We start from the raw sequence: 127,370 nt of genomic DNA, 5'->3' as shown, positions 1-127,370 counted from the left end.
GAATACTAACTCTACCTCCTAACCTTCAGCTAGTATACTAACTCTACTGCTCTACCTCCTAACCTTCAGCTAGTATACTAACTCTGCTGCTCTACCTCCTAACCTTCAGCTAGTATACTAACTCTACCTCCAAACCTTCAGCTAGTATACTAACTCTACTGCTCTACCTCCTAACCTTCAGCTAGTATACTAACTCTACCTCCTAACCTTCAGTTAGTATACTAACTCTACCTCCTAACCTTCAGTTAGTATACTAACTCTACCTCCTAACCTTCAGTTAGTATACTAACTCTACCTCCTAACCTTCAGCTAGTATACTAGCTCTACTGCTCTACCTCCTAACCTTCAGCTAGTATACTAACTCTACCTCCTAACCTTCAGCTAGTATACTAGCTCTACTGCTCTACCTCCTAACCTTCAGCTAGTATACTAACTCTACCTCCTAACCTTCAGCTAGTATACTAGCTCTACTGCTCTACCTCCTAACCTTCAGCTAGTATACTAACTCTACCTCCTAACCTTCAGCTAGTATACTAGCTCTACCTCCTGACCTTCAGCTAGTATACTAGCTCTACCTCCTAACCTTCAGCTAGTATACTAACTCTACCTCCTAACCTTCAGCTAGTATACTAGCTCTACTGCTCTACCTCCTAACCTTCAGCTAGTATACTAACTCTACCTCCTAACCTTCAGCTAGTATACTAACTCTACCTCCTAACCTTCAGCTAGTATACAAACTCTACCTCCTAACCTTCAGCTAGAATACTAACTCTACTGCTCTACCTCCTAACCGTCAGCTGGTATACTAACTCTACCTCCTAACTTTCAGTTAGTATACTAACTCTACCTCCTAACCTTCAGCTAGAATACTAACTCTGCCCTTACTACTGCTCTACTCCGTTAATTTATTCATGAGAAATGACGGTTCTCTCCAATAGTATATGATCCTCACGACATGGCAGGCCAACACACAATATGAGTGCAGAATGAATTAAGCTAGGAAACCACAGCCCCATAGTTGTATTGATCTTTCACACAGGCCTGTGGTCTTTTTAGGGAATTGATGAGAATCATTTCAAGAGAGAAGTTTGACGATTATGATCGGGAGGTATTAGTATTGATCGTCTCTCTCCGGAACCTTCCATTGTGTGCTAAATAAAGGATCATTTCATTTAATAGTAGGAACGGTACAGTGGCCCTCTCTCTCTCTCTCTCTGTCTCTCTGAGACAGAGAGAGACTATCGTTCTCTATCTCTCTATCTCTCATTCTCTATTACAATGTCGTTTTCTATCTCTCTCCATCTCTCACATTCTCTATCTCTCTCTCACATGTTCTCTCTAACACTGTCGTTCTCTTTCTCTCTCTCTTGTTCACTGCAACACTCTGTTGTTCTCTATCTCTCTCTCCCTCCCTCGTGTTCTCTCTAACACTATCGTTCTCTATCTCTCTCTCTCCCTCCCTCGTGTTCTCTCTAACACTATTGTTCTCTATCTCTCTCTCTCTCGCTCTCTCTCATTCTCTCTAACAATCTGTTGTTCTCTGTCTCTCTCCCACCTCTCGTTCTTTCTCTTTCTCTCTCGCAGACTTTAATTCACTTTTACTCATTACAGAGTTCATGCTGCTAAGGCATTTCCTCAGAGAGCTATGTTGTTGACGACAGTGTGTGTCTGTGTATGCGTCCGTGTGTGCGTCTGCGTGTGTGATTCTGTATGTCTGTGTGTGTCTGTTTGTGTGTGTGTGTGTGCGTCTGTGTGTGCATTTGTATTTGTATTTATTATGGGGTCCAGCAAAATTAAGGCAGTTTATACCATTTTAAAAACATTACAATTAATTCATAATAGATTTCACAACACACTGTGTGCCCTCAGACCCCTACTCCACCACTACCACATATCTACAGTACAAAATCCATGTGTACGTGTGTGTATAGTGCGTATGTTATCGCGTGTGTGTGTGATGGCGCCAGAGGGTAGGGCTGTTTTAGCGGGTGTTAACCAACCATGATATCTTGTTTGTCTTTTCGAGTTGCTCGTAACTTGTTTTGTACATAATGTTGCCGCTACCGTCTCTTATGACCGAAAAGAGCTTCAGACATCAGAACTGCGATTACTCACCTCAGATTAGACGGATGGGAGGGATATACTACTACTGACACCTGACCAGGCCCAGATCCCCATCATCAGCCACCGTGCTTCTACACCTGCATTGCTTGCTGTTTGGGGTTTTAGGCTGGGTTTCTGTACAGCACTTTGAGATATCAGCTGATGTACGAAGGGCTATATAAATAAATTTGATTTGATTTGATTTGATTTGCTGGAGAAGGAAACTGAGATTTCGCGGAAAAAAAGATCAGGGTGCCTTGTGAGGATCAGGCGACGAATGGTTAATCTGCCGTTGTCTTCCGTCCTGCTTGCTAACATTCATTCTAACATTCATTCTAACATTCATTCTAACATTCAATCTAACATTCATTCTAACATTCATTCTAACATTCAATCTAACATTCAATCTAACATTCATTCTAACATTCAATCTAACATTCAATCTAACATTCATTCTAACATTCAATCTAACATTCAATCTAACATTCATTCTAACATTCAATCTAACATTCATTCTAACATTCAATCGCTGGAAAGTAAATGGGACGAACTGAAAGCACGTATATCCTACCAACGGGACATTAAAGACTGTGATATCTTACGTTTCACGAGCCGTGGCTGAACGACGACATTAAGAACATACAGCTGGCGGGTTAAACACTCTATCGGCAGGATATAACAGCAGCCTCTGGTAAGACACGGGGCGGGGGCCTATGCATTTATGTAAACAACAGCTGGTGCACAATATCTAAGGAAGTCTCAAGGTTTTGCTCGCCTGAGGTAAAGTATCTCATGATAATCTATAGACCACAATATCTACCTAGAGAGTTTTCATCTGTATTTTCATAGCGGTCTACATACCACTACAGACCGATGCTGGCACTAAAACCACACTCAATAAGCTGTCTACCGCCATGAGCAAACAGGAAAACGCTCATCCAGAGGCGGCGCCCCTAGTGGCCGGGGACTTCAATGCAGGGAAACTTAAATCAGTTTTACCTCATTTCTATCAGCATGTTAAATGTGTAAAGGGAAAAAAAATGATAGACCACCTTTACTACACACATAAAGATCAAATCAAATGTATTTATATAGCCCTTCGTACATCAGCTGATATCTCATAGTGCTGTACAGAAACCCAGCCTAAAACCCCAAACAGCAAGCAATGCAGGTGTAGAAGCACGGTGGCTAGGAAAAACTTCCTAGAAAGGCCAGAACCTAAGAAGAAAACTAGAGAGGAACCAGGCTATGAGGGGTGGCCAGTCCTCTTCTGGCTGTGCCAGGTGGAGACTATAACAGAACATAGCCAAGATGTTCAAATGTTCATAAATGACCAGCATGGTCCAATAATAATAATCACAGTAGCTGTCGAGGGTGCAAGATGCGTACAACGCTCTCCCTCGCCCTCCATTTGGCAAATCTGACCAAAATTCTATCCTCCTGATTCCTGCTTACAAGGAAAAATTAAAGCAGGAAGCACCAGTGACTCAGTCAATAAAAAAAGTGGTCAGATGAAGCAGATGCTAAACTACAGGACTGTTGTGCTAGCACAGACTGGAATATGTTTTGGGATTCTTCCGATGGCTTTGAGGAGTACATCACATCACTCACTGACTTTATCAATAAGTGCATCGATGATGTCACCCCCACAGTAACTGTATGTACACAGGCAACATTCACACTGAGCTAAAGGCTACAGCTTTCAAGGACCTTCACTCTAACTGTGTACAAATGGTTTAAACAGACCGCTCGGTGCATTCAACATGTCAACACCTCCATGTAGTCATGACTCTATGTAGTACTGTGGAATAGAGTTCCATGTAGTCATGACTCTATGTAGTACTGTGGAATAGAGTTCCATGTAGTCATGGCTCTATGTAGTACTGTGGAATAGAGTTCCATGTAGTCATGGCTCTATGTAGTACTGTGGAATAGAGTTCCATGTAGTCATGACTCTATGTAGTACTGTGGAATAGAGTTCCATGTAGTCATGGCTCTATGTAGTACTGTGGAATAGAGTTCCATGTAGTCGTGGCTCTATGTAGTACTGTGGAATAGAGTTCCATGTAGTGATGGCTCTATTTAGGACTGTGGAATAGAGTTCCATGTAGTCATGGCTCTATGTAGTACTGTGGAATAGAGTTCCATGTAGTCATGGCTCTATGTAGTACTGTGGAATAGAGTTCCATGTAGTCATGGCTCTATGTAGTACTGTGGAATAGAGTTCCATGTAGTCATGGCTCTATGTAGTACTGTGAAATAGAGTTCCATGTAGTCATTACTCTATGTAGTACTGTGGAATAGAGGTCCATGTAGTCATGGCTCTATGTAGTACTCCCATAGTCTGTTCTGGACTTGGGGACTGTGAAGAGACCCCTGGTGGCATGTCTTGTGGGGTTTGTATGGGTGTCTGAGCTGTGTGCCAGTAGTTTAAACAGACAGCTCGGTGCATTCAACTTGTCAATACCTCTCATAAATACAAGCAGTGATGAAGTCAATCTCTCCTCCACTTTGAGCCAGGAGAGACTGACATACATATTACTAATATTAGCTCTTTGTGTACATCTAAGGGCCAGTCGTGCTGCCCTGTTCTGAGACAATTGCAATTTTCCCAAGTCCCTCTTTGTGGCACCTGACCACACGACTGAACAGTAGTCCAGGTGCGACAAAACTAGGGCCTGTAGGACCTGCCTTGTTGATAGTGCTGTTAAGAAGGTAGAAACTAGGGCCTGTAGGACCTGCCTTGTTGATAGTGCTGTTAAGAAGGTAGAAACTAGGGCCTGTAGGACCTGCCTTGTTGATAGTGCTGTTAAGAAGGTAGAAACTAGGGCCTGTAGGACCTGCCTTGTTGAGAGTGCTGTTAAGAAGGTAGAAACTAGGGCCTGTAGGACCTGCATTGTTGATAGTGTTGTTAAGAAGGTAGAAACTAGGGCCTGTAGGACCTGGCTTGTTGATAGTGCTGTTAAGAAGGTAGAAACTAGGGCCTGTAGGACCTGCATTGTTGATAGTGTTGTTAAGAAGGTAGAAACTAGGGCCTGTAGGACCTGGCTTGTTGATAGTGCTGTTAAGAAGGTAGAAACTAGGGCCTGTAGGACCTGCCTTGTTGATAGTGCTGTTAAGAAGGTAGAAACTAGCTTCTCCCCATCCTATCTACTGTTGTATCATACTTGGATGTGTAGTGTCAGCGCTTGTTGCTGGCATGTCATGCCTAAGTTTGCAGATGAAAAAATATTTTAATTATTTGGCAATATCAATTGGTTTTGTGATGAATGAACCATCCGATTCAATGAAGCTGAATGAAATGTTGGAGGTGAGTTTGCCTTTTTTTCCCACAATGTCATGCTCCTAAGCTTTATAGTATCATTCTTTATGTCATTTATCTTTGTTTCATAGTGTAGTTTCTTCTTTTTATTCAGTTTAGTCACATTATTTCTCAATTTGCGGTACGTTTTGCCAATCTGTTGTGTAGCCAGACTTATTTGCCATTCCTTTTGCCTCATTCATCTCAACCATACAATTTTTTAATTCCTCATCAATCCTCAGGGGATTTAACAGTTTTTACAGTCATTTTGTTAATAGGTGCGTGCTTATTAGTAACTGGGATAAGCAATTTAAAAAATGTGTCAAGTGCAGCGTCTGGTTGCTCCTCATTACACACCACAGACCAACAGCGTCTGGTTGCTCCTCATTACACACCACGGACCAGCAGCTTCTGGTTGCTCCTCATTACACACCACAGACCAGCAGCTTCTGGTTGCTCCTCATTACACACCACGGACCAACAAATATTATTTACATCAACAACATAGGAATCACAACAAAACTTCTGTAATGACCTCTTCTACACTATATTAGGCCCCATGACCTTTTCACATGTATTATCCAGAGCCTGACTGTTAGCACGTGGTGGTCTATAGCAGCGTCCCACCAGAATGGGCTTTAGGAGAGGCAGATGAACCTGTAGCCATATTACTTCCAACAGTATTTAACATTATTCAGATACTGACTGTTAACACTTGGTGGTCTATAGCAGCTTCCCACCAGAATGGGCTTTAGGAGAGTCAGATGAACCTGTAGCCATATTACTTCAACAGTATTTAACATGAGATCGTCTCTAATCTTTACAGGAATGTGGTTCTGAATATAAACAGCAGCACCTCCACCTTTGGCATTTCTGTATTTTCTGTAACATTTATAACCCTATATTGCTACCACTGTATCATCAAATCTATTGTCTAAGTGAGTTTCAGAGATAGTCAGAATATGAATGTAATTTATATTGCTACCACTGTATCATCAAATCTATTGTCTAAGTGAGTTTCAGAGATAGTCAGAATATGAATGTAATTTATATTGCTACCACTGTATCATCAAATCTATTGTCTAAGTGAGTTTCAGAGATAGTCAGAATATGAATGTAATTTATATTGCTACCACTGTATCATCAAATCTATTGTCTAAGTGAGTTTCAGAGATAGTCAGAATATGAATGTAATTTATATTGCTACCACTGTATCATCAAATCTATTGTCTAAGTGAGTTTCAGAGATAGTCAGAATATGAATGTAATTTATATTGCTACCACTGTATCATCAAATCTATTGTCTAAGTGAGTTTCAGAGATAGTCAGAATATGAATGTAATTTATATTGCTACCACTGTATCATCAAATCTATTGTCTAAGTGAGTTTCAGAGATAGTCAGAATATGAATGTAATTTATATTGCTACCACTGTATCATCAAATCTATTGTCTAAGTGAGTTTCAGAGATAGTCAGAATATGAATGTAATTTATATTGCTACCACTGTATCATCAAATCTATTGTCTAAGTGAGTTTCAGAGATAGTCAGAATATGAATGTAATTTATATTGCTACCACTGTATCATCAAATCTATTGTCTAAGTGAGTTTCAGAGATAGTCAGAATATGAATGTAATTTATATTGCTACCACTGTATCATCAAATCTATTGTCTAAGTGAGTTTCAGAGATAGTCAGAATATGAATGTAATTTATATTGCTACCACTGTATCATCAAATCTATTGTCTAAGTGAGTTTCAGAGATAGTCAGAATATGAATGTAATTTATATTGCTACCACTGTATCATCAAATCTATTGTCTAAGTGAGTTTCAGAGATAGTCAGAATATGAATGTAATTTATATTGCTACCACTGTATCATCAAATCTATTGTCTAAGTGAGTTTCAGAGATAGTCAGAATATGAATGTAATTTATATTGCTACCACTGTATCATCAAATCTATTGTCTAAGTGAGTTTCAGAGATAGTCAGAATATGAATGTAATTTATATTGCTACCACTGTATCATCAAATCTATTGTCTAAGTGAGTTTCAGAGATAGTCAGAATATGAATGTAATTTATATTGCTACCACTGTATCATCAAATCTATTGTCTAAGTGAGTTTCAGAGATAGTCAGAATATGAATGTAATTTATATTGCTACCACTGTATCATCAAATCTATTGTCTAAGTGAGTTTCAGAGATAGTCAGAATATGAATGTAATTTATATTGCTACCACTGTATCATCAAATCTATTGTCTAAGTGAGTTTCAGAGATAGTCAGAATATGAATGTAATTTATATTGCTACCACTGTATCATCAAATCTATTGTCTAAGTGAGTTTCAGAGATAGTCAGAATATGAATGTAATTTATATTGCTACCACTGTATCATCAAATCTATTGTCTAAGTGAGTTTCAGAGATAGTCAGAATATGAATGTAATTTATATTGCTACCACTGTATCATCAAATCTATTGTCTAAGTGAGTTTCAGAGATAGTCAGAATATGAATGTAATTTATATTGCTACCACTGTATCATCAAATCTATTGTCTAAGTGAGTTTCAGAGATAGTCAGAATATGAATGTAATTTATATTGCTACCACTGTATCATCAAATCTATTGTCTAAGTGAGTTTCAGAGATAGTCAGAATATGAATGTAATTTATATTGCTACCACTGTATCATCAAATCTATTGTCTAAGTGAGTTTCAGAGATAGTCAGAATATGAATGTAATTTATATTGCTACCACTGTATCATCAAATCTATTGTCTAAGTGAGTTTCAGAGATAGTCAGAATATGAATGTAATTTATATTGCTACCACTGTATCATCAAATCTATTGTCTAAGTGAGTTTCAGAGATAGTCAGAATATGAATGTAATTTATATTGCTACCACTGTATCATCAAATCTATTGTCTAAGTGAGTTTCAGAGATAGTCAGAATATGAATGTAATTTATATTGCTACCACTGTATCATCAAATCTATTGTCTAAGTGAGTTTCAGAGATAGTCAGAATATGAATGTAATTTATATTGCTACCACTGTATCATCAAATCTATTGTCTAAGTGAGTTTCAGAGATAGTCAGAATATGAATGTAATTTATATTGCTACCACTGTATCATCAAATCTATTGTCTAAGTGAGTTTCAGAGATAGTCAGAATATGAATGTAATTTATATTGCTACCACTGTATCATCAAATCTATTGTCTAAGTGAGTTTCAGAGATAGTCAGAATATGAATGTAATTTATATTGCTACCACTGTATCATCAAATCTATTGTCTAAGTGAGTTTCAGAGATAGTCAGAATATGAATGTAATTTATATTGCTACCACTGTATCATCAAATCTATTGTCTAAGTGAGTTTCAGAGATAGTCAGAATATGAATGTAATTTATATTGCTACCACTGTATCATCAAATCTATTGTCTAAGTGAGTTTCAGAGATAGTCAGAATATGAATGTAATTTATATTGCTACCACTGTATCATCAAATCTATTGTCTAAGTGAGTTTCAGAGATAGTCAGAATATGAATGTAATTTATATTGCTACCACTGTATCATCAAATCTATTGTCTAAGTGAGTTTCAGAGATAGTCAGAATATGAATGTAATTTATATTGCTACCACTGTATCATCAAATCTATTGTCTAAGTGAGTTTCAGAGATAGTCAGAATATGAATGTAATTTATATTGCTACCACTGTATCATCAAATCTATTGTCTAAGTGAGTTTCAGAGATAGTCAGAATATGAATGTAATTTATATTGCTACCACTGTATCATCAAATCTATTGTCTAAGTGAGTTTCAGAGATAGTCAGAATATGAATGTAATTTATATTGCTACCACTGTATCATCAAATCTATTGTCTAAGTGAGTTTCAGAGATAGTCAGAATATGAATGTAATTTATATTGCTACCACTGTATCATCAAATCTATTGTCTAAGTGAGTTTCAGAGATAGTCAGAATATGAATGTAATTTATATTGCTACCACTGTATCATCAAATCTATTGTCTAAGTGAGTTTCAGAGATAGTCAGAATATGAATGTAATTTATATTGCTACCACTGTATCATCAAATCTATTGTCTAAGTGAGTTTCAGAGATAGTCAGAATATGAATGTAATTTATATTGCTACCACTGTATCATCAAATCTATTGTCTAAGTGAGTTTCAGAGATAGTCAGAATATGAATGTAATTTATATTGCTACCACTGTATCATCAAATCTATTGTCTAAGTGAGTTTCAGAGATAGTCAGAATATGAATGTAATTTATATTGCTACCACTGTATCATCAAATCTATTGTCTAAGTGAGTTTCAGAGATAGTCAGAATATGAATGTAATTTATATTGCTACCACTGTATCATCAAATCTATTGTCTAAGTGAGTTTCAGAGATAGTCAGAATATGAATGTAATTTATATTGCTACCACTGTATCATCAAATCTATTGTCTAAGTGAGTTTCAGAGATAGTCAGAATATGAATGTAATTTATATTGCTACCACTGTATCATCAAATCTATTGTCTAAGTGAGTTTCAGAGATAGTCAGAATATGAATGTAATTTATATTGCTACCACTGTATCATCAAATCTATTGTCTAAGTGAGTTTCAGAGATAGTCAGAATATGAATGTCATCTGTTACTAGTAAATTATTGATTCCATGAACCTTGTTTCTTAAGCGTTGTATGTTAATGTGGGCTATTTTGAGCACTTTTCTTCTGGGATGCTTGCTTGTTCTCATTGCTTTACTGGGAAGCTTAGCAGCAGTAGATATTCTCATGTTATTTATGTTAGTGCAGGGTGAGCTGCACACAGTGGTCTTCCTCCTAGGGCGCAACGCCTCAGTGCTAACAGTGTAAATGTAATTCATGATTAGAGTGTATAATAGCTGTAGGATCAGCAGAGGCATTCAGGACAGTTAGAGGGACATACATTAGGTTTCTTACATTGTGTCTTCCAACTCCCCTGGTGTGATGTACATTTGCTGAAGCATTATGACAACTCTGCGTCACAGCGGTAGGGATTAGCTTAGCTGTGTTTGGGTCATTGATACGTTATTGTCTCAACGTAGCCTTATAGTGCTGTGAAAGGATCCAGGATCCCACATGATTTGGGTGGATCCCATCCTCCTTTATAAACTAGTTTTTGTTTCCAAAAGGTATGGAAATTGTCAATAAATGTTACACTCACAGAGCTAGGAAGAAGAAAAAAAGTTACAACCATTGAGCTGCAATAATCACGTAGCCAGTTGTGAAGAGAAAGAATCCTGCTAAAGGAGAGAGATTCAGAGAGGGCACAGGGTCAGATTTGATGGGTCTGTAGTTAGTGTCCGGCAGAGTCAATCAGCTCTTTAAAAATCCAGTTTCAACTGTTCAGAGTTGCCCTTAATAATGTAATTTAAAACCTCACATGGACTATGATGGAAATCGATTCTATGTCCTGACGTAGTCCATTCGGGAGCAGCTTAGTAATGTCATTTACTCAAGCTACGGTATAGGACATAGTTTTTGCACCAAGAACGGTCACTTTTCTTACCACGAAAAGCTGGCCAAAATCACTGGCTGCCGAGAAGGATGAGGAAATCTGCTACCGCTGCCACGCGTCACAGGATTTGGTTTGATTTCCCTTTATGGATGGGCGGGAGAGCAGGATAACTTGAGCCCGTTGCGTCTCTGTGTGTGTGTTTGACTTCATCCTCTTCTGATTTCTACCATCCTGAGATAATCAAATCTATATTTCTTATCATCCTTTCTGAATTGATGCATTTCCAGATGCCATTATGTCCGTAAAGTAATACCCAGCATAATAACCTCCTGCCCCAATACTAGAAGAAACTTCCTTTAATTTCATTGTGATCACTCTCATATAAGATTAGTCCAGGCCTAACATTGTCTTGCATCCTGACTGTTTTGTATTAGTTCTCATATATTTCCTTTACAGTGGCCCCGAAGCACACTTACTGTCAATTAGGTCCCGTAGGAAGGAGATGGATGGCAGGCACTGTTGTCTTGATGTCCCTGCCGGGTCACAACACTAAAATGACATCCTCGTTTGCCATCTTTTGGTTCATAGTCATGTGTTTTCAACCACCGGTTCCCATTCTGAGATAGTCAGATTTAATTTTTCTTGATTTTTATTTATTTATAAAGGAACACTTTTGGTAACACATTGTAGGTTACATCAGTGTAGAAAACAAATATCTTGCCTGCCTTGTCTTTGTATAAAGTTGTACATTTTCTCTCTTGGTTCCCTGGTGCTCGTCTGATTTGTTTGTTTTCCCCTTTTCTTGTTTGTGTAAAAGAAATGTGTTTTCAAGAACATCTCGCAAACAAAGTCAACTGAAATGCAGTAGTCTGGTACCGTAGTCTTGTTGATGGGCTAAGTAATACATTTTCCCTGGGAAATGTGTTAAGACATCAGGGAGTTTTAAATAACCCACATTGGGCAGTAGGTTGCCTATTCCGTAAGATATATTATTAATCATTTAAGACTGAGTTGTGTGAAAGTTAAACATTCTAGACTTGAGCACTTACTTTTATTTTTTTAATACACACATCAGGAAAACCTTATCTGTGGTCACTCATAGGACAGCATGTCCAAGCAAACCAAGACTGAAAATAAATCTAGAATGCAATATGGATGGATATGAATGTATTAATTTTAAAATCACAGAAGGCGTGGAGTCTAGCTTCTACTTCTTCAATCCAATATGTCCTTACATTGAGAGTGAACTGAAATTTAAATGAGTAGGCTAAATAGTGTAGGATGAATTTACATGAGTAGGCTAAATACAGTGTAGGCTAAATACAGTATAGGCTAAATGTAAATGAGTAGGCTAAATACAGTGTAGGCTAAATACAGTGTAGGCTAGTGTAGGCTATATTTAAAGAGTATGCTAAATATAGGCCATATTCACATGAGGTAGAAATGGACTTGTTGATATTAAAGCTGTAGGTCCAGAGGTAATTGTTTTGCTCCAGCCACAGATCTCATGCTCCGTAATGGAAATATCTCCATCTAGTGAGCACTTGTAGATGACATCACAGTAATCTACTGTCCGACAGCACCATCTAGTCGTGGCCTAGAAGCATTTTACTCAGGGTTTTGTTGGTTGACCTTGACATTTGCATACATGTGAATGTCAGAGATCCTGTGTGTCAGCCAGTAGAATACATTCAGTCCCAGTTGAAGTCAACAGAGACAACCAGATCACAGCGACAGTAACCATGACATCTTACACACTATTATATTCTTTGTAGATCCTGCGACATAACTTTAATTCTTTGAACTTTCACCTATTTTACACTGTGCTTTTTATTCTATTGTACCTCGAGTCGTCACGTGTGATGAAAAACACAAAAAGGTCACCGATACATTACATGCTTGTTACAAAGTCTGCACGCTTCATGGAAAATATTAGTGGCTAGTTTCCCTTGAATCATGAGTCAGGTGGTATGACATCTAGCTTACCATCAGCCCCAGGAGGGAAGGGTAGAATACAAGGCAGCTGATCAGGATGAATTCTCTCTACGACATCCATCCCTTCAAGGTCCTGTACCTTGCACCCCTAAAACAACTCACCAGGACAGGGACCTGGCACTCTGAATCAGTCTCCAGAGGGGTGGAGGGAGGGAGAGGAGAGAGAGAGGGGGGGTGGAGGGAGGGAGAGTGGCGTGGAGGAAGGGAGAGAGAGAGGTGTGGAGGGAGGGAGAGAGAGAGAGGGGGGGGTAGAGGGAGGGGTAAAAAAAAAAAAAAAAAGGTAGGATGAATCAGTCTCAGAGGTAGAAAAGCAGGGATGTAGGGTGAGCCAGTGCCTCCAGAGAGCAACAGATCAGTGTCACCTTCAACACCTGCGTCAGTTCCAACATCTCAGATTGAAAACAGAAAAACACAACACGCCTCGGGACTCACCTGCATGACCTTCCAACACAGACTTTAGAACCAAAACAAGTGGAAGCTTTACACGCATATCATGGCTTCACCCCCAAATGGTACCCTACTCCCAACGAAGAGCACTACTTTTGACCAGAGCCCTATAGATCCTGGTCAAAATTTGTGCACTAAAACAGGGAATACTGTGCCATTTGGGAGTCAGGAACTACCTACGTTGTAAAAAAAGAAGGTGGTGGATGTTGTAATAACTTCAGTTGCTGTGAATTTGTAGTTCAGATGAAGTCTAAGGAACCTAGTGGGTTGGAAGGAAATGAGCAATAGCCACCAGCTGGTGTCTACAATATGAAGCAATCTTTTCTTTAAAGATGGTCCGACTGGAATACAAACTAGAACATGACATGAGAGTTTACAGACCGACACGCAAACCTGGGAGAACAGTCAGAAGGTAAACAAAACAAAGTCAGAAGTCTTCAAGTAAAAGTAAAAACAGTCATCATTCAGGACTATGAAAACTCCGGCTGGATGGGGAAGGGAGGAAGGAGAGAAGAGGAGAAGGAGGAAGAGAATAGGGAGGAAGGAGAGAAGAGGAGAAGGAGGAAGAGAATAGGGAGGAAGGAGAGTAGAGGAGAAGGAGGAAGAGAGGGAAGGAAGATGGAGGAAGAGAAGGAAGAAATGATCAAATGGATGCACCATTTATTTAAAAACAGTAAGTGTCAGCTGAGATACAGTAGAAAAAGTCAACAGCTCATTGTAAATAGCTAGACAAAACAAAAATTATAATAATAAGTTTGAAAGCATAAAAAAAAAAAAAATCGTAATAAACAAAAATTCTGAAAAGTATGAGCCTTTCATAATTAACATTCTCTAGCGAACCACACAATCTCGCTCCCATTTCAACATCATGGTGTAAGACACTGACGTACAACCTTAACCTCTAATAGGCAAAGCAGCTCTTTACTTCAGATACTGTAAAATATCCCCCAAATGGAACCCTACAAACATTTTAAAAAGTACACTAATTTTGACCAGACCACTATGGGCCCTTGTCAAAAGTAGTGCACTGCATAGGGAATAGGGTGCCATTTGGTACAAACACAAGTATTCATTATGTGTGATTCATTTCATATCAAATCAAGACCAATAAAAAAATAATTTACTTTGTTTAAGTCTGTGTTGTTGGTCAATTTAGCAACGTGACTTTGGCACAAAAATAAAAACACTTTAACGCCTACACAAAATATCCGGTTGATTTCAAATCCCGTCCACCACATAAAGTGCATAGAAGTCACAGGGTTAAGTATATCAGTTACACACTGGATGTATCCCAAATAGCACCCTAATCCCTAGGGCCCTGGTAAAACGTAATGCAGTACGTAACGAATAGAGTGCTATTAGGGATACAGACAACTGACTCCGTAATGACAGAAGGCCAGTTGGACAGTTGGTCATTCCGTCTTGAGTTCTAAATAGGAAGCGTTCAGCCATTGGAGACCATCTCACCAGCCAAACATGTACTCCATCGCTTTGGAAACCAAACTGTCATCTTTCCTTGGAGTCTGTCTGTCAGCTACCACCTGAAATCAAAACACGTAACATGGTCAGTGAATTACAAAAACAGTCCCTATCACTAGAAACACAAAGCGTCACTTCATATCACATTTTTAAGACCGAAATCTATTGTTAATTTTTTTTTTTTTAAGTAATCGATCCATGCAGTCACATACTTCCTTCACCACGTTACAAACTACACGATTGAAAACAATGTATGGCTATTGTACTGATTGAGGTTTCTATACATTTGTATCCTGAGCTGTCCTTTCGCTGCACTCTAGTGGACATAGTGCTGGCTGTAGTCCTCAACGGCCTACACTACATGACCAAAAGTATGTGGACACCTGCTCAACGAACATCACATTCCCAAATCATGGGCATTAATATAGAGTTGCTGCTATAACAGCCTCCACTCTTCTGGGAAGGCTTTCCACTAGATGTTGGAACATTGCTGCTATAGCAGCCTCCACTCTTCTGGGAAGGCTTTCCACTAGATGTAGGAACATTGCTGCTATAACAGCCTCCACTCTTCTGGGAAGGCTTTCCACTAGATGTAGGAACATTGCTGCTATAACAGCCTCCACTCTTCTGGGAAGGCTTTCCACTAGATGTTGGAACATTGCTGCTATAACAGCCTCCACTCTTCTGGGAAGGCTTTCCACTAGATGTTGGAACATTGCTGCTATAACAGCCTCCACTCTTCTGGGAAGGCTTTCCACTAGATGTAGGAACATTGCTGCTATAACAGCCTCCACTCTTCTGGGAAGGCTTTCCACTAGATGTTGGAACATTGCTGCTATAACAGCCTCCACTCTTCTGGGAAGGCTTTCCACTAGATGTTGGAACATTGCTGCTATAGCAGCCTCCACTCTTCTGGGAAGGCTTTCCACTAGATGTTGGAACATTGCTGCTATAACAGCCTCTGCGAGTGACCAATTGAAGCTCACCATAGCTCACCATTAACGTCCTCTTTCCCAGGGGCAAGTAAAAAAATAAAAAAAAAGAATTTGGCAATCAAACAATTGGCTCCGATCAAAGCCTCTGGATACGATTAAGTTGCAATCACTGTCCTCTATTGTAGGCCTGCGATGACAGGCACGAGCAGTCTTTCAATCACTGTCCTCTCTATTGTAGGCCTGCGATGACAGGCACGAGCCGTCTTTCAATCACTGTCCTCTCTATTGTAGGCCTGCGATGACAGGCACGAGCCGTCTTTCAATCACGCAGTCATGATTGAAAGACTAAACTGCTAGAAGTAAAGATTGTAAACTGTCATGGGCAAAACATATTGATGCAGTAGTTGCTAAGATGGGGAGAAGTCTGTCCATAATAAAGCACTGCTCTGCCTTCTTAACAACACTATCAACAAGGCAGGTCCTACAGGCCCTAGTTTCTACCTTCTTAACAACACTATCAACAAGGCAGGTCCTACAGGCCCTAGTTTCTACCTTCTTAACAACACTATCAACAAGGCAGGTCCTACAGGCCCTAGTTTCTACCTTCTTAACAGCACTATCAACAAGGCAGGTCCTACAGGCCCTAGTTTCTACCTTCTTAACAGCACTATCAACAAGGCAGGTCCTACAGGCCCTAGTTTCTACCTTCTTAACAGCACTATCAACAAGGCAGGTCCTACAGGCCCTAGTTTCTACCTTCTTAACAGCACTATCAACAAGGCAGGTCCTACAGGCCCTAGTTTCTACCTTCTTAACAGCACTATCAACAAGGCAGGTCCTACAGGCCCTAGTTTCTACCTTCTTAACAGCACTATCAACAAGGCAGGTCCTACAGGCCCTAGTTTCTACCTTCTTAACAGCACTATCAACAAGGCAGGTCCTACAGGCCCTAGTTTCTACCTTCTTAACAGCACTATCAACAAGGCAGGTCCTACAGGCCCTAGTTTCTACCTTCTTAACAGCACTATCAACAAGGCAGGTCCTACAGGCCCTAGTTTCTACCTTCTTAACAACACTATCAACAAGGCAGGTCCTACAGGCCCTAGTTTCTACCTTCTTAACAGCACTATCAACAAGGCAGGTCCTACAGGCCCTAGTTTCTACCTTCTTAACAGCACTATCAACAAGGCAGGTCCTACAGGCCCTAGTTTCTACCTTCTTAACAGCACTATCAACAAGGCAGGTCCTACAGGCCCTAGTTTCTACCTTCTTAACAGCACTATCAACAAGGCAGGTCCTACAGGCCCTAGTTTCTACCTTCTTAACAACACTATCATCAACAAGGCAGGTCCTACAGGCCCTAGTTTCTACCTTCTTAACAACACTATCATCAACAAGGCAGGTCCTACAGGCCCTAGTTTCTACCTTCTTAACAGCACTATCAACAAGGCAGGTCCTACAGGCCCTAGTTTCTACCTTCTTAACAGCACTATCAACAAGGCAGGTCCTACAGGCCCTAGTTTCTACCTTCTTAACAGCACTATCAACAAGGCAGGTCCTACAGGCCCTAGTTTCTACCTTCTTAACAGCACTATCAACAAGGCAGGTCCTACAGGCCCTAGTTTCTACCTTCTTAACAGCACTATCAACAAGGCAGGTCCTACAGGCCCTAGTTTCTACCTTCTTAACAACACTATCAACAAGGCAGGTCCTACAGGGCCTAGTTTCTACCTTCTTAACAGCACTATCAACAAGGCAGGTCCTACAGGCCCTAGTTTCTACCTTCTTAACAGCACTATCAACAAGGCAGGTCCTACAGGCCCTAGTTTCTACCTTCTTAACAGCACTATCAACAAGGCAGGTCCTACAGGCCCTAGTTTCTACCTTCTTAACAGCACTATCAACAAGGCAGGTCCTACAGGCCCTAGTTTCTACCTTCTTAACAGCACTATCAACAAGGCAGGTCCTACAGGCCCTAGTTTCTACCTTCTTAACAGCACTATCAACAAGGCAGATCCTACAGGCCCTAGTTTCTACCTTCTTAACAGCACTATCAACAAGGCAGGTCCTACAGGCCCTAGTTTCTACCTTCTTAACAGCACTATCAACAAGGCAGGTCCTACAGGCCCTAGTTTCTACCTTCTTAACAGCACTATCAACAAGGCAGGTCCTACAGGCCCTAGTTTCTACCTTCTTAACAGCACTATCAACAAGGCAGGTCCTACAGGCCCTAGTTTCTACCTTCTTAACAGCACTATCAACAAGGCAGGTCCTACAGGCCCTAGTTTCTACCTTCTTAACAGCACTATCAACAAGGCAGGTCCTACAGGCCCTAGTTTCTACCTTCAGAACAGCACTATCAACAAGGCAGGTCCTACAGGCCCTAGTTTTGTCACACCTTGACTACACCTGGACTACTGTTCAGTCATGTGGTCAGTTGACACTAAGAGGGACTGAGGAAAATTGCAATGGTCTCAGAACAGGGCGGCACGGCTGGCCCTTAGATGTACACAGAGAGCTAACATTAATAATATGCATGTCAATCTCTCCTGGCTCCAAGTGGAGGTGAGATTCACAAATACAAGTAGTGATGAAGTCAGAGATGTTGAATGCACAGAGCTGTCTGTCTAAACTACTGGCACACAGTTCGGACACCCATGCATACCCCATAAGACATGCCACCAGAGGTCTCTTCACAGTCCCCAAGTCCAGAACAGACTATGGGAGGCACACAGTCCTACATAGAGTAATGACTACATGGAACTCTATTCCACAGTACTACATAGAGCCATGACTACATGGAACTCTATTCCACAGTACTACATAGAGCCATGACTACATGGAACTCTATTCCACAGTCCTACATAGAGTAATGACTACATGAAACTCTATTCCACAGTACTACATAGAGCCATGACTACATGGAACTCTATTCCACAGTACTACATAGAGTAATGACTACATGGAACTCTATTCCACAGTCCTACATAGAGTAATGACTACATGGAACTCTATTCCACAGTACTACATAGAGTAATGACTACATGGAACTCTATTCCACAGTCCTACATAGAGTAATGACTACATGAAACTCTATTCCACAGTACTACATAGAGTAATGACTACATGGAACTCTATTCCACAGTCCTACATAGAGCCATGACTACATGGAACTCTATTCCACAGTACTACATAGAGTAATGACTACATGGAACTCTATTCCACAGTACTACATAGAGTCATGACTACATGGAACTCTATTCCACAGTACTACATAGAGCCATGACTACATGGAACTCTATTCCACAGTACTACATAGAGCCATGACTACATGGAACTCTATTCCACATCAGGTAACTGATGCAGCAGTAAAATCAGGTTTTAAATACAGATAACAATACACCTTATGGAACAGCGGGGACTGTAACATACGCACAATTGGATTTTGTGTTATAGATGTGTGGTAGTAGAGTAGAGGCCCGAGGGCACACAGTGTGTTGTGAAATCTGTTATGAATGTATTGTAAATGTTTTTGACAGAACCCAGGAAGAGTCTGCTGCTGCCAGGGATCCATAACAAACACAAAATGTGCACATTTGTTGACATTCATTGCTAGTTAGTGAGTTATTTGCCCAGTTATAGCTCACTTTTGGACAGCAATGAAAATCCTGGAACAGTAATGGTGTGCATCACCCGTGTGTGTGTCAGTGGGCCGACAGACAGCAGGCAAAATAATGATCTACAGAGGAAACAGATAACCAATTCAAAACAGTGTAGTATGGCTGGTTATCACGCTAGTTAACTATCAGCATGTATTAAAAGAGATGTCGTCAGTGTACTCCTGTTTTATTTATTTAACTAGCTTAACTATTAACATGTATTAAATGGCACTCACGTCCTAATATACTTGATTTATTTAACATTTATTGAACAAGGCAAGTCAGTTAAGGGGAACAGTGGGTTTAACTGCCTTGTTTGGTGGCAAAACAACATTTAGTTTTTTTTAAGGGACACAATCCAGCAACCTTTCGGTTCCTGGCCCAACGCTCTAGCCACTAGGCCGCCCCGACGCTCTAGCCACTAGGCCGCCCCGACGCTCTAGCCACTAGGCTACCTGCCGCCCCGACGCTCTAACCACTAGGCTACCTGCCGCCCCTACGCTCTAACCACTAGGCTACCTGCCGCCCCTACGCTCTAACCACTAGGCTACCTGCCGCCCCTACGCTCTAACCACTAGGCTACCTGCCGCCCCTACGCTCTAACCACTAGGCTACCTGCCGCCCCTACGCTCTAACCACTAGGCTACCTGCCACCCCACTTTCCACCGGCACTTGTGTATAACCGCAAATGGTGGGCACGCAGTTGATAAGCGAGCACAGTTGAACCCCAATGCCGCATAGTCAGGTTGTAAAATAGTCTGTAGAACTCGAATCTGGCTAGGATTCTTCTCTATTCAATACTGACAATGTAATTCTGACAGTTCAAATAGATTCTTAGAATGGCCTAATTGACAAGTAACTCCTATGCTTTCAAGAACTCCCCTGAAAACTGAATATTTTAACCTTACAAATAGATCAACATCTTAGGTCGCTACCTCACCCACCTTAGCAATTTGATTAAAAAGGTTCAATTGAACGAGTGAATTATTTTATAAAAATGACAGAAGCATTTGTTTGTAATTGTAGTGTTGCAGGGTGGATAACCATCTTCCTCTAGGAGAGATACTGGGTGAGAGGGGAGGCCAACCATCCTCTAGGAGAGCTACTGGGTGAGCGGGGAGGCCAACTATCCTCTAGGAGAGATACTGGGTGAGAGGGGAGGCCAACCATCCTCCAGGAGAGCGGAGAGGTCAACCATCCTCTAGGAGAGATACTGGGTGAGAGGGGAGGCCAACCATCCTCTAGGAGAGCTACTGGGTGAGCGGGGAGGCCAACCATCCTCCAGGAGAGATACTGGGTGAGAGGGGAGGCCAACCATCCTCCAGGAGAGATACTGGGTGAGCGGAGAGGTCAACCATCCTCCAGGAGAGATACTGGGTGAGAGGGGAGGCCAACCATCCTCCAGGAGAGCGGAGAGGTCAACCATCCTCCAGGAGAGATACTGGGTGAGAGGGGAGGCCAACCATCCTCCAGGAGAGCGGAGAGGTCAACCATCCTCCAGGAGAGATACTGGGTGAGCGGAGAGGTCAACCATCCTCCAGGAGATACTGGGTGAGCAGGGAGGCAAACCATCCTCCAGGAGAGATACTGGGTGAGCGGGGGGGTGGGAATCAACCATCCTCCAGGAGAGATACTGGGTGAGCGGGGGGGTGGGAATCAACCATCCTCCAGGAGAGATACTGGGTGAGCGGGGGGGTGGGAATCAACCATCCTCCAGGAGAGATACTGGGTGAGCGGGGGGGTGGGAATCAACCATCCTCCAGGAGAGATACTGGGTGAGCGGGGGGGTGGGAATCAACCATCCTCCAGGAGAGTTACTGGGTGAGCGGGGGGGTGGGAATCAACCATCCTCCAGGAGAGATACTGGGTGAGCGGGGAGGCCAACCATCCTCCAGGAGAGATACTGGGTGAGCGGGGAGGCCAACCATCCTCCAGGAGAGATACTGGGTGAGCGGGGAGGCCAACCATCCTCCAGGAGAGATACTGGGTGAGCGGGGAGGCCAACCATCCTCCAGGAGAGCTACTGGGTGAGAGGGGAGGCCAACCATCCTCCAGGAGAGCTACTGGGTGAGAGGGGAGGCCAACCATCCTCTAGGAGAGCTACTGGGTGAGAGGGGAGGCCAACCATCCTCTAGGAGAGCTACTGGGTGAGAGGGGAGGCCAACCATCCTCTAGGAGAGCTACTGGGTGAGAGGGGAGGCCAACCATCCTCTAGGAGAGCTACTGGGTGAGAGGGGAGGCCAACCATCCTCTAGGAGAGCTACTGGGTGAGAGGGGAGGCCAACCATCCTCTAGGAGAGCTACTGGGTGAGAGGGGAGGCCAACCATCCTCTAGGAGAGCTACTGGGTGAGAGGGGAGGCCAACCATCCTCTAGGAGAGCTACTGGGTGAGAGGGGAGGCCAACCATCCTCTAGGAGAGATACTGGGTGAGAGGGGAGGCCAACCATCCTCTAGGAGAGATACTGGGTGAGAGGGGAGGCCAACCATCCTCTAGGAGAGATACTGGGTGAGAGGGGAGGCCAACCATCCTCTAGGAGAGATACTGGGTGAGAGGGGAGGCCAACCATCTTCTAGGAGAGATACTGGGTGAGAGGGGAGGCCAACCATCCTCCAGGAGAGATACTGGGTGAGAGGGGAGGCCAACCATCCTCCAGGAGAGCGGGGAGGTCAACCGTCCTCCAGGAGAGCTACTGGGTGAGAGGGGAGGCCAACCATCCTCCAGGAGAGCAGGGAGGCCAACCATCCTCCAGGAGAGATACTGGGTGAGAGGGGAGGCCAACCATCATCCAGGAGAGCGGGGAGGTCAACCGTCCTCCAGGAGAGATACTGGGTGAGAGGGGAGGCCAACCATCCTCCAGGAGAGCAGGGAGGCCAACCATCCTCCAGGAGAACTACTGGGTGAGAGGGGAGGCCAACCATCCTCTAGGAGAGCTACTGGGTGAGCGGGGAGGCCAACCATCCTCCAGGAGAGATACTGGGTGAGAGGGGAGGCCAACCATCCTCCAGGAGAGATACTGGGTGAGAGGGGAGGCCAACCATCCTCCAGGAGAGATACTGGGTGAGAGGGGAGGCCAACCATCCTCCAGGAGAGATACTGGGTGAGAGGGGAGGCCAACCATCCTCCAGGAGAGATACTGGGTGAGGTCAACCATCCTCCAGGAGAGATACTGGGTGAGGTCAACCATCCTCCAGGAGAGATACTGGGTGAGGTCAACCATCCTCCAGGAGAGATACTGGGTGAGCGGGGGGGGATCAACCATCCTCCAGGAGAGCGGAGAGGTCAACCATCCTCCAGGAGAGATACTGGGTGAGCGGGGAGGCCAACCATCCCCCAGGAGAGATACTGGGTGAACAGGCTTTTATTCCAGCCCTGCTCTCACAACCCACATTGTAAAAAAAAAAGCTACTTCTCAACAGGACCTTGATAAGCGGACTCCGGTGTGTTTAAGCAGGGTTGGACCAAAAGCCTGCACACCCAGTAACTCTCCAGGTGGAGGGTTGACGGGCCACATGTGTTTTGCACAGCAGCCTATAAGTGCAGTGTTTTACTTTGTGGGGTGTTAAGTGCCTTGCTCAAGGCTACAACGGCAGGAGATGGTGTCTTATACATGGGATCAGAGACCAGCAGCCTTCCAGTGTCAATACCAGTGATATATAAAAAATAAAAATTGAAATTCAACCTTTATTTAACTAGGCAAGTCAGTTAAGAATGTGTTCTTATTTACAATGACGGCCTACACCGGCCAAACCCAGACGACGCTGGGCCAATTGTGAGCCGCCGGGACTCTCAATCACGGCCAGATGTGATATAACCTGGATTAATTAAGGTTATTTTGGTTAAGTTGTTCCTTGCAACATGGAAAAATCTAGTCAAATGTTGTTCTGACAATTAAGAAATAAGGTATAGCACTGGCTTCCAACCCCTACTGGATTGGCTGACAATAGCTGCTGATATGTAGCACTACCTAGCTTGCGAGGCTAGCACCACATGAGGGCAAGGCTAGCACCACCTAGCTTGCGAGGCTAGCACCACATGAGGGCAAGGCTAGCACCACCTAGCTTGCGAGGCTAGCACCACATGAGGGCAAGGCTAGCACTACCTAGCTTGCGAGGCTAGCACCACATGAGGGCAAGGCTAGCACCACCTAGCTTGCGAGGCTAGCACCACATGAGGGCAAGGCTAGCACTACCTAGCTTGCGAGGCTAGCACCACATGAGGGCAAGGCTAGCACTACCTAGCTTGCGAGGCTAGCACCACATGAGGGCAAGGCTAGCACTACCTAGCTTGCGAGGCTAGCACCACATGAGGGCAAGGCTAGCACTACCTAGCTTGCGAGGCTAGCACCACATGAGGGCAAGGCTAGCACTACCTAGCTTGTGAGGCTAGCACCACATGAGGCCAAGGCTAGCACTACCTAGCTTGTGAGGCTAGCACCACATGAGGGCAAGGCTAGCACTACCTAGCTTGTGAGGCTAGCACCACATGAGGCCAAGGCTAGCACTACCTAGTTTGTGAGGCTAGAACCACATGAGGGCAAGGCTAGCACTACCTAGCTTGTGAGGCTAGCACCACATGAGGGCAATGCTAGCACTACCTACCATTCCAGTGTTTAATTGCTATATTGTAATTACTTCGCCACCATGGCCTATTTATTGCCTTACCTCTCTTATCCTCCCTCATCTGCACAAGCTGTATATGGATTTTTCTACTGTATTATTGATTGTTTATTCCATGTGTAACTCTGTTGTTGTTGAATTGCTTTGCTTTATCTTGGCCAGGTCGCAGTTGCAAATGAGAACTTGTTCTCAACTGGCCAACCTGGTTAAATAAAGGTGTTCTCAACTAGCCTACCTGGTTAAATAAAGGTGTTCTCAACTAGCCTACCTGGTTAAATAAAGGTGTTCTCAACTAGCCTACCTGGTTAAATAAAGGTGTTCTCAACTAGCCTACCTGGTTAAATAAAGGTGAAATGAATAAAAATACATGCACCACGCGAGGGCGAGGCTGGCACCACGCGAGGGCGAGGCTGGCACCACGCGGGGGCGAGGCTGGCACCACGCGGGGGCGAGGCTGGCACCACGCGGGGGCGAGGCTGGCACCACGCGGGGGCGAGGCTGGCACCACGCGAGGGCGAGGCTGGCACCACGCGAGGGCGAGGCTGGCACCACGCGAGGCTGGCACCACGCGGGGGCGAGGCTGGCACCACGCGGGGGCGAGGCTGGCACCACGCGGGGGCGAGGCTGGCACCACGCGAGGGCGAGGCTGGCACCACGCGAGGGCGAGGCTGGCACCACGCGAGGGCGAGGCTGGCACCACGCGAGGGCGAGGCTGGCACCACGCGAGGGCGAGGCTGGCACCACGCGAGGGCGAGGCTGGCACCACGCGAGGGCGAGGCTGGCACCACGCGAGGGCGAGGCTGGCACCACGCGAGGGCGAGGCTGGCACCACGCGGGGGCGAGGCTGGCACCACGCGGGGGCGAGGCTGGCACCACGCGGGGGCGAGGCTGGCACCACGCAGGGGCGAGGCTGGCACCACGCAGGGGCGAGGCTGGCACCACGCGAGGGCGAGGCTGGCACCACGCGAGGGCGAGGCTGGCACCACGCGAGGGCGAGGCTGGCACCACGCGAGGCTGGCACCACGCGGGGGCGAGGCTGGCACCACGCGGGGGCGAGGCTGGCACCACGCGGGGGCGAGGCTGGCACCACGCGGGGGCGAGGCTGGCACCACGCGAGGGCGAGGCTGGCACCACGCGAGGGCGAGGCTGGCACCACGCGAGGGCGAGGCTGGCACCACGCGAGGGCGAGGCTGGCACCACGCGAGGGCGAGGCTGGCGTGGTTAGGTCAGTGACGCTTGTATAGTGTATATTACCAGTAAAGCAATGCTGCCAAAACGGTTCCTTTGAACATACCTTGACAATAAAAATAAAAACATTAAATTATATGAAGAGTGCCATGGTCCTCGTCTTTTTTCATGTGCCAAACAAACTTCTATTGGTTTGGCAATTAAGTATTGAATGGTTAAACTCCCTGATCCTACCTGGTAGTCACTGCTGCAGGCCTTATAGGCTGCACTGAGGGGCCTCATTGAGGAGCGAGGTGTAGTGACATGGTGGCTGGGGGTTCCATTTCTGACTGGAGGAGTAAACACTGAGCCAGAGGAGGTAGAGCCTCGGTCTGAGCTCTCCATCACATTCTGAGAGAGACCCGAGACAAAAAAAGAAATATGTTTTTATTTATTTAAAATGTGGACTTTTCAGTTGAATTATTCTTACAGGGTAAATTCCAATTATCACAAAATGAAAGTTTTCCTAATTTAAAAATTACTCAGAGTGATTTACCTTATCGATGCATGGTTTAACACCAATCATTATAGCCTCGCCAAAAATCTTCCCGTCTTTACTAAGAGCTTTTCTCGCTTGTAGTTTTGACTGATATTGAAAGTGCATCCAGTTACCAGTGTTGGACATCTAGTAGAACAAGAGAACAGAATGATGTGACAGGACAGAACACACAGACACAAATATAAGCGCACACAACAAAAAATACACACGCACTCACACACACTTGAACATTATTTTCAAAAGAATGCAAATATTGTTACCACGTGTTTCGTTATGTTTCCATACTGGGCGAACTGCAACAGAATATAAGACGCGGAGGCCGGAGGGAACCTGTTTTTAACAAAAATGCATTAGTCATTCAGGAAGCTGTTTATTTTTCACCTCGATAATCCCATTCTATGGGTGCTGCATTGTGGGCCACAGATCAAAACACATTCGGTGTTTAAGGTCTTCCTTAAAAGTGAACGGAGAGGATTTGATTGGTCCTCCAGTGAAAACTCTGTCCAGGTGATCTATAAAAGAATGTACCCAATCATTTCAACAGTTAAAAGTTAGATATTAGGGGGGGGTGCAATACCAGGAACATACCCAAATACAGTGATCCATGTATCATCTAGATGGTCTTCAGAAGACAGTGCATCTCCCTGAGTGAAGAAAGGGTCTACTTGGGCTGGAGACATTGTTGACTTGGCCTGCTGACCGGTACTAGCAGGACTAAATAGACTGGACGCTATCAGAGAAAATTAGGACATACCTGAGAAATCACTCCCCTAGTAAAAATAAAATGGGTACAAATAAGTTAGAAGGTTTTGGTTTTTTATTCATTCTCGCTCACCTGTTCCTGGTGTGACAGCCATATAACCAGACAGTGGGGTTTGCATCATTGAGAAGGGCTAAGAGAAGATAACATCTAAAATTATTACATGTCGTCTTAACGTAGATACACAACTCAAAAGCAAAAGCTTCCGGTGAGATGCTAATATAGCAGGTGTAGAATCACTAGCGTTTGGTTAGAACACTTGCCTGGATAAAGCAACAGACCCCAGAGTGACTAAAGAGTCTGAGGGCTCCGATGTGATCTGCATGATGCATCCATAACGAAAGGAGCTGTGCTTTTACATTGTTGTTTGTGCTGTCGCTCAAACACCAACAACACCTGCGCACCAAACCCTTGCTTTTCAAATCCAAACAGCGAGAGATCTCAATCGCTTCAAAGCTAAAAGCAGCGTTACCCGGCCAGTGGGCCCACAGCATTCCTGCTCACTGGCCAAACCAGTGGTCAGCCAGGCTATTAGAACACTGTCTGTGAGTATAAAGTGTCCAGACCAGTGACCAGGCTATTAGAACACTGCTCTGAGTGTAAAGTGTCCAGACCAGTGACCAGGCTATTAGAACACTGCTCTGTGAGTGTAAAGTGTCCAGACCAGTGACCAGGCTATTAGAACACTGCTCTGTGAGTGTAAAGTGTCCAGACCAGTGACCAGGCTATTAGAACACTGCCTGTGAGTGTAAAGTGTCCAGACCAGTGACCAGGCTATTAGAACACTGCCTGTGAGTGTAAAGTGTCCAGACCAGTGACCAGGCTATTAGAACACTGCCTGTGAGTGTAAAGTGTCCAGACCAGTGACCAGGCTATTAGAACACTGCTCTGTGAGTGTAAAGTGTCCAGACCAGTGACCAGGCTATTAGAACACTGCTCTGTGAGTGTAAAGTGTTGTTACACATAAGGAGAGGGATGGAACCTACTGTGTTAAAACGTACCTGTTTATGTGCACCCATAGGGGACATCCCGATGGCAGGACTGGAGAGATCATCATAGATACTCCTGACTGGAGGGGCCCCACTCTTGTCTTTAGGTGTAGGAACTACAGGTTGGGGGGGAGAGCCACCTAACAGAGCGAGGGTTAGAGAAACAGTCAGGGATCAATCGGAAATAGCGCAGAGAGGACCGACGGCCTTTGTCAGAACACGACACAAAGTGAAAGTAACAGATCTGATAGTAACAAATAAGGTGTTTTAAAGCAAGTTAGGCCGATCAAGCTGGAGGAGTTAGCTAGCCTAATTTGTCTATGAATGGGATGTTAGATAATGACATGACAGATTGGAAAGTCAGCTCACTAGCTATTTGTTTTAACTAGTAAATGACAAAATGACCCCCCGAAAGCAAACTCTCCCTCACCTGCTTGAAATGGTGACCTCATTTCCATGACCCCAAATGACCGAGGCTGGGGTGTGACAGGTGCTGGCAGATCCCCCATCAAAAACCCAGGAAGGAACTGGGCACCCAGGCCGGGTTTATGCGATGTTGGGGAACCCAGAGTCATTGGTTCTGTGCCTAGGGGGGGACACATGGCAGGTAACATTAGTTAGCAAAGCTATTACGTTAACTACACTCAATTATAATATAAAAAGCAACAATTGAGTTAGAGTTCATATAAGGAAATCAGTCCATTTTAAATTCATTAGGCCCTAAATCTATGGCTTCCATATGACTGAGAATACAGATATGCATCTGTTGGTCAGATACCTTAAAAAAATAAAAAGTAGGGGCGTGAATCAGAAAACCAGTCAGTATCTGGTGAGACCATAATTTTCCTCATGCAGCGTAACATCTCCTTTGTGTGGCCGATGTGAAATGGCTAGCTAGTTAGCGGTGGTGCGCGCTAATAGTGTTTCAGTCGGTGACGTCACTCGCTCTGAGACCTAAAAGTAGTGGTTCCCCTTTGCTCTGCAAGGGCCGCGGCTTCTGTGGAGCGATGGGTAACGATGCTTCGTGAGTGACTGGTTGATGTGTGCAGAGGGTCCCTGGTTAGGGAGCGAGGACAGGGACGGAGTTGATCAGGCTGTTGATTGTGGCCTGTGGAATGTTGTCCCGCTCCTCTTCAATGGCGGTGCAACGTTATCAGTGGGAACTGGAACATGCGGTCATACACGTCTATCCAGAACATACCAAATGTAGACAATGGGTGAAATGTCTGGTGAGTATGCACATTATGGTGCCCCCCAAAAAAAACAATGCAACAAAGTGCATAAATTAAAGGTGAAACAGTGTTTTTCATTCATGAACTCAGATTTTTTTTTGGGGGGGGTTACCATGATCTTTCAAGCCTCTGTTTTGGATTAATGACAGTGTGCGGCTCTCCATTTGTCAGTATTCTGATTTTGACTCCTACGCATCTGAAACAGGTGCAGCAATTCTTAAATTGTGCAAATCCAGTTTCATCAGTTGTCTGGTCTCAGACAAGAGGTGGCTTATGGTAGAAAAATTCATATTAAATTATCTGGCAACAGCTAATGGACATTCCTGCAGTCATTATGCCAATTGCACACTCCCTCAAAACATCTGTGGCATTGTGTTGTAAAACAAAAAAATTCACATTTTAGAGTGGTTTTATTGTCCCCACAAGATGCACGTGTGTAAAACACATGCTGTTTAATCAGCTTCTTGATATGACACAATTTTTGGGATCTATTATTTCAGCTCATGAAACATGTTGCATTTAGATTTTTGTTCAGTATAGTTGTTGGCACAATGGTACCTAGCTTTGGATCTTTGTTATTAGCTAACTAAAGTTAGTCTATTGCCTCTTCCACATTGTTAGCCAATTAAGTTACCTAAGTTAGTTGGCTAGTAACTAGGTAATTAACGTTAGCTATACTATTTATTTAATCAGGCAAGTTGTTTAAGAACAAATTATTATTTTCAATAACGGCCTACACGGGCCAAACTCAGACGACGTTGGGCCAATTATGCGCCGCCCTATTGGACTCCCAAACACGGTCGGTTGTGATACAGCCTGGAATCGAACCAGGGTCTGTAGTTACGCCTCTAGCACTGAGATGCAGTGCCTTTAGACCGCTGCACCACTCGGGAGCCCCTATACACATTCCAACGTATTGCCATAGTTTGATAACTAAAGTAACTAGCTACTATAGTTTGTTGGTTGGCAAGCCAACTGTGCCCACCAGGGATGTATTTACTTTAGTAGCTTGTAAGAACCTCAAAACGTAATTTAAAAAAATAAACACGGGTCAATTTAGTTTTATAGTCTAGTTTCCTAGCAAGCCACTAACATTACATAAAACTGTCTAAAGAAGCCAACTCATGTGACAATGTACTAGCACTAGCACTAGCAGTACTGTCTCTTGGTTAGTTACCTAGCTAGACAAGAGGAAAAAAGGGTTAAGCTACCCACCTTGGAAATCCATCCTAAGGGACCACCGATTGTACCAAACCTTGGAACCAAATTATATAATAATATATATTTAAAATATATATATATATATAGAATAACAAATTCACGCGAATGAAGCAACAAAACGGATATGTATCTTTAAACACACCACCGGACACGCACCTTAAATTTTCAAATTCTGTCGGAAATCTCGCGTTATTTCGGCACCGGTATTCACGCAGCTAGCACGCTGGGCTGCGTAATGGTTCTGTGTTCAGGCAAATGTGATGATGGAATGTTTCATTGAAGCCAGTGAAAACAACATTTATGTATTAGCTAGAAGCTAGACATTATTGGGGAAAAAACTGTAAAGTTATATCTTACTGCAAAGAGGAAAAACGTAGCGCATCTAAATCAACACGGGGAAGAAAAGACAAAAATAATGGCGAGGCTGTCGGAAGTTGCAAAATTATTGCGGAAGTTATCATAAATAAGCAAGTTTGTTGTGATTTACCACACACGTTCACGACATTGAATGATAGATACTGTAAATGCAAAATGTATAGAAATGAGCACACACGGAGGAAATTACCAGTTAACATAAATTACCAGTTATGTTCTGCAGAACATGCTGAATTTATTGGCTTGAATACAACATTTCTGCATCAATTAGGCTACATCCGCTGCAGTTCATTGCATAACACCCAACACACAATAAAGCGTTAGCAAATTATGATAATCAAACAAATGTATACCTTTATGTGAAGGAGGTGATCACCTATACTGTAGGACTATACAGTTTTCATCGAACGCAGGCTTTTGTCTCTCTGTTACGTTATTGAGCATTGCCATAGTATGGTTTGGCATGTAAATGATTTACAATCAGGAAGTTTGATAGTAACTCCATACAGTTTAAATAGGCCAGTCTTCTCTGGCTCTCTCCCCTGACTCTAGTGACTGCCGTCAGCTGACTACTTGACTGGCATGCCGGTATACTCTTAACCCAAGTTGGGACATCTTTAAAAGGAGTCTGATACTGTAATATTTATAGGCAGGTCTACATGAATAGCAGTACATATGCCATAAACAGCATAAATGTGCACTGTGCTGTACCTTGTATCCATCAGTCCCTCTGGCAAAAAAGATATTATCTTTGGTCTGCTTTGTATGTTGAAGTACAGTCATAATTCTGACAATTACAAATAAGGTAAATCATGTGATTCATGTCTAGTGAACGAGAATAACTGCAGGCCTTATTGTGACTCAAACAAACCATAAAGTAGAGCTACGGCTTTAATCGAGGAATTCGTTGCTTGATGCGCTTCAGGCCTACATTATAGGCGTATATTTGTTTATATCTGTGTTTTTTGTCGGTTGCTGTGTAGCCTTCCTTGTAATCGGGAGAGAATAACCGTGACTATAGCAAATACTATTGAGAACAACACGCAGATTACTTGTATTGATTAGTTCTGAATCAGACAGTTATCAATGCTGCCAGATGCCATCATGAACATGCCTTTTCTTTTGTGTGTACTGTAGGCCTAGTGTAGTGTGGGCCTATACACTGCAGTGCATAATACTCTAAATAAAGCCTATGTTCAGTGTTCTCTAGTCGAAATGTTTTTTGAAAAGTATACAAATTGAGAACTAACGCAAATGCACATGGTAGAAATAAAATTATTCGATAATGCGAGGATATTTTTCTTCGTCTCTCGGCCGTCGGGCGTAGAACTCGACATTGTGCTCCTTGAATAAATACATCCTCCACCCCCTTTTGCTTCAAAAAACCAACGCTACAACCAATGTTAAAATCTTAGAATAAAAAAGACGGTGCCAAACCTCAATTACATTTATTTTGAGTACCGTAATATATATATGTTGTAATATGCTTCTCAGTGAGATCCGCATGCGCTTCCCGACTTGCTTTTTCTTTGCATTCCTTTCTTGTCACGCATGCGCAGACGGCTCTTATTGCCATTACCTTATTTGGATATGGTAATTTTCAACTTCAAACAGCCTATCAGTGACCGAATGCGTTATCACGTGATGCTCAAAGATCGCTTGGGAGGCGGTGTCAAGTGTGGAGCTGACTTTAAAAGCAGTGGGCAAGACACAGAGCTCTCAGTGTAGGGAGAAACAGGGAAGAGATGTAAATAGGAAACTTGGTTTCTATGAAATTTAGTAATATTTACAAGAAAATAATAATAATAACATAAAGAATCATCAAAAATCCCTCTTTAATTTAATAGCCTGCCCATAGGATTTTTAGATTTAGTTCAGGTTATTGAAGGGCATTTACACTCACTATTCTGACACTTTTGTAAAGATGTGTGAGGCAGTTAGTTAGCAAGCTAGCTAGCTAAGGCGGCAGGAGGAGAACAAAAGATTTTTTTTTTCAGTTTTGACCGGTTGCACTGACACCAAGTCCATGCAGAACGTGTCATCACCAACACAATGCCCGTGTTACTTTTTCTGATAGACACGTCCGCGTCAATGAACCAGCGCACCCATCTGGGCACTACCTATCTGGACATTGCAAAAGGCGCTGTTGAGACTTTCATGAAGGTACTGTAACAACGAGACAACAGCCCTGGAAGACCCCCACGCGGGATCGCCGTTTTGACCATCTTTGTGTTAAAGTTACTAACTAACCCTGACAACAAATAATAATCGCTCGATAACCGTTTTTTTTCGTTTATTCTTTCCACAGCTTAGAGGCAGAGATCCGGCGAGCCGAGGGGACCGGTATATGTTGATAAATTTTGAGGACGTTCCCCTCGGAATCAAGGTAGAGTTTTTATTTTCGGTCATGTCCTACTTTACATTACGCAAACTAGACAGATTTATTTTTTTGGTCTTCTCACATTTCGATCACCATATCAATTGTGTGAGAAAAAAATCTTCAGACGGAGCGTTCATAACCCCCTCTTTTTAAAACATGGCCGACATTTTGTTTCAATGTTGAGCACGGAGCAGCATCAGAGAGGGTAAGAGGCGAAGCGAGAGGTTTCACTCTCACCGAAATCTGTCCAAAATAAACCCAATGCGTTTCTATGGCGTTTATTTTGGACTTAAACTTGTCACCTCCCCTTTCCCGCATTTTTGTGACAACAACTTTGATTTGTGAGGGGACAGACACGACCATCTCGTCGTTTATATAGATCTCTGGCAGCATGGAACTCTGGGTGATTTTTTTATTTATTTTTTAAGGCTATAGGACTAGATAGTGGGGAGGGTGGTGTCAGGGTTGTTAACTTATACCACTTTTGAACTGTCACAACGTTATTTAGTTTACACACTTTTTATTCTCTAGATTTTTTTTTGTGGTTCAATAGCATAGAATAAGCAGTCTATTTGTTAGGAAATATTGTTAAGGCAAGTAAAGAAGAAAAAAAGTACATTTACATACATTGTTTATCAAGTTAATTACACTGTAAAAAGTTTAATTAATTCACCTGATCTTAGAAATCATCAATGTTGTCAGACAAAAAATATATATATATAAGGCCCACTTTGTTCTGTGTATGTTGTTGACGACTTGTATACCTCTTACCCTATTTCAAAAGGCTGGATGGAAAGAGAGCCATGCCACATTCATGACAGAGCTGAGGAACCTTCAAGCAGCAGGACTCACAACTATTGGCCAGTCTTTGAGGACCGCTTTTGATTTGCTCAATCTCAATAGATTAGTGTCTGGGATAGACAACTATGGACAGGTATGTTGTACTCTGAGATAGAGGAGAGAATTGGTCAACTTTTTTTTTCTGCCCCCCCCCCCCCCCCCCCTCTAGGGTCCCCCATCTTGTCCCTACCCTGCCAATCTCACAGTCTTACAAGCATCATACTCCTGCACATTGTCCCCACACACTCTCCTTGAGTGACAAGTAATGACATGAACCAACAGTGTGGTAGGAGTTCCAACAACATATTTTTTTTTTTTAGCTAGTATTCATGTACTGGTTTTGACTTTTTTTTTTTTTTTTTTTAAGACATTTTTGACGTGACTGCTGGTTTTCTCCTGTACCCAATGGTAAGGCATTTCATCCAGAGCAACACTTCACAATGAACTTCCTTTATCTCTCCTATTTGTATAGAAGAGAAATGGATAGGCAATAGTTTTAACGTTAAAATGTTACTTAGAACTGGGTTCTCTCTAAACTGAAACATGAAGGGGGAGGAGAGAGAGAGAGAGAGAATCTAGAGCGTTCAAATTTTACCCTATGAGGTCTGGACTAATGCTGGTTTTCTGCTCTACCTGATGATTAATTACACCCACGTGGTATCCCAGGTTTAAATCAGTCCCTGATTAGAATGGGAGAGAGAAAAAGCAGTGGAACTTGCTTTGAAGTCCAGATTTGAATTCGAGGGATCTACAGTCATCAATAGATCAGGTGCCGTATACAGACAAAGGAGACGGCGTAAGACTTAGTTATATCCTGACCTTAGACTAGTATCAGTGATGAGCAGTGCTCAGGAGATTGTCCAATAGGCCTCTCCTGATCTAGCCTCTAAGGATTGGTTTCTGCTATGTTAGCCACTTGTCTTTTTGTTCCTCCCTCTGATAAACCTTGTTAGTGATGGAGAATGTCCACCCACTGGCTGGGACTCTATTGGTTTCCTCCTCTGGTTTCCTCTGGCTGTCTACCTGCTATATGCATAGTAAACAGTGTTCAAGTCTCTGCTTTCGCGTTCATTCCAATGTAGTGTTGACTATTGCATCATACTGTATCTATGGGAACAAGCGGGTACATTTAAAAAAATATATAATAATAATAATCTCCCTATTATTACAATACTATAGTGTACACCGGGTCAGGATCATTATTTGCTAGTTAAGAGATAATGGTATTGAGGTAAGTTGTCGGGAGGCTGATTTAATGTTTAACCAGCGTCTCCTGAGACAGGAAAGATGTCCGCCTGTACCTTCAAGGTTAATGCATACTTACTACATACATAATGCATGTAGATGTCTGTCTCTGTCTGTCGCTGTCTCTGTCTCTCTGTATGTTCAAAGGCCTCTGTCACCCCAGCAGAAAGGCACATGTAGGTACAGCATGCACACAATCATCCACACACATCATGCACATGCAAACACATGAGTACAATCTTATTTTGGTGATCCAGTCTTTCCTCTTGGTCAGTTGAGGTAGGATTCCATTTGAGAATTGCGTCACAGCCACACCTCAGGTCTCGTCTGGCCACGCCCTGCTTCGTCTCCGTCCTCTCACCATGCCTTTTAGTTAGAATCATCAGACGTTAGGTCTCATTCGCATCTCCTTTCCCTCATAGTAGAGCTGGACTGGTGAAAGCATCGTCCCCCGTCAGGGATCCACCCCCCCCCCCCATTGCGTTCACCTATCCTGTCAATTCAAATGAGTGTAAATGAGGTAGAGGAGAGGATGTCCGTTCTAGACTATCGAGATGCATCCCCTTGTATCTGGTCAGAGCACATGGGCTGCTATAACAAAGACCTCAATGTTGTTGTTGGGGGTTTTTTTGCATGGAGGAAGAACATTATGACAGGACCCCTTTTTTCCCTGGGATACAACCCTTTTTCCTGGAGAGCTACCCAGTAGTTTTTGTTGCTCCAATTGTAACTTATGCTGTGTTCATAACCATTTGAGAAGGTGTTATTTAACACATACAACTGGGGGAAAATAAACATTGTAATTACTAGTGGATAACTCCTCTTATCATCCCTGAGCTCCTACTACACTCCCACACGCCGAACTCTTTTAAGAACAAATTCTTATTTACAATGACGTCCTACCACGGCCAATGTCACCTAAGGAAATGACCTGCGTGACATTTTCCGCAGTTGAATGTAACAACAATGTTATTCCTAAAAATAAAAATAACTCATTTGTTCACAAGTTGTACTTTTAGTTTCTGGTTGACGCAACTTGTTGGCCAATAGTCAACTGGCATTTCTCAACCAGTTCAACGCATCCAACTGGTAGTCACGCCTTCACAACTAGTAATTACTACCTTCCCACAAACAGAATTACCTGACACAGCTTATCTACCAGCAAAGTTTTGGAATCGGGTGTGCTATTTAAAAAAAATTATTTTTTTATTTATTTAACTAGGTAAATCAGTTAAGAACAAATTCTTATTTATAATGACTGTCTAGGAACAGTGGGTTAACTGCCTTGTTCAGGATCAGAACGACAGATGTTTACCTTGTCAGCTCGGGGATTCGATCTAGAAACCTATCGGTTACTGGCCCACCGCTCTAACCACTAGGCTCTACCTGCTACCTGTAGGTTTGGAGCAAAAACCTACAGGACAGTAGCTCTCCGGAAGCAGGGTTGGATCAAAAACCTACAGGACAGTAGCTCTCCGGAAGCAGGGTTGGAGCAAAAACCTACAGGACAGTAGCTCTCCGGAAGCAGGGTTGGATCAAAAACCTACAGGACAGTAGCTCTCCAGGAGCAGGGTTGGATCAAAAACCTACAGGACAGTAGCTCTCCAGGAACAGGGTTGGATCAAAAACCTACAGGACAGTAGCTCTCCGGAAGCAGGGTTGGATCAAAAACCTACAGGACAGTAGCTCTCCAGGAGCAGGGTTGGATCAAAAACCTACAGGACAGTAGCTCTCCAGGAACAGGGTTGGAGAGCCCTGCTGCAGGGAGAATAACATCTGCTAGTTTACCTACATGTCTACAGCTTGAAGTCTTTTATTTAAAAAATTTTAAGCTCTTTAGCCAGTGAGGTTTTTAATGTAATGTCTCATAGTGCCCTATAATAGAGCCGGGTGAAATGCCAGTTATTCACTAGTAGTTAACGATGTATCCTAAATGGTGACCTATGCACTATATAGTGCCCTACCTTTTGACCAGAGCCCATAGGGCTGATTTGACTGACTGGTTTGATGGACCGCACAACATGGCAACCCGGCTAATAGAGATCTAATTACCCGTCCGTCTGAATTTTAACAGACCTGGCAACGTGCCACAGACTCACTCCCAGCCTACTGATCCTAGACCAATGGATCCACGGGATACACTATACCACCCACACCTGACTCTGTCAGGCCAGTGGATCAGATCAGTCACACTGACGTGGCATGCCGATAACCGTTTCTATGTTGTGTGAAGCAATAATGAAACTTAGTGACCTAAATGAGGATCTGAGTAAATATGTAGCTTCGTTCTGTTTTTAATGTTTTGTGTTTTCTAATGTTTATAATCGATATAAGCCGACGTCGTCCTCCTCCCCCCCCGCGGGGGTTTTCTCTGGCTAGGAGTTCATTTTGAGAAACATTAGCATGCTAAGTGGGTGTTGAATAGGATATCATTAGTACCATTCTGAAAGGGAACTCCAGGTTGTCATGGATACCATAGTCGGTCTGTAAATGGTTGTACGTTTCCTTTTACCCCCGTTTATGGTGAACTCTCAATTTATTACTCGGCACAAACAACAACAAAAAACACACTCTGGTGTCATGATGAACATTTAGAAGGGAAAAAGATCTTTGTCCATTTTGATTAGGAACAGTCACCAGTGGGGAAATTACTGTAAACCTCAAGAGGAGAGGTACATTCCTGGACATATGTAGCTCCTTTGAGAGAGAGAGCGAGAGAGAGAGAGAGAGAGAGAGTGTATCAGGATAGCAGTGAGTTGTTGTTGTTGTTATGGCCTGGTAGAGACTATCTTGACCATAGTGCATCATAGCCATGCCCTCATGAAGTTTGCTGTGTTGGCTGTGTTGTCCTCAGGCTAGTGTTTACCTTAGTGTACACTAAGAGGAGGATAGAACTGCTAGGATGTTGTCACCCCCCCCCCCCCCCCCCCACACTGGTCTCTGGAGCCAGAAGGATTATACAGGACCTATGCTGAAGGCTATAGGCCTATGCAGTTTGCTATGAGGAAGAAGAGGGTTTTTCTAAATGCATCAACTTAATGTGTGAACTCAGTGTTATGAGTGTGCAAGGTAGAGTGGTTTATATATATAATGTGTAGGTTTGACTGGAGAGTATAGACACACAGATTAGTCTTTGTTTTTGTCAAGTGTTGGTGCTGTCTCCGCTGCACTGTCCCTACAGACTGTCTATTCATACTGTTAATCCTCCCCTGATGCTCATTAACCCCCACCCACCCCTATCAAACCATCCCCTGTTAGATGTTGTCGCTCTCTGTTTTTGTCGTTTTCTCCCTTGACCCTCCTAACGCACATCTCCTGTAGGTTCACTATAATGATGGTCTGTGTCTTGACCCTCCTAGCACACATCTCCTGTAGGTTCACTATAATGATGGTCTGTGTCTTGACCCTCCTAACACACATCTCCTGTAGGTTCACTATAATGATGGTCTGTGTCTTGACCCTCCTAACACACATCTCCTGTAGGTTCACTATAATGATGGACTGTGTCTTGACCCTCCTAACACACATCTCCTGTAGGGTGCAGCCATGCTCTATGTACTCCTGTTACTGTTCCAGACCTCAAGTACCCTTCCTCACCGCTCCGGGAAGCTCATTACAACTTTACATTTTGGCTCAGCTCCTCTTTCTTTCACATGTCCTTTTGAGTTGGATTTATTTATTTCTTTGTGCACCTTTTTAACCTCTTTCTTTTTATTCTCTCTCTCTTCTCCTCTCTCCTCCTCTCTCTCTTCTCCTCTCTCCTCCTCTCTCTCTTCTCCTCTCTCCTCCTCTCTCTCTTCTCCTCTCTCCTCCTCTCTCTCTTCACAGGGCAGGAATCCCTTTTTCCTGGAGCCGTCCATCATAGTGGCCATCACCGACGGCAACAAGCTGACCAGCAGTGGCGGAGTCCAGGATGAGGTCAGTCATCATGGTTTCCGTGGATACCAGGGTCACAGCCAATCAGGAGTACTTCCTGTTGGTCAGCTGAACAGACAACTCTCTGTCTCTGTTTGTATGTGAAGAGCCACCGCAAGGCGTTATAATTTTTACAGCGGATGCTGCAGAAGTGAACTCTTTCATAAACGACTCGATTGTCCACGCACGCACACACACACACTGGCTGGGGCACCCACACACACACACACACTGGCTGGGGCACCCACACACACACGCACACACACACACACACATGCTGGCTGGTACACACACACACACACACGGCTAGCTGGTTAAACCTGTCTGAGAACAGCTTATACTATATCTTTGTCTATAAATTTTTTTTATCTGAGCTGCAGGACATTGAACAAGTCACAGGAGGCTTCTGTTGCCTTCCTAGTTGACAGAATTAAAAACGGGGCGACATGTCCTAGCCTGATCCATAAGCCTACTAATGCATTTAGTAATACATCTAGAAAAAACTATTTATTGAAATTCCTTTTTTAGTTTAACCAGTTAATAATTTAATTATCAAGAAAAAAACAACTAAGCCTCGTGTATTTCCTTTCAACAAACAGCATTTGTTGAATAGGAATAGCCTTTATTAGAGATTCTTCACAGCCCTTTATTCTGGCCAATCATCTCCAACTTGTAAGCAGCACATCAAATTTCAGCATCGATTGGAGGAGCATTGGACTACTAAAGATTGGCACCAATATGTGATGCCTGACTGTAGCCTATTAATAGGTAACCAGTAGCATTTTGTCCATTATGAAAAGAACACTGAATGTGACTGACCTGCACAGAAAGGAGAGTGTTGATTGGCCAATAGGCTAGGTGGGAATATTCAGAATCGTTATAACCAATCAATCTGAATACTGAGAGCCTCCATCGACGCCTGATAGGCCATGCAGCAGGACAATTTGTCTTGCTGACTACACCGGCAACGTGAGTGTTGATTTTTGTCCATCCACACCAGACGATCATGACACACAGGTTGAAATATCCCAACCAACTATATTGATTTTGGGGCAGGTTGAAACATACCCTGAAAGATTCATGGTCATTTAGCCAGCTAGCTGTTGCTAGCTAGTTTGTCCTGGGAGTTGAACATTGGGTTGTTAGTGTACCCGACATGCATATAGTGCACTTTTCAGCTGGTTCCTTAAATCTTTTCTCCAACTATTAATCCACAGATAAAACAGGAAACCTAAGTTAGTTTTTATTTTTATTTTATTTATTTTTCAATGAATCTCTCCTCATTTTGACTTTTTAAGCATCCACGTGGGTTTGTATCTTCCTGGTATCCAGTAAGGAGGGGACATGCCGGAGCATCTCAAATAGAGATGCAAGTTATATTTTAGTGCTGGGATACACAGATGCTCGGTGGCCCGGTGAGGTTTGCATAAAGCCCATATTTATGTTTGGTCTGCCAATGCAGTCTGGAGCCTCTGTATGGAGGAGGCGACCATGTGCATCACCCAATATTTGTAACAATTCTGAGGGTTCTGTATTGCTTCGCGTTGATGGTGGGGGGGGGGGGGGGGGGGTACATCCTGTATTAACGCACTCACTTCCTTGACAACTTCCTTCATAACAGCTTTTGCTCAGCTAGAAGTAGAAGTATAAATGCCCTGAATTCCGCAGCGGCTGTAAATGCTGTACGGCCAATGCAGGAACCAGAGTGACTATAAATAGTCTACGAAACGTATCCATCATGCTTTGTTTGCCTAACGAAACTCCCCACATACACTTAAAGTAGGTGGACACCTGCTCGTCAAACATCTCATTCCAAAATCATGGGCATTAATGTGGTTGGTCCCCCCCCACCCCCCCACTTTCTGCTATAACAGCCTCTACTCTTCTAGGAAGGCTTTCCACTAGATGTTGGAACATTGCTGTGGGGATTTGCTTCCATTCAACAAAAAGAGTATTAGTGAGGTCGGGCACTGATGTTACTTCATCCCTACCTATATATGTTCATACACTACACAACCAACAGTTTGTGGACACTTGCTCGTCGAACATCTCATTCCAAAATCATGGGCATTAATATGGAGTTGGTCCCCCCTTTGCTGCTATGACAGCCTCTACTCTTCTGGGAAGGCTTTTTACTAGATGTTGGAACATCTGCAGGGGACATGCTTCCATTCAGCCATGAGCATTAGTAAGGTTGAGTACTGCTGTTGGACGATAAGGCCTGGCTTGCAGTCGGTGTTCCAATTCATCCTAATGGTTCTTGATGGAGTTGAGGTGCAGGCCAGTCAAGTTCTTCCGTACCGATTTACACAAACCATATCTGTATGGACCTCGCTTTGTGCACGGGGGAATTGTCATGCTAAAACAGGGCCTTTTCCAAACTGTTGCCACAAAGTTGGAAGCGCAGAATCTTCTAGAATGCTGTAGCCTTAAGATTTCCCTTCCCTACCCCGAACCATGGAAAACAGCCCCAGGCCATTATTCCTCCTCCACCAAACTTTACAGTTGGCACTATGCATTGGGGCAGGTAGCATTCTCCTGGCATCCGCCAAACCAAGATTCGTCTGTCGTACTGCCAGATGGTGAAGCGTGATTCATCCCTCCAGAAGATGTGTTTCCACTGCTCCAGAGTCCAATGACGGTGAGCTTTACGCCACTCCAGCTGAGGCTTGGCATTGCGCGTGGTAATCTTAGGCTCGTGTGCATCTGCTCGACCATGGAAATATATTTCATGAAGCTCCCGACAAACAGTTGGAACTCTGGAGTGAGTGTTGGCTTTTACGCGCTAGGCCCTGCAGTACTCTGTGTTCTCGTTCTGTTTGTGGCCTACCACTTCGCGGCTGAGCCGTTGTTTGCCAAAAAGCTGTAGGTTATTCTGGCTAGAATTGTTTCAGTCCCGCCATGTAAAAATGACATGGCAGCAGTGGTGTCACTGAATAAACAGAGAAATAATGAGTTGATAATTGTCTTGGCGTTAGATCCCGGTCCATTTTAATCCGTCTATTGTTACTTTGTCTCAAAATTTCTATACAATGATTTACTTTACTTTAAGTATTTTCTTATTACCGACGTCTGCCTTTTACCAGATCTGAACAGTATAACGGATCAAATTTATAATCAAATTACAGGGCATTCAGAAAGTATTGTTACAGCCTGATATGTTTTTCATCAATTAAGATGTTTTTTTTTGTCACTGGTCTACACACTACCCCATAATGTGCAATTAAGACAAAATATATATATTTTTTTATAAGTCTTAAATATTCAACCCCTTTTGTTATGGCAAGCTTAAATACATTCCGGTGTAAACATGTGCTTAACAAGTCACATTAAGTTGCATGGACTCGCGCTGTGTGCAATAATAGTGTTTTAACTTGATTTTTGAAGGACTACCTCATCTCTGTACCCCACACATACAATTATCAATTAAGGTCCCTCGGTCGAGCAGTGAATTTCAAACACAGCTCCAACCACACAGACCAGGGAGGTTTTCCAAAGTCTCGCAAAGATGGGCACCTATTGGTAGATTGAGGTGGGGTGACATTGAATATCCCTTTGAGCATGGTGAAGTTATTAATTACACTTGGATGGTTTATCAATACACCCCGTCACTACAAAGATACAGGTGTCCTTCCTAACTCAGTTGCTGGAGAGGAAGGAAACTGCTCCGGGACTTCACCGTGAGGCCAATGGTGACTTTGAAACTGTTACGGATTTTAATGGGTGTGACAGGAGAAGACTGAGGATGGATCAACGACACTGTAGTTTCTCCACAAAACGAATCTAAATTACATATTGAAAAGAAGGAAGTCTATAGAGAATACAAATATTCCAAAACATGCATCCTGTTTGCAACAAGTCCCTAAAGTAATACTGCATAAAATGTGGCAAAGCACAATTACCCTGTTGTGTTTAGGACAAAAAGTTATGTTTGGGACAAATCCAATAAAACACATTACTAAGTACCACTCTCCATATCTTTACACATAGTGGTGGCTGCATCACGTTATGGGTATGCTTGTAATCATTAAGGACTGGGGAGTTTTTTTTAAATAAAAAAAATAAAATAATTCAGGATAAAATAAAATTACGTAATGGAGCTAAGAACATGCAAAATCCTAGCGGGAAACCTGGTTCAATTTGCTTTCCACCAGACGCTGGGAGAATAATTCACCTTTCTGCAGGACAATAACCTAAAACACAATGCAAAATCTACATGAAAATAATTGTTTTCCCTCTACATTTTTCCCATAGTGGATTTTATAACCACTTCAAGGTGTGTTTCATGTTGTCTTTCCCTGGCGTGACGTTGTTGCTAACCATCTAAATCTTTCTCGGACAAGGTGACTTTTATCAATATATTTGGCTCTATTTACAACTGATTGTAAAATGCTAATTAGCATGAAAGTAGACATCATGCAAGACTACGAATCCCTGTGAGGTCGTCTCTGGCTGACACGTTTGCGGTCAGCTAGCTAGCTACTAGCGACCTTGATTCAAAGTGAAAGATTTTATTAAACATTTTTCATTTACTGTTCTATATTTTTAACTAATATTTGTCTTGTGTATTTGGTCTTGTACATAATTCTATCCTAGTAGCAGTTTCAGACTGTACCATGAATACTAGGGTAGTTTTTAGTAAAGAAGCTGTATACAATGGGGGGGGGGGGGGTGGTATTTGATCCCCTGGTGATTTTGTACGTTTGCCCACTGACAAAGAAATGATCAGTCTATAATTTTAATGGTAGGTTTATTTGAACAGTGAGAGACAATAAATAACAACAAAAAAACGGAAAAAAAAGCATGTCAAAAAATGTTGATTTGCATTTTAATGAGGGAAATACGTATTTGACCCCTTTGCAAAACATGACTTAGTACTTGTCGGCAAAACCCTTGTTGGCAATCAGATGTCAGACTGGCTAGGCCACTCCAGGACCTTAATGTGCTTCTTCTTGAGCCACTCCTTTGTTGCCTTGGCCGTGTGTTTTGGGTCATTGTCATGCTGGAATACCCATCCACGACCCATTTTCAATGCCCTGGCTGAGGGAAGGAGGTTCTCACCCAAGATTTGACTGTACATGGCCCCTTCCATCGTCCCTTTGATGCGATGAAGTTGTTCTGTCCCCTTAGCAGAAAAACACCCCCAAAGCATAATGTTACCACCTCCATGTTTGACGGTGGGGATGGTGTTCTTGGGGTCATAGGCAGCATTCCACCTCCTCCAAACACATTGAGTTGATGCCAAAGAGCTCCATTTTGGTCTCATCTGACCACAACACTTTCACCCAGTTGTCATCTGAATCTTTTAGATGTTCATTGGCAAACTTCAGACGGGCATGTGTGTGCTTTCTTGAGCAGGGGGACCTTGCGTGCACTGCAGGATTTCAGTCCTTCACGATGTAGTGTGTTACCAATTGTTTTCTTGGTGACTATGGTCCCAGCTGCCTTGAGATCATTGACAAGATCCTCATGTGTAGTTCTGGGCTGATTCCTCACCGTTCTCATGATCATTGCAACTCCACGAAGTGAGATCTTGCATGGAGCCCCAGGCCGAGGGAGATTGGCAGTTCTTTTGTGTTTTTTCCATTTGCGAATAATCGCACCAACTGTTGTCACCTTTTCACCAAGCTGCTTGGCGATGGTCTTGTAGCCCATTCTAGCCTTGTGTAGGTCTACAATCTTGTCCCTGACATCCTTGGAGAGCTCTTTGGTTTTGGCCATGGTGGAGAGTTTGGAATCTGATTGATTGCTTCTGTGGACAGGTGTCTTTTATACATGTAACAAGCTGAGATTAGGAGCCCTCCCTTTAGAGTGTGCTTCTAATCTCAGCTCGTTACCTGTATAAAAGACACTTGGGAGCCAGAAATCTTTCTGATTGAGAGGGGGTCAAATACTTATTTCCCTCAAAATGCAAATCAATTTCTAACATTTTTTACCAGCATTTTAATGGATTTTTTTTTGTGGTTATTCTGTCTCTCACTGTTCAAATAAACCATTAAAATTATAGAATGAACATTTTCTTTATCAGTGGGCAAACGTACAAAATCAGCAGGGGATCAAATACTTATTTTTTCCCCTCACTGAGCTAGCTAGATGATATTAGTACCAGACCTGTATTATACCAGCTCTTCTTCTTCTTCAGCTGGTGGATGTCTTTATTTAATCCCTTATTTCTGCCCACATCATGAGCGAGGTGAAATCTCATTCAGAAAGCACTGCTGTATTAGTTCTGTATTGCTTGAACTAACTTGACATGTTCTGTTGCAGATTGTGCCAGATTAACTCGTTGCAGAATGTATCCATAAGCATGAGTGAATAAGCATTGACGAAGGCACCTAGTAACCCATCAAACGCCTGAACCCCCAACAATGACATTTGTTTTAAAGAAATGTTAATAGTAAACAATGCACACATAATGTATAAACATCTGACTTGAAGTAAAGATTAGGAAAAAATGTATTCATCAACACCATAAACCTGGGACGTCAAAGAGCATCCTATGAAATATGATTACTATCTGAGAGTGCACAGATTCTTCTGTAGGAATTAGACCAGCACAAATAACACAATGTAAAACCAAGTTCACGTCGGCACTAAGAAACCGAAATACCCGACTTTCTAATTGGTTGAACGTGACACCTGTATAACGACAACCAGTTAGTTAGCAAGTGGGACATTTCAGAGTTCCGACTAGCATGTGAACTTGGCATGATTTACAAATGGAGAAATTGGATTTATAAGTTACATTTATAATATTAGGTCAACTCCTGGACAATGAGAGACACTTAACAGACTTAAAACAAGGATACCATGTCTATACACAGCTACAGTGCCTTGCGAAAGTATTCGGCCCCCTTGAACTTTGCGACCTTTTGCCACATTTCAGGCTTCAAACATAAAGATATAAAACTGTATTTTTTTGTGAAGAATCAACAACAAGTGGGACACAATCATGAAGTGGAACGACATTTATTGGATATTTCAAACTTTTTTAACAAATCAAAAACTGAAAAATTGGGCGTGCAAAATTATTCAGCCCCCTTAAGTTAATACTTTGTAGAGCCACCTTTTGCTGCGATTACAGCTGTAAGTCGCTTGGGGTATGTCTCTCTCAGTTTTGCACATCGAGAGACTGAAATGTTTTCCCATTCCTCCTTGCAAAACAGCTCGAGCTCAGTGAGGTTGGATGGAGAGCATTTCTGAACAGCAGTTTTCAGTTCTTTCCACAGATTCTCGATTGGATTCAGGTCTGGACTTTGACTTGGTCATTCTAACACCTGGATATGTTTATTTTTGAACCATTCCATTGTAGATTTTGCTTTATGTTTTGGATCATTGTCTTGTTGGAAGACAAATCTCTGTCCCAGTCTCAGGTCTTTTGCAGACTCCATCAGGTTTTTTTCCAGAATGGTCCTGTATTTGGCTCCATCCATCTTCCCATCAATTTTAACCATCTTCCCTGTCCCTGCTGAAGAAAAGCAGGCCCAAACCATGATGCTGCCACCACCATGTTTGACAGTGGGGATGGTGTGTTCAGGGTGATGAGCTGTGTTGCTTTTACGCCAAACATAACGATTTGCATTGTTGCCAAAAAGTTCAATTTTGGTTTCATCTGACCAGAGCACCTTCTTCCACATGTTTGGTGTGTCTCCCAGGTGGCTTGTGGCAAACTTTAAACAACACTTTTTATGGATATCTTTAAGAAATGGCTTTCTTCTTGCCACTCTTCCATAAAGGCCAGATTTGTGCAATATACGACTGATTGTTGTCCTATGGACAGAGTCTCCCACCTCAGCTGTAGATCTCTGCAGTTCATCCAGAGTGATCATGGGCCTCTTGGCTGCATCTCTGATCAGTCTTCTCCGTGTATGAGCTGAAAGTTTAGAGGGACGGCCAGGTCTTGGTAGATTTGCAGTGGTCTGATACTCCTTCCATTTCAATATTATCGCTTGCACAGTGCTCCTTGGGATGTTTAAAGCTTGGGAAATCTTTTTGTATCCAAATCCGGCTTTAAACTTCTTCACAACAGTATCTTGGACCTGCCTGGTGTGTTCCTTGTTCTTCATGATGCTCTCTGCGCTTTTAACGGACCTCTGAGACTATCACAGTGCAGGTGCATTTATACGGAGACTTGATTACACACAGGTGGATTGTATTTATCATCATTAGTCATTTAGGTCAACATTGGATCATTCAGAGATCCTCACTGAACTGGAGAGAGTTTGCTGCACTGAAAGTAAAGTTTTTGATTTGTTAAAGTTTGAAATATCCAATAAATGTCGTTCCACTTCATGATTGTGTCCCACTTGTTGTTGATTCTTCACAAAAAAATACAGTTTTATATCTTTGTTTGAAGCCTGAAATGTGGCAAAAGGTCGCAAAGTTCAAGGGGGCCGAATACTTTCGCAAGGCACTGTATGTCAACACCCTATATCGACACGGGCCCATGTAGCCGTGTCTAACCCCAGCCACCTCCACACGGGCCCATGTAGCCGTGTCTAACCCCAGCCACCTCCACACGGGTCCGTGTAGCCGTGTCTAACCCCAGCCACGTCCACACGGGTCCGTGTAGCCGTGTCTAACCCCAGCCACGTCCACACGGGTCCGTGTAGTCGTGTCGAACCCCAGCCACGTCCACACGGGTCCGTGTAGTCGTGTCGAACCCCAGCCACGTCCACACGGGTCCGTGTAGCCGTGTCTAACCCCAGCCACGTCCACACGGGTCCGTGTAGCCGTGTCTAACCCCAGCCACGTCCACACGGGCCCGTGTAGCCGTGTCTAACCCCAGCCACGTCCACACGGGTCCGTGTAGCCGTGTCTAACCCCAGCCACGTCCACACGGGTCCGTGTAGCCGTGTCTAACCCCAGCCACGTCCACACGGGTCCGTGTAGCCGTGTCTAACCCCAGCCACGTCCACACGGGTCCGTGTAGTCGTGTCGAACCCCAGCCACGTCCACACGGGCCCGTGTAGCCGTGTCTAACCCCAGCCACGTCCACACGGGTCCGTGTAGCCGTGTCGAACCCCAGCCACGTCCACACGGGCCCGTGTAGCCGTGTCGAACCCCAGCCACGTCCACACGGGCCCGTGTAGCCGTGTCTAACCCCAGCCACGTCCACACGGGTCCGTGTAGCCGTGTCTAACCCCAGCCACGTCCACACGGGTCCGTGTAGCCGTGTCTAACCCCAGCCACGTCCACACGGGTCCGTGTAGCCGTGTCTAACCCCAGCCACGTCCACACGGGTCCGTGTAGCCGTGTCTAACCCCAGCCACGTCCACACGGGTCCGTGTAGCCGTGTCTAACCCCAGCCACGTCCACACGGGTCCGTGTAGCCGTGTCGAAACCCAGCCACGTCCACACGGGTCCGTGTAGCCGTGTCGAAACCCAGCCACGTCCACACGGGTCCGTGTAGCCGTGTCGAACCCCAGCCACGTCCACACGGGTCCGTGTAGCCGTGTCGAACCCCAGCCACGTCCACACGGGTCCGTGTAGCCGTGTCGAACCCCAGCCACGTCCACACGGGTCCGTGTAGCCGTGTCGAACCCCAGCCACGTCCACACGGGTCCGTGTAGCCGTGTCGAACCCCAGCCACGTCCACACGGGTGGAAATAGGTTTAAAATGAAGAAACGCTACACCACAACCCTTTTTAAAGGTATTACTGAGTCTAGATGTTATCACGTCAGGAGAAGAACAAGTGAAGGAAGCAGCATAGGGAAAATGGAGGTAGGCTGGGTAGAGATGAGACGGAGAGTTATGAAGTTGAGAGACCATGGGGCAATAAAAGGCTTCGTGGAATAAGGGGGCGCTAGACTCTGCTACAGGGATGGTTGGCCGTGGAATAAGGGGGCGCTAGACTCTGCTACAGGGATGGTTGGCCGTGGAATAAGGGGGCGCTAGACTCTGCTACAGGGATGGTTGGCCGTGGAATAAGGGGGCGCTAGACTCTGCTACAGGGATGGTTGGCCGTGGAATAAGGGGGCGCTAGACTCTGCTACAGGGATGGTTGGCCGTGGAATAAGGGGGCGCTAGACTCTGCTACAGGGATGGTTGGCCGTGGAATAAGGGGGGCGCTAGACTCTGCTACAGGGATGGTTGGCGGTGGAATAAGGGGGCGCTAGACTCTGCTACAGGGATGGTTGGCCGTGGAATAAGGGGGCGCTAGACTCTGCTACAGGGATGGTTGGCAGTGGAATAAGGGGGCGCTAGACTCTGCTACAGGGATGGTTGGCCGTGGAATAAGGGGGCGCTAGACTCTGCTACAGGGATGGTTGGCCGTGGAATAAGGGGGGCGCTAGACTCTGCTACAGGGATGGTTGGCCGTGGAATAAGGGGGCGCTAGACTCTGCTACAGGGATGGTTGGCCGTGGAATAAGGGGGCGCTAGACTCTGCTACAGGGATGGTTGGCCGTGGAATAAGGGGGCGCTAGACTCTGCTACAGGGATGGTTGGCCGTGGAATAAGGGGGCGCTAGACTCTGCTACAGGGATGGTTGGCCGTGGAATAAGGGGCGCTAGACTCTGCTACAGGGATGGTTGGCTGTGGAATAAGGGGGCGCTAGACTCTGCTACAGGGATGGTTGGCAGTGGAATAAGGGGGCGCTAGACTCTGCTACAGGGATGGTTGGCCGTGGAATAAGGGGGCGCTAGACTCTGCTACAGGGATGGTTGGACGTGGAATAAGGGGGCGCTAGACTCTGCTACAGGGATGGTTGGCCGTGGAATAAGGGGGCGCTTAGACTCTGCTACAGGGATGGTTGGCCGTGGAATAAGGGGGCGCTAAACTCTGCTACAGGGATGGTTGGCCGTGGAATAAGGGGGCGCTAGACTCTGCTACAGGGATGGTTGGCCGTGGAATAAGGGGGCGCTAGACTCTGCTACAGGGATGGTTGGCCGTGGAATAAGGGGGTGCTAGACTCTGCTACAGGGATGGTTGGCTGTGGAATAAGGGGGCGCTAGACTCTGCTACAGGGATGGTTGGCCGTGGAATAAGGGGGCGCTAGACTCTGCTACAGGGATGGTTGGCCGTGGAATAAGGGGGCGCTAGACTCTGCTACAGGGATGGTTGGCCGTGGAATAAAGGGGCGCTAGACTCTGCTACAGGGATGGTTGGCCGTGGAATAAGGGGGCGCTAGACTCTGCTACAGGGATGGTTGGCCGTGGAATAAGGGGGCGCTAGACTCTGCTACAGGGATGGTTGGCCGTGGAATAAGGGGGCGCTAGACTCTGCTACAGGGATGGTTGGCCGTGGAATAAGGGGGCGCTAGACTCTGCTACAGGGATGGTTGGCCGTGGAATAAGGGGGCGCTAGACTCTGCTACAGGGATGGTTGGCCGTGGAATAAGGGGGCGCTAGACTCTGCTACAGGGATGGTTGGCCGTGGAATAAACACACAATGGGATGCTGGTGTGCTTCTGCACCCGTTTTAGGTTGTTGTCGGGGTGTGTCCCTCGACGTCATTCCATCTGTTGCCGTTTTCAAATCGTGGTCATCGTGTGTCTGTGAATCACAACCATTAAAGACGATGAGTGATCAGTGTTGAGCCATACTCAATACAATGTCAGCATTTTGTTGCCAGGGTGGTGGTTTCCACTCTGTTTGTGAAAGGCTGAAGAAATATCACCCCAGCTGTTGGTCCATTTTGAGTGTGTGTGGTCACTTAGGCCAGCATATCAACCAGTACGGGGACCATTTTAGACTGTGTGGTCACTTAGGCCAGCACATCAACCAGTACGGGGACCATTTTAGACTGTGTGGTCACTTAGGCCAGCACATCAACCAGTACTGGGACCATTTTAGACTGTGTGGTCACTTAGGCCAGCACATCAACCAGTACTGGGACCATTTTAGACTGTGTGGTCACTTAGGCCAGCACATCCATCAACCAGTACTGGGACCATTTTATCCTGTGTGGTCACTTAGGCCAACACATCCATCAACCAGTACTGGGACCATTTTAGACTGTGTGGTCACTTAAGCCAGCACATCAACCAGTACTGGGACCATTTTAGACTGTGTGGTCACTTAGGCCAGCACATCCATCAACCAGTACTGGGACCATTTTATACTGTGTGGTCACTTAAGCCAGCACATCAACCAGTACTGGGACCATTTTAGACTGTGTGGTCACTTAGGCCAGCACATCAACCAGTACTGGGACCATTTTAGACTGTGTGGTCACTTAGGCCAGCACATCCATCAACCAGTACTGGGACCATTTTATCCTGTGTGGTCACTTAGGCCAACACATCCATCAACCAGTACTGGGACCATTTTAGACTGTGTGGTCACTTAAGCCAGCACATCAACCAGTACTGGGACCATTTTAGACTGTGTGGTCACTTAGGCCAGCACATCCATCAACCAGTACTGGGACCATTTTAGACTGTGTGGTCACTTAAGCCAGCACATCAACCAGTACTGGGACCATTTTAGACTGTGTGGTCACTTAGGCCAGCACATCAACCAGTACTGGGACCATTTTATACTGTGTGGTCACTTAGGCCAGCACATCCATCAACCAGTACTGGGACCATTTTAGATTGTGTGGTCACTTAGGCTTGTACATCAACCCGTACTGGGACCATTGGAGACTGTGTGGTCACTTAGGCCTGTACATCAACCCGTACTGGGACCATTTTAGACTGTGTGGTCACTTAGGCCAGCACATCAACCAGTACTGGGACCATTTTAGACTGTGTGGTCACTTAGGCCAGCACATCCATCAACCAGTACTGGGACCATTTTATCCTGTGTGGTCACTTAGGCCAACACATCCATCAACCAGTACTGGGACCATTTTAGACTGTGTGGTCACTTAAGCCAGCACATCAACCAGTACTGGGACCATTTTAGACTGTGTGGTCACTTAGGCCAGCACATCCATCAACCAGTACTGGGACCATTTTAGACTGTGTGGTCACTTAAGCCAGCACATCAACCAGTACTGGGACCATTTTAGACTGTGTGGTCACTTAGGCCAGCACATCAACCAGTACTGGGACCATTTTAGACTGTGTGGTCACTTAGGCCAGCACATCCATCAACCAGTACTGGGACCATTTTATCCTGTGTGGTCACTTAGGCCAACACATCCATCAACCAGTACTGGGACCATTTTAGACTGTGTGGTCACTTAAGCCAGCACATCAACCAGTACTGGGACCATTTTAGACTGTGTGGTCACTTAGGCCAGCACATCCATCAACCAGTACTGGGACCATTTTAGACTGTGTGGTCACTTAAGCCAGCACATCAACCAGTACTGGGACCATTTTAGACTGTGTGGTCACTTAGGCCAGCACATCAACCAGTACTGGGACCATTTTAGACTGTGTGGTCACTTAGGCCAGCACATCCATCAACCAGTACTGGGACCATTTTATCCTGTGTGGTCACTTAGGCCAACACATCCATCAACCAGTACTGGGACCATTTTAGACTGTGTGGTCACTTAAGCCAGCACATCAACCAGTACTGGGACCATTTTAGACTGTGTGGTCACTTAGGCCAGCACATCCATCAACCAGTACTGGGACCATTTTAGACTGTGTGGTCACTTAAGCCAGCACATCAACCAGTACTGGGACCATTTTAGACTGTGTGGTCACTTAGGCCAGCACATCAACCAGTACTGGGACCATTTTAGACTGTGTGGTCACTTAGGCCAGCACATCAACCAGTACTGGGACCATTTTAGACTGTGTGGTCACTTAGGCCAGCACATCCATCAACCAGTACTGGGACCATTTTATCCTGTGTGGTCACTTAGGCCAACACATCCATCAACCAGTACTGGGACCATTTTAGACTGTGTGGTCACTTAAGCCAGCACATCAACCAGTACTGGGACCATTTTAGACTGTGTGGTCACTTAGGCCAGCACATCCATCAACCAGTACTGGGACCATTTTAGACTGTGTGGTCACTTAAGCCAGCACATCAACCAGTACTGGGACCATTTTAGACTGTGTGGTCACTTAGGCCAGCACATCAACCAGTACTGGGACCATTTTATACTGTGTGGTCACTTAGGCCAGCACATCCATCAACCAGTACTGGGACCATTTTAGATTGTGTGGTCACTTAGGCTTGTACATCAACCCGTACTGGGACCATTGGAGACTGTGTGGTCACTTAGGCCTGTACATCAACCCGTACTGGGACCATTTTAGACTGTGTGGTCACTTAGGCCTGTACATCAACCCGTACTGGGACCATTTTAGACTGTGTGGTCACTTAGGCCAGCACATCCATCAACCAGTACTGGGACCATTTTAGACTCTGTGGTCACTTAGGCCAGCACATCAACCAGTACTGGGACCATTGGACACTGTGTGGTCACTTAGGCCTGTACATCAACCCGTACTGGGACCATTTTAGACTCTGTGGTCACTTAGGCTTGTACATCAACCTGTACTGGGACCATTGGAGACTGTGTGGTCACTTAGGCCAGCACATCCATCAACCAGTACTGGGAACATTTTATACTGTGTGGTCACTTAGGCCAGCACATCAACCAGTACTGGGACCATTGGACACTGTGTGGTCACTTAGGCCTGTACATCAACCCGTACTGGGACCATTTTAGACTCTGTGGTCACTTAGGCTTGTACATCAACCTGTACTGGGACCATTGGAGACTGTGTGGTCACTTAGGCCAGCACATCCATCAACCAGTACTGGGACCATTTTATACTGTGTGGTCACTTAGGCCAGCACATCCATCAACCAGTACTGGGAACATTTTATACTGTGTGGTCACTTAGGCCAGCACATCCATCAACCAGTACTGGGAACATTTTATACTGTGTGGTCACTTAGGCCAGCACATCCATCAACCAGTACTGGGAACATTTTAGACTGTGTGGTCACTTAGGCCAGCACATCCATCAACCAGTACTGGGAACATTTTAGACTGTGGTCACTTCACTCTGCACATACTGGGATCATTGGAGACCTGGGATACTAGCTCTTAAAGAGCTGCTTGAATGTCTTCGGGTTTGCGTAATATAAAGGTTTAAATCGAAATGGAGGAAGGTAACAATCTGTGGCTTAGATTGAATTCAAATTTGACACCACTGATAAACTAAAGAATGCAACAAACTTACTACACATATGAAAGACTGTACCACACAGGCCAGAATAATAGCCTCCTGGGGAAGAACAGTACCAGCCAATACTACTCACCCGACAGACAAGGCAGTTGTGGACCAGTGTTGCCTTAGCTGCAGTTTTCACTTCCATAGCAGCTCCCCTAGTAGCCTCCTCCATGGCATCAGTCAACATGTTTAACTTCCAGCTTCCAGGAGCATGTGTTTATATCCATGGCCCTGGTGAGTGACGTGACGTTTGAGACACGTATTTTTTAGTCCTGGGTGATAACACTAATGAGGCACTTTAGCAGCTTTCTTTTGGGGTTCAAATACAGGCAAATATAGTGATAAAAGTCACCTTGTTCGAGAGAAATTTACACTGGTATCAAAACGTCAAGCCAGGGCCTACCCTCGGTGGTGCTGGCAGCGTTGCGCCCTCTGTGGCGCTGGCAGTGTAGCGCCCTCTGTGGCGCTGGCAGTGTAGCGCCCTCGGTGGCGCTGGCAGTGTAGCGCCCTCGGTGACGCGCGTTGTTGCACGACATAAAGTAGTGTGACATGCTGACGACACTTGCCACGATTGCGTCTACCATCACGCACATGTTGATTTTTTTATTTTATTTAATTTTTCTTCCATACACACGCGATCATGACATTACAGGATAAAATATTAAAAGCAACTATTAACTTACGGGGCTGTTAAACACACAAACATTCATGGCCATTTCTCTAGCTTTGCTATTGCTACATAATTTGACCTGGGAGATGAACATTGGGTTATTTATTGTACCTAAAAAATTGTTTGCCAAATTTTTGTAGAATTTGGATTCATACCCGGATTGTTGTTTCTTCTACTCTGACTATTTGTACTATTTGTGTAGGTAGCTATCAATGACTATCATTGCCTTTACTTGATAGCTACCTACACAAATAGCTAGCTAGAACAAAGTGTTAATAAGATAAATTCATTAAAAAGATTAAAAGCAATACAAATAAGTTAAACACCTGCAAAAGCTGGATATCTAGCAATCCGTTCTGAGCCAATGCATTCTAACAGTCTAATAAATACATTTCATATGTTACTATTGCAAAAAAATAATAATAAATTGGGTTGTGTTAATGAAGGTTTTAGGTAGGCCTACCATTTCTTTTAGAAGATGAACCAACCAAAAAAAGTTTTGTATTAGTCTGTTACAGTAGGTTATATGTAGAGACGGGAAAAAAACACGAAAAACACCACAATTCAAATCTTAAGACCCCAAAGAAATGAATTATTCCGTTAAGGCAGGTCTGTGTTTTAGAAACTTTTTTTTTTAGAACCTGCTCTTTCTGAAATCAAAACGTCTTACCTGCACGACGGACCATTTTGGAAAAAGTAGTTTCTTGTTGTTGGTAAGTTCCGTTCCATGCAGTCTCATCACAAAGCAGTTGATAATATTGTCACCCGTCTGACTATTGTCTTTAGGATGCATCTGTTTCATTATAGGCCTGGGTGTGAAATTAGTTTTGATATACTGTCGTTTAGGTGTAGTTTCTATGGCAGCTAACTGGTGAAGAAAGGGTGGGGGGTGACACGTCCTCCTAGAACTGCTTATAACACAATCTCTGTCTGCGATATCGAAATTCTAACAACGACAGTGTGTTGTATAGACTTATTTAGGAAAAGTCAAGGATGGGTGAACATGACTTTTAAAATGGTAATTAAAATGTTAAATTCTTATGACTTCAAATGATGTTCTCTGAGTTAGTTAGTTAGTTAGTTATATATATGAATAATCTCCCCTCGTTCATCTGTCAAATACCCACGTGGGGTTGTATGCTCCTGAAAACTAGTAGATGGGGAAAGGTGTGTCAAGTAGGACCAAGTTCTATTTTAGAGCTTGGCTTTGCTGACGTGAGTCAGCGCTGTGAGTAAAATAATTTTAATAACATGTACAGGTATGTGTAAAATAATTTTTATAACATGTACAGGTATGTGTAAAATGTATTTGTCATACCAAGTGTCCGGTGAGGTTTGCATGCTATAAACGTCTCTCACTCTCAAAAAGTCTTCTTGTGTAATTCAAATGGTTTCTCCCTCCTCCTCCAGCTCCACCTTCCCCTGACCACTCCTCTGCCGGGCAGTGAGCTGACCAAGGAGCCGTTCCGCTGGGACCAACGCTTGTTCTCCCTGGTGCTGAGGATCCCTGGACACGCCACTGTAGAGCCTGAACCACTGGGAGGGGTCCCCCCCGATGACTCGGCCATCACCCCCATGTGCGAGGTCACCGGAGGTGAGGCGCTGTTCGTGTGTAGTATGTAACTGCCGCAGTGTCTATGCAAGGCCATATGACAGTAGTGTATGTCAAATCAAAGTTTATTTGTCACATGCACACGATACAGCGGGTGTAAACGGCACTTTGAAATGCTTACTTGCGAGCTCTTTCCTCAATAATGCCTTATCAATATACAACAATAAGTAGCTAAGGAGCTGAGCACGTCAGGTGTAGCTGCCTGGAGAACGCCGGGGCGTAGCTAGCTGCCTGGAGAACGCCGGGGCGTAGCTAGCTGCCTGGAGAACGCCGGGGCGTAGCTAGCTGCCTGGAGAACGCCGGGGCGTAGCTAGCTGCCTGTCTAGAGAACGCCGGGGCGTAGCTATCTGCCTGTCTAGAGAACGCCGGGGCGTAGCTATCTGCCTGTCTAGAGAACGCCGGGGCGTAGCTATCTGCCTGTCTAGAGAACGCCGGGGCGTAGCTATCTGCCTGTCTAGAGAACGCCGGGGCGTAGCTATCTGCCTGTCTAGAGAACGCCGGGGCGTAGCTAGCTGCCTGTCTAGAGAACGCCGGGGCGTAGCTAGCTGCCTGTCTAGAGAACGCCGGGGCGTAGCTAGCTGCCTGTCTAGAGAACGCCGGGGCGTAGCTAGCTGCCTGTCTAGAGAACGCCGGGGCGTAGCTAGCTGCCTGTCTAGAGAACGCCGGGGCGTAGCTAGCTGCCTGTCTAGAGAACGCCGGGGCGTAGCTAGCTACCTGTCTAGAGAACGCCGGGGCGTAGCTAGCTGCCTGTCTAGAGAACGCCGGGGTGTAGCTAGCTGCCCGTCTAGAGAACGCCGGGGCGTAGCTAGCTGCCCGTCTAGAGAACGCCGGGGCGTAGCTAGCTGCCCGTGCAGCACGGGCTAGCTGCCCGTGCTGCCCACATGGGTCAGATGGGCAATGGCTTCAACTGCTGCTACTGGGACTACCACTGGGACTCTACATACCACTACTACTGGGACTCTACATACTGCTGCTACTACTGGGACTCTACATACTGCTGCTACTACTGGGACTCTACATGCTGCTACTACTGGGACTCTACATACTGCTACTACTGGGACTCTACATACTGATGCTACTACTGGGACTCTACATACTGATGCTACTACTGGGACTCTACATACTGATGCTACTACTGGGACTCTACATACTGATGCTACTACTGGGACTCTACATACTGATGCTACTACTGGGACTCTACATACTGATGCTACTACTGGGACTCTACATACTGATGCTACTACTGGGACTCTACATACTGATGCTACTACTGGGACTCTACATACTGATGCTACTACTGGGACTCTACATACTGATGCTATTACTGGGACTCTACATACTGATGCTATTACTGGGACTCTACATACTGATGCTACCATACTGATGCTACTACTGGGACTCTACATACTGATGCTACTACTGGGACTCTACATACTGATGCTACTACTGGGACTCTACATACTGATGCTATTACTGGGACTCTACATACTGATGCTATTACTGGGACTCTACATACTGATGCTACCACTGGGATTCTACATACTGATGCTACTACTGGGACTCTACATACTGCTACTACTGGGACTCTACATGCTGCTACCACTGGGACTCTACATGCTGCTGCTACTGAGACTCTACATTCTGCTGCTATTGGGACTCTACATACTGATGCTGCTACTGGGACTCTACATACTGATGCTACTACTGGGACTCTACATACTGATGCTACTACTGGGACTCTACATACTGATGCTACCACTGGGACTCTACATACTGCTACCACTGGGACTCTACATACTGATGCTGCTACTGGGACTCTACATGCTGCTGCTACTGGGACTCTACATACTGCTACCACTGGGACTCTACATACTACCCATTACTGCTGATTAGAGACTACACAAAATGGCTCTGGCTATTGAGGGGTGTGTGTTTGTGTGTCTTGGTGAACAGTGGGTGAGTGTGGTCTAATGCCAGAGTGTGTGTCTCCTAGGTCGCTCCTACAGTGTGTTCTCCCAGCGCATGTTGAATCAGTGTCTGGAGTCTCTACTGCAGAAGATCCAGAGTGGAGTGGTCATCAACTTTGAGAAGACGGGCCCGGACCCCCCTCCTGGAGAGGGTGAGAGACTGTCCTTTAATGTTCCCCTAGCCTCTACTGCCTCCCTACACAAGGTCCCCTGGCCTCTACTGCCTCCCTACACACAGTCCCCTGGCCTCTACTGCCCCCATACACACTGTCCCCTGGCATCTACTGCCTCCCTACACACGGTCCCCTGGCCTCTACTGCCTCCCTACACACGGTCCCCTGGCCTTTACTGCCTCCATACACACGGTCCCCTGGCTTCTACTGCCTCCCTACACACAGTCCCCTGGCCTCTACTGCCTCCCTACACACGGTCCCCTGGCATCTACTGCCTCCCTACACACGGTCCCTTGGCATCTACTGCCTCCCTACACACAGTCCCCTGGCCTCTACTGCCTCCCTACACACTGTCCCCTGGCCTTTACTGCCTCCCTACACACGGTCCCCTGGCCTCTACTGCCTCCCTACACACGGTCCCCTGGCTTCTACTGCCTCCCTACACACAGTCCCCTGGCCTCTACTGCCTCCCTACACACGGTCCCCTGGTCTCTACTGCCTCCCTCCACACGGTCCCCTGGCCTCTACTGCCTCCCTACACACGGTCCCCTGGCTTCTACTGCCTCCCTACACACAGTCCCCTGGCCTCTACTGCCTCCCTACACACTGTCCCCTGGCCTTTACTGCCTCCCTACACACGGTCCCCTGGCCTCTACTGCCTCCCTACACACGGTCCCCTGGCTTCTACTGCCTCCCTACACACAGTCCCCTGGCCTCTACTGCCTCCCTACACACGGTCCCCTGGTCTCTACTGCCTCCCTCCACACGGTCCCCTGGCCTCTACTGCCTCCCTACACACGGTCCCCTGGCTTCTACTGCCTCCCTACACACAGTCCCCTGGCCTCTACTGCCTCCCTACACACGGTCCCCTGGTCTCTACTGCCTCCCTACACACGGTCCCCTGGCCTCTACTGCCTCCCTACACACGGTCCCCTGGCCTCTACTGTTTCCCTACACACGGTCCCCTGGCCTCTACTGTTTCCCTACACACGGTCCCCTGGCCTCTACTGCCTCCCTACACACAGTTCCCTGGCATCTACTGCCTCCCTACACACGGTCCCCTGGCCTCTATACGGTCCCCTGGCATCTACTCCCTCCCTGTGACGGGCCTGGCGCAGTGCACGCTGATACGGTCACCAGGTGTGCTGTCTTTCTTCAGACACATGGGTGCGGCTGGCTTCCGGGTTAAGCGAGCCGTGTGTCAAGAAGCAGTCGGCTGGGTCGTGTTTCGTAGGACGCGCGGTTCTCGACCGTCACCTCTCCCGAGTGCGTGCGGGAGTTGCAGCGATGGGACCAGACTATAACTATATATATATATATTTTTTTTTGTAAATGTCTTGCGGGCTGGGTTGAAGTGCCCGGTGGGCCGGATGTGCCCCCACCCCCCTTCCTCTAGCCCCTCCCTCTTTTTCACACTTTATTTTGTCTGTCCAGATGAGACCCTGAAGCCCGGCCCCCAGTCGTGGCACTGCTGCCACAAGCTGATCTACGTACGACCCAACCCCAAAACTGGTGTGCCCATCGGACACTGGCCCATTCCTGAAGGCTTCTGGCCCGACACAAACTCCCCCACCCTGGTAAGAGAGTGTCTCTGTCTGACACGCGTGGCTCGTGTCTGTGCATGCTGGTGTGTTTTATCTCTGATGTTCCTGTCCCCCCCCCCCCCTCTCTCTCTCTCTCTCCCAGCCCCCTCGCTCGGCCCACCCCCACGTGCGTTTCTCCTGTCTGGACTCAGAGCCCATGGTGATTGACAAGGTTCCCTTCGACAAGTACGAGCTGGAGGCTTCACCTCTCACACAGTACATCCTGGAGAGGAAGTCCCCTCATTCCTGCTGGCAGGTAAGCAACATGATACACTACACACCCGGTACTACACCCAGGACTACACTACACACCCAGTACTACACTACACACCCGGTACTACACCCAGGACTACACTACACACCCAGTACTACACTACACACCCAGTACTACACACAGTACTACACTACACACCCAGTACTACACACAGTACTACACTACACGCCCAGTACTACACACAGTACTACACACCCAGTACTACACACAGTACTACACTACACACACAGTACTACACACAGTACTACACTACACACCCAGTACTACACACAGTACTACACTACACGCCCAGTACTACACACAGTACTACACTATACACCCAGTACTACACACAGGACTACACTACACACTCAGTACTACACACAGTACTACACTACACACCCAGTACTACACTACACACCCAGTACGACACACAGTAGTACACTACACGCCCAGTACTACACCCGGTACTACACACAGTACTACACTACACACACAGTACTACACCCGGTACTACACCCAGTACTACACTACACACCCAGTACTACACTACACCCAGTACTACACTACACACCCGGTACTACACCCAGGACTACACACCGAACTACACACAGTACTACACTACACACCCAGTACTACACACAATACTACACTACACGCAATACTACACACAGTACTACACTACACACCCAGTACTACACAGAGTACTACACTACACACACCCAGTACTATACACAATACTACACGACACACCCATTACTATACACAGTACTACATTACACACCCAGTACTACACACAGTACTACACTACACACCCAGTACTACACTACACACCCAGTACTACACACAGTACTACACTACACACTACACTACACACCCGGTACTACACTACACACAATACTACACTACAGACCCAGGACTACACACAGTACTACACTACACACCCGGTACTACACTACACACCCAGTACTACACACAGTACTACACTAAACACCCAGTACTACACACAGTACTACACTACACACCCAGTACTACACACAATACTACACTACACACCCACTACTACACTACACCCAGTACTACACTACACACCCAGTACTACACTACACACCCAGTACTACACTACACACCCAGTACTACACTAAACACCTGGTACTACACACCCAGTACTACACTACACACCCGGTACTACACACCCAGTACTACACTACACACCCAGTACTACACACCCAGTACTACACTACACACCCGGTACTACACTACACACCCAGTACTACACTACACACCCAGTACTACACTACACCCAGTACTACACTACACACACAGTACTACACTACACACCCAGTACTACACTACACACACAGTACTACACTACACACCCGGTACTACACACAGTACTACACTACACACCCAGTACTACACACAGTACTACACTACACACCCGGTACTACACTACACACCCGGTACTACACACAGTACTACACTACACAACCAGTACTACACACAGTACTACACTACACACCCGGTACTACACTACACACCCGGTACTACACAATGTAACACATTACTACACTACACACCCTGTACTACACAACGTAACACAGTACTACCCTACACACCCAGTACTACACTAAACTACACACCCAGTACTACACAGCATAACACAGTACTACACTAAACTACACACCCAGTACTGCACTACACTAAACTACACACCCAGTACTGCACTACACTACACACCCAGTACTACACAACATAACACAGTACTACACAAGACACGCCATACACAACACCAATACAATACAAGGTGGGCTTGTTTGTGCTCTCACTCAGTTCCCCTCTCCCTCCCTCATCCTCTAGGTGTTTGTAAGTAACAGTGCCAAGTACAGTGACCTGGGCCAGCCCTTTGGCTACCTGAAGGCCAGCACGGCTCTCAACTGTGTCAACCTCTTCGTCATGCCCTACAACTACCCTGTTGTACTGCCTCTACTGGGTAAGCCCTGGGCCTCGTCCTAATGCTCTAACTACCCTGTTGTACTGCCTCTACTGGGTAAGCCCTGGGCCTTGTCCTAATGCTCTAACTACCCTGTTGTACTGCCTCTACTGGGTAAGCCCTGGGCCTCGTCCTAATGCTCTAACTACCCTGTTGTACTGCCTCTACTGGGTAAGCCCTGGGCCTTGTCCTAATGCTCTAACGACCCTGTTGTACTGCCTCTACTGGGTAAGCCCTGGGCCTCATCCTAATGCTTTAACTACCCTGTTGTACTGCCTCTACTGGGTAAGCCCTGGGCCTCGTCATAATGCTCTAACTACCCTGTTGTACTGCCTCTACTTGGTAAGCCCTGGGCCTCGTCCTAATGCTCTAACTACCCTGTTGTACTGCCTCTACTGGGTAAGCCCTGGGCCTCGTCCTAATGCTCTAACTACCCTGTTGTACTGCCTCTACTGGGTAAGCCCTGGGCCTCGTCCTAATGCTCTAACTACCCTGTTGTACTGCCTCTACTTGGTAAGCCCTGGGCCTCGTCCTAATGCTCTAACTACCCTGTTGTACTGCCTCTACTGGGTAAGCCCTGGGCTGGGCCTTGTCCTAATGCTCTAACTACCCTGTTGTACTGCCTCTACTGGGTAAGCCCTGGGCTGGGCCTCGTCCTAATGCTCTAACTACCCTGTTGTACTGCCTCTACTGGGTAAGCCCTGGGCCTCGTCCTAATGCTCTAACTATGCGGTTCTGCTGCCTCTGATCTACTTGGTATGACCCATCCAAATTCTTTAGAGAACAGTTCTCCCAATGCTCTTCCCGGAGAGATGCTGTCTTGTAGGTTTTTCACTCCAACCCTAATCTACAGCGCCTGATTCTAATACATATCTGGTTGATAAAGACGGATCAGGTTAATTACAACTGTGGGTTGGAGTGAAAACCTACAGGGGGGTGTATCTCCAAGAACAGGGATGGAGTGAAAACCTACAGGGGGGTGTATCTCCAAGAACAGGGATGGAGTGAAAACCTACAGGGGGGTGTATCTCTAAGAACAGGGATGGAGTGAAACACCCCCCTGTAGGTTTTCACTCCATCCCTGTTCTTGGAGATACACCCCCCTGTAGGTTTTCACTCCATCCCTGTTCTTGGAGATACACCCCCCTGTAGGTTATCTCCAAGAACAGGGATGGAGACGTTCTGAAGTTATCGATGGTCACAGAGACGTTCCGAAGTTAGCGATGGTCACAGAGACGTTCTGAAGTTAGCGATGGTCACAGAGACATTCTGAAGTTAGCGATGGTCACAGAGACGTTCTGAAGTTAGCGATGGTCACAGAGACGTTCTGAAGTTATCGATGGTCACAGAGAGACCGATAAACATCTTTAGGCCGTTTTTAGAGAACTCATTCATATAAAGTGATGCGTAAGGGCAAAAAACAACAACATCGCTGTTCTCCGAGTGGTCTGAGGCAATCAGTAAATAACGAGTTGTTTTTCAAGTGCAACTTTATTAACAATAGTTTTGGGTAACAGCTCAGAGATTTAACAACGCTACTTTGAAGGTTCTCACAATGAACTTAGCCTTTTAGATGGTTCAGGGAAACTGGGCCCTGTCCTTGTGTCTAGAAAAGGCATCCCTGTCCTCATGAGCCCTAATGTAGTGCACCACGTTGCCTCACCAAGCCAGCAGAGGGCAGTAGTGGTTATGATACAATATACTTTATTGTCCATTTACATGGAAATTCATTTTGTGAAGACACACTTTTATTTATATATTTATTTCACCTTTTATTTCACCTTTAGGCTAGTTGAGAACACCTTTATTTAACCAGGTAGGCTAGTTGAGAACACCTTTATTTAACCAGGTAGGCTAGTTGAGAACACCTTTATTTAACCAGGTAGGTCAGTTGAGAACACCTTTATTTAACCAGGTAGGCTAGTTGAGAACACCTTTATTTAACCAGGTAGGCCAGTTGAGAACACCTTTATTTAACCAGGTAGGCTAGTTGAGAACACCTTTATTTAACCAGGTAGGCAAGTTGAGAACACCTTTATTTAACCAGGTAGGCCAGTTGAGAACACCTTTATTTAACCAGGTAGGCAAGTTGAGAACACCTTTATTTAACCAGGTAGGCTAGTTGAGAACACCTTTATTTAACCAGGTAGGCCAGTTGAGAACACCTTTATTTAACCAGGTAGGCTAGTTGAGAACACCTTTATTTAACCAGGTAGGCCAGTTGAGAACACCTTTATTTAACCAGGTAGGCAAGTTGAGAACACCTTTATTTAACCAGGTAGGCTAGTTGGAGAACACCTTTATTTAACCAGGTAGGCTAGTTGAGAACACCTTTATTTAACCAGGTAGGCTAGTTGAGAACACCTTTATTTAACCAGGTAGGCTAGTTGAGAACACCTTTATTTAACCAGGTAGGTCAGTTGAGAACACCTTTATTTAACCAGGTAGGCTAGTTGAGAACATCTTTATTTAACCAGGTAGGCTAGTTGAGAACACCTTTATTTAACCAGGTAGGCTAGTTGAGAACACCTTATTTAACCAGGTAGGCTAGTTGAGAACACCTTTATTTAACCAGGTAGGCTAGTTGAGAACACCTTTATTTAACCAGGTAGGCCAGTTGAGAACACCTTTATTTAACCAGGTAGGCTAGTTGAGAACACCTTTATTTAACCAGGTAGGCTAGTTGAGAACACCTTTATTTAAACCAGGTAGGCTAGTTGAGAACACCTTTATTTAACCAGGTAGGCTAGTTGAGAACACCTTTATTTAACCAGGTAGGCTAGTTGAGAACACCTTTATTTAACCAGGTAGGCTAGTTGAGAACACCTTTATTTAACCAGGTAGGCTAGTTGAGAACACCTTTATTTAACCAGGTAGGCTAGTTGAGAACACCTTTATTTAACCAGGTAGGCTAGTTGAGAACACCTTATTTAACCAGGTAGGCTAGTTGAGAACACCTTTATTTAACCAGGTAGGCTAGTTGAGAACACCTTTATTTAACCAGGTAGGCCAGTTGAGAACACCTTTATTTAACCAGGTAGGCTAGTTGAGAACACCTTTATTTAACCAGGTAGGCTAGTTGAGAACACCTTTATTTAACCAGGTAGGCCAGTTGAGAACACCTTTATTTAACCAGGTAGGCTAGTTGAGAACACCTTTATTTAACCAGGTAGGCTAGTGTGAGAACACCTTTATTTAACCAGGTAGGCTAGTTGAGAACACCTTTATTTAACCAGGTAGGCTAGTTGAGAACACCTTTATTTAACCAGGTAGGCTAGTTGAGAACACCTTTATTTAAACCAGGTAGGCTAGTTGAGAACACCTTTATTTAACCAGGTAGGCTAGTTGAGAACACCCTTTATTTAACCAGGTAGGCCAGTTGAGAACACCTTTATTTAACCAGGTAGGCCAGTTGAGAACACCTTTATTTAACCAGGTAGGCCAGTTGAGAACACCTTTATTTAACCAGGTAGGCCAGTTGAGAACACCTTTATTTAACCAGGTAGGCCTAGTTGAGAACACCTTTATTTAACCAGGTAGGCTAGTTGAGAACACCTTTATTTAACCAGGTAGGCTAGTTGAGAACACCTTTATTTAACCAGGTAGGCTAGTTGAGAACACCTTTATTTAACCAGGTAGGCTAGTTGAGAACACCTTTATTTAACCAGGTAGGCTAGTTGAGAACACCTTTATTTAACCAGGTAGGCTAGTTGAGAACACCTTTATTTAACCAGGTAGGCTAGTTGAGAACACCTTTATTTAACCAGGTAGGCTAGTTGAGAACACCTTTATTTAACCAGGTAGGCTAGTTGAGAACACCTTTATTTAACCAGGTAGGCTAGTTGAGAACACCTTTATTTAACCAGGTAGGCTAGTTGAGAACACCTTTATTTAACCAGGTAGGCTAGTTGAGAACACCTTTATTTAACCAGGTAGGCTAGTTGAGAACACCTTTATTTAACCAGGTAGGCTAGTTGAGAACACCTTTATTTAACCAGGTAGGCTAGTTGAGAACACCTTTATTTAACCAGGTAGGCTAGTTGAGAACACCTTTATTTAACCAGGTAGGCCAGTTGAGAACACCTTTATTTAACCAGGTAGGCTAGTGAGAACACCTTTATTTAACCAGGTAGGCCAGTTTGAGAACACCTTTATTTAACCAGGTAGGCTAGTTGAGAACACCTTATTTAACCAGGTAGGCTAGTTGAGAACACCTTTATTTAACCAGGTAGCTAGTTGAGAACACCTTTATTTAACCAGGTAGGCTAGTTGAGAACACCTTTATTTAACCAGGTAGGCTAGTTGAGAACACCTTTATTTAACCAGGTAGGCTAGTTGAGAACACCTTTATTTAACCAGGTAGGCTAGTTGAGAACACCTTTATTTAACCAGGTAGGCCAGTTGAGAACACCTTTATTTAACCAGGTAGGCCAGTTGAGAACACCTTTATTTAACCAGGTAGGCCAGTTGAGAACACCTTTATTTAACCAGGTAGGCTAGTTGAGAACACCTTTATTTAACCAGGTAGGCTAGTTGAGAACACCTTTATTTAACCAGGTAGGCTAGGCCAGTTGAGAACACCTTTATTTAACCAGGTAGGCCAGCCTAGTGAGAACACCTTTATTTAACCAGGTAGGCTAGTTGAGAACACCTTTATTTAACCAGGTAGGCCTAGTTTGAGAAACACCTTCATTGAACCCAGGTAGCTAGTTGAGAACACCTTATTTAACCAGGTAGGCTAGTTGAGAACACCTTTATTTAACCAGGTAGGCTATGTTTGAGAACACCTTTATTTAACCAGGTAGGCTTAGTTGAGAACACCTTTATTTAACAAGGTAGGCTAGTTGAGAACACCTTATTTAACCAGGTAGGCTAGTTGAGAAACACCTTTATTAACCAGGTAGGCTAGTTGAGAACACCTTTATTAACCAGGTAGGCTAGTTGAGAACACCTTTATTTAACCAGGTAGGCTAGTTGAGAACACCTTTATTTAACCAGGTAGGCTAGTTGAGAACACCTTTATTTAACCAGGATAGGCTAGTGAGAACACCTTTATTGAACCCAGGTAGGCTTGTTGAGAACACCTTTATTTAACCAGGTAGGCTAGTTGAGAACACCTTTATTTAACCAGGTAGGCTAGTTGAGAACACCTTTATTTAACCAGGTAGGCTAGTTGAGAACACCTTTATTTAACCAGGTAGGCTAGTTGAGAACACCTTTATTTAACCAGGTAGGCTAGTTGAGAACACCTTTATTTAACCAGGTAGGCCTAGTTGAGAACACCTTTATTTAAACCAGGTAGGCTAGTTGAGAACACCTTTATTTAACCAGGTAGGCTAGTTGAGAACACCTTTATTTAACCAGGTATGCTAGTTGAGAACACCTTTATTTAACCAGGTAGGCTAGTTGAGAACACCTTTATTTAACCAGGTAGGCTAGTTGAGAACACCTTTATTTAACCAGGTAGGCTAGTTGAGAACACCTTTATTTAACCAGGTAGGCTAGTTGAGAACACCTTTATTTAACCAGGTAGGCTAGTTGAGAACACCTTTATTTAACCAGGTAGGCTAGTGAGAACACCTTTATTTAACCAGGTAGGCTAGTGAGAACACCTTTATTTAACCAGGTAGGCTAGTTGAGAACACCTTTATTTAACCAGGTAGGCTAGTTGAGAACACCTTTATTTAACCAGGTAGGCTAGTTAGAGAACACCTTTATTTAACCAGGTAGGCTAGTTGAGAACACCTTTATTTAACCAGGTAGGCTAGTTGAGAACACCTTTATTTAACCAGGTAGGCTAGTTGAGAACACCTTTATTTAACCAGGTAGGCTAGTTGAGAACACCTTTATTTAACCAGGTAGGCTAGTTGAGAACACCTTTATTTAAACAGGTAGGCTAGTTGAGAACACCTTTATTTAACCAGGTAGGCTAGTTGAGAACACCTTTATTTAACCAGGTAGGCTAGTTGAGAACACCTTTATTTAACCAGGTAGGCCAGTTGAGAACACCTTTATTTAACCAGGTAGGCCAGTTTGAGAACACCTTTATTTAACCAGGTAGGCCAGTTGAGAACACCTTTATTTAACCAGGTAGGCCAGTTGAGAACACCTTTATTTAACCAGGTAGGCTAGTTGAGAACACCTTTATTTAACCAGGTAGGCCAGTTGAGAACACCTTTATTTAACCAGGTAGGCCAGTTGAGAACACCTTTATTTAACCAGGTAGGCCAGTTGAGAACACCTTTATTTAACCAGGTAGGCCAGTTGAGAACACCTTTATTTAACCAGGTAGGCTAGTTGAGAACACCTTTATTTAACCAGGTAGGCCAGTTGAGAACACCTTTATTTAACCAGGTAGGCTAGTTGGAACACCTTTATTTAACCAGGTAGGCTAGTTGAGAACACCTTTATTTAACCAGGTAGGCTAGTTGAGAACACCTTTATTTAACCAGGTAGGCTAGTTGAGAACACCTTTATTTAACCAGGTAGGCTAGTTGAGAACACCTTTATTTAACCAGGTAGGCTAGTTGAGAACACCTTTATTTAACCAGGTAGGCTAGTTGAGAACACCTTTATTTAACCAGGTAGGCTAGTTGAGAACACCTTTATTTAACCAGGTAGGCTAGTTGAGAACACCTTTATTTAACCAGGTAGGCTAGTTGAGAACACCTTTATTTACCTGGTAGGCTAGTTGAGAACACCTTTATTAACCTGGTAGGCTAGTTTGAGAACACCTTTATTTAACCAGGGTAGGCTAGTTGAGACACCTTTATTTAACCAGGTAGGCTAGTTGAGAACACCTTTATTTAACCAGGTAGGCTAGTTGAGAACACCTTTATTTAACCAGGTAGGCTAGTTGAGAACACCTTTATTAACCAGGTAGGCAGTTGAGAACACCTTATTTAACCAGGTAGGCCATTGAGAACACCTTTATTTAAACCAGGTAGGCCAGTTGAGAACACCTTTATTTAACCAGGTAGGCTAGTTTGAGAACACCTTTATTTAACCAGGTAGGCTAGTTGAGAACAACCTTTATTTAACCAGGTAGGCTAGTTGAGAACACCTTTATTTAACCAGGTAGGCTAGTTGAGAACACCTTTATTTAACCAGGTAGGCTAGTTGAGAACACCTTTATTTAACCAGGTAGGCTAGTTGAGAACACCTTTATTTAACCAGGTAGGGACAGCCCAGTTGAGAACACCTTTATTTAACCAGGTAGGCCAGTTGAGAACACCTTTATTTAACCAGGTAGGCAAGTTGAGACACCTTTATTTAACCAGGTAGGCCAGTTGAGAACACCTTTATTTAACCAGGTAGGCCAGTTGAGAACACCTTTATTTAAACCAGGTAGGCCAGTTGAGAACACCTTTATTTAACCAGGTAGGCTAGTTGAGAACACCTTTATTTAACCAGGTAGGCTAGTTGAGAACACCTTTATTTAACCAGGTAGGCCAGTTGAGAACACCTTTATTTAACCAGGTAGGCCAGTTGAGAACACCTTTATTTTTAAACCAGGTTAGGCTAGTTGAGAACACCTTTATTTAACCAGGTAGGCTAGTTTAGTTGAGAACACCTTTATTTAACCAGGTAGGCTAGTTGAGAACACCTTTATTTAACCAGGTAGGCTAGTTGAGAACACCTTTATTTAACCAGGTAGGCTAGTTGAGAACACCTTTATTTAACCAGGTAGGCCAGTTGAGAACACCTTTATTTAACCAGGTAGCCTAGTTGAGAACACCTTTATTTAACCAGGTAGGCTAGTTGAGAACACCTTTATTTAACCAGGTAGGCCAGTTGAGAACACCTTTATTTAACCAGGTAGGCCAGTTGAGAACACCTTTATTTAACCAGGTAGGCCAGTTGAGAACACCTTTATTTAACCAGGTAGGCTAGTTGAGAACACCTTTATTTAACCAGGTAGCCTAGTTGAGAACACCTTTATTTAACCAGGTAGCCTAGTTGAGAACACCTTTATTTAACCAGGTAGGCTAGTTGAGAACACCTTTATTTAACCAGGTAGGCCAGTTGAGAACACCTTTATTTAACCAGGTAGGCCAGTTGAGAACACCTTTATTTAACCAGGTAGGCTAGTTGAGAACACCTTTATTTAACCAGGTAGGCCAGTTGAGACACCTTTATTTAACCAGGTAGGCCAGTTGAGAACACCTTTATTTAACCAGGTAGGCTAGTTGAGAACACCTTTATTTAACCAGGTAGGCCAGTTGAGAACACCTTTATTTAACCAGGTAGGTCAGCTGAGAACACCTTATTTAACCAGGTAGGCTAGTTGAGAACACCTTTATTTAACCAGGTAGGCCAGTTGAGAACACCTTTATTTAACCAGGTAGGCCAGTTTGAGAACACCTTTATTTAACCAGGTAGGCTAGTTGAGAACACCTTTATTTAACCAGGTAGGCTAGTTGAGAACACCTTTATTTAACCAGGTAGGCTAGTTGAGAACACCTTTATTTAACCAGGTAGGCCAGTTGAGAACACCTTTATTTAACCAGGTAGCCTAGTTGAGAACACCTTTATTTAACCAGGTAGCCTAGTTGAGAACACCTTTATTTAACCAGGTAGGCCAGTTGAGAACACCTTTATTTAACCAGGTAGGCCAGTTGAGAACACCTTATTTAACCAGGTAGGCCAGTTGAGAACACCTTTATTTAACCAGGTAGGCTAGTTGAGAACACCTTTATTTAACCAGGTAGCCTAGTTGAGAACACCTTTATTTAACCAGGTAGGCTAGTTGAGAACACCTTTATTTAACCAGGTAGGCTAGTTGAGAACACCTTTATTTAACCAGGTAGGCCAGTTGAGAACACCTTTATTTAACCAGGTAGGCCAGTTGAGAACACCTTTATTTAACCAGGTAGGCTAGTTGAGAACACCTTTATTTAACCAGGTAGGCCAGTTGAGAACACCTTATTTAACCAGGTAGGCCAGTTGAGAACACCTTTATTTAACCAGGTAGGCCAGTTGAGAACACCTTTATTTAACCAGGTAGGCTAGTTGAGAACACCTTTATTTAACCAGGTAGGCTAGTTGAGAACACCTTTATTTAACCAGGTAGGCTAGTTGAGAACACCTTTATTAACCAGGTAGGCCAGTTGAGAACACCTTTATTTAACCAGGTAGGCTAGTTGAGAACACCTTTATTTAACCAGGTAGGCCAGTTGAGAACACCTTTATTTAACCAGGTAGGCCAGTTGAGAACACCTTTATTTAACCAGGTAGGCCAGTTGAGAACACCTTTATTTAACCAGGTAGGCCAGTTGAGAACACCTTTATTTAACCAGGTAGGCCAGTTGAGAACACCTTTATTTAACCAGGTAGGCCAGTTGAGAACACCTTTATTTAACCAGGTAGGCTAGTTGAGAACACCTTTATTTAACCAGGTAGGCTAGTTGAGAACACCTTTATTTAACCAGGTAGGCCAGTTGAGAACACCTTTATTTAACCAGGTAGGCCAGTTGAGAACACCTTTATTTAACCAGGTAGGCTAGTTGAGAACACCTTTATTTAACCAGGTAGGCTAGTTGAGAACACCTTTATTTAACCAGGTAGGCTAGTTGAGAACACCTTTATTTAACCAGGTAGGCTAGTTGAGAACACCTTTATTTAACCAGGTAGGCTAGTTGAGAACACCTTTATTTAACCAGGTAGGCTAGTTGAGAACACCTTTATTTAACCAGGTAGGCCAGTTGAGAACACCTTTATTTAACCAGGTAGCCTAGTTGAGAACACCTTTATTTAACCAGGTAGGCTAGTTGAGAACACCTTTATTTAACCAGGTAGGCTAGTTGAGAACACCTTTATTTAACCAGGTAGGCCAGTTGAGAACACCTTTATTTAACCAGGTAGGCCAGTTGAGAACACCTTTATTTAACCAGGTAGGCTAGTTGAGAACACCTTTATTTAACCAGGTAGCCTAGTTGAGAACACCTTTATTTAACCAGGTAGGCTAGTTGAGAACACCTTTATTTAACCAGGTAGGCTAGTTGAGAACACCTTTATTTAACCAGGTAGGCCAGTTGAGAACACCTTTATTTAACCAGGTAGGCCAGTTGAGAACACCTTTATTTAACCAGGTAGGCTAGTTGAGAACACCTTTATTTAACCAGGTAGGCCAGTTGAGAACACCTTTATTTAACCAGGTAGGCCAGTTGAGAACACCTTTATTTAACCAGGTAGGCTAGTTGAGAACACCTTTATTTAACCAGGTAGGCCAGTTGAGAACACCTTTATTTAACCAGGTAGGTCAGCTGAGAACACCTTTATTTAACCAGGTAGGCTAGTTGAGAACACCTTTATTTAACCAGGTAGGCCAGTTGAGAACACCTTTATTTAACCAGGTAGGCAAGTTGAGAACACCTTTATTTAACCAGGTAGGCTAGTTGAGAACACCTTTATTTAACCAGGTAGGCTAGTTGAGAACACCTTTATTTAACCAGGTAGGCTAGTTGAGAACACCTTTATTTAACCAGGTAGGCCAGTTGAGAACACCTTTATTTAACCAGGTAGCCTAGTTGAGAACACCTTTATTTAACCAGGTAGCCTAGTTGAGAACACCTTTATTTAACCAGGTAGGCCAGTTGAGAACACCTTTATTTAACCAGGTAGGCCAGTTGAGAACACCTTTATTTAACCAGGTAGGCCAGTTGAGAACACCTTTATTTAACCAGGTAGGCTAGTTGAGAACACCTTTATTTAACCAGGTAGCCTAGTTGAGAACACCTTTATTTAACCAGGTAGCCTAGTTGAGAACACCTTTATTTAACCAGGTAGGCTAGTTGAGAACACCTTTATTTAACCAGGTAGGCCAGTTGAGAACACCTTTATTTAACCAGGTAGGCCAGTTGAGAACACCTTTATTTAACCAGGTAGGCTAGTTGAGAACACCTTTATTTAACCAGGTAGGCCAGTTGAGAACACCTTTATTTAACCAGGTAGGCCAGTTGAGAACACCTTTATTTAACCAGGTAGGCTAGTTGAGAACACCTTTATTTAACCAGGTAGGCCAGTTGAGAACACCTTTATTTAACCAGGTAGGTCAGCTGAGAACACCTTTATTTAACCAGGTAGGCTAGTTGAGAACACCTTTATTTAACCAGGTAGGCCAGTTGAGAACACCTTTATTTAACCAGGTAGGCAAGTTGAGAACACCTTTATTTAACCAGGTAGGCTAGTTGAGAACACCTTTATTTAACCAGGTAGGCTAGTTGAGAACACCTTTATTTAACCAGGTAGGCTAGTTGAGAACACCTTTATTTAACCAGGTAGGCAAGTTGAGAACACCTTTATTTAACCAGGTAGGCCAGTTGAGAACACCTTTATTTAACCAGGTAGGCCAGTTGAGAACACCTTTATTTAACCAGGTAGGCTAGTTGAGAACACCTTTATTTAACCAGGTAGGCCAGTTGAGAACACCTTTATTTAACCAGGTAGGCCAGTTGAGAACACCTTTATTTAACCAGGTAGGCCAGTTGAGAACACCTTTATTTAACCAGGTAGGCCAGTTGAGAACACCTTTATTTAACCAGGTAGGCCAGTTGAGAACACCTTTATTTAACCAGGTAGGCCAGTTGAGAACGTTCTCATTGACAACCTGGCCAAGATAAAGCAAAACAGATACTCTGTAATACATTCTATATGGAAAACATCTGGTAATATGATAATTAATGTCTCTGGCCATAGTGGTCACACTCTACCTCTCCTAAAGCCTGCTCTGTATGTGTTGCAGATGACTTGATCCGGGTGCACAAGTTCAAGCCCACCATTAAATGGCGTCAGTCATTTGAGAACTACCTGAAGACCATGCCTCTTTATTACATTGGGGTAAGTCAACGGCTGAATGTCAAACCAGCCCCTCGGCACTCCCAGTTATGTGATCACGTTCAACCTACGCCATAGGCACAAGTCTCCCAAAGCTGAGGGAGTGAAAATGATAGATGGTGTAGGGGCTAATTCAGAGGTTCCCAAAAAAGGTCACGAGAGAATTTTGAAAATCCAGAGAAAAATATGAATATTTACATACATACACTACCGTTCAAAAGTTTGGGGTCACTTAGAAATGTACTTGTTTTTGAAAGAAAAGCAAAAAAATGTTGTCTAATAAAAGAACATAAAATTGATCAGAAATTATCCAAGATGACGTAGCAGTGAAGACGTGTTTTGTTCGTCCTCTCGTGTACTTTTGTATTTTCCGTATTTCAATCTCTTTTCGATTTTTTTATTTAATTATACCTTCTGGTAACCTGCCTCACCCAATGTGATACGGTATCGCTATTATTTTTCACTTTAGAACACATTCAAGAACCTCTAGAAGCTAACCAGCTAACTAGCTACATGCTATTTAGTCATTGTTAGCCACTGCTAGCGGCTTTTACCTTCTTGCACAGATACCAGCCCTGTTCTTAGCCTGGATATTACTCGCTAATCTACCAGTATCGGACTGTCTCTCCACAACAACGCTGGATTCCTGCCATAATCCCTGGACCACTACTTCTAATCTTCACAGCTAGCTTGCACCCTCCGTGGCCCCCAGTACCGAAGCTATCCCTGAGGCCCACCTCCCGGCCTACTCAGCTGTTCACCCGAACCCCACTCATACACGTCTAGAACCCAATACTCCACCGGATCCTTGCTGTAAACTCTGGACCTTGGCATCGGATCACCGCTGCTACCGATTGGCTATACTGGCTAATGCCACTGCCACGAAGCTAGCACCAGTTAGCCGTGAGCCAGGCACATCTCCCGGCTATTAAACAAAATTCTTCAATACCTCTTTCGCCATCTGGCTTGTATTCTCTGTCGACATGGCGCCCCGCCGCACCACCACGTCTGATCTGCCGACGAATACTCCATCCGCTGTGCCTTCAACCGGCCTCTGTCTGAGCAGACCCCCCCCTACCACCTCTGGGCTACTAACTTTAAACGTTGTGTCGCCCGCGTGCTAGCATAGTGGCGGCTTCCCTGTTCCATCTACTGCTGCCCCCTGGACACTATGATCACTTGGCTACATAGCTGATGCCTGCTGGACTGTCCATTAATCACGGTACTCCATTCTGTTTATTTATGTTTTATCTGGCGGCCCCAGAGCAAACTCAGGCTCTGTGTGTAGTTAATCCGACCCTCTCTGCCTAGTCATCGCCATTTTACCTGCTGTTGTTGTGTTAGCTGACTAGCTGCTGTTGTCTCACCTGTTTTAGCTCGCTCTCCCAATCAAGACCTGCGATTACTTTATGCCTCGCTGTATGTCTCTCTCAAATGTCAATATGCCTTTTATTCTGTTGTTCAGGTTAGTTATCATTGTTTTAATTTACAATGGAGCCCCTAGTTCCACTAGTTCCTCACACCATTAGAACCAGCATGTCCATAGATACAACCTCTCTTATCATTACCCAGTGCCTGGGTTTACCTCCTCTGTACCCACACCCCACCATACCCGTCTGCACATTATGCCCTGAATATATTCTACCATGCCCAAAAATCTGCTCCTTTTATTCTCTGTCCCCAACGCTCTAGGCGACCAGTTTTGATGGCCTTTAGCCGCACCCTCATCCTACTCCTCCTCTGTTCCTCGGGTGATGTGGAGATGAACCCTGCAATGTCCCCAGGCACCCTCATTTGTTGACTTCTGTGATCAAAAAAGCCTTGGTTTCATGCATGTCAACTTCAGAAGCCTCCTCCCTAAGTTTTACTCACTGCTTTAGCACACTCTGCCAACCCTGATGTCCTAGCCGTGTCTGAATCCTGGCATAGGAAGGCCACCAAAACACTTTCCGTCAAGATAGAACTGCCAAAGGGGGAGGAGTTAGCCTGCAAAGTTCTGTCATACTTTCCAGGTCTATGCCCAAACAGTTCGAAATTTTATCTCTCCAGAAATAGGTCTCTCTGTTGCCGCCTGCTACCGTCCCCCCCCCCTCAGCTCCCAGCTGTGCCCTGGACACCATCTGTGATTTGATCGCCCCCCCCCCATCTAGCTTTTGTTCTGAGTTTGTTTTGTTAAGCATATCCCAGTTTAGGTCACTTAACCCCCAATCTCACACAAATCATCAAGGAACCCACCAGGTACAACCCTAAATCCGTAAACATGGGAACCCTAATAGACATTAGCCTGACCAACTTGCCCTCCAAATACACCTCTGCTGTCTTCAATCAGGATCTCAGCGATCACTGCCTCATTGACTTCATCCGTAATGGGTCTGTGGTCAAACCACCCCTCATCACTGTCAAACGCTCCCTAAAACACTTCTGCGAGCAGGCCTTTCTAATCGACCTGGCCTCCCAGCTGCCCACTGCACTGAGGCTAGGTAACACAGTCACCACTGATAAATCCATGGAGAACAAGAGCACCTCCTCCCAGCTGCCCACTGCACTGAGGCTAGGTAACACGGTCACCACCGATAAATCCATGGAGAACAAGAGCACCTCCTCCCAGCTGCCCACTGCACTGAGGCTAGGTAACACGGTCACCACTGATAAATCCATGGAGAACAAGAGCACCTCCTCCCAGCTGCCCACTACACTGAGGCTAGGTAACACGGTCACCACTGATAAATCCATGGAGAACAAGAGCACCTCCTCCCAGCTACCCACTGCACTGAGGCTAGGTAACACGGTCACCACTGATAAATCCATGGAGAACAAGAGCACCTCCTCCCAGCTGCCCACTGCACTGAGGCTAGGTAACACGGTCACCACTGATAAATCCATGGAGAACAAGAGCACCTCCTCCCAGCTGCCCACTGCACTGAGGCTAGGTAACACGGTCACCACCGATAAATCCATGGAGAACAAGAGCACCTCCTCCCAGCTGCCCACTGCACTGAGGCTAGGTAACACGGTCACCTCCTCCCAGCTGCCCACTGCACTGAGGCTAGGTAACACGGTCACCTCCTCCCAGCTGCCCACTGCACTGAGGCTAGGTAACACGGTCACCACCGATAAATCCATGGAGAACAAGAGCACCTCCTCCCAGCTGCCCACTGCACTGAGGCTAGGTAACACGGTCACCACCGATAAATCCATGGAGAACAAGAGCACCTCCTCCCAGCTGCCCACTGCACTGAGGCTAGGTAACACGGTCACCTCCTCCCAGCTGCCCACTGCACTGAGGCTAGGTAACACGGTCACCTCCTCCCAGCTGCCCACTGCACTGAGGCTAGGTAACACGGTCACCACCGATAAATCCGTGATAATCGAAAACTTCAACAAGCATTTCTCAACGGCTGGCCATGCCTTCCTCCTGGCTACTCCAACCTCTGCCAACAGCTCCACCCCCCCTCCACCTGCAGCTACTCGACCACGCCTCCCCAGCTTCTCCTTTTACCCAAATCCAGATAGCAGATGTTCTGAAAGAGCTGAAAACCTTGACCCATACAAATCCGCCGGGTTTGACAATCTGGACCCTCTATTTCTGAAACTGTCCGCCGCCATTGTCACAACCCCTATTACCAGCCTGTTCAACCACTCCTTCGTATCATCTGAGATCCCCAAGGATTGGAAAGCTGCCGCGGTCATCCCCCTCTTCAAAGGGGAGACACCCTGGACCCAAACTGTTACAGACCTATATCCATCCTGCCCTGCCTCTCCAAGGTCTTCGAAAGCCAAGTCAAAAAACAGATCACTGACCATTTCGAATTCCACCATACCTCCTCCGCTTTGCAATCCCGTTTCCGAGCCGGTCACGGGTGCACCTCAGCCACGCTCAAGGTACTAAACGATGTCATAACCGCCATCGATAAAAGACAGTACTGTGCAGCCGTCTTCATCGACCTGGCCAAGGCTTTCGACTCTGTCAATCACCATATTCTTATCGGCAGACTCAGTAGCCTCGGCTTTTCTAATGACTGCCTTGCCTGGTTCACCAACTACTTTGCAGACAGAGTTCAGTGTGTCAAATCGGAGGGCATGTTGTCCGGTCCTCTGGCAGTCTCTATGGAAGTACCACAGGGTTCAATTCTCGGGCTGACTCTTTTCTCTGTATATATCAATGATGTTGCTCTTGCTGCGGGCGATTCCCTGATCCACCTCTACGTAGACGACACCATTCTGTATACTTCTGGCCCTTCCTTGGACACTGTCCTATCTAACCTCCAAACGAGCTTCAATGCCATTCAACACTCCTTCCGTGGCCTCCAACTGCTCTTAAACGCTAGTAAAACCAAATGCATGCTTTTCAACTGTTCGCTGCCTGCACCCGCACACCCGACTAGCATGACCACCCTGGATGGTTCCGACCTAGAATATGTGGACATCTATAAGTACCTAGGTGTCTGGCTAGACTGTAAACTCTCCTTCCAGTCTCATATCAAACATCTCCAATCTAAAATCAAATCTAGAGTCGGTTTTCTATTTCGCAACAAAGCCTCCTTCACTCACGCCGCCAAACTTACCCATGTAAAACTGACTATCCTACCGATCCTCAACTTCGGCGATGTCATCTACAAAATAGCTTCCAATACTCTACTCAGCAAACTGGATGCAGTTTATCACAGTGCCATCCGTTTTGTTACAAAAGCACCTTATACCACCCACCACTGCGACCTGTATGCTCTAGTCGGCCGGCCCTCGCTACATGTTCGTCGCCAGACCCACTGGCTCCAGGTCATCTACAAGTCCATGCTAGGTAAAGCTCTGCCTTATCTCAGTTCACTGGTCACGATGGCAACACCCACCCGTAGCACGCGCTCCAGCAAGTGTATCTCACTGATCATCCCTAAAGCCAAAACCTCATTTGGCCGCCTTTCCTTCCAGTTCTCTGCTGCCTGTGACTGGAACGAATTGCAAAAATCTCTGAAGTTGGAGACTTATCTCCCTCACCAGCTTTAAACATCTGCTATCTGAGCAGCTAACCGAACGCTGCAGCTGTACATAGTCAATCGGTATATAGGCCGCCCAATTCACCTACCTCATCCCCATACTGTTTTTATTTATTTACTTTTCTGCTCTTATGCACACCAGTATCTCTACCTGCACATGTTCATCTGATCATTTATCACTCCAGTGTTAATCTGCTAAATTGTAATTATTCACTCCTATGGCCTATTTATTGCCGACCTCATGCCTTTTGCACACAATGTATGTAGAATTTTTTTTTTCTGCTATGTTATTGACTTGTTTATTGTTTACTCCATGTGTAACTCTGTGTTGTCTGTTCACACTGCTATGCTTGATCTTGGCCAGGTTGCAGTTGCAAATGAGAACTTGTCCTCAACTAGCCTACCTGGTTAAATAAAGGTTCAATTAAAAAAATACAGTATAGTCGTTGTAAATTACTAATGTAGCTGGAAATGGCAAAAGAAAATGGAGCATCTACATAGGCGTACAGAGGCCCATTATCAGCAACCATCACTCCTGTGTTCCAATAGCACGTTGTGTTAGCTAATCCAAGTTTAGCATTTTAAAAGGCTAGTTGACCATTAGAAAACCCTTTTGCAATTATGTTAGCACAGCTGAAAACTGTCCTGATTTAAAGAAGCAATAAAACTGGCCTTAGACTAGTTGAGTATCTGGAGCATCAGCATTTGTGGGTTCGATTACAGGCTCAAAATGGCCAGAAACAAAGACCAATGCTGATGCTAAACTAGTCTAAGGCCAGTTGTATTGCTTCTTTAATCAGGACAACAGTTTTCAGCTGTGCTAACATAATTGCAAACATTAACAATTACGACATTAAACATGTCTACACTGTGTTTTCTGATCAATTTGATGTTTTAATGGACATAAATATGCTTTTTCAAAAACAAGGACATTTCTAAGTGACCCCAAACTTAAACGGTAGTGTTATCCACCGCTAGGGGCTAACGTGGGTGGCTGCCGAGGTGGAGTTATATCCTCCGGTAGGGGCTAACGTGGCTGCCGCGGTGGAGTTATATCCTCCGGTAGGGGCTAACGTGGCTGCCACGGTGGAGTTATATCCTCCGGTAGGGGCTAACGTGGCTGCCGCGGTGGAGTTATATCCTCCGGTAGGGGCTAACGTGGCTGCCGCGGTGGAGTTATATCCTCCGCTAGGCGCTAACGTGGCTGCCGCGGTGGAGTTATATCCTCCGGTAGGCGCTAACGTGGCTGCCGCGGTGGAGTTATATCCTCCGGTAGGCGCTAACGTGGCTGCCGCGGTGGAGTTATATCCTCCGGTAGGGGCTAATGTGGCTGCCACGGTGGAGTTATATCCTCCGCTAGGGGCTAACGTGGCTGCCGCGGTGGAATTAGGTGACATCGTTATGTATTTTGGTTGTAATGTGTGGTCTTGATGATGCCTTCTCTACTCTTCTGCAGTCCCTCCGGAAGGCGCTAAGGATCATGGGAGCTCCTAACCTCCTGGCCGACAACATGGAGTATGGTCTGAGTTACAGTGTGGTGTCCTACCTCAAGAAGCTCAGCCAGCAGGTAGTGTGTCTGTGCGTCTCTGTCCCGTCTGTCTGTCCCTGTGTGTGTTGGTGAGTGCAAACTGTCTTGGTTTCCATTCACTCTTCCTTCCATAACCATCCATGCATCTTCTCCCCAGACCAAGATAGAGTACGAGCGGCTGATAGCATCTGTAGCTAAAAAAGTGGTAGCGGAGGGTGGCATCAAGGTGCGTGACCGCGGTGGGGACATCTCCCTGGCCCAGCGCAGAGACTTCACTCAGCTTCTGGCCAGCATCACAGGAGAGACGGCCGCCCTGCCCCTGGAGCTAAACTCTAAAGAGTTCTCTGGCTTTCAGCTGGCTCCTCTCAACAAGGTCAGCACCACCGAACGGCCCTTAGCTGTGATGCTTGAGGATGAAGACGTCATGTTATCTCTAGAGATGCTCACGTAGAGATACTGTGTAGATCAGCCATGATTCTCTGTATGGTATAAAGTATACATTTCTATAACATATTTGTACGTGTGTAATCATGTTGCGCTGTACACCGGTACCACGGTAGTACGACAGCACCAAATCGTTATGACACCAACATTTTAGAAAACCCTAGTACCGTTTCATATGATACTACCCCCCCCCCCCCGACTTACTGTAGTACCGTTTCATATGATACTACCCCCCCGACTTACTGTAGTACCGCTTCATATGATACTACCCCCCCCCCGACTTACTGTAGTATCGTTTCATATGATACTACCCCCCCCTGACTTACTGTAGTACCGTTTCATATGATACTACCCCCCCCCTTACTTACTTGTAGTACCGTTTCATATGATACTACCCCCCCCCCGACTTACTGTAGTATCGTTTCATATGATACTAACCCCCCCTTACTTACTGTAGTACCGTTTCATATGATACTACCCCCCCTTACTTACTGTAGTACCGTTTCATATGATACTACCCCCCCCTAACTTACTGTAGTACCGTTTCATATGATACTACCCCCCCCCCCCTGACTTACTGTAGTACCGTTTCATATGATACTACCCCCCCCCCGACTTACTGTAGTACCGTTTCATATGATACTAACCCCCCCCCTGACTCACTGTAGTACCGTTTCATATGATACTAACCCCCCTGACTTACTGTAGTATCGTTTCATATGATACTACCCCCCCTGACTTACTGTAGTACCGTTTCATATGATACTAACCCCCCCCTGACTTACTGTAGTACCGTTTCATATGATACTACCCCCCCCCTGACTTACTGTAGTACCGTTTGATATGATACTACCCCCGCACCTGACTTACTGTAGTACCGTTTCATATGATACTACCCCCCCTGACTTACTGTAGTACCGTTTCATATGATACTACCCCCCCTGACTTACTGTAGTACCGTTTCATATGATACTACCCCCCCTGACTTACTTGTAGTACCGTTTCATATGATACTACCCCCCCCCTGACTTACTGTAGTACCGTTTCATATGATACTACCCCCCCCCTGACTTACTGTAGTACCGTTTCATATGATACTACCCCCCCCTGACTTACTGTAGTACCGTTTCATATGATACTACCCCCCCCCGACTTACTGTAGTACCGTTTCATATGATACTACCCCCCCCCCGACTTACTGAAGTACCGTTTCATATGATACTACCCCCCCCTGACTTACTGTAGTACCGTTTCATATGATACTACCCCCCCCCCTGACTTACTGTAGTACCGTTTCATATGATACTACCCCCCCCTGACTTACTGTAGTACCGTTTCATATGATACTACCCCCCCCCCCCCCGACTTACTGTAGTATCGTTTCATATGATACTACCCCCCCCCCTGACTTACTGTAGTACCGTTTCATATGATACTACCCCCCTGACTTACTGTAGTACCGTTTCATATGATACTACCCCCCCTGACTTACTGTAGTACCGTTTCATATGATACTACCCCCCCTGACTTACTGTAGTACCGTTTCATATGATACTACCCCCCCTGACTTACTGTAGTACCGTTTCATATGATACTACCCCCCTGACTTACTGTAGTACCTGTTTCATATGATACTACCCCCCCCCTGACTTACTGTAGTACTGTTTCATATGATACTACCCCCCCCCTGACTTACTGTAGTACCGTTTCATATGATACTACCCCCCCCTGACTTACTGTAGTACCGTTTCATATGATACTACCCCCCCCTGACTTACTGTAGTACCGTTTCATATGATACTACCCCCCCCTAACTTACTGTAGTACCGTTTCATATGATACTACCCCCCCCTGACTTACTGTAGTACCGTTTCATATGATACTACCCCCCCCTGACTTACTGTAGTACCGTTTCATATGATACTACCCCCCCCTGACTTACTGTAGTACCGTTTCATATGATACTACCCCCCCCCTGACTTACTGTAGTACCGTTTCATATGATACTACCCCCCCCTGACTTACTGTAGTACCGTTTCATATGATACTACCCCCCCCTGACTTACTGTAGTATCGTTTCATATGATACTACCCCCCCCCTGACTTACTGTAGTACCGTTTCATATGATACTACCCCCCCCCCCTGACTTACTGTAGTACCATTTCATATGATACTACCCCCCCCCCGACTTACTGTAGTACCGTTTCATATGATACTACCCCCCCCCCCCCCCTGACTTACTGTAGTATCGTTTCATATGATACTACCCCATCGTGTTGCTTTTCTAATCTACTGTGACACTACTAGCTCTTCCTCGCTGTTCCCTGTGTAGAGTCTGAAACCTCAGGGTTTCCGGAACGCCTACGACATTCCCAGAATGCACCTCCTGGATCAGCTGAGCCGCATGAGGAGGAACCTGCTCAGCACCACCTGTCTGCTCCGGGGACAGGACACAGGTGTGTGTGTGTGTGTGATTCAGTTCCAGAATTAACTGTAATTCCCGTTGAATTATTCTCGCTACCAGTTTTGTTAAGGACGAGACGAAGACTGAAATTTGAGCCCAAGTCTTCCTGTGTCCTCTTGTCTCTCCAGACCAGCTGCACAGTGTGCCCATCGCCCAGATGGGGAACTACCAGGACTTCCTCAAAGCCCTTCCCCAACCCCTCAGAGACGCAGACCCTGAACAGCCCAAACGCCTGCACACCTTCGGAAATCCATTCAAACTGGACAAGAAGGTAGGACTATGGCTGTCTACAGAAATCACTCTCACTACCATTCCCTTCCACTAGGAGGAGCTCTGAAATCAGCTGGTAAAAACCTCACAAACTCTTATTTGTTTTTTGAAAACATCTCTAATTGATTGCTATTATGAGTCGACACATTTTTCTGGCCAAATGTCAGTTGGTTGCTTTTGTAACGGATGTGAAACGGCTAGCTTAGTTAGCGGTGGTGCTGAGGTAACGGATGTGAAACGGCTAGCTTAGTTAGCGGTGGTGCTGAGGTAACGGATGTGAAACGGCTAGCTTAGTTAGCGGTGGTGCTGAGGTAACGGATGTGAAACGGCTAGCTTAGTTAGCGGTGGTGCTGGTGTAACGGATGTGAAACGGCTAGCTTAGTTAGCGGTGGTGCTGGTGCTATTATGAGTCGACACATTTTTCTGGCCAAATGTCAGTTGGTTGCTTTTGTAACGGATGTGAAACGGCTAGCTTAGTTAGCGGTGGTGCTGAGGTAACGGATGTGAAACGGCTAGCTTAGTTACCGGTGGTGCTGGTGTAACGGATGTGAAACGGCTAGCTTAGTTAGCGGTGGTGCTGGTGTAACGGATGTGAAACGGCTAGCTTAGTTAGCGGTGGTGCTGAGGTAACGGCTGTGAAACGGCTAGCTTAGTTAGCGGTGGTGCTGAGGTAACGGATGTGAAACGGCTAGCTTAGTTAGCGGTGGTGCTGAGGTAACGGATGTGAAACGGCTAGCTTAGTTAGCGGTGGTGCTGGTGTAACGGATGTGAAACGGCTAGCTTAGTTAGCGGGGGTGCTGGTGTAACGGATGTGAACCGGCTAGTTTAGTTAGCGGTGGTGCGCCTCTAAATAGCGTTTCAATCGGTGACGTCACTTGCTCTGAGACCTTGAAGTAGTGGTTCCCCTTGTTCTGCAAGGGCCGCGGCTTTTGTGGAGCGATGGGTAACGATGCTTCGTGGGTGACTTGTTGATGTGTGCAGAGGGTCCCTGGTTCGAGCCCGGGTATGGGCGAGGGGATGGTTTAAAGTTATACTGTTACACTTGAACAATTATAACAGTGAAGTTGTAATAGTACGTTTTGTTTATCCTGTCTTTTCTGTTGCTGTTTCTCTAGGGGATGATGATTGACGAGGCCGATGAGTTTGTGACGGGTCCCCAGAACAAGGGCAAGCGTCCGGGGAGTGACTCCAACATGCACGGGGTCGGGGGTGGGGGTCCTAAGAGACGACGGTGCATGTCCCCTCTACTGCGCCCCGGCAGAGCCTATTCGCCCCCCGTCAGCCCTGCAGCCAGCCCCTTCAGACCCCCCCTCGCCGGTGAGACACTCACTCACACAAGCTCTGTGCCATTGTTGTCAGTGCACCTGTGTGTTAAAACACAAATATTTGAAGTGCTGAGTCTGTAAAAGGAAGTGACAGTATTTTAGTTCCGTACATGTTAGTTATGAACGACTGTCCCTGAACCCCCCCCCCCCCTCTCTCTCTCTCTCTCTCACAGAGTGCGACCAGAGTGAGTCAGACTCTGAGGCTGTGTTTGGAAACCTCTACAACCCAGAGACGTGTGAGACAGGGACAACGGTCCAACCAGGAGAGATCCTCTCTGGACCCCTTCTCGACGGCACCGGCACAGGGAACCGCATGGAGGCTGATGGGGACACTGAGGAGGAGAATGGGCTTCCCAGGGAGGTGGAGCTCTCAGAGGGCAATGAGGATGGAGGAGAGACTGGGGGTGTGGTGGAGGAGCAGTGCCCGGCCCGGTACCCCTCCCCCGCTGAGCTGAAGAAGGTGATGAACAGCGAGAGTCTGGAGGTCAACACCGAACTACGAGCCCTCATCACCAAGGAGATACGGAAACCCGGGAGACGTACGTAACCAGGGGCCGCCACGCCCACACTCTGCCACGGCAACCAGAGAAAGTTGCCTCACTTTTCCCAAACGACTTCATTTAGATGTAATTGTTATTTTATGGTGAAGCTGTTGGTCCAGATGTTTCCAAAGACTGGCTTTGTAATCTGTGGCCTGTGTGTCTGGAGACTGGCTTTGTAATCTGTGGCCTGTGTGTCTGGAGACTGGCTGTGTAATCTGTGGCCTGGATGTCTGGAGACTGGCTGTGTATTCTGGGGCCTGGATGTCTGGCTGTGTAATCTGGGGCCTGGATGTCTGGCTGTGTAATCTGGGGCCTGGATGTCTGGAGACTGGCTGTGTAATCTGGGGCCTGGATGTCTGGCTGTGTAATCTGGGGCCTGGATGTCTGGCTGTGTAATCTGGGGCCTGGATGTCTGGCTGTGTAATCTGGGGCCTGGATGTCTGGCTGTGTAATCTGGGGCCTGGATGTCTGGCTGTGTAATCTGGGGCCTGGATGTCTGGCTGTGTAATCTGGGGCCTGGATGTCTGGCTGTGTAATCTGGGGCCTGGATGTCTGGAGACTGGCTGTGTAATCTGGGGCCTGGATGTCTGGAGACTGGCTGTGTAATCTGGGGCCTGGATGTCTGGGGACTGGCTGTGTAATCTGGGGCCTGGATGTCTGGGGACTGGCTGTGTAATCTGGGGCCTGGATGTCTGGGGACTGGCTGTGTAATCTGGGGCCTGGATGTCTGGGGACTGGCTGTGTAATCTGGGGCCTGGATGTCTGGGGACTGGCTGTGTAATCTGGGGCCTGGATGTCTGGGGACTGGCTGTGTAATCTGGGGCCTGGATGTCTGGAGACTGCCTGTATGTCTGGGGACTGGCTGTGTAATCTGGGGCCTGTATGTCTGGAGACTGGCTGTGTAATCTGGGGCCTGTATGTCTGGGGCAGTACCCTGCTCCTCCAGTACCCCAACTGTACACATGTTTATTGTAACCCTGGACAAGCACATCTGATTCAATTTGTCAACTAATCATCAAGCCCTCAATGAGCTGAATGAGGTGTTTGTTCAGGGCTACAACAAAACATTGTACTGTTGAGGGGACTGGAGGACCGGGGTTGGTTTGGGGACTGGAGGACCGGGGTTGGTTTGGGGACTGGAGGACCAGGGGTTGGTTTGGGGACTGGAGGACCAGGGGTTGGTTTGGGGACTGGAGGACCAGGGGTTGGTTTGGGGACTGGAGGACCAGGGGTTGGTTTGGGGACTGGAGGACCAGGGGTTGGTTTGGGGACTGGAGGACCAGGGGTTGGTTTGGGGACTGGAGGACCAGGGGTTGGTTTGGGGACTGGAGGACCAGGGGTTGGTTTGGGGACTGGAGGACCAGGGGTTGGTTTGGGGACTGGAGGACCAGGGGTTGGTTTGGGGACTGGAGGACCAGGGGTTGGTTTGGGGACTGGAGGACCAGGGGTTGGTTTGGGGACTGGAGGACCAGGGGTTGGTTTGGGGACTGGAGGACCAGGGGTTGGTTTGGGGACTGGAGGACCAGGGGTTGGTTTGGGGACTGGAGGACCAGGGGTTGGTTTGGGGACTGGAGGACCAGGGGTTGGTTTGGGGACTGGAGGACCAGGGGTTGGTTTGGGGACTGGAGGACCAGGGGTTGGTTTGGGGACTGGAGGACCAGGGGTTGGTTTGGGGACTGGAGGACCAGGGGTTGGTTTGGGGACTGGAGGACCAGGGGTTGGTTTGGGGACTGGAGGACCAGGGGTTGGTTTGGGGACTGGAGGACCAGGGGTTGGTTTGGGGACTGGAGGACCAGGGGTTGGTTTGGGGACTGGAGGACCAGGGGTTGGTTTGGGGACTGGAGGACCAGGGGTTGGTTTGGGGACTGGAGGACCAGGGGTTGGTTTGGGGACTGGAGGACCAGGGGTTGGTTTGGGGACTGGAGGACCAGGGGTTGGTTTGGGGACTGGAGGACCAGGGGTTGGTTTGGGGACTGGAGGACCAGGGGTTGGTTTGGGGACTGGAGGACCAGGGGTTGGTTTGGGGACTGGAGGACCAGGGGTTGGTTTGGGGACTGGAGGACCGGGGTTGGTTTGGGGACTGGAGGACCGGGGTTGGTTTGGGGACTGGAGGACCGGGGTTGGAAAACACTGGTCTTGAGGGCTGTGCGATAATAGTCATTAATCTGTGGCCTGTATGTCTGTAGACTGGCTGTGTGATGGTAGTCATTCACTTCACTGACTCCGTGTCCAATCATTACCCCTTAGACCTTGTCTCATAGCCAACAGTTGATGTCTGGTCTGAAATCCCTGAATGGAAAGTTCTCTAGTTTCATCAGCAGCTCTCACTGTGCTTGACTCTTCCCTTCTCTCTCTCTCTTGTTTTTTTAATTGTTTTTATAGACTATGAAAAAATCTTCTACTTCCTGAAGCAGATCCAAGGAAGCTTTGACACACGGTTGATATTTCTCCAGAACATTATAAAAGAAGCTGCAAGGTGAGGAACACAAGCTTCTAAACAGACCTGAGTCAAACTAGAACATGATCAGCTTGGAACTCTTTTTTTCATTCCTGTTTTTAACCCGTTACTGTCTAAGGTGGGTGTGGTCTAATAAACTATGTGGAATTGTTTTAAGAAGGTCCTACCAATGATCATTTAGCTATTTGATTTTTACATTTTTAAGACTCCTTGAAGTATCAAAAATATATATATATATATATATATATATATATACTGCTCCAAAAAATAAAGGGAACACTTAAACAACACAATGTGACTCCAAGTCAATCACACTTCTGTGAAATCAAACTGTCCACTTAGGAAGCAACACTGATTGACAATACATTTCACATGCTGTTGTGCTAATGGAATAGACAACAGGTGGAAATTATAGGCAATTAGCAAGACACCCCCAATAAAGGAGTGGTTCTGCAGGTGGTGACCACAGACCACTTCTCAGTTCCTATGCTTCCTGGCTGATGTTTTGGTCACTTTTGAATGCTGGTGGTGCTTTCACTCTAGTGGTAGCATGAGACAGAGTCTACAACCCACACAAGTGGCTCAGGTAGTGCAGCTCATCCAGGATGGAACATCAATGCGAGCTGTGGCAAGAAGGCGCTACCAGGAGACAGGCCAGTACATCAGGAGATGTGGAGTAGGCCGTAGGAGTGCAACAACCCAGCAGCAGGACCGCTACCTCTGCCTTTGTGCAAGGAGGAGCACTGCCAGAGCCCTGCAAAGACCCGAATCCAATTGAGCACATCTGGGACATCATGTCTTGCTCCATCCACCAACGTGGCTATTTTACCGTGTTCTGTATCAGTGACCATGTTCTATTTTACCGTGTTCTGTATCAGTGACCATGTTCTATTCTCTTCTATTCAGGTTCAAGAAGCGGGTGCTGATAGAACAGCTGGAGAACTTTCTAGAAGAGATCCATAACAGAGCCAACAATATGAACCACCTGGACGGGTTCTAATGGACAACTCTTCACTCCCCGGACCCTCAGACCTAAACCCCTCCTCCCCACCCTCAGCCCTCAACCTGCAGCCCTTACCCAGGCTGAAATATTCCTATAGAGTAGGTGTATGAACTAACCCAAGCAATGAAATGAGTGCTGTTGGCCTGTCTGTCTCTGTCCGTGTATACTGTGTGACGCGTGTCTCATCAGTGATGGTATGGTGAACTGATATTGCTAAGGGAGGGGGTTCAAATTCGATTGTAAAAAGTTTCCAACAACCTCAGGGCCAAAAGAGGAACACTGATGTTTTAGGTTTCAAATGAATCTATAGGTGGCTTCATGTTTTTTTTTTTTTTCATTTTCTCTTTCTAGTCATCTCTCTTTCTAGTCATCTCTCTTTCTAGTCATCTCTCTTTCTAGTCCTCTCTCTTTCTAGTCCTCTCTCTTTCTAGTCCTCTCTCTTTCTAGTCCTCTCTCTTTCTAGTCCTCTCTCTTTCTAGTCCTCTCTCTTTCTAGTCCTCTCTCTTTCTAGTCCTCGTCCTCTCTTTCTAGTCCTCGCCCTCTCTTTCTAGTCCTCTTTCTAGTCATCTCCATCTCTCTTTCTAGTCCTCTTTCTAGTCATCTCCATCTCTCTTTCTAGTCCTCTTTCTAGTCATCTCCATCTCTCTTTCTAGTCCTCTCACTCGAGTCATCGCCCTCTCTCTTTCTGTGGTATTTTTGTTGTGGGTTTGTCCCCGTTTGGTTATTCACTTAATCCTGATAGGCACTCCACTCCACCAATAGAAACACTCCTTTTACTCTATTCACCAACAGAAAGGGTTGGCCACTCCCCTCCCTCATGACTTCCTAATCTTGCCATGTAAAGGTGAATCTAAAATCAGCTGCGCCTACACAACCTACACCGAAGCCCACATTTCACTCTCATGGAACTCCATATTTGTAGGCAAGAGGAACGTCACGAGTCAGTCATCTTAGCAGTTCTGGATTTTAGCTAGAAGGATAAACCAAACCAAACTCCCAACAATAATAATAACGTACCATCTGAATGCTGTTATCAAAGTGCCGTAGACGAGCCTCAGGAAATAGACAATAATTGAATGGTTAGCAATAGCATCCGTGCCACTAGCAATTACCCCGTACAACCACTTAGTTACCCTTTGCTGCAAACATAAACTAAATCTCTTTGTAGTGTAACAGTTAAGTGTCGTTGGACATTCAATTGTGTAGAATTGAGGCCCTAGATGTCTGGCTGGCAGTTTACACCACAACATTTGCAATCCTCCCTGCCCCTATTCCCCTTTTATCTCTCCCATCTCCTTTCCAATCCCCCCCCCCCCTCTCCCCCTACCCTCCTATACAGGGACCAAATAGTTGCCAAACTTGTCTTTGTTTATAAAGAGGACGCTACCAAAAGAGAGTATTTTGAATACGCTGTATATAGATGTAAATACCTTTAGAGAATTATTTAAAGAGAATGTTCAGAGGAAGGCCTTTTTTTTTGTTTTTTTTGTATTTCCATGAATAAAGTTTCTATTTTAACCTGTGACTTGGCCATGTAAATAAAGTCAAAACACACAATCAGCATAATTGTTTTATGTCACTGTACTTTCAAGAAGAGTTTGAGACTTTTGATGTCATGATGCATTGGCTTTAGAAGCTTCTGTGATAGGCTAATTGACATCACTTGAGTCAATTGGAGGTGCACCTGTACCTGTAGTCAATTGGAGGGGTACCTGTGGATGTAGTTATTTAGAGGTGTACCTGTACCTGTAGTTAATTGGAGGGGCACCTGTACCTGTAGTTAATTGGAGGGGCACCTGTACCTGTAGTTAATTGGAGGGGCACCTGTACCTGTAGTTAATTGGAGGGGCACCTGTACCTGTAGTCAATTGGAGGTGTACCTGTACCTGTAGTCAATTGGAGGTGTACCTGTACCTGTAGTTAATTGGAGGTGTACCTGTAGTCAATTGGGGGGGTACCTGTGGATGTAGTTAATTGGAGGTGTACCTATACCTGTAGTTCATTGGAGGTGTACCTGTACCTGTAGTCAATTGGAGGGGTACCTGTACCTGTAGTCAATTGGAGGTGTACCTGTAGTTAATTGGACCTGTACCTGTAGTTAATTGGAGGTGTACCTGTACCTGTAGTCAATTGGAGGGGCACCTGTACCTGTAGTTAATTGGAGGTGTACCTGTACCTGTAGTTAATTGGAGGTGTACCTGTACCTGTAGTCAATTGGAGGGGTACCTGTGGATGTATTTCAAGGCCGACCTTCAAACTCAGTGCCCCTTTGCTTGACATCAAGCACTCCAAGACCTCAGAAAAACAAGTGTAGACTTCCGCGAGTGGTTCATGCTTGGGAGCAATTTCCAAACACCTGAAGGTACCACGTTCATCTGTACAAACAATAGTACGCAAGTATAAACACCATGGGACCACGCAGCCGTCATACCGCTCAGGAAGGAGACGCGCTGTCTCCTAGAGATGAACGTACTGTGGTGCGAAAAGTGAAAATCAATCCCAGAACAACAGCAAAGGACCTTGTGAAGATGCTGGAGGAAACAGGTACAAAAGTATCTATATCCACAGTAAAACGAGTCCTATATCGACATAACCTGAAAGGACGCTCAGCAAGGAAGAAGCCACTGCTCCAAAACCACTGTTAAAAAAAGCCAGACTACGATTCACAACTGCACATGAGGACAGGTCCTGGACTTTCTGACGGGCCATCCCCAGGTGGTGAGGATAGGAAACATCTCCACCCCGCTGATCCTCAACATTGGGGATGCGTTCTCAGCCCTCTCCTGTACTCCCTGTTCACCCATGACTGCGTGGCCATGCACACCTCCAACTCAATCAAGTTTGCGGACGACACTACAGTGGTAGGCTTGATTACCAACAACGACGAGACGTCCTACAGGGAGGAGGTGAGGGCCCTCGGAGTGTGGTGTCAGGAAAATAACCTCACACTCGACGTCAACAAAACAAAGGAGATGATCGTGGACTTCAGGAAACAGCAGAGGGAGCACCCCCCTATCCACATCGATGGGACAGTAGTGGAGAAGGTGGAAAGTTTTAAGTTCTTCGGCGTACACATCACGGACAAACTGAATTGGTCCACCCACACAGACAGCGCAGTGAAGAAGACGCAACAGCGCCTCTTCAATCTCAGGAGGCTGAAGAAATTAGGCTAGTCACCAAAAATACAAACTTTTACTGATGCACAATCGAGCATCCTGTCGGGCTGTATCACCACCTGGTACGGCAACTGCTCTGCCCACAACCGTAAGGCTCTCCAGAGGGTAGTAAGGTCTGCACAACACGACACCTATACCACCCGATGTCACAGGAAGGCCAAAAAGATCAAGGACAACAACCACCCAAGTCACTCCCTGTTCACCCCGCTACCATCCAGAAGGTGAGGTCAGTACAGGTGCATCAAAGCTGGGACTGAGATTTATATAATGTTTTCATACCCTACATTACTGTATGTAATGTATATACTGTACTCAATACCATCTACTGCATCTTGCCTATGCCGTTCGGCCATCGCTCATCCATATCTTTACATGTACATATTCTTATTCGTTCCTTTACACTTGTTGGGGAATTGTTAGATATTACTGCACGGTCGGAACTAGAAGCATTTCGCTACACTCGCATTAATGCCTGCTAACCGTGTGTATGTGACCAATTTGATTCAATTTGAAGATTGTACTTTTTGGAGAAATGTCCTCTGGTCTGAGGAAACAAAAATAGAACTATTCGACCATAATGACCATCGTTATGTTTGGAGGATAAAAAGGGGGAGGCTTGCAAGCCGAAGAACACCCTCCCAACCGTGAAGCACGGGGGTGGCAGCATCATGTTGTGGGGGTGCGTTGCTGCAGGAGGGACTGGTGCACTTCACAAAGTATGTGGATATATTGAAGCAACATCTCAAGACATCAGTTAAAGCTTGGTCACAGATGGGTCTTCCAAATGGACAATGACACCAAGCATACTTCCAAAGTTGTGGCAAAATGGCTTAAGGACAACAAAGTCAAGGTATTGGCGTGGCCATCACAAAGCCCTGACCTCAATCCTATCGAACATTGTGGGCAGAACTGAAAAAGCATGTGTGAGCAAGGAGGCCTACAAACCTGCCTCAGTTACACCAGCTCTGTCAGGAGGAATGGGCCAAAATTCACTCAACTTATTGTGGGAAGCTTGTGGAAGGCTACCCAAAACGTTTGACCCAAGTTATACAATTTAAAGGCAATGCTACCAAATACTAATTGAGTGTATGTAAACTTCTGACCCACTGGGAATGTGATGAAAGAAATAAAAGCTTAAATAAATAATTCTCTCTACTATTATTCTGACATTTCACATTCTTAAAATAAAGTGATTATCCTAACTGACCTAAAACGGGGAATTTTTACAAGGATTAAACTGTCAGGAATTGTGAAAACTGAGTTTAAATGTTTTTGGCTAATGTGTATGTAAACTTCCGACTTCAACTGCATGACGATCAACTGTATTAACGGAATTATTTTTCCACAAGTCAACTATGAGAAATTAGTGTTGACATGAGTTTTATTAATTTGGTGGATGTGAAAGTTTCTGAATCCTCTCTGTGACCATGGATCAGGAAATAGCCAGTAGTCCTACGCTACAGAAGTAAATGACCAAGACACTTTGGGTGCAAAACACAGATGTATTTACATTTTATTTACAGATATGTACAACAAATATTGTCCCTCTTCCGGATGTCTGGAAACCTCTGGTCCCCAATAAATATGGGTCGTGTGTTGGGGTTGAATATGAGCGGGGGTAGGGTATGTTGGTGGGGGTCCTAGGGTGGAGGTAAGGGGGTTCTAGGGTAGAGGTCCTAGGGTGGAGGTAAGGGGGTTCTAGGTTAGAGGTCCTAGGGTGGAGGTAAGGGGGTTCTAGGATGGAGGTAATGGGGTTCTAGGGTGGAGGTGAGGGGGTTCTAGAGTGGAGGTAAGGGGGTTCTAGAGTAGAGGTAAGGGGGTTCTAGGGTGGAGGTAAGGGGGTTCTAGGGTGGAGGTAAGGGGGTTCTAGGGTGCCTGATCAGCTGGATTCACCACACGCCCCATAAATAGAACAGATCCTGGAGAGAAAAAGAGAGATGGAGAGAGGGTTGACAAATGGAGTGATTAATAGAAGGCCAAACTAACAAGGTGATGCTGTAACGGCAGTACAACACTCCGACTAAGGCTGTGTTTACACAGGCATCCCAAATCTGATCTGCCACTGATCTGATTGATCAAAAATACTATCGGTGGCAAAAGATCAGAATTGGGCTGCCTGTGTAAACGCAGCTATAGCATGCTTTTACTGTGTTGATTATTAGTGGATGGTTTGAGTCCTGAATACTGATTGGCTGAAAGCCTGTGGTATATCAGACCGTATACCACAGGTATGATAAAAAAATACATTTTACTGCTCTAATTACGTTGGTAACCAGTTTATAATAGCAATAAGGCACCTCAGGGGTTTGTGGTATATGGTCAATATACCACGGCTAACGGCTGTATCCAGGAACTCTGCATTGCGTCGTACATAAGAACAGCCCTTAGCCGTGGTATATTGGCCATATACCACACCCCCCTCGGGCCTTATTGCATATGTAATCCATCTGTTAATTATTTTGTATGGTAGGCCTCCTACCTGTGCTGACTTGTCGCAGGAGGAAGAAGAAAGGTCTGTCTGCTTTGAAGACGGGAGCTCGGGATCGTTTGAGTAGCACCATAGCGGTTACTGCCGCTGCCTTGGTCCCGTCCTCTGTTACCTCTATCCTGGCCTCATGAAAGGCATCTGACACATACAGGCCTTCCTCTGCTGTGGAGAGATAACAAACACAATGCTGTAAGTACTGGACAGTCATCTGCAGAGTACTGAGGATGACATGGAGTCTCATACAGGCTTTTATAGCTCAACTCAGAAAGTAAACCAAATTTTGAAAATGTTCCTCGTTGAAAAGCGAATTGGAATTTCAGTTTACTTCTTGAATTGACACAAATTGAAATGGAATTTGACCCCAATCCTAATCTCATATTAAACCAGGAAAAGGCAGTTTAAGTGTTCTGTACCTGAGAGTCCAGTGAAGTCTGCTGTCATTGGATTGAAGGCGTCACTGACCCCCATTGACGGCAGAATCAACCTCAGGTTGAACCTGTTCTGCATTTTAAACCTGTTAAATGACAGTGCATTACACTACCGTTATCCTGTTTCGCCACGCTAGATCCGTCATCATGGAGGTTAGGACATGGTAAATGCTATGGGATACTTGGGATGACACCCATTCATACCCCACAAGACATGCCACCAGAGGTCTCTTCACAGTCCCCAAGTCCAGAACAGACTATGGGAGGCACACAGTACTACATAGAGCCATGACTACATGGAACTCTATTCCACAGTACCACATAGAGCCATGACTACATGAAACTCTATTCCACAGTACTACATAGAGCCATGACTACATGAAACTCTATTCCACAGTACTACATAGAGCCATGACTACATGGAACTCTATTCCACAGTACTACATAGAGCCATGACTACATGGAACTCTATTCCACAGTACTACATAGAGCCATGACTACATGAAACTCTATTCCACAGTACTACATAGAGCCATGACTACATGGAACTCTATTCCACAGTACTACATAGAGCCATGACTACATGAAACTCTATTCCACAGTACTACATAGAGCCATGACTACATGGAACTCTATTCCACAGTACTACATAGACATGACTACATGAAACTCTATTCCACAGTACTACATAGAGCCATGACTACATGGAACTCTATTACACAGTACTACATAGAGCCATGACTACATGGAACTTTATTCCACAGTACTACATAGAGCCATGACTACATGGAACTCTATTCCACAGTACTACATAGAGCCATGACTACATGGAACTCTATTCCACAGTACTACATAGAGCCATGACTACATGAAACTCTATTCCACAGTACTACATAGAGCCATGACTACATGGAACTCTATTCCACAGTACTACATAGAGCCATAACTACATGGAACTCTATTCCACAGTACTACATAGAGCCATGACTACATGAAACTCTATTCCACAGTACTACATAGAGCCATGACTACATGGAACTCTATTCCACAGTACTACATAGAGCCATGACTACATGAAACTCTATTCCACAGTACTACATAGAGACATGACTACATGAAACTCTATTCCACAGTACTACATAGAGCCATGACTACATGGAACTCTATTACACAGTACTACATAGAGCCATGACTACATGGAACTTTATTCCACAGTACTACATAGAGCCATGACTACATGGAACTCTATTCCACAGTACTACATAGAGCCATGACTACATGGAACTCTATTCCACAGTACTACATAGAGCCATGACTACATGGAACTCTATTCCACAGTACTACATAGAGACATGACTACATGGAACTCTATTCCACAGTACTACATAGAGCCATGACTACATGGAACTCTATTCCACAGTACTACATAGAGCCATGACTACATGGAACTCTATTCCACAGTACTACATAGAGCCATGACTACATGGAACTCTATTCCACAGTACTACATAGAGCCATGACTACATGGAACTCTATTCCACAGTACTACATAGAGCCATGACTACATGGAACTCTATTCCACAGTACTACATAGAGCCATGACTACATGAAACTCTATTCCACAGTACTACATAGAGCCATGACTACATGGAACTCTATTCCACAGTACTACATAGAGCCATGACTACATGAAACTCTATTCCACAGTACTACATAGAGCCATGACTACATGGAACTCTATTCCACAGTACTACATAGAGACATGACTACATGAAACTCTATTCCACAGTACTACATAGAGCCATGACTACATGGAACTCTATTACACAGTACTACATAGAGCCATGACTACATGGAACTTTATTCCACAGTACTACATAGAGCCATGACTACATGGAACTCTATTCCACAGTACTACATAGAGCCATGACTACATGGAACTCTATTCCACAGTACTACATAGAGCCATGACTACATGAAACTCTATTCCACAGTACTTAATAGAGACATGACTACATGGAACTCTATTCCACAGTACTACATAGAGCCATGACTACATGGAACTCTATTACACAGTACTACATAGAGCCATGACTACATGGAACTTTATTCCACAGTACTACATAGAGCCATGACTACATGGAACTCTATTCCACAGTACTACATAGAGCCATGACTACATGGAACTCTATTCCACAGTACTACATAGAGCCATGACTACATGGAACTCTATTCCACAGTACTACATAGAGCCATGACTACATGGAACTCTATTCCACAGTACTACATAGAGACATGACTACATGGAACTCTATTACACAGTACTACATAGAGCCATGACTACATGGAACTTTATTCCACAGTACTACATAGAGCCATGACTACATGGAACTCTATTCCACAGTACTACATAGAGCCATGACTACATGGAACTCTATTCCACAGTACTACATAGAGCCATGACTACATGGAACTCTATTCCACAGTACTACATAGAGCCATGACTACATGGAACTCTATTCCACAGTACTACATAGAGCCATGACTACATGGAACTCTATTCCACATCAAGTAACTGATGCAAGCGGTAGAATTAGATTTTTGAAAAACAGATTAAAAAAACACCTTATGGAACAGCGGGGTCTGTAAAGCAACACACAATAACATACGCACTATACACACATGTACACATGGATATTGTAATGTATATACTAGGGGCCTGAGGGCACACAGTGTGTTGTGAAATCTGTGAAGGTATTGTAATGTTTTTAAAATTGTTAATTTTGTTTAAACCCAGGAAGAGTAACTGATGCTTTGGCAGCAGCTAATGGGTATCCAGAATAAATATAAAATACCCTAAACTATAATCCTTACCTAACCCTAAACCGTTTTAAATGTCAACTTCAATGACGTGAAGTTGGGTTGTCCCAGGTATCCCTCTTAGCAAACGTCCGTTAGGATACAGGGAACGGAAGCCACTTTGGGCTAGGAAATGATTTACATCAGTGATACTAACCTGGTATAAGAAATGTTTTCAAATGGAAACATATTGATATGTGTAGGCTACCTGGGGAGAAAGACATCCATCTTGGTTCTACGGAGGCCAGTGTCCCAGGTGGCCACAGCGCTGGGAGTTAGCTGGGATTCCAGAGAGGACAGTGGTGTCTTCCTGTCGCTGGGCAGAGCTACCAGCAGACTGAGGGAGCGGCCCAGGTACGGCAGCTCCAGAACTGTGTAGCGCTGATCAGACAAGGTGCGGAACTGACCTACACATAGAAGGGAAACAAAGGGAGGGACCGCTTAAATAAGGACACAGGATAATCAATCATATGGATTTTAGACGCCCTTTTTTGACATTAGCAGTTGTCAGGGTTTTACAGATACCCAGCCTAGAACCCCCAAAGACCAAGCGGTGCAGAAACACTAAACACTTATACTTTACAACTGTAGAATGGCAAATGATCTACATTACTGTAGTACGAACCAAAACTCCAACTCTACCATTAAGCTAAATGTGGTGTGGTGCTTGATGGATTGACTGTAAGCCACAGCCAAATGGAGAGACGGAGAGAAAGATATTGCCGTTGTCTCTTCTCACTTACCAAAGTTGACCTCTGTGGCCTGGTGCATCATGGGCACCTTGATGGTGCTGCCGTCCAACAGGGTGAAGGGAAGGTTCTGGGTGTCTGTGAAGAGGAACTGTTTCTGCCACACTCCCCGGAAGTTTACAGTGTTGACCAGGGCCATCTGCAGCCGCTGGCCCCACCACAAGGCTTCTTCCTGGGCCTCGCCAGACCCAAACAGCTCTCCGCTGCCACCGGACTGGAGCGGCTCACCGGTGCCGTGGTTATGTCCCCACTGTTGCAGCTGGCTTCGGCTGTGGTTGGGCTGGCTGAAGTTGGCTCGCACCAGACTGCTGTTGCCCAAGGCTGCTGCATGCTGGGTAAAAACAGGAAGTAGCTGGACGCCGCTCTGGACGAATAGGTCGCAGGCCTGCCGGAGCCGCACCCCGTGACTGGAGTTACCCACATCCCCCTGCGACCGCAACAGGAAGTCCTGCACCTGCATATCTGGAGAGACCGGAAATGAATCAGTGGCTTGGTTCCCACTAAATTAGCTTTTTGGTTTTCATTTAAGGCTAGGGTTAGGCGTAAGGTTAGCAGTGTGGTTAGGATTAGGTATAAGGTTAGAGTGTGGTTAGGGTTAGCAGTGTGGTTAGGGTTAGGCATAAGGTTAGCAGTGTGGTTAGGATTAGGTATACGGTTAGAGTGTGGTTAGGGTTAGCAGTGTGGTTAGGGTTAGGCATAAGGTTAGCAGTGTGGTTAGGGTTAGGCATAAGGTTAGCAGTGTGGTTAGGGTTAGGCATAAGGTTAGCAGTGTGGTTATGGTTAGGTATAAGGTTAGCAGTGTGGTTAGGGTTAGGCATAAGGTTAGCAGTGTGGTTAGGGTTAGGCATAAGGTTAGCAGTGTGGTTAGGGTTAGGCATAAGGTTAGCAGTGTGGTTAGGGTTAGCAGTGTGGTTAGGGTTAGCAGTGTGGTTAGGGTTAGGTATAAGGTTAGCAGTGTGGTTATAGTTAGGCATTAGGTTAGCAGTGTGGTTATAGCTAGGCATTAGGTTAGCAGTGTGGTTATAGTTAGGCATAAGGTTAGCAGTGTGGTTATAGCTAGGCATTAGGTTAGCAGTGTGGTTATAGTTAGGCATTAGGTTAGCAGTGTGGTTATAGTTAGGCATTAGGTTAGCAGTGTGGTTATAGCTAGGCATTAGGTTAGCAGTGTGGTTATAGTTAGGCATTAGGTTAGCAGTGTGGTTATAGCTAGGCATTAGGTTAGCAGTGTGGTTATAGCTAGGCATTAGGTTAGCAGTGTGGTTATAGTTAGGCATTAGGTTAGCAGTGTGGTTATAGCTAGGCATTAGGTTAGCAGTGTGGTGTAAAATCAGATTTTAAGAAGATAAATAGAACTGGTCTTCCCCACTAATGGTTATAAACTAGGGTAAGCTGACCCTAGATAGGATTTTGCAACTTGTCCAGATAATGACGACCCAAATGGAAACCTTGTGTGTTCAAGAATGTAATGAGGAAACGATGTATTCCAAAACAAGAGTGAAGAAGACACCAGGATCCAGCCAACCCATATTATCCGGGTCTGGCAAGTGCATATATGTATGTATGTATAAATATAACGTGTGTATGTACAGTGGGGCAAAAAAGTATTTAGTCAGCCACCAATTGTGCAAGTTCTCCCACTTAAAAAGATGAGAGGCCTGTAATTTTCATCATAGGTACACTTCAACTATGACAGACAAAATGAGAAACAAAAATCCAGAAAATCACATTGTAGGATTTTTTATGAATTTATTTTTATTTATTTATATAGGCCTGTACTCTGGAGTGTGATCCATTTGGAGGTGGAGGGTCCGTCATGGTCTGGGGCGGTGTGTCACAGCATCATCAGACTGAGCTTGTTGTCATTGCAGGCAATCTCAACGCTGTGCGTTACAGGGAAGACATCCTCCTCCCTCATGTGGTTCCCTTCCTGCAGGCTCATCCAGCATGACAATGCCACCAGCCATACTTTTTATTTTACCAGGTAAGTTGACTGAGAACACATTCTCATTTACAGCAACAACCTGGGGAAAAGTTACAGGGGCGAGGATGGTGATGAATGAGCCAATTGTAAGCTGGGGATGATTAGGTGACCCTGATGGTATGAGGGCCAGATTGGGAATTTAGCCAGGACACCAGGGTTAACACCTCTACTCTTATGATAAGTGCCATAGGATCTTTTATGACATCAGAGAGTCAGGACACCTGTTTAAAGTCCCATCCGAAAGACGGTACCCTACACAGGGCAGTATTGGGATATTTATTTATTTTTTAGACCAGAGGAAAGAGTGCCTCCTACTGGCCCTCCAACACCACCTGGTCTCCCAGCCAGGGAATGACCAGGACCAACCCTGCTTAGCTTCGGAAGCAAGCCCGCAGTGGGATGTAGGGTGGTATGCTGCTGACGATGTAGGGTGGTAAGCTGCTGACGATGCAGGGTGGTATGCTGCTGGTTCTGGGCATGATTTCCTGCAAGACAGGAATGTCAGTGTTCTGCCATGGCCAAGCGAAGAGCCCAGATCTCAATCCCAATGAGCACGTCTGCGACCTGTTGGATCGGAGAGTGAGGGCTAGGGCCATTCCCCCCAGAAATGTCTGGGAACTTGCAGGTGCCTTGGTGGAAGAGTGGGGTAACATCTCACAGCAAGAACTGGCAAATCTGGTGCAGTCCATGAGGAGGAGATGCACTGCAGTACTTAATGCAGCTGGTGGCCACACCAGATACTGACTGTTACTTTTGATTTTTCCTCCCCCTTTGTTCAGGGACACATTATTCAATTTCTGTTCATCACATGTCTGTGGAACTTGTTCAGTTTATGTCTCAGTTGTTGAATCTTGTTATGTTCATACAAAAATGTACACATGTTAAGTTTTCTGAAAATAAACGCAGTTGACAGTGAGAGGACGTTTCTTTTTTTTGCTGAGTTTATTTGAATCATATTAAAATAAAATGTAAAGTGAGTGCTCGATTGAGTTCTATTTTGCTAATTGTTGGCTACCGACTGTGATTTTTGCCTACAATATTTCATGATGTGTAACAAGATGTGCACAATAACGTGCCAAAGAAAAGAATATGCCTCAATATTTGCAGGGGATATCGCCCTAGGATGCTGATCCGTCGTCTGTATTGTGGACTAATGTTAAGGTCAGATTTGAACGGAAAAAGCGAATCAGAGCAGCGCTGCCTTCATGTCCATCCTGTCAGTAACGTATCGACACATTCTCCAATGACGGTTAAATCTATGCCGTGTTTTGAGAAACGCATGTGACATCAAGCCCAGGTCCATACCACATACACAGCCACCCGTGGCTTAGAGTCGAAACCTTTTCTTCACTTTGGCACCTTTCACCTTTTTTTATCAATCAAGTATGCTGATAAATCAATAAGATATCCTACTTCTCTCTCTGCCTGAAGTACGTCCTTTTCTACATTACCTTTTAAACTTCAATTTAGTGACTTCTGTGTAACACCGTGACCTTTCGACCCCAGTGTCTCAGTATTACCCTCTGAATAATCTGATTACAAAGCAGAGGCAGGTATTAAGTCTCCAGACACCACTCTACCGGCCAACAGGACCCCCATACCAATTGTCCCACAGGACCCCGTACCAGCGGTGCAGCCCGGCACCCGTTTAAGGGAACGGTATTCTCAGGTGACTGATTTAAACAAACCGTAATGGAGAGCAAAATAAACCCACACTGGTAAAGATGCTAGTTAAAGTGCTCAGCCATCCTCTGGATGCCCTTTCACCTTTTAGCCCAAGGGGCTCTGCTTGGTGGGCGGGATTTCTTACCGTTGATGTCATATCCCAGTGCGGCCACCAGTTGCGCCAGCGTGTTGCCGCGGGCGCCCAGCTGCAGAAGACCCAAGGACAGCGAGACGCTCGCCGGCGACACTATCAAGTTGGAGTTGTTCTCTGTCTCGGTGAGCGTTTGGTAAAGGTTGACGGCGAACTCTGTGTGCAGCTCTCCCATGGTGTCTTGAAGGCTGAAGGCGTCACACTGACCCCTCTCCACCAACCAGAAGTAGACGAACAGCGAGGTCATCGACAGGCGACACATGACCTTGGAAGTGAATGGTCAAAGGACAAATGTAGATGTTGATGGCAGATGGGGTCCACAGAGATGGGGTCCACAGAGATGGGGTCCACAGAGATGGGGTCCAGAGAGATGGGGTCCACAGCGATGGGGTCCAGAGAGATGGGGTCCACAGAGATGGGGTCCACAAAGATGGGGTCCACAGAGATGGGGTCCACAGAGATGGAGTCACTGCAAAGACAAGGAGGGTAGGTCATGTTATAACGTCTTTATAGGCATATTTTTATTATTCCGTGTCACTATATATATTGATTTTATTTGGCTGTTAAAAAAATATATAGACATGTGCAAAACTTGACAAAGTCAATGACTTGTGATCCCTACAGTGAAATGATTACTTACAAACCCTTAACCAACAATGCTTTAAGAAGTTAAGAAAAATAAGTGTTAACTTCTTGGATATAGGGGGCGTTCCTGTTTTAAACAAGATATTTTGTCACAAAAAGATGCTCGACTATGCATATAATTGACAGCTTTGTAAAGAAAACACTCTGACGTTTCCAAAACTGCAAAGATATTGTCTGTGAGTGCCACAGAACTAATGCTACAGGCGAAACCAAGATGAAATTTCATACAGGAAGTGCCCCAGATTTAGAATGCGCTGTGTTCCAATGTCTCCTTATATGGCTGTGTATGGGTCACGAATGAGCTTAGACTTTCTGTCGTTTCCCCAAGGTGTCGACAGCATTGTGACATATTTGTAGGCAAATCATTGGAAGATTGACCTGAAGAGACTACATGTACCAGGTGGCCGCTTGGTGTCCTCCGTTGCAATTATTGCGTAATCTCCAGCTGCGTGAATTTTTCGTTTGCTTCGAGGAGAAACACAGCTGCCACAAATGATTTATCATCGAATAGATATGTGAAAAACACCTTGAGGATTGATTCTAAAAAACGTTTGCCATGTTTCTGTCGATATTATGGAGTTAATTTGGTAAAAAGTTCGGCGTTGTAGAGACTGCATTTTCAGATTTTTTTCTTAGCCAAACGTGATGAACAAAACGGAGCGATTTCTCCTACACAAATAATATTTTTGGAAAAAATGAACATTTGCTATCTAACTGAGAGTCTCCTCATTGAAAACATCTGAAGTTCTTCAAAGGTAAATGATTTTATTTGAAGGCTTTTCTTGTTTTTGTGAAAATGTTGCCTGCTGAATGCTAGGCTTAATGCTATGCTAGCTATCAATACTCTTACACAAATGCTTGTGTAGCTATGGTTGAAAAGCATATTTTGAAAATCTGAGATGACAGTGTTGTTAACAAAAGGCTAAGCTTGTGAGTGAATATATTTATTTCATTTCATTTGCGACTTTCATGAATAGTTAACGTTGCGTTATGGTAATGAGCTTGAGGCTATGATTACGCTCCCGGATACGGGATTGCTCGACGCTAGAGGTTAAGAAAAAAATGAAAATAAAAGTAACTAAACATATAATTAAACAGATAATTAAACATCAGCAATAAAATAACAGTAGCGAGGCTATATACAGGGAGTACCGGTACTGAGTCAATGTGGAGGCTATATACAGGGAGTACCGGTACTGAGTCAATGTGGAGGCTATATACAGGGAGTACAGGTACTGAGTCAATGTGGAGGCTATATACAGGGAGTACAGGTACAGAGTCAATGTGGAGGCTATATACAGGGTGTTACGGTACAGAGTCAATGTGGAGGCTATATACAGGGAGTACAGGTACAGAGTCAATGTGGAGGCTATATACAGGGAGTACAGGTACAGAGTCAATGTGGAGGCTATATACAGGGAGTACAGGTACAGAGTCAATGTGGAGGCTATATACAGGGAGTACAGGTACAGAGTCAATGTGGAGGCTATATACAGGGAGTACAGGTACTGAGTCAATGTGGAGGCTATATACAGGGAGTACAGGTACTGAGTCAATGTGGAGGCTATATACAGGGAGTACAGGTACTGAGTCAATGTGGAGGCTATATACAGGGAGTACAGGTACTGAGTCAATGTGGAGGCTATATACAGGGAGTACAGGTACTGAGTCAATGTGGAGGCTATATACAGGGAGTACAGGTACTGAGTCAATGTGGAGGCTATATACAGGGAGTACAGGTACTGAGTCAATGTGGAGGCTATATACAGGGAGTACAGGTACTGAGTCAATGTGGAGGCTATATACAGGGAGTACAGGTACTGAGTCAATGTGGAGGCTATATACAGGGAGTACAGGTACTGAGTCAATGTGGAGGCTATATACAGGGAGTACAGGTACTGAGTCAATGTGGAGGCTATATACAGGGAGTACAGGTACTGAGTCAATGTGGAGGCTATATACAGGGAGTACAGGTACTGAGTCAATGTGGAGGCTATATACAGGGAGTACAGGTACTGAGTCAATGTGGAGGCTATATACAGGGAGTACAGGTACTGAGTCAATGTGGAGGCTATATACAGGGAGTACAGGTACTGAGTCAATGTGGAGGCTATATACAGGGAGTACAGGTACTGAGTCAATGTGGAGGCTATATACAGGGAGTACAGGTACTGAGTCAATGTGGAGGCTATATACAGGTGAGTACGGTACTGAGTCAATGTGGAGGCTATATACAGGAGTACAGGTACTGAGTCAATGTGGAGGCTATATACAGGGAGTACAGGTACTGAGTCAATGTGGAGGCTATATACAGGAGTACCGGTACTGAGTCAATGTGGAGGCTATATACAGGGAGTACAGGTACAGAGTCAATGTGGAGGCTATAATACAGGGAGTACAGGTACTGAGTCAATGTGGAGCTAAATTACAGGGGGAGTTACAGGTACTGAGTCAATGTGGAGGCTATATACAGGGAGTACAGGTACTGAGTCAATGTGGAGGCTATATACAGGGAGTACAGGTACTGAGTCAATGTGGAGGCTATATACAGGGAGTACAGGTACTGAGTCAATGTGGGAGGCTATATACAGGGAGTACAGGGTACCTGAGTCAATGTGGAGGCTATATACAGGGAGTACAGGTACTGAGTCAATGTGGAGGCTATATACAGGGAGTACAGGTACTGAGTCAATGTGGAGGCTATATCAGGGAGTACAGGTACTGAGTCAATGTGGAGGCTATATACAGGGAGTACAGGTACTGAGTCAATGTGGAGGCTATATACAGGGAGTACCGGTACTGAGTCAATGTGTGGAAGGCTATATACAGGGAGTACAGGAGCTGGAGTCAATGTGGAGGCTATATACAGGGGTACCGGTACTGAGTCAATGTGGAGGCTATATACAGGGAGTACAGGTACTGAGTCAATGTGGAGGCTATATACAGGGAGTACAGGTACTGAGTCAATGTGGAGGCTATATCCAGGGAGTACAGGGTACTGAGTCAATGTGGAGGCTATATACAGGGAGGTACAGGTACTGAGTCAATGTGGAGGCTATATACAGGGGGTACAGTACTGAGTCAATGTGGAGGCTATATACAGGGAGTACAGGTACGAGGTCAATGTGGAGGCTATATACAGGGGAGTACAGGTACTGAGTCAATGTGGAGGCTAGTATACAGGGAGTACAGGTACTGAGTCAATGTGAGGCTATATACAGGGAGTACAGGACGAGTAATGTGGAGGCTATATATACAGGGAGTACCGGTACAGAGTCAATGTGGAGGCTATATACAGGGAGGACAGGTACTGAGTCAATGTGGAGGCTATATACAGGGGGTACCGGTACTAGAGTCAATGTGGAGGCTATATACAGGGGGTACAGGTAACGAGTCAATGTGGAGGCTATATACAGGGGTACAGGTCTGAGTCAATGTGGAGGCTATATACAGGGAGTAAAGGTCTGAGTCAATGTGGAGGCTATATACAGGGAGTACGGTACTGAGTCAATGTGGAGGCTTATATACAGGGAGTACAGGTACTGAGTCAATGTGGAGGCTATATACAGGGGGTACCAGGTACTGAGTCAATGTGGAGGCTATATACAGGGTACCGGTATACAGGGGGTACCGGTACAGAGTCAATGTGGAGGCTATATACAGGGAGTACAGGTACTGAGTCAATGTGGAGGCTATATACAAGGGAGTACAGGTACTGAGTCAATGTGGAGGCTATATACAGGGAGTACAGGTACTGAGTCATGTGGAGGCTATATACAGGGAGTACAGGTACTGAGTCAATGTGGAGGCTATATACAGGGGGTACGGTACGAGTCAATGTGGAGGCTATATACAGGGGGTACCGGTACTGAGTCAATGTGGAGGCTATATACAGGGGGTACAGGTACATGAGTCAATGTGGGAGGCTATATACAGGGAGTACAGGTACTGAGTCAATGTGGAGGCTATATACAGGGAGTACAGGTACTGAGTCAATGTGGAGGCTATATACAGGGGTACAGGTACTGAGTCAATGTGGAGGCTAATACAGGGAGTACAGGTACTGAGTCAATGTGGAGGCTATATACAGGGAGTACAGGTACTGAGTCAATGTGGAGGCTATATACAGGGAGTACAGGTACTGAGTCAATGTGGAGGCTATATACAGGGAGTACAGGTACTGAGTCAATGTGGAGGCTATATACAGGGAGTACAGGTACTGAGTCAATGTGGAGGCTATATACAGGGAGTACAGGTACTGAGTCAATGTGGAGGCTATATACAGGGAGTACAGGTACTGAGTCAATGTGGAGGCTATATACAGGGGGTACAGGTACTGAGTCAATGTGGAGGCTATATACAGGGAGTACAGGTACTGAGTCAATGTGGAGGCTATATACAGGGAGTACAGGTACTGAGTCAATGTGGAGGCTATATACAGGGTGTTACGGTACAGAGTCAATGTGGAGGCTATATACAGGGAGTACAGGTACTGAGTCAATGTGGAGGCTATATACAGGGAGTACAGGTACTGAGTCAATGTGGAGGCTATATACAGGGAGTACCGGTACAGAGTCAATGTGGAGGCTATATACAGGGAGTACCGGTACAGAGTCAATGTGGAGGCTATATACAGGGAGTACAGGTACTGAGTCAATGTGGAGGCTATATACAGGGAGTACAGGTACTGAGTCAATGTGGAGGCTATATACAGGGAGTACAGGTACTGAGTCAATGTGGAGGCTATATACAGGGAGTACAGGTACTGAGTCAATGTGGAGGCTATATACAGGGAGTACAGGTACTGAGTCAATGTGGAGGCTATATACAGGGAGTACAGGTACTGAGTCAATGTGGAGGCTATATACAGGGAGTACAGGTACTGAGTCAATGTGGAGGCTATATACAGGGAGTACAGGTACTGAGTCAATGTGGAGGCTATATACAGGGAGTACAGGTACTGAGTCAATGTGGAGGCTATATACAGGGAGTACAGGTACTGAGTCAATGTGGAGGCTATATACAGGGAGTACAGGTACTGAGTCAATGTGGAGACTATATACAGGGAGTACAGGTACTGAGTCAATGTGGAGGCTATATACAGGGAGTACCGGTACTGAGTCAATGTGGAGGCTATATACAGGGAGTACAGGTACAGAGTCAGTGTGGAGGCTATATACAGGGAGTACAGGTACTGAGTCAATGTGGAGGCTAAATACAGGGGGTACCGGTACTGAGTCAATGTGGAGGCTATATACAGGGAGTACAGGTACTGAGTCAATGTGGAGGCTATATACAGGGAGTACAGGTACTGAGTCAATGTGGAGGCTATATACAGGGAGTACAGGTACTGAGTCAATGTGGAGGCTATATACAGGGAGTACAGGTACTGAGTCAATGTGGAGGCTATATACAGGGGGTACAGGTACTGAGTCAATGTGGAGGCTATATACAGGGAGTACCGGTACAGAGTCAATGTGGAGGCTATATACAGGGAGTACAGGTACTGAGTCAATGTGGAGGCTATATACAGGGAGTACAGGTACTGAGTCAATGTGGAGGCTATATACAGGGGGTACAGGTACTGAGTCAATGTGGAGGCTATATACAGGGGGTACAGGTACTGAGTCAATGTGGAGGCTATATACAGGGAGTACAGGTACTGAGTCAATGTGGAGGCTATATACAGGGAGTACAGGTACTGAGTCAATGTGGAGGCTATATACAGGGAGTACAGGTACTGAGTCAATGTGGAGGCTATATACAGGGGGTACAGGTACTGAGTCAATGTGGAGGCTATATACAGGGGGTACAGGTACTGAGTCAATGTGGAGGCTATATACAGGGAGTACAGGTACTGAGTCAATGTGGAGGCTATATACAGGGAGTACAGGTACTGAGTCAATGTGGAGGCTATATACAGGGAGTACAGGTACTGAGTCAATGTGGAGGCTATATACAGGGAGTACAGGTACTGAGTCAATGTGGAGGCTATATACAGGGAGTACAGGTACTGAGTCAATGTGGAGGCTATATACAGGGGGTACCGGTACAGAGTCAATGTGGAGGCTATATACAGGGGGTACCGGTACAGAGTCAATGTGGAGGCTATATACAGGGGGTACCGGTACAGAGTCAATGTGGAGGCTATATACAGGGGGTACCGGTACAGAGTCAATGTGGAGGCTATATACAGGGTGTTACGGTACAGAGTCAATGTGGAGGCTATATACAGGGAGTACAGGTACTGAGTCAATGTGGAGGCTATATACAGGGGGTACCGGTACAGAGTCAATGTGGAGGCTATATACAGGGAGTACAGGTACTGAGTCAATGTGGAGGCTATATACAGGGAGTACAGGTACTGAGTCAATGTGGAGGCTATATACAGGGGGTACCGGTACAGAGTCAATGTGGAGGCTATATACAGGGAGTACAGGTACTGAGTCAATGTGGAGGCTATATACAGGGAGTACAGGTACTGAGTCAATGTGGAGGCTATATACAGGGAGTACAGGTACTGAGTCAATGTGGAGGCTATATACAGGGAGTACAGGTACTGAGTCAATGTGGAGGCTATATACAGGGGGTACCGGTACTGAGTCAATGTGGAGGCTATATACAGGGGGTACCGGTACTGAGTCAATGTGGAGGCTATATACAGGGGGTACAGGTACTGAGTCAATGTGGAGGCTATATACAGGGAGTACAGGTACTGAGTCAATGTGGAGGCTATATACAGGGAGTACAGGTACTGAGTCAATGTGGAGGCTATATACAGGGAGTACAGGTACTGAGTCAATGTGGAGGCTATATACAGGGAGTACAGGTACTGAGTCAATGTGGAGGCTATATACAGGGGGTACAGGTACTGAGTCAATGTGGAGGCTATATACAGGGAGTACAGGTACTGAGTCAATGTGGAGGCTATATACAGGGGGGTACCGGTACAGAGTCAATGTGGAGGCTATATACAGGGAGTACAGGTACTGAGTCAATGTGGAGGCTATATACAGGGGGTACCGGTACAGAGTCAATGTGGAGGCTATATACAGGGAGTACAGGTACTGAGTCAATGTGGAGGCTATATACAGGGGGTACCGGTACAGAGTCAATGTGGAGGCTATATACAGGGAGTACAGGTACTGAGTCAATGTGGAGGCTATATACAGGGGGTACAGGTACTGAGTCAATGTGGAGGCTATATACAGGGAGTACAGGTACTGAGTCAATGTGGAGGCTATATACAGGGAGTACAGGTACTGAGTCAATGTGGAGGCTATATACAGGGAGTACAGGTACTGAGTCAATGTGGAGGCTATATACAGGGGGTACAGGTACTGAGTCAATGTGGAGGCTATATACAGGGGGTACAGGTACTGAGTCAATGTGGAGGCTATATACAGGGGGTACCGGTACTGAGTCAATGTGGAGGCTATATACAGGGGTACCGGTACAGAGTCAATGTGGAGGCTATACAGGGAGTACAGGTACTGAGTCAATGTGGAGGCTATATACAGGGAGTACAGGTACTGAATCAATGTGGAGGCTATATACAGGGGGTACAGGTACTGAGTCAATGTGGAGGCTATATACAGGGAGTACAGGTACTGAGTCAATGTGGAGGCTATATACAGGGAGTACAGGTACTGAGTCAATGTGGAGGCTATATACAGGGAGTACAGGTACTGAGTCAATGTGGAGGCTATATACAGGGAGTACAGGTACTGAGTCAATGTGGAGGCTATATACAGGGGGTACAGGTACTGAGTCAATGTGGAGGCTATATACAGGGGGTACAGGTACTGAGTCAATGTGGAGGCTATATACAGGGGGTACCGGTACTGAGTCAATGTGGAGGCTATATACAGGGGGTACCGGTACAGAGTCAATGTGGAGGCTATACAGGGAGTACAGGTACTGAGTCAATGTGGAGGCTATATACAGGGAGTACAGGTACTGAATCAATGTGGAGGCTATATACAGGGGGTACAGGTACTGAGTCAATGTGGAGGCTATATACAGGGAGTACAGGTACTGAGTCAATGTGGAGGCTATATACAGGGGTACCGGTACTGAGTCAATGTGGAGGCTATATACAGGGGGTACCGGTACAGAGTCAATGTGGAGGCTATATACAGGGGTACCGGTACTGAGTCAATGTGGAGGCTATATACAGGGGGTACCGGTACAGAGTCAATGTGGAGGCTATATACAGGGGTACCGGTACTGAGTCAATGTGGAGGCTATATACAGGGGGTACCGGTACAGAGTCAATGTGGAGGCTATACAGGGAGTACAGGTACTGAGTCAATGTGGAGGCTATATACAGGGAGTACAGGTACTGAATCAATGTGGAGGCTATATACAGGGGGTACAGGTACTGAGTCAATGTGGAGGCTATATACACGGAGTACAGGTACTGAATCAATGTGGAGGCTATATACAGGGGGTGCCGGTACTGAGTCAATGTGCGGGGGCACCGGTTAGTGGAGGTAATTTAGGTAACATGTACATGTAGGTAGAGTTAAAGTGACTATGCATAGATCATAACCAGAGAGTAGCAGCAGCGTAAAAGAGAGGTCTGGGAAGCCCTTTGATTAGCTGTTTAGGAATCTTATGGCTTGGGGGTAGAAGCTGTTAAGAAGCCTTTTGGACCTAGACTTGCCATGCGGTAGCAGAAAGAACAGTCTATGACTAGGTTGGCTGGAGTCTTTGACAATAATTTGGGCCTTCCTCTGACACAACCTGGTATAGAGGTCCTGGATGGCAGGAAGCTTGGCCCCAGTGATGTACTGGGCCGTATGGACTACCCTCTGTAGTGCCTTGCGGTCAGAGGGCGAGCAGTTGCCGTACCAGGCAGTGATGCAACCAGTCAGGATCCTCTCGATGGTACAGCTGTAGAACCTTTTGAGGATCTGAGGGCCCATGACAAATCTTTTCAGTCTCCTGATGGGGAATGTGCTTTGTCGTGCCCTCTTCACGACTGTCTATGTGCTTGGACCATGTTAGTTTGTTGGTGATGTGGACACCAAGAAACCTGAAGCACTCAACCTGCTCCTCTACAGCCCCGTCAATGAGAAGGGGGCGTGCTCGGTCCTCCTTTTCCTGTAGTTAACAATCATCTCCTTTGTCTTGATCATTTTGAGGGAGAGGTTGTTGTCCTGGCACCACACGGCCAGGTCTATGACCTCCTCCCTATAGTCTGTCTCATCGTTGTCGGTGATCAGGCCTACCACTGTTGTGATTGATAATTTGGATCCACTAACAACAGAGACTAGCATAGCATAGAGTAGCACAGTAAATGTGAATCTGACACTAAAATTATATAGTATGATATGTTATGTTTGGTATGGTTACATAAGACAGAACAGACTTAAAGGGATAGTTTGGGATGCTAACAGTTACTGTAGACTGCCAGTCATTGTGCTATCGCTAGTTAGCAATTACGCTAACATTAGTTAGCAACTTCCTTCAAACTGCATGCAGAGACATAAAAATTGTATTCATGATTTCATCTGACTCTGGGGAAGTAGATAAACGGCTTCATTGACAAAATCTTGAAGTATCCCTTTAAGGCCAAAACAATAGAAGGGTGCTTGGCCATGGTGGATTGGTAGGCTTATAACGCTGACAGCTTTAGCATTTTAGCTGATTTTCATATTTTCAACTACTTACCACTTTTTATCTACTTTGCATCTACTTAGCATGTTAGCTAAACCTTTCCCCTATCCTTAACCTCTCTAGGGTAGGGGGCAGCATTTCGGAATTTTGGATGAAAAGCATGCCCAAATGAAACGGCCTGCTACTCGGGCCCAGAATATATGATATGCATACAAGATATATATTTGGATAGGACACACTCTAAAGTTTCCAAAACTGTTAAAATAGTGTCTGTGAGTATAACAGAAATGATTTAGCAGGTGAAAACCTGAGAAAAATCCATTCAGGAAGTAGTTTTCTATTCAATGCCATTACAGTATCCATTGACTTAGGACTCAATTTGCAGTTCCTATGCCTTCCACTAGATGTCAACAGTCTTTAGACATAGTTTCAGGCTTGTATTCTTATAAATGAGGGAGTAAGACCAGTCTGAACGAGTGGATCCTACCATGTTGCAGAGGTTTTCATGCGCATGTGCATTTCTTGTTTACCTTTTATATTGACGACGTTATTGTCCGGTTGAAATATTATAGATCATTTAGGCTAAAAAACTACCTGAGGATTGAATATAAACATCGTTTGACATGTTTCTATGAACTTTACGGATACAATTTAGATTTTTTTATCTGATTGTTTTGACTGCGTTTGAGCCTGTGGATTACTGATGAAAACGCGCTAACAAAACGGAAGTTTTTGGATATAAAGAGACTTCATCGAACAAAAGGAACATTTATTGAGTAAATGAATGTCTTCTGATTGCCACCATATGAAGATCATCAAAGGTAAGGGATTCATTTTATCTCTATTTCTGAGTTTTGTAACGCTTCTGCTTGGCTAGTTACTGTTTGTAATAATTTGTCAACTGGGCTATGTTCTGGGCTAGGTATGCTTTCACCGAAAAGCATTTGATAAAAATGACACTGTGGTTGGTTTAACAAGAAGTTAATCTTTAAACCTATGTAAAATATGTTTTGTTTTCTGAATTTTTATAATGAGCATTTCTGTAATTGAATATGGCGCCCTGCAATCTCACTGGATGTTGGCCAGATGGGCATACCCTAGAGAGGTTAATCCAACCTTAACCACTAGCCTAGATAATGTTAGCTACCTTGCTAACGTTAGCGTTAGCCACCTTGCTAACGTTATAGCGTTAGCCACCTTGCTAACGTTAGCCAAAACTAATTGTAATTCATTACATTATCATATGAAATTGATGATGGACATCCACAAATTAATACATACCATACGAAACGTAACAAGTCTTTGGAGTGTCCCATATTTACATTTACTATATATGTTAAGTCTACCCCTGATTCCAGGTTGCAAATACATGTAGCCTATGCCTATAATGATCATGACTGATATACTCTCTAAGCAAATGTTCCTTACCCAGTAGACACAAACTTTATAAATGTTATACATTCCATACAAACAGTACCAGTCAAAAGTTTGGACACACCTACTCCCTCAAGATTTGTTCTTTATTTGTACTATTTTCTACATTGTAGAATAATAGTGAAGACATCAAAACTATGAAATAACACATTGAAATAACAGTTGATGTTGAGATATGTCTGTTACTTGAACTCTGTCAAGCATTTATTTGGGCTGCAGTTTCTGAGGCTGGTAACCCTAATTAACTTATTCCTCTGTAGCAGACGTAACTCTGAGTCTTCCTTTCCTGTGGCGGTCCTCATGAGAGACAGTTTCATCATAGTGCTTGATGGGTTTTGTAACTGCACAAAGTTTTCCGAATTGACTGACCTTAATGTCTTAATAAAGTAATGATGGACTGTCATTTCTCTTTACTTATTTGAGCTGTTCTTGCCATAATATGGACTTGGTCTTTTACCTATATACCCCCCCCCCCTACCTTGTCACAACACAACTGATTGACTCAAATACATTAAGAAGGAAAGAAATTCCACAAATGAACTTTTAAGAAGGTACACCTGTTAATTGAAATGCATTCCAGATGACTACCTCATGAAGCAGGTTGAGAGAATGTCAAGAGTGTGCAAAGCTGTCATCAAGGCAAAAAAGGTGGCTACTTTGAAGAATCTCAAATATAAAATATATGTTGATTTGTTTAACATTTTTTTGGTTACTACATGATTCCATATGTGTTATTTAATAGTTGGAATGTCTTCACTATTATTCTACAATGTAGAACTTTTGACTGGTACTGTATTTTAAAGAGCCAAAGTTAATGGAAACCATATAAGTCAACAAATAGGGAACTTAAATGATTTGCAATAATTTAGAGTTAAAACTCATCACAGTTGTAAGTCTGTCATAATTGCGCTTGGCCTTAAACAAGGCACACACACGCGCCAGAAACTTACCTGTAAGTCAGGTACATAGGAAGGTTACAATTATGTCGCCTATCTGTCCCAATTCCTGACAGTTATCTCCAAAGATCTGGTGTCCACTAAAGTCCTCTATCACTGTCACTGGAGAGCTTGTGTGCGCGTATGTCCCTCTCACTGTTCATGTCCCGGTGTTTGTTGTGTCTGCGCCTTGCGTAGCCAGCTGCTTGAGTGGTGAGCGGGTTCTCAGTCATAAGACCGTGTTTAAAGGGAGTGCTCGGTGTTTGCGGTCTCTGTCGGCGATGTCCGTACCACTCTGCTAGAATTCCCACTTCCCCGAACCGGCACTAGAAGGAGCCAGGCGCAGGGGAGGCATGTCACCGACCAGCAAATCCCAAAACGAACTGAGAGAAAAAAGACATACACACACACTGACCAGAAGACAGTCGGTCCCCTAATTATTTGTTGTGGTGATCAAATGGCATCCCTAAAAAGAGAATAACAACACACTGACCATCCCAGTACTGCATTAGGAATGACGCTATGGAATGTATCATTACAGTCCTGGCCAAAAATATTGGCAATCTTGCACTTTTTTTCAAGTAACTCACAATTTTCTATCAAAATAAGTTGAAATTGAACAAAGTATTTGGTCTCCACAATTCGTTATTTAACTGTTAATATTACAGAACCTTTGTTTTTGATTCAGAACTTAATATATCCATTTAAATCAGTAAATAAACAGAAATGCCATTGATAAAATTATTGACACCTTAGACTTCAAATTTGGTAGCACAGCCTTTGGTCTACTTCCTGTAGCCAACGATGAGCTTCCTACACCTCTGTACTGGCAATTTGGCCTACTCCTCTTGGTCAAACTACTCCTGTTCTTCCAGATTAGAAGGGTGCCTTCTCCTAATTGCTGTTTTCAGATCTCTCCACAAGTTTTAAATGAGATTTAGATCTGGACTCATTGCTGGCCACTTCAGAACAATCCATCGTTTTGTCTTGAACCGTTTCCTGGGTGCTTTTTTTGAAGTGTGTTTGAGGTTATTGTCCTGATGGAAGACCCCATGACCTTCGACGGTGACCCAGCTTTCTGACACTGGGTTCGACATGGCGCTCCAAAATACCTTGGTATTCACCTGATGTCATGATGCCACACGTTCAAGGCACTCAGAGCCAGAGGCAGCAAAGCAACCTCAAAACATCACTGAACCCCATCCATGTTAGACTGTAGGGAAGGTGTTCTTTTCTTTTAAAGCTTCATTTGGTTGCTAGGGTCTGTTAAGTACACCATCTCTGTAAACATAGAGATGGTGTACTTTTATTTTTTTTTAAACTCTAATTCTGTCCACAGGACATTCTCCCAGAAGGATTTTTGTCATGTTCAGGTGTCTTTTGGAGAATTGCAGTCAGGCTTTTTTTTATGTATTTTTCTCGGCAGTGGGGTCCTCCTGGGTATCCTACCATATAACCCCCTATCATTGAGTTGGCGGTGGATGGTACGAGTTGAACCTGTCGTACCTTGTGTGTCTGAAGGTCAGCTTGAATCTGTGTGGCAGTTGACCAAGGTGCTTTCTCCCCTATTGGAACAATCCTTCGCTGTAATCTTCCATCAAGTGTTCTCTCTTGCGGCCACGTCCAGTGAGGTTGGCTACAGTGGCATGGGACTTAAACGTCTTGGTAACATTACGTACGGTGGAAACAGGAACATCAAGGTCTCTCTTTAGGCCACGTCCAGTGTGGTTGGCTACAGTGGCATGGGGCCTTGAACTTCTTCATAACATTACGTACGGTGGAAACAGGAACATCAAGGTCTCTGGCGATGGACTTGTAGCCTTGAGATTGTCCATGCTTGGCTATGATCTTGTGTCTGACCTCCTCAGATAATTCTCTGGTTTTCTTTCTTTTCTCTATGCTCATTGCGGTACACACAGTGACACAAAACAGGAGAATGAGTCATTTTCTCTATTCAAACTGGTTGAATGAGTGATTTTTTTATACAACAGGCACCCTCAACTCCCCACAGGTGAGTTAAATTTGAAAGTAAATGAGAATCACCATTATTTTTGGCCACGACTGTAAATTATCTGATAATTAATGATTATTTGTGACTGAGTCCTGTTCGGACACATATTTTGTCCATCATCTTTACAGTTCGGGTTCCTAGCAACCCTAACAGACCCTAGCAACCCTAACAGACCCTAGCAACCCTAACAGACCCTAGCAACCCTCACAGACCCTAGCAACCCTAACAGACCCTAGCAACCCTAACAGACCCTAGCAACCCTAACAGACCCTAGCAACCCTAACAGACCCACAAATTTGTTTGCATCTCTGTTAGTGAGCATTTCTCCTTTGCCAAGATAATCCATCCACCTGGTGTGGCATATCAATAAGCTGATTAAACAACATGATCATTACACAGGTGCACCTTGTGCTGAAGATAATAAAATACCACTCTAAAATGTGCTGTTTTGTCACATAACATAATGCCACAGATGTCTCAAGTTTTGAAGGAGCATGCAGTTGACATGCTGAATGCAAGAATGTCCACCAAAGCTGTTGCCAGAGAATTGAATCTTTCTGAAAAATGTTCCACCATAACGTAGTTTTGTTGAATTTGGCAGTACGTCGGACCGGCCTCACAACCCCAGACAACGTGCATGGCTTTGTGTGGGCGAGCGGTTTTCTTACGTCAAGATTGTGAACAGAGTGCCCCATGGTGGCAGTGGGTTTTGGTATGGGCAGGCATAAGCTGCGAACAATAAAAGACAGAGTGAGAGAGAGAGTGAGAGTGAGAGAGAGAGAGAGAGAGAGAGAGTGAGAGTGAGAGAGAGACTTGTCAGACAGACAGACAGACAAGACAAGGCAAGGCAAAAGGTGGTCTCTCTCTTTCTCTGTGTTCAGTCCCTGGTCTTCTGGCCTCGGCTCTGTGTAGTTGGTGAGCTGCCATTCTAAACCCTGGCGACCCCCAGATCACTGCCAGGTCAGGACCATATCAACTAGCAGGCCATAGTAACACTAGATACAGGGCCATATCACCTAGCAGGCCATAGTAACACTAGATACAGGACCATGCCAACTAGCAGGCCATAGTAACACTAGATACAGGACCATATCAACTAGCAGGCCATTGTAACACTCCATACAGGACCATATCACCTAGCAGGCCATAGTAACACTAGATACAGGACCTTGTCACCTAGCAGGCCATAGTAACACTAGATACAGGACCATATCAACTAGCAGGCCATAGTAACACTAGATACAGGACCATGCCAACTAGCAGGCCATAGTAACACTAGATACAGGACCATGCCAACTAGCAGGCCATAGTAACACTAGCTACAGGACCATATCAACTAGCAGGCCATAGTAACATTCCATACAGGACCATATCAACTAGCAGGCCATTGTAACACTCCATACAGGACCATATCACCTAGCAGGCCATAGTAACACTAGATACAGGACCTTGTCACCTAGCAGGCCATAGTAACACTAGATACAGGACCATATCAACTAGCAGGCCATAGTAACACTAGATACAGGACCATGCCAACTAGCAGGCCATAGTAACACTAGATACAGGACCATGTCACCTAGCAGGCCATAGTAACATTCCATACAGGACCATGCCAACTAGCAGGCCATAGTAACACTAGATACAGGACCATGTCACCTAGCAGGCCATAGTAACATTCCATACAGGACCATGCCAACTAGCAGGATATATTAACACTAGATACATGGCCATGTCACCTAGCAGGCCATAGTTACACTCCATACTTCTTCTAATAACATACCCAGGTTATGGTTGTCATATTCTCAGACAATCGGACATTGTGTATATTTACAGTAGCATTTTCTACCCTTTCTCACGTTTCATCATCTTAGCAATTATGATGCAGTTATACCAAAACAATACACAACATGGAGTTTCATATCCAAGTTTTAATGTGGAAAAAAAACAACAGACAAATTGCAACAGAATCACCTGGGACCCAGAGCTTTGTGGGTTAATATACCATATTATTTACAGCATTTTGAAGTAAATCTCAGCTCTGTTAAAAGTACACTCAAGACACACTTATTGATCCTGGTGATTCAGGAGTATAATTAAAACAGGTTAAAACCATCAACATTATACAAACTATACAGAAAACCCTTTACCTCGCTGAATTTGAAGTAAACAAAAGCCCAGTGATGAATCTGATGAACTGATACCTGACATGAAAATGGTCGCTCTAGCTGGAAGATCGGAGTACTGTGAATCTTGGTGAGGACATGTTGAATAATAATGACTGTTTTGATTGAACTTCCACAATGTTATCATGTGTAAGTTGAAAACTCTATTTAAAAAAAAAAAGCACTGTGTGAGTAATCTTGCCAACAGACAAAAGAGCTGTGAATGGATCAGTGGTTGACCAATGAGGTGCCTTGATTTGGCTTGGCAACAGGAACACGATGTAATGCATTTTTCTTTGGACACATAATTGTCCTTGCTAGTCATTGCGCTAACGCTAGTTAGCATTGTCTCGCGAAACTACCTCTAACTTCCTTCATACTGGACACAAGAGACATCAGTGGTGGTTGCTGAGGGGAGAACGGCTCATAATAATGGCAGGAAAGGAGCAAATGAAATGTCACCAAACAAAGAGAAACCATGGAAACCATAGAAACCACGTGTTTGATGTATTTGATACCATTCCACTGATTCCCGATCCAGTCATTACCACGAGCCCGTCCTCCCCCAATTAAGGTGCCACCGTCCTCCTCATAAGAAATAGTATCCACGAGTTCAACTGACTCTGGGGAAGTAGATAAAGGGTTTCCTTCCTAAAATCTCAAAAGTATCCCTTTAATCCTGTGTATGTTTGGTGGGACGTTGATGGAATATTCTCCTAAAACCACAGAAAACTGGACACATTAACGTTCTTGTAACGTTCCCATGAAACATATCTAGAACGTGAAACATCTTAGGGTCTGAGAACGTGGCAACCAAGTTCTAGGGAAGTTATAGTTGACATTAAGGGAATGGTCTCTCGAGAACAATCCTATGTAAAACCGTTAGTTAATGAGACTATTAAGGGAACGATTTTCTAAAGTTGTGGGAACGTTTTGTTGTTAGGTGGGTAGTAACAGTCCACACGACAACAGAGTGAGGGTACAGCCGGTAACCTTTCACCTCACTCTCTACTCTAAGACCCGTGGTTACGTGTGTGTGTGTGTGTTGTTAGGAATGAGGTTTGAGTAATTTAATCCCTACTAGCGGGGTCAGTCCCCACGGTCTCCATTCAGACTTCCGCCCACCACCCACCCCTGCCTCTAGCCACATTGAGCCAATGGGCGACAGGGAAAGAGGAGGTGGAAGAGGAGGAGGAGGAGGAGAAAAGAGGAAGAGGAGAAGGATGGTTCCCACCAGCGAGAAACCACAAGACTACACGTGATTTCCTCTCCTTGGTGTTTCATGCCTGTGTTCCTCTCTCTCTTCCTGAGTGGTTCTCCAGAAAGGACATCTGGTAAAATGATTAATTTGTAATTCCCTGTGAGGTAAGACAGACAGAGAGAGTAGTAACAGCAACACATCTATGGCTGAATGCATTCAACAGTCATGGGCTACCTAGGGGTGGGGGGGGGGATACCTAGTCAGTTGTACAACTGAATGCATTCAACTGAAATGTGTCTTCTGCATTTAACCCTCTCAATCAGAGAGGTGCTGGGGGCTGGAATAATCAACATCAATGTCTTCAGCGCCCAGCGAACAGTGGGTTAACTGCCTTGCTCAGCGGCAGAGGGACACATTTTTTAATCCAGCAACCATTCAGTTACTGGCCCAACACTCTAACCACTAGGTTACCTGCCTCCTCTACACTCTAACCACTAGGTTACCTGCCACCTCTACACTCTAACCACTAGGTTACCTGCCGCCTCTACACTCTAACCACTAGGTTACCTGCCTCCTCTACACTCTAACCACTAGCTTACCTGCCTCCTCTACACTCTAACCACTAGGTTACCTGCCTCCTCTACATTCTAACCACTAGGTTCCCTGCCGCCTCTACACTCTAACCACTAGGTTACCTGCCGCCTCTACACTCTAACCACTTGGTTACCTGCCGCCTCTACACTCTAACCACTAGGTTACCTACTGCCCCTACACTCTAACCACTAGGCTACCTTTATTAATCCAGCAACCATTCAGTTACTGGCCCAACACTCTAACCACTAGGTTACCTGCCGCCTCTACACTCTAACCACTAGGTTACCTGCCGCCTCTACACTCTAACCACTAGGTTACCTGCCACCTCTACACTCTAACCACTAGGCTACCTGCCGCCCCAACACTCTAACCACTAGGTTACCTGCCTCCTCTACACTCTAACCACTAGGCTACCTGCCGCCTCCACACTCTAACCACTAGGTTACCTGCCTCCTCTACACTCTAACCACTAGGTTACCTGCCTCCTCTACACTCTAACCAGTAGGTTACCTGCCGCCTCTACACTCTAACCACTAGGTTACCTGCTTTGGCCATTGCAATGAACATGAATCTACAACGTTTCAAAACAAACCAAAGACAAAACACAAAAGCTACACACGTTACCAAACAAAGAGTACATCATATACACAGCGTGAAGACAAAACCCTGACGGTGGAGAGGTGAGCAGCTCACCGTGCCTCACCTCCTGGGGCTTATTTCCAGGGCTTCAGGGGCCTTTGGGTCGGATTAGCTGCATGGTGGAGCGGTGCGCGGTGGGCCCGGAGTGTGGCAGCGCTGTGAGCCGGTGTCGCCGTAGTGATCTGCCAGGCACGCCGGCGAGATTAGAGACCAGAGGCGCTGGCACTGAGAGAGGGGGGATGCATCCCGCACACCCGGTCAGCCGAGCCCTGACACAGCAAGGGACACAGGCCAGTGAGGTAAGAGGGCATCCCACATCTAGATAAGTCTATGTAATAGATTTTGACCGGATACAGAATAGCTACACTATATATCAAAAAGTATGTGGACAAATGAGTGGATTTGGCTATTTCAGCCAAACCCCGTAGATGACATAACATTTAGCACACAGCCAAGCATTCTCCATAGACAAATATAGGCAGTCAAATGGCTTTACTGAAGAGCTCAGTGATGTTCAACGTGGCACCGTCATAGGATTCCACCTTTCCAACAAGTCAGTTTGTCAAATTTCTGCCCTACTAGATCTGCCCTGGTCAACTGTAAGTGCTGTTATTGTGAAGTGGAAACGTCTAGGAGCAACAACGGCTCAGCTGCAAAGTGGGAGGCTGAAACGTTGTCTGTCCTCGGTTGCAACACTCACAACAGAGTTCCAAACTGCCTCTGGAAGCAATGTCAGCACAAGAACTGTTCCTCGTGACCTTCATGAAATGAGTTTCCATGGCCAAGCAGCCACACACAAGCCTAAGATCACCATGTCCAATGCCAAGTATCGACTGGAGTGGTGTGAAGCTCGCCACCATTGGACTCTGGAGCAGTGGAAATGCGTTCTCTGAAGTGATGAATCACGCTTCACCATCTGGCAGTCCGATGGATGAATATGGGTTTGGCGGATGCCAGGAGAACGCTACCTGCCCCAATGCATATTGCCAACTGTAAAGTTTGGTGGAGGAGGAATAATGTTTTGGGGCTGTTTTTCATGGTTCGGGCAAGGCCCCTTAGTTCTAGTGAAGTGTTATCTTAACGCTACAGCATACAATGACATTCTAGACAATTCTGTGCTTCCAACTGTATGGCAACTGTTTGGGAAAGGCCTTTTCTTGTTTCAGTATGAGAATGCCCCAGTGCACACAGCGAAGATAATACTGAAATGGTTTGTCGAGATTGGTGACTGGCTTGCACCCTGAAGAACTTGACTGGCATGCACAGAGCCCTGACCTCAACCCCACTGACCACCTTTTGGATGAATTGGAAGGCCGACTGTGAGCCAGGCCTAATCGCCCAACATCAGTGCCCGACCTCACTAATGCTCTTGTGGCTGAATGGAAGCAAGTCCCCCGCAGCAATGTTCCAACATCTAGTGGAAAGCCTTCCCAGAAGAGTGGAGGCTGTTATAGCAGCAATGTTCCAACATCTAGTGGAAAGCCTTCCCAGAAGAGTGGAGGCTGTTATAGCAGCAATGTTCCAACATCTAGTGGAAAGCCTTCCCAGAAGAGTAGAGGCTGTTATAGCAGCAAAGGGGGGACCAACTCCATATTAATGCCCATGATTCTGGAATGAGATGTTCAACAAATTTTTTTGAGGATTTGATGCCAACGCTTTTCAACCTTCTGAAGGGGTAGAGGCACTGTCATCACGGCATCTTCATGACTCTTATTTGGTGGACCAATACCTTTCCATCAGATCAGCTCCTTGGCTTCTTATTCCCTTTATAGTGCACTACTTTAGACCAGAGCCCTATGGCACCGTATTCCCTACATAGTGCACTACTTTAGACCAGAGCCCTATGGAACCCTATTCCCTATATAGTGCACTACTTTAGACCAGAGCCCTATGGAACCCTATTCCCTATATAGTGCACTACTTTAAACAAGGCCCATAGAGCTCTGGTCAAAAGTAGTGCACTATATAGGAAATAGGGAACCATTTGGTATGCATGCTATGTACTGTAGCTCGGGGCAAGAGGATGTAGCTGGTTACAGGGCAAGGTTGCTGTAGTACTCAGCTGTGTGAAACCCACCCTGTCAGCTAACAGGACAGCTCCTTGGTCTCTGACCTCCTCCCTATAGGCTGCCTCATCGTCCCGGTGATCAGGCCCTACCACCGCCATGTCGTCAGCAAACTTGATGTTGGAATCGTGTGTAATCACACAGTCGTGGGGCCTTGTGTTGAGTGTCAGCGTGGTGGAGGTGACATTGCCTACCCTTACCACCTGGGGTCAGCCTGTCAGGAAGTCCAGGATCCAGTTGCAGAGGGAGGTGTTCAGTCTCAGGGTCCTTAGCTTGGAGGAGACTATGGTGTTGAACGCTGAGCTGTAGTCGATGAACAGTATTCTCACATAGGTATTTCTCTTATCTAGGTGGGTGAGGGCAGTGTTGCTTGCAATTGAGATTGCGTCATCTATGAATCTGTTGGGGCGGTATTCAAATTAGAGTGGGTCTCAATGGTGTCTGGGATGCTGGAGTGATGTGTGCCATAACCAGCCTCTCAAAGCACTTCATGATTACATAGGTGAATGACACAGGGTGGTAGTCATTGTGGCACGAAGCCTCAGAGTTCTTAGGAACAGGAATGATGGTGGTCATCTTGAGATGTGGGGATTACACTGAGTTCAGCTGGGGGGCTGAACTCAGTGGCTGGGGGGCTGCTTGAATGATGGGTCTTCTTGTACTAGTTCCCTCAGCCATATATCAAGGAAGAAGGAAGGAAAGCACTTTTTTTTAAGTATCTCTTCGGGGCTAGACAATCTGCAACACTGCAGGTAGAGCAGGACAGGCTTGGAGGAGTTGAAATGTTTGGTGACTGATTGTTTTATTTATCTTAATCAAGTCCTGTGGTCTACGTGAGTTGGGCTGGCAGGCTGAACTCAGTGGCTGGGGGGCTGAACTCAGTGGCTGGCAGGCTGAACTCAGTGGCTGGGGGGCTGAACTCAGTGGCTGGGGGGCTGAACTCAGTGGCTGGGGGGCTGAACTCAGTGGCTGGGGGGCTGAACTCAGTGGCTGGCAGGCTGAACTCAGTGGCTGGGGGGCTGAACTCAGTGGCTGGGGGGCTGAACTCAGTGGCTGGGGGGCTGAACTCAGTGGCTTGCAGGCTGAACTCAGTGGCTGGGGGGCTGAACTCAGTGGCTGGGGGGCTGAACTCAGTGGCTGGTGGGCTGAACTCAGTGGCTGGGGGGCTGAACTCAGTGGCTGGGGGGCTGAACTCAGTGGCTGGGGGGCTGAACTCAGTGGCTGGTGGGCTGAACTCAGTGGCTGGGGGGCTGAACTCAGTGGCTGGGGGGCTGAACTCAGTGGCTGGGGGGCTGAACTCAGTGGCTTGCAGGCTGAACTCAGTGGCTGGGGGGCTGAACTCAGTGGCTGGCGGGCTGAACTCAGTGGCTGGCAGGCTGAACTCAGTGGCTGGGGGGCTGAACTCAGTGGCTGGGGGGCTGAACTCAGTGGCTGGGGGGCTGAACTCAGTGGCTGGGGGGCTGAACTCAGTGGCTGGGGGGCTGAACTCAGTGGCTGGGGGGCTGAACTCAGTGGCTGGGGGGCTGAACTCAGTGGCTGGGGGGCTGAACTCAGTGGCTGGCGGGCTGAACTCAGTGGCTGGCAGGCTGAACTCAGTGGCTGGCAGGCTGAACTCAGTGGCTGGCAGGCTGAACTCAGTGGCTGGCGGGCTGAACTCAGTGGCTGGGGGGGCTGAACTCAGTGGCTGGGGGGCTGAACTCAGTGGCTGGGGGGCTGAACTCAGTGGCTGGGGGGCTGAACTCAGTGGCTGGGGGGCTGAACTCAGTGGCTGGGGGGCTGAACTCAGTGGCTGGCGGGCTGAACTCAGTGGCTGGGGGGCTGAACTCAGTGGCTGGGGGGCTGAACTCAATGGCTGGGGGGCTGAACTCAGTGGCTGGGGGGCTGAACTCAGTGGCTGGGGGGCTGAACTCAGTGGCTGGGGGGCTGAACTCAGTGGCTGGGGGGCTGAACTCAGTGGCTGGGGGGCTGAACTCAGTGGCTGGGGGGCTGAACTCAGTGGCTGGGGGGCTGAACTCAGTGGCTGGGGGCTGAACTCAGTGGCTGGGGGGCTGAACTCAGTGGCTGGCGGCTGAACTCAGTGGCTGGGGGGCTGAACTCAGTGGCTGGCGGGCTGAACTCAGTGGCTGGGGGGCTGAACTCAGTGGCTGGCAGGCTGAACTCAGTGGCTGGCAGGCTGAACTCAGTGGCTGGGGGGCTGAACTCAGTGGCTGGGGGGCTGAACTCAGTGGCTGGGGGGGGCTGAACTCAGTGGCTGGGGGGCTGAACTCAGTGGCTGGGGGGCTGAACTCAGTGGCTGGGGGGCTGAACTCAGTGGCTGGGGGGCTGAACTCAGTGGCTGGCGGGCTGAACTCAGTGGCTGGGGGCTGAACTCAGTGGCTGGGGGCTGAACTCAGTGGCTGGGGGGCTGAACTCAGTGGCTGGCGGGCTGAACTCAGTGCTGGGGGGCTGAACTCAGTGGCTGGGCGGGCTGAACTCAGGGCTGGGGGCTGAACTCAGTGGCTGCAGGGCTGAACTCAGTGGCTGGGGGCTGAACTCAGTGGCTGGCAGGCTGAACTCAGTGGCTGGCGGGCTGAACTCAGTGGCTGGGGGGCTGAACTCAGTGGCTGGGGGGCTGAACTCAGTGGCTGGGGGGCTGAACTCAGTGGCTGGGGGGCTGAACTCAGTGGCTGGGGGGCTGAACTCAGTGGCTGGGGGGCTGAACTCAGTGGCTGGGGGGGCTGAACTCAGTGGCTGGGGGGCTGAACTCAGTGGCTGGGGGGCTGAACTCAGTGGCTGGGGGGCTGAACTCAGTGGCTGGGGGGCTGAACTCAGTGGCTGGCGGGCTGAACTCAGTGGCTGGGGGGCTGACTCAGTGGCTGGGGGGCTGAACTCAGTGGCTGGGGGGCTGAACTCAGTGGCTGGGGGGCTGAACTCAGTGGCTGGCGGGCTGAACTCAGTGGCTGGGGGGCTGAACTCAGTGGCTGGCAGGCTGAACTCAGTGGCTGGGGGGCTGAACTCAGTGGCTGGGGGGCTGAACTCAGTGGCTGGGGGGGCTGAACTCAGTGGCTGGGGGGCAGAACTCAGTGGCTGGGGGGCTGAACTCAGTGGCTGGGGGGGCTGAACTCAGTGGCTGGCGGGCTGAACTCAGTGGCTGGCGGGCTGAACTCAGTGGCTGGCGGGCTGAACTCAGTGGCTGGGGGGCTGAACTCAGTGGCTGGGGGGCTGAACTCAGTGGCTGGGGGGCTGAACTCAGTGGCTGGGGGGCTGAACTCAGTGGCTGGGGGGCTGAACTCAGTGGCTGGGGGGCTGAACTCAGTGGCTGGGGGGCTGAACTCAGTGGCTGGCGGGCTGAACTCAGTGGCTGGGGGGCTGAACTCAGTGGCTGGGGGCTGAACTCAGTGGCTGGGGGGCTGAACTCAGTGGCTGGGGGGCTGAACTCAGTGGCTGGGGGGCTGAACTCAGTGGCTGGCGGGCTGAACTCAGTGGCTGGCGGGCTGAACTCAGTGGCTGGGGGGCTGAACTCAGTGGCTGGCGGGCTGAACTCAGTGGCTGGGGGGCTGAACTCAGTGGCTGGGGGGCTGAACTCAGTGGCTGGGGGGCTGAACTCAGTGGCTGGGGGGCTGAACTCAGT

General features: G+C 45.7%; 3 protein-coding genes across 8 annotated transcripts; 1 reads left to right on the top strand and 2 right to left on the bottom strand.

Annotated features, from left to right (window-relative positions):
* Positions 1 to 12,078: 12,078 nt before the first annotated feature.
* LOC109879045 (nucleoporin NUP35-like) lies at positions 12,079 to 31,897 on the bottom strand. 5 transcript variants are annotated; one of them, XM_031805621.1, is made up of 9 exons: positions 29,982 to 30,171; positions 27,965 to 28,120; positions 27,547 to 27,674; positions 26,621 to 26,678; positions 26,374 to 26,515; positions 26,046 to 26,115; positions 25,783 to 25,911; positions 25,482 to 25,637; positions 13,677 to 14,909 (listed from the first exon to the last, which is right to left on the bottom strand). In XM_031805621.1, the coding sequence occupies exons 1-9, from the start codon at positions 29,992 to 29,994 to the stop codon at positions 14,832 to 14,834; spliced, it is 930 nt and encodes a 309-aa protein (XP_031661481.1). In that variant the 5' UTR covers positions 29,995 to 30,171; the 3' UTR covers positions 13,677 to 14,831. The 5 variants fall into 5 exon arrangements, with proteins under 5 accessions (XP_020326825.1, XP_031661481.1, XP_031661482.1 ...); XM_031805622.1 differs by lacking the exons at positions 13,677 to 14,909; positions 29,982 to 30,171 and adding exons at positions 19,410 to 19,521; positions 30,716 to 31,897; XM_031805620.1 differs by lacking the exon at positions 13,677 to 14,909 and adding an exon at positions 19,410 to 19,521 and having other exon boundaries at positions 29,982 to 30,405.
* A 182-nt stretch (positions 31,898 to 32,079) lies between these two features.
* On the top strand, positions 32,080 to 90,513 carry ints6 (integrator complex subunit 6). Of its 2 annotated transcripts, XM_031805617.1 has the most exons (18): positions 32,080 to 32,525; positions 32,671 to 32,748; positions 33,527 to 33,676; positions 38,656 to 38,745; positions 55,921 to 56,104; positions 58,116 to 58,241; positions 59,697 to 59,839; positions 59,949 to 60,101; positions 61,959 to 62,091; positions 73,835 to 73,929; positions 80,374 to 80,484; positions 80,603 to 80,818; positions 83,223 to 83,346; positions 83,483 to 83,625; positions 84,740 to 84,941; positions 85,123 to 85,488; positions 87,874 to 87,967; positions 88,856 to 90,513. In XM_031805617.1, the coding sequence occupies exons 1-18, from the start codon at positions 32,415 to 32,417 to the stop codon at positions 88,947 to 88,949; spliced, it is 2,613 nt and encodes an 870-aa protein (XP_031661477.1). In that variant the 5' UTR covers positions 32,080 to 32,414; the 3' UTR covers positions 88,950 to 90,513. The 2 variants fall into 2 exon arrangements, with proteins under 2 accessions (XP_031661477.1, XP_031661478.1); XM_031805618.1 differs by lacking the exons at positions 32,080 to 32,525; positions 32,671 to 32,748; positions 33,527 to 33,676 and adding an exon at positions 33,969 to 33,990.
* A 3,103-nt stretch (positions 90,514 to 93,616) lies between these two features.
* Positions 93,617 to 115,407, bottom strand: serpine3 (serpin peptidase inhibitor, clade E (nexin, plasminogen activator inhibitor type 1), member 3). The gene is made up of 7 exons (XM_020471234.2): positions 115,103 to 115,407; positions 102,444 to 102,918; positions 98,647 to 99,114; positions 98,112 to 98,310; positions 95,030 to 95,130; positions 94,608 to 94,778; positions 93,617 to 94,047 (listed from the first exon to the last, which is right to left on the bottom strand). The coding sequence occupies exons 2-7, from the start codon at positions 102,709 to 102,711 to the stop codon at positions 93,995 to 93,997; spliced, it is 1,260 nt and encodes a 419-aa protein (XP_020326823.1). The 5' UTR covers positions 102,712 to 102,918; positions 115,103 to 115,407; the 3' UTR covers positions 93,617 to 93,994.
* Positions 115,408 to 127,370: the final 11,963 nt, after the last annotated feature.

The sequence above is a fragment of the Oncorhynchus kisutch genome, linkage group LG26 (genome assembly GCF_002021735.2).
Source record: "Oncorhynchus kisutch isolate 150728-3 linkage group LG26, Okis_V2, whole genome shotgun sequence".
In the NCBI taxonomy this organism is placed as follows: domain Eukaryota; kingdom Metazoa; phylum Chordata; class Actinopteri; order Salmoniformes; family Salmonidae; genus Oncorhynchus; species Oncorhynchus kisutch.
This window is presented reverse-complemented; position numbering and strand designations above follow the sequence as displayed.

Coding starts and splice junctions, on each gene's coding strand:
- LOC109879045 (XM_031805619.1), bottom strand. CDS start 28,136: ATGTGTCCCCCCCTAGGCACAGAACCAATGACTCTGGGTTCCCCAACA. Junction 26,516..26,620: donor GGCTGTCACACCAGGAACAG/GTGAGCGAGAAT, acceptor TTTCTCTGATAG/CGTCCAGTCTATTTAGTCCT. Junction 25,638..25,782: donor TTAAACCATGCATCGATAAG/GTAAATCACTCT, acceptor GGTCTCTCTCAG/AATGTGATGGAGAGCTCAGA.
- ints6 (XM_031805617.1), top strand. CDS start 32,415: ATGCCCGTGTTACTTTTTCTGATAGACACGTCCGCGTCAATGAACCAG. Junction 59,840..59,948: donor ACACAAACTCCCCCACCCTG/GTAAGAGAGTGT, acceptor TCTCTCTCCCAG/CCCCCTCGCTCGGCCCACCC. Junction 80,819..83,222: donor AGCTGGCTCCTCTCAACAAG/GTCAGCACCACC, acceptor TTCCCTGTGTAG/AGTCTGAAACCTCAGGGTTT.
- serpine3 (XM_020471234.2), bottom strand. CDS start 102,711: ATGTGTCGCCTGTCGATGACCTCGCTGTTCGTCTACTTCTGGTTGGTG. Junction 95,131..98,111: donor ATGGATGTCTTTCTCCCCAG/GTAGCCTACACA, acceptor GTCATTTAACAG/GTTTAAAATGCAGAACAGGT. Junction 94,779..95,029: donor AGACTTCACTGGACTCTCAG/GTACAGAACACT, acceptor ATCTCTCCACAG/CAGAGGAAGGCCTGTATGTG.